The 107790-nt window shown below is 41.7% G+C and overlaps 1 long non-coding RNA gene across 2 annotated transcripts; it reads left to right on the forward strand.

Moving 5' to 3' along the window:
• Positions 1-21525: 21525 nt before the first annotated feature.
• On the forward strand, positions 21526-78225 carry LOC112446385 (uncharacterized). 2 transcript variants are annotated; one of them, XR_003034351.2, is made up of 4 exons: positions 21526-21823; positions 29325-29380; positions 30551-30654; positions 77331-78225. It is a non-coding gene; the product is annotated as an uncharacterized lncRNA (long non-coding RNA). The 2 variants fall into 2 exon arrangements; XR_003034352.2 differs by lacking the exon at positions 21526-21823 and adding an exon at positions 26111-26554.
• Positions 78226-107790: the final 29565 nt, after the last annotated feature.

A 107790-nucleotide genomic window follows, 5' to 3' on the forward strand; every position in this document is an offset into this window, starting at 1 on the left:
ATACTGGGCCAAATTACTACCACGGAAGAAAAATAAAACATCCGGATTTATAGCAGAAAACTGAGATAGTGGTGCAAAGAAGCAGAGATGATACATGTTAATAATTACCCACAAATGCTGCAACTATTACTGTTTGTGCACTCCACCGCACTATACAGGCACAGAGCCCTGAATTTTCCAAGCAGGTAGTATTTCAAGGAAAAGAGGAGGTGTTTTTGTTACATATTCTCATCTTAATATTTTTCTTTGGAAAATGGTTAAATTTGGGATGCAGCTCTATGAATTCGGTGAGTCAATATTTCCAAAGTGATTCAGTCTCAGAGAACCAGGTCTTACAAAATATGATAAGCTACACTGTAGATATAGACACATAATGGACGGGTGCATGAATATTTAGAAAGAAGCCACTATTCCTTGAGCACTTTCTATGCCTCAGACACTGCACTAAGTACTTTGCATAGTAACTGCTCACAATAGAATTATTTCTCCACTTAAAAAGTGTTCAAGCATCAAGGTTTATTATTGTACCAAGGTTAAATGGGGGCCTCTTTGGTGGCTCAGCAGAAAAGAATATAACTGCAATGAAGGAGACTCAAGGGATGCAGGTTCCAGCCCTGGCTTAGGAAGATCCCCTGGAGGAGGGCATGGCAATCCACTCCAGTATTCTGGCCTGGAGAATCCCATGGACAGAGAAACCTGGCGGGCTGCAGTCAACAGGGTTACAAAGAGTCAGCTACAACTAAAGCGACTCAACACACACCCACATAAATGTGGGCAGACTAAGAATCCAACCCAGGCTTGTCTGTTTGCAAACCATGTAGTTTATAAAAATCATTGCATCATGCTCTGTCTTACAATATTAACAATTATGTAGGAAATGTTTACTGGGTACAAGTGTGTTTATACTTTGATTACTTGGTAAGTGTTTCAAATACATGAGCTCATCTCAGCTAAGGATTGTTTTACACACGTGGTTCAGAGAAGCCAATATTAAATTGACTAATGACTACCAAACCCTTGGAATCCTTTGTGGAGTGTGCAAATTTAATCACTTGGAAAATATGTCTTTTAAGAGTTTTAATAATCCATGCTTAAGAAAGATGAAACAATATCTTTTGTTTTTAGCTTTTAGATGAGGCAGCTGCATCATAAAGAATTCAGTGATTTGCAGAATCTCCTTAGCCAGTCAGTGGTAAAGTCAAAATTAAAGATTGCTCCTGGGTCTGAATCATGCTGTTCCTCTGGGCTGTCCTCTGGGTCGCTCCTCACCTGAGGAGGCTGCAGTCAGCCTTTGTTATTCCACTGCCCATGAAGCTCCCATGACTTTCACATTGCTTTTCTCCTCTTGGTGGTCTCCAAGGAGACCAGGAGCACCCAGGAGGATGCTGCCTGGAGAAAGAGTGCCTCACTTCTAATATACAATAAGACCTTGATGGGTCTGTCGGCAGCAAGAATTTTTTCCATGTGAGGCCTGTGTGTGTGTGTTTTGTTTTTAATAAAAGACACTTTGGGGGGGGGATAATATGCTGGCTTGACTTCAGCTTAAAAAATAAGCTTTTCAACTTGTAATCTAAACGACTCACCAAAGATATGAAAACCTAATAAAAAATTGATGATAAAAGACTCATAAACAGAACCTGTCCTGCATATACATGGGAGGACCCAAGGGAAAAACCAAAGCTTTGCGAAGAAAATCTACAAAAAAAAATGCAGCCACTTCTGCACACAGGAGAAGTGCCTGTATTGTGAGAACACAAAGACCCGCTTCCTGACTGGCCTTGGCAGAGGAGGACATGCATTCTTATTACCATGACACTGGGTAATGTGGGCTGTTAGCTCATACAGGGGGCAAGGCAAGGGCCAAGCACTGTACCGAGCCAAATGGACAGTATGGACAGGATGACAAAACAGCTAAGAAAGCTTATGCAATCCTTGTGCCTACGAAGTTTAGTAAAAAATTACACATATTTAACCTGGTAACCTGAATTAGCTACCTTTCCTGATCGGTAAATTTTGGTAAAAATAATAACTACAATGAGCTGTTGGGAGAATTTAAAGAAACTATATGTGTGGTGTGTATTATACATATAAATACATTACAAATACTATGTACATATAAAGTACTTAACAGCGTGCATTCATTCATTCAAACACACAGTAAACCCTGGATTCCTAGATTATTTTGGTTCAGCCCTCTTTCCTTATCTCAACCTGATTTTTGGCCCAATGCCTGAGATAACTCTGAAATCCATTTTTCTATTTTGATTTGGATCTAAGATATATTTTGATGCCTTAAAGAAAGTATCACCGTCTCTCTTCTCCTGGAAGAACAATGACTTAGATTTTTCTATCCAATCTTAGTAACCTGCTTCTCAAAACTATAAACAGTAGGAAACAGAGGGTTTCAGGGCAAACAGAGATGAGTGAAAAAGCATTCCCCGGAATGCATGTTGCTCTCTTAAAACTCTATCTTTTTCTCCTGCCAGCTGCTCTGTTCATCAGCCCACAACATTCCTTCATCTCACTGAGTATTTAACAGCCAAGCTGAGTTGGTTATCTCTGTGTTATGGTCTGCATGTATTTCCCAGGTTAGAGTTACCTATAATTTGCAATTATGGGTAATGCCTGACGTGGCACCTCCAGGTGCTCGCCCCCTGTTCTCTGCTGCAATGTCTTGATGGATGATGTGGTTTCCATCTCAGCTTCTTTAATACACACTCTGCCACATTGCCTGTCACCTCCTAGGGACTCTTCCCTCACCCCAGTCTCTGCACAGTCTCACCTCTTAGTTAAGTCCTGTGCAGCCTTCAGACCTCAGTCAACTGCTTAGGAGAGGTGGGTCCCCTTGCTATACACTCTAAAATCAGAAAGTGTACCTTTTGTTTAACTTGTCACAAGTTACAGTTATATATATTTGTATGTGTGTGTGTGTATGTGTTTGATAAACGTCTGCCTTCTCCTCAACACCATAGGTTACAGAACAATAAAGGCTTTGTTTTCTTCTCCTTTATGTCACCTCACTGACTACAGTGCCAGGCACATGGTAGGCAGGCATGCATTTGTTGAATGAATAAAGTATTGGTGTGTTGCATGTGCTAACTTGCTTTAGTTGTGTCTGACTCTTGGTGACCCTGTGGACTGTAGCCTGCCAGGTTCCTCCATCCATGGGATTCTCCAGGAAAGAATACTGGAGTGGGTTGCCATTCCCTTCTCCAGGGGATCTTCCCAACCCAAGAATTGAACCCAAATCTCCAGCATCTCCTGCATTGCAGGTAGGTTCTTTACTCACTGAGCCACTCAGAAAGTCAAAAGTATTGGTAATGACCCACTAAAAAGAATCATTCTCATAAATATCCCTAAGCCTCAACCCCCCATAGGGTGATGCTAAAATGTCCCCATAAGAGGGGAATTCACTGGAACAGTGAGGAGAACAGCCAGGGTCTTAGGGAAAATCAAGGATGCTTTTCGGATACCTTATGGTCAATCCTTAGGTTAGACCTATGTTACATATGGAGAAGGAATTGGCAACCCACTCCAGTACTCTTGCCTGGAAAATTCCATGGATGGAGGAGCCTGGCAGGCTGCAGTCAGTGGGGTTGCAAAGAGTCGGATACAACTGAGCAACTAACAACACAACAACACATGTTACATACTACGTTGTCTGGTGGCAGCATGCATACACCACCCAGGATAATATGAGTTGTTATCTCTGTTCTATGACTATGTAGCCTGCCCTTCTGAACAACAGCAGGCACCCAGAAGGGGAAGGGCATCCCCGCCCATAGCTCTCAGGTGATATGCCAGGCATGTTGCCTATGCCATTTCCTTGAAGGGAAGGATGTAATTCTCTTTATTCTGTGTTCTGTAGGTCAGTCTAGGATGTATAGCAAGCATTGTGTTCTATATATTAATTCTTGTTAAAGAAACTGCATGCATGAAGAGAAGGGTCCTAAGACATGCAGGCAGCCATAGACAAGCAAAATTAATGGTGACTTATGAGGACAAGTTTTATATATATGTGATTTAGAAGAGAGAACTGTAGCTGGAATAAAATGCTGATTTTTTTAAATTTGCTTAGTGCTACAGTAGAAAGAATTGAAGTAGAAGGCAAATAAGAATGTGTGTTAATTAATCACTGAGATAAGTTCTTAGCTAACTGAAAAAATAACCAGATTTGAATAGGTAAAAATAAGGAGATGCTTGTCATGTGGTGCTTGCCTCTAGAGACATTGCCTAAGAAATCTGTTTGGCTTCAGCATAGGCAAGCCCTCTAAATTTTGTTTATTTGTTCCAACAATGGAAAATTTCAAATAAACACAACAGTAGAAAGACTAATACAATAAATCTATGCACCCATGGCTCAAACGTCGATTGTTTTAAATATATGAAAAATCTTCCATTTATACCCCCAACCATTTCTCCCATAACACTAGATTATTTTGAAGCAAATCACTGGTATTACATTATTTCATCCACATATGTGACAGTCTTAATGATAATTACTCTTCTTTTTAACATAATCACAATACCATTGTTGTACTTAAAAATTATAATTCCTTAGTATCTTAATACATACTCCAAACTCATATCACATAAATATCTTTACTGCTTATTGGTTGGTTGGCTAGTTGGTTGGTTGTTTCTGTGTTGTTACTGCTTGTTTGTTTTTACAGTTGGCTCGTTAGAAGCAAAGTCCAGAGTCCATAGCTTGCATTGGTTGATGTATCTCTTATGTGCACGTGTGAAATGTGCTAAGCCATTTCGGTTGTATCTGACTCTTTGTGACCCTGTGGACTGTAGCCTGCAGGCTCCTCTGTCCATGGGGACTCTCCAGGCAAGAATACTGCAGTGGGTTGCCATGCCTTCCTCCAGGGGATCTTCCTGACCCAGGGATTGAACCCGTGTCTCCTTTGCAGGCAGATTCTTGAACACTGAGCCACTAGGGAAGCCCTGATACATCCCTTACATCTCTTTTAATCAATAGTTCCCCTCTCCTTTGTAATTTTATTTGTGTTTTTATTTTATTTATCTTTTGAAGAAGCGGGTTGTTTGTTCTGTAGAGTCTCTCATTTACTGTATTTCGCTGATATGTCACTAGGGTGCTGTTTAACATGCTTTTCTATCTCTTGTGTTTCCTGTACAGTTGTAGGCTTTATAGGTTTGTTTTAAATGTTTGGCTAGAATACTTCATAGCTGGTGTTTTGCACTTTCTTTTACAGCACTTTAAGAGTCACAGAGTAACTGTCTCTTTTTTGTTATGTTAAAATTAATCAGTAAATCCAAGAGTTGCCCACCTGAGCAGTTCACAATAAAGATTTTATTACCTTTTCACCAAATGATTTTAATAGTCTTTGCCTAGATTCAGTTTTCATTCAGTTCAGTTCAGTCGCTCAGTTGTGTCCGACTCTTTGCGACCCCATGAATCACAGCACGCCAGGCCTCCCTGTCCATCACCAACTCCCAGAGTTCACCCAGACTCACGTCCATCGAATCAGTGATGCCATCCAGCCATCTCATCATCTGTCGTCCCCTTCTCTTCCTGCCCCCAATCCCTCCCAGGATCAGAGTCTTTTCCAATGAGTCAACTCTTCGCATGAGGTGGCCAAAGTATTGGAGTTTCAGCTTTAGCATCAGTCCTTCCAAAGAAATCCCAGGGCTGATCTCCTTCAGAATGGACTGGTTGGATCTCCTTGCAGTCCAAGGGACTCTCAAGAGTCTTCTCCAATACCACAGTTCAAAAGCATCAATTCTTCAGTGCTCAGCCTTCTTCACAATCCAACTCTCACATCCATACATGACCACAGGAAAAACCATAGCCTTGACTAGACGGACCTTTGTTGGCAAAGTAATGTCTCTGCTTTTGAATATGCTATCTAGATTGGACATAACTTTCCTTCCAAGGAGTAATCGGCTTTTAATTTCATGGCTGCAGTCACCATCTGCAGTGATTTTGGAGCCCAAAAATGTAAAGTCTGACACTGTTTCCACTGTTTCCCCATCTATTTCCCATGAAGTGATGGGACCAGATGCCATGATCTTCGTTTTCTGAATGTTGAGCTTTAAGCCAACTTTTTCAGTCTCCTATTTCACCTTCATCAGGAGGCTTTTTAGTTCCTCTTCACTTTCTGCCATAAGGGTGGTGTCATTTGCATATCTGAGGTTATTGATATTTCTCCCGGCAATCTTGATTCCAGCTTGTGTTTTCTTCCAGTCCAGCGTTTCTCATGATGTACTCTGCATATAAGTTAAATAAGCAGGGTGACAATATACAGCCTTGACGTACTCCTTTTCCTATTTGGAACCAGTCTGTTGTTCCATGTCCAGTTCTAACTCTTGCTTCCTGACCTGCATACACATTTCTCAGGAGGCAGGTCAGGTGGTCTGGTATTCCCATCTCTTGAAGAATTTCCCACAGTTGATTGTGATCCACACAGTCAAAGGCTTTGGCATAGTCAATAAAGCAGAAGTAGATGTTTTTCTGGAACTCTCTTGCTTTTTCCATGATCCAGTGGATGTTGGCAATTTGATCTCTGGTTCCTCTGTCTTTTCTAAAACCAGCTTGAACATCTGGAATTTCACAGTTCACGTATTGCTGAAACCTGGCTTGGAGAATTTTGAGCATTACTTTACTAGCATGTGAGATGAGTGCAATTATTGAGCATTCTTTGGCATTGCCTTTCTTTGGGATTGGAATGAAAACTGACCTTTTCCAGTCCTGTGGCCACTGCTGAGTTGTCCAAATGTGCTGGCATATTGAGTGCAGCACTTTCACAGCATCATCTTTCAGGATTTGAAATAGCTCCACTGGAATTCCATCACCTCCACTAGCTTTCTTCGTAGTGATGCTTCTTAAGGCCCACTTGACTTCACATTCCAGGATGTCTGGCTCTAGGTGAGTGATCACACCATCGTGATTATCTGGGACATGAAGATCTTTTTTGTACAGTTCTTCTGTGTATTCTTGCCACCTCTTCTTGATATCTTCTGCTTCTGTTAGGTCCATACCATTTCTGTCCTTTATTGAGCCCATCTTTGCATGAAATGTTCCCTTGGTATCTCTAATTTTCTTGAAGAGATCTCTAGTCTTTCCCATTCTGTTGTTTTCCTCTATTTCTTTGCATTGATGGCAGAAGAAGGCTTTCTTATCTCACCTTGCTATTCTTTGGAACTCTGCATTCAGATGCTTATATCTTTCCTTTTCTTCTTTGCTTTTTGCTTCTCTTATTTTCACAGCTATTTGTAAGGCCTCCCCAGACAGCCGTTTTGCTTTTTTGCATTTCTTTTCCATGGGGATGGTCTTGATCCCTATCTCCTGTACAATGTCATGAACCTCATTCCATAGTTCATCAGGCACTCTATCAGATCTAGTCCCTTAAATCTATTTCTCACTTCCACTGTATAATCATAAGGGATTTGATTTAGGTTTTCATTAGGGGTTGTGAAATGTTGGTATTCTAATTTTGTCATTTTTTTCTGCATTTATCATTTAAAACTCTTTTATAAAGAATATTTTATATCAATGAAGTTGAATATGTGTGTATATATAGTCTTTATTAGGGTTTGTATACCAGGATAATTGCTTTTCCTTTGTTCAGTGCTCAGAATGAATTGATTCCTGAGCATCTTCCAACAGCGATCACACGTTTGTTTTCCTTCAAAGTCTTATGAACTCATGGGTTTAAGCATGTTGGATGTGCTTCAGTTCATTGTATTATTATCCCTATTGATGGTTCAATTTTACATTTTTGAGACAAAATGGAAGCCAATTCAAGTTGCCTCTTGAGTCCTTTTGATATGGCTCCAGTGATTTTCAATTTTCTCCTTACTTTCAAGATTGAAGTTTCAGGCTAATTTTGTACATTTGCTGCCACAGACCTGGTATCAGCCATCTCTCCAAAGAGCTCTTGTTCCTTTTATGGAAATGAGTATTTAGGGACTACAGTCTGGATGTTTGGGATGATCTTTGCTCTGAGTTAATAATTTTTTCTAATCTTTTTCAGTGGATAAACTTAGAAAATATGTAAATTTAAAGAGAAAACTAGTCAGCTTTTTATAAAGTTTGTATTATCTCCAATTCAAATTTTGGCCTATGGGTTTTTACACAATTTCTTTGATTTTAAATATTGACTCTTAACCACATTAACATAATTACTTATTTACTTTATCCTAGTGTGTATATCTGGAGAAGGCAATGGCACCCCTCTCCAGTACTCTTGCCTGGAAAATCCCATGGACAGAGGAGCCTGGTGGGCTGCAGTCTGTGCGGTCGCTAAGGGTCAGACACGGCTGAGCGACTTCCCTTTCACTTTTCACTTTCATGCTTTGGAGAAGGAAATGGCAACCCACTCCAGTGTTCTTGCCTGGAGAATCCCAGGGACGAGGGAGCCTGGTGGGCTGCCATCTATGGGGTCGCACAGAGTCGGACATGACTGAAGGGACTTAGCAGCAGCAGCAGCAGCAGCAGTGTATATATATACATATATGTGCATGTATCAAATTACCATGTTTCACAACCACTGGAAATAATTTTACTCTTATTGGCAAAACCACCAACTCAATACACAGTTTCACTTGTGTCATTTTGCCTTTTAGACTTCAACTTAATTTTGTTCATAATAATGTAAAGAATATACATGATTCCAAATAAAATCCACTAAATAAAATACATGTAAAGAAGTCTAACTTTTGTCTTTATCCCTTCCAATCTATTTTTCTTGCTCCCCCTAGAGACAGCTATTGTTAGATTTATCCTTCCATTGGTTTTTCAGTTCAGTTCAGTCGCTCAGTCGTGTCTGACTCTGTGACCCCATGAATCGCAGCACACCAGGCCTCCCTGTCCATCACCAACTCCTGGAGTTCACTCAAACTCATGTCCATTGAGTCGGTGATGCCATCCAGCCATCTCATCCTCTGTCATCCCCTTCTCCTCCTGCCCCCAATCCCTCCCAGCACCAGGGTCTTTTCCAGTGAGTCAGCTCTTCGCATGAGGTGGCTGAAGTATTGGAGTTTCAGCTTTAGCATCAGTCCTTCCAAAGAACACCCAGGACTGATCTCCTTTAGGATGGACTGGTTGGATCTCCTTGCAGTCCAAGGGACTCTCAAGAGTCTTCTCCAACACCACAGTTCAAAAGCATCAATTCTTCAGCGCTCAGCTTTCTTCACAGTCCAACTCTCACATCCATACCTGACCACTGGAAAAACCATAGCCTTGACTAGACAGACCTTTGTAGGCAAAGTAATGTCTCTGCTTTTTAATATGCTATCTATGGTCATAACTTTCCTTCCAAGGAGTAAGCATCTTTTAATTTCATGGCTGCAGTCACCATCTGCAGTGATTGGTTTTTAAATATAAGCAAATGTAGATATATATTTGTATCCTCTTCTTTCTTAGGTAAAATGTAGCATAGTTTATAAGCTTGACTCCAGATTGCTTATTTTCATTACATGAAAAATTATAGAGATCCCTTTTTAGTGATACATGGAGAGCTTTCATGTGTTTTTTATGTTGCATGGTCCTGCAGTGTCCTGAACTACTAGGGCTTATGCCTCTACAACTTATATTTGGTTGGTTCTAAGCTTTTGCTATTAGAGACAGTGCTTCAATAGATAGTCTACATTATATATTCTTTTCATTTTTTTACTAGTGTATTTTCTGGTGGTGGTTTAGTTGCTCAGTTGTCTCTGACTCTTGTGACCCTATGGCCTGCAGTCCATGGCATTTCCCAGGCAGGAGCACTGGAGTGGGTAACGTTTCCTTCTTCAGGGGATCTTGGGTCTCTTACACTGCAGGTGGTGTCCTGCATTGCAGGCAGATTCTTTACTGTTATTTTCTGGATAGATTATTAAAAATGGGATGGCTGAGTTAAAGGGTAAATGCATATGTAATTTTTTCTAAATATCACCAACAGTTAATGAGAATTTTTTGTTTTCTCTCAGCCTGCTGACAATGCGTGCTGTCAAACTTTTGGATTTTTGCCAGTCTGCTATGTGAGAAATGATACCTCAGTGAAATTTGAATTACATAGCTCATATTCTGAGTAAGATTGATCATCTTTTCTCACACTTCAGGACCATTTGCATTATTTTAATTTTTCTAAATATTTTCCCTTTCTATTCTAGAAGTCCTTTATACATGAGGTGATAAAAGTTGAAGTGTTTTTCCAAGTCAATCATTTGTCTTTTTACTTTCTTTATCATGTAAAAGTTGCTTCTGGAATTTGAGTCATAAGTGGAAAAATACTCCACATTCCTAGTCCATAAAGGACTTCATCCATGTTTTCTTCTAGTGTTTAAATAACTTATCACATTTAACTTTCTAATAAATTTGAATTTATGTTAGTACATAGTAGAAGAATAGATAGATTGGTCTCTTTCCAAATAGGTATCTAGTTTTGTCAACATCATTGATTAAAAAGTCCATCTTGTTCTTCCTCTTTGTTCGTCTTCCTGTTTTTTTCCTTTCCCTCCGTTTTCAGAACGATACACTATCAAAACCATTTAGTGGGATGTGTCCTGGTAAGCCGGAGAAGGCAATGGCACCCCACTCCAGTACTCTTGCCTGGAAAATCCCATGGATAGAGGATCCTCGAAGGCTTCAGTCCATGGAGTCGCTAAGAGTCGGAGCACCTTCACTTTCACTTTTCACTTTCATGCATTGGAGAAGGAAATGGCAACCCACTCCAGTGTTCTTGCCTGGAGAATTCCAGGGACGGGGGAGCCTGGTGGGCTGCTGTCTATGGGGTCACACAGAGTCAGACACGACTGAAGCGACTTGGCAGCAGCAGCAGCAGCTCCTGGTAAGCACAGAGTGGCAGAGTCTGAGCAGAATGAGAAGACTCAAAAATGAAAGTTCCCACATATAATTGTATGATGAAACTCTGAAAATTTCATTGATATTGATGACCTTTTAGGAAAAACAAGAAACCAAATTAAAACAAGAAAAAGAAACCTAAACTGACCAATAATCATGGAAGAAAAAGATGAAGCTGTCAAAACATAGAAGCAGCTGCCCCCAGGGAATCATTGCTCAGGGAAGTTTGTTCAGATCTTAAAAAAATTTGTCCTTGCTATTTAGATTTCTTTTGAGCTTAAAAATCTACCTTATTTGCGGGGAGCGAGCTCCGCCTCTGGCAAAGGTCATGAGGAAGGAGGCTTGGCATACGCAAAGGCGGGATCAAGCCTCAGGAGTCTCCCTGGAAATTCTCGAGCAATCTACCCCCAAAACCAGAGTCTGCCTACTTTCTGCTTTGTGCTTTCACCTACACCTCTGACTTTACGGGGGGCTGTCCCCCACTACCTCTCTGAAAAAAGTTAGCTTACAGCTCCAGTTAATAATTCCTGGGTGTGACAGTGTTTAACCTACAAACTCCTTTGGAAATCCTCTAGCCTGCCTGAATAGGTTTTTCCAGCCACATGTGATTGTTCAGAGCCTCCCAACTGTGAGAGGCAGGAGATGTTCTAAACTGTGTAAACACAGATTCTTTTGAATAGTTAAAAGATTGATTAGAAATTGTATTGGTGAAGGGATTTTCACTTGTTGGGCCAATGTTTGCTGCTAAGTTTCCATATCCCTTACCTGCTGTGTCCCTGGCAGTGTATTGATTAATATAATTGGTGTAAGTAGTAGCTTTAATGTTTGTAACCTGGGACCCTTGAGTTAATTCTTTTTCTTGTTATAGCCCACCACACCTTTGCGCTGTAGGAATGCAACTTTATCTAATGCTTTTGGAGGGTGGCTCCTGACCAATCACCTTTAGAGAAAAATAAGTTTTCTGAAGAAAAGGTCTTAAAATGTTAACAGGCCTCCGGGCCAGAAGATGATGCAAATCACCTAACTTTTGCATATGCTAAGTTTGCAAGAAGAAAGCCTGGCTTGCTGCCTGACTCTACCCCTTCCCCCATTATCCTCTATGCATAACTTAAGGTATAAAAACTACTTTGGAAAATAAAATACGGGCCTTGTTCACCGAAACTTGGTCTCACCATGTCGTTCTTTCTCTTACCTTCTGGCTGAATTATTCAGCCTCTTTTCTCCACTGAATTTCCTCACTGAGCTATCCTTATTTCAGCCTCTTTTATTCACTGAATTTTACTGAGCTACCCTCATTCTATTACTCTTTATATCCTTAATTAACATTTAATTAAGCAATTGTTTCCTGATCTTCGCCTACGCCGTCTCTCCTTCGAATACCCTGGATCAGCCGGGGCTGGTCCCCGGCACTTATTAATGTTAAAAAGCTAACATAATCCTGATTACTAACTCTAATAGAAAATAACATAGAAGGCAAAACCAAAACATATTGCATCCTGAGCACAGCTGAGAGGAGCTACCCTATGTCCAAGGTAAGGAGCTGCGGCTGCGCTTTGCTGGAGCAGCCCTGAAGAGATATCCCACGTCCAAGGTAAGAGGAAACCCAAGTAAGATGGTAGGCACTGAGAGAGGGCATTAGAGGGCAGACAGACTGAAACCACAATCACAGACAACTAGCCAGTCTGATCACACGGACCACAGCCTTGTCTAACTCAGTGAAACTAAGCCATGCCATATGGGGCCACCCAAGACCATATGGGGCCACCCAAACTAAGCCATGCCATATGGGGCCACCCATGACCCAAGATGGGTCATGCTGGAGAGGTCTGACAGAATGCGGTCCACTGGAGAAGGGAATGGCAAACCACTTCAGTATTCTTGCCTTGAGAACCCCATGAACAGTATGAAAAGGCAAAATGATAGGACTCTGAAAGATGAACTCCCCAGGTCAGGTGAGTGCCCAATATGCTACAGGGTATCAGTGGAGAAATAATTCCATAAAAAATGAAGGGATGGAGCCAAAGCAAAAACAATACCCAGTTGTGGATGGGACTGGTGATAGAAGCAAGGTCCAATGCTGTAAAGAGCAATATTGCATAGGAACCTGGAATGTCAGGTCCATGAATCAAGGCAAACTGGAAATGGTCAAACAGGAGATGGCAAGAGTGAACATCGACATTCTAGGAATCAGAGAACTAAGATGGACTGGAATGGGTGAATTTAACTCAGAGGACCATTATATCTACTACTGTGGGCAGGAATCCCTTAGAAGAAATGGAGTAGCCATCATAGTCAACAGAAGAGTCTGAAATGCAGTACTTGGATGCCATCTCAAAAATGACAGAATGATCTCTGTTCGTTTCCAAAGCAAATCATTCAATATCATGGTAATCCAAGCCTATGCCCCAACCAGTAATGCTGAAGAAGCTGAAGTTGAACCATTCCATGAAGACCTATAATATCTTCTAGAACTAACACCCAAAAAAGATGTCCTTTTCATTATACGGGACTGGAATGCAAAAGTAGGAAGTCAAGAAACACCTGGAGTAACAGGCAAATTTGGCCTTGGAGTAAGAATGAAACAGGGCAAAAGCTAACAGAGTTCTGCCAAGAGAACAAATTGGTCATAGCAAACACCCTCTTCCAACAACATAAGAGAAGACTCTACACATGGACATCACCAGATGGTCAACACCAAAATCAGATTGATTATATTATTTGCAGCCAAAGATGGAGAAGCTGTATACAGTCAGCAAAAACAAGACTGGGAGTTGACTGTGGCTGAGATCATGAACTCCTTATTGCCAAATTGAGAATTAAATTGACTGTCTGAGGAGGCCTTACAAATAGCTGTGAAAAGAAGAGAGGTGAAAGGCAAAGGAGTAAAGGAAAGATATACTCTTTTGAATGCAGAGTTCCAAAGAATAGCAAGGAGAGATAAGAAAGCCTTCCTCAGGGATGGTGCAAAGAAATAGAGGAAAACAACAGAATGGGAAAGACTAGAGATCTCTTCAAGAAAATTAGAGATACTAAGGAAATATTTCATGCAAAAATGGGCTCAATAAAGGACAGAAATGGTATGGACCTAACAGAAGCAGAAGATATTAAGAAAAGGTGGCAAGAATACACAGAAGAACTGTACAAAAAAGATCTTCATGACCCAGATAATCACGAAGGTGTGATCGCTCACACTAACCTAGAGCCAGACGTCCTAGAATGTGAAGTCAAGTGGGCCTTAGGAAGCATCACTATGAACAAAGCTAGTGGAGGTGATGGAATTCCAGTTGAGCTATTTCAAATCCTAAAAGATGATGCAATGAAAGTGCTGTACTCAATATGCCAACAAATTTGGAAAACTCAGCAGTGGCCACAGGACTGGAAAAGGTCAGTTTTCATTCCAATCCCAAAGAAAGGCAGTGTCAAAGAATGCTCAAACTACCACACAATTGCACTCATCTCACACACTAGTAAAACAATGTTCAAAATTCTCCAAGCCAGGCTTCAGCTATACGTGAACTGTGAACTTCCTGATGTTCAAGCTGGTTTTAGAAAAGGCAGAGGAACCAGAGATCAACACTGGTTTCATCCTTGGATCGGGAGAATCCCCTGGAGGAGGGTATGGCAGCCTACTCCAGTATTCTTGCCTGGAGAACCCCATGGACAGAGGAGCCTGATGGGCTACAGTCCATGGGGTCACAAAGAGTCAGACACGACAGAAGCGACTAAGCATGCACACGACATTACTTTACATTTCAGAAATTCAGTTATCAATATTATAATTTCATTTAAATGTATTAATTACTTGAGAATTTCTCAATGTCTGGTGGAATCTAAGGTGATTGGATAAGAAAAAGGGGAAGAGCTGATTTGAAAAAGGTCAAAGAAATTTCCTGGTTGCAAGTCTTCTCAGTGCCTTTAATTTGTTCATGTACATGAAGGAGTAATTGTCTTCTGCCTTTCCAAATTTAGTTGATTATAAAATCTTCTTTAATGTTAGAAGTAATGTCTTTATAACTCAGTTTGAGAAATACTCCACCTGTCAATAGAGTAGAGAGGGAAAGCAGGTGATCATTTTGATAGATGGTACAACAACGAATAATGAAATTCAAAGTTCATTTTTCTGAACAACTTTGGAAAACAGAAACTGGAGTGTACCTCAAAACTAAGAGGCAACATGAAATTTCACAATGATGGATTAGAGGCATTTTTGCTAAAGTCAGAAAGAAAAAAAAAAAAAGAGTACGCTTATATAAGAATGCTTATATATTCCCACTGGGGTACTGACGCAAGAAAAGAAATAACAGGCACAAATACAGAAGGGAAAAATAATGTAATGTTAGTTTATAATGACTGGTTATCAGGAAAATAATTCAAAGAAGCCAACCAATAAATTTTGAAATCATAAGAATGTTCAACAAGGTAATCACCAAAGAAAAGATCAAAAGTATATTAAAAACAACAAAAAAAAGCTATTAGGAAATGGAAAAAATTTTCCAATATTCAATAACCACAAAAAATAGGAAAGAAACAAAAGAAATATCATGGACCTGAATAATATGTTTCAGCTCCAGTGAGGGACATAAATGAAGGTTCAGATAGCTGGAGAGACAACATGAGTCTGAGAAAACAAATATCAAGTTATCTAAAGAAATGCAGTATAAGAAAAGCACATGGGCTGATAAGGCAAAGCCAGCAGTTCCTTATAGAACTCACCTGACCCGACCAGAACTGCTGGTTACAAGGCAGCTAGTTTATCACCCTGATGTAGCACGATGTGATGGTCAAACCAAGAGGTTGTATGGAGGCCTCTGAGGCCTGGGACAAGTGTTAAGAGCTCCTTTGAGGAAAAAGCAGATTAGCATTGTGGTGGGCACCAAAGAAACTTCAAATGGTGTATTCAAACCTACCGAGAGCAAACATGGATCAGCAGAAAAAGAGGGACTCAGAAAGCAAGACTAAGAGAAGCAGAGAAGCCCAGCGGGAGGGAAGAATTTCCTGCTTTCACTTTACTTTTGGCCACACAGCCAGATTTCTGGTTCTCCCACAGTAACTGTTTTCATGTGAGATTAGGGTCATTTTGGAGGAAAGAAGGATTGTAACATTCACAGGGCAGTTGTGCTAAGAAGCCAGGTTATTTTGGATCTGTCTAATTGGCCTGGGTTGTATGGTTGTACGGGCATTCACGGTGGCTTAGCAGTAAAGAATCCACCTGCAATGCAGGAGACGAAGGTTTAATCCCTGAGTTGGGAAGATCCCCTGGAGGAGGGCATGGCTACTCACTCCAATATTCTTGCCTGGAGAATCCCATGGACAGTGGAGCCTGGCAGGCTGCAGTCCACAGGATTGCAAAGAGTCGGACACAACTGAAGCGACTGAGCACACGTACGCACACTTTCAGAATAACACAGGGCATGCAGATCAATGACACGTATTAGAAGGCCTTGACACACCCTCTAGTATATATAAAAATATATTAATTATATAACAAAAATGATTTATCAGTGAACATTAATTTGGCCGAATGAAAGAGAAATCCAATTATGGGGAATTCACCAAAGAGGAATTTGGGTTTCTCACACTGAAGATGTCTAAAGCTAGCATGATTACTGGAGAAAGTCACCTGGGGTCAGACTTCTCTGACCTCCTGCCCCACCATCCTCAGAAGCCACATTTGCCCCCAAAGTGGGAAGATGGCTGACCCACTGACCGACAGGATCCATCTCACATTCCAGGAACAAGAAAGGGGAGAGGTGAAGCGACACCTTCCAGTGAGACCACCACTTGAGAAAATGTGGGCCGTCCTGGGAACCTCAGTTGTTCTGCTCTCTGACTCACATGGTCAGCTGAGAGGAAACATGGACCCATTGTTCCCAACAATTGGGTTCCTTTAGTCCAGAAAAGAATGAGAATTGGTTATAAATAGTAATGACAGTGTCAGCCGTGAATGGTATTTTATTTTTATTATTATTATTATTATTTTTAAAAATTTTGCAGTATTGTATTGGTTTTGCCATACATCAACATGAATCTGCCACGGGTGTACACGTGTTCCCCATCCTGAACCCCTTTCCCACCTCCCTCCCCGTACCATCCCTCTGGGTCATCCCAGTGCACCAGCCCCAAGCATCCTGTATCCTGAAGGATGAAATGTTGGATTGCTCAACACATATGGTGATGGTGGCTAAGCAGGGTGGAAGGTGGTGGGGGAAGAAAACTAAAGTTTTCCATTACACACTACACAAATGTAAATTCCAAGTGGATAAAAATGTAATTACCAAGATAAATCATGGGTAGTACTCAGGCAATCATGCCTTTCTAAGATGAATACTATGAGCCTAAAAGAGCATAAAGAAAAGATTGATGAATTCAGTTATTGAAATGTTGAAAACATTTTTGCTATAGCTTCCAGGCAACAAAATATCCATGAACATAATTCGACACAAGACTATTTACTAACACAAACATTTTCAGTGTATACTACAAAGGGTAAATCTCCTTAATATAAGATTTAATAAGAGAATAATTAATGCAATACATGGCAAAGTTTCATTAACACAGTTTGGAAGAGAAGAGAAAATTAACCAACTGATACTTGAAAATATGCTTAACTTCATTATTAAGCAAAGGAATGCAATTTGATAATAATGAGTTACCATGTCTTATCTATAAAACTAACTATTTAAAAACCTGATGACATCAGTGGCTGGGGTGCAGACATATATGTCTGGTACAAGAAAAGCTGGACCTTTTCAGTGTGCAAATAATATATGTAATGTATTACATGAGCTGTTAAATGTAGCTATGTGAAGAAAGTTTTTATTCATTTTAATTTGTTTCAGTTATCTGTAATTTCCTTTTACAACTAATATGCAACATTAATAACAAGATCAAAAACAATAAAATGTACTGTCTCAATCATCAATAATGTTACACCAGAATATCATTGATGGTTCTCTCATAATCAGAGGACTGTAGAGGTTTTTTATTTTATGTTTTCACTTGTAAACTTTTCTGTTTTTCCCTTTAATGAAGAGGTATAACTTCTGCAAACAAGCAATACTAGTTTGTTTGCCTTTTTAAACAACTCTTGAGAGGCTCTCTATTGCCCTCATAATTGAGTCCAAATTTCATTAGAAGGAATGTATTTCTTCATCGTGCTCTGTTCCTTCAGTCATGTCCAAATCTTTGTGATCCTAAAGACCATAGCCCACCAGGCTTTTCTGTCCATGGGATTCTCCAGGCAAGAATACTGGAGTGGGGTGCCATGCCCTCCTCCAGAGGATCTTCCTGACCCTGGGAATGAAGCCGCGTCTCCTTCATTACAGGCAGATTCTTTACCACTGAGTCACTGGGGAAGCCCATTTCTTCATCATCTGACCTTTATTTAACACGAGAGGTTTCTCACTATCTCTTCTACCACAGTCCAGGGCTGGACAGAATGACTTTCAGTTCTCTGAAAACAGCAAAGCTCACTCTCACTCTCTGGGCATTTGCTCCTGTCCACATGCACCTTCTTGACTTCTCACAACTTTTTCTACTATAACACTCACATCCCCTCACCTTCACCACCTAGCTTGGTGGGGCAGGTGACCTGTACATAGCTACATCATTGCATTGCTGCTGCTGCTGCTGCTGCTGCTAAGTCGCTTCAGTTGTGTCTGACTCTGTGAGACCCCATAGACGGAAGCCCACCAGGCTCCCCCATCCCTGGGATTCTCCAGGCAAGAACACTGAAGTGGGTTGCCATTTCCTTTTCCAATGCAGGAAACTGAAAAGTGAAAGGGAAATCACTCAGTCGTGTCTGACTCTTAGCAACCCCATGGACTACAGCCTACCAGGCTCCTCTATCCATGGGATTTTCCAGGCAAGAATACTGGAGTGGGGTGCCGCCTTCTCCAACATCATTGCATGACTCACACACTATTTTCTGTTTGCTTGTTTTTCTCACATATTTGATTCTAAATTCCTATTGGGAAACACCTAACCAGTGACCAACAATTATTGTTGTCAAAAGAGATAAAGAATGAGTAAGAGAATGAATGGAACCACCCTCTGTGTATCATATTTTACTGTGGACACCTCATGTACTTCATCTCATTGAATACCAACTGAGGTTTATGAAATAAATATTCAGTTAAGTTCAGTTGCTCAGTCGTGTTTGACTCTTTGTGACCCCATGGATTGCAGCACACCAGGCTTCCCTGTCCATCACCAACTCCTGGAGCTTGCTCAAATTCATGTCCATAGAGCCAGTGATGCCATCCAACCATCTCATCTTCTGTTGTCTCTTTCTCCTCCCATCTTCAAACTTTCCCAGGATCCGGGTCTTTTCCAATGAGTTAGTTCTTCACATCAGGTGGCCAAAGTATTGGAGTTTCAGCTTCAGCATCAGTCCTTCCAATGAATATTCAGGACTGATTTCCATTAGGATTGACTGGTTTGATCTCCTTGCTGTCCAGGGGACTCTCGAGAGTCTTCTCTAACACCACAGTTCAAAGCATTAATTCTTTGGCATTCAGCTTTCTTTATAGACCAACTCTCACATCCATACATGACTACTGGAAAAACCATAGCTTTGACGAGACAGACCTTTGTTGGCAAAGTAATGTTTCTGCTTTTTAATATGCTGTCTAGGTTGGTCATAGCTTTTCTTCCAAGGAGCAAGTGTCTTTTAATTTCACGGCTGCAGTCACCATCTGTAGTGATTTTGGAGCCCCCAAAATAAAGTCTCTCACTGTTTCCATTGTTTCCCCATCTATTTGCCATGAAGTAATGGGACCAGATGCCATGATCTTTGTTTTTTTGAATGTTGAGTTTTAAGCCAACTTTTTCACTCTCCGCTTTCACTTTCATCAAGAGGCTCTTTAGTCCTTCTCCGCTTTCTACCATGAGTGGTGTCATCTGCATATCTGAGTTTATTGATATTTCTCCCAGCAATCTTGACTCCAGCTTGTGCTTCATAAGCCCAGCGTTTCTCATGATGTACTCTGCGTATAAGTTAAATGAGCAGCGTTTCTCATGATGTACTCTGCATATAAGTTAAATGAGCAGCGTTTCTCATGATGTACTCTGCATATAAGTTAAATGAGCAGCGTTTCTCATGATGTACTCTGCGTATAAGTTAAATAAGCAGCTTTTCTCATGATGTACTCTGCATATAAGTTAAATGAGCAGCGTTTCTCATGATGTACTCTGCATGTAAGTTAAATAAGCAGGGTGACAATAGACAGACTTGACATACTCCTTTCCCAATTTGGAACCAGTCTGTTGTTCCATTTGTCCAGTTCTAACTGTTGCTTCTTGACCTGCATACAGATTTCTCAGGAGGCAGGTCAGGTGGTCTGGTATTCCCATCTCTTGAAGAAGTTTCCACAGTCTGTTGTGATCCACACAGTCAAAAGCTTTGGTACGGTTGATAAAGCAGAAGTAGATGTTTTTCTGAAACTCTCTTGCTATTTTGATGATCCAATGGATGTTAGTAATTTGATCTCTGGTTGCTCTGCCTTTTCTAAATCCAGCTTGAACATCTGGAAGTTCATGGTTCATGTACCATTGAAGCCTGCCTTGGAGAATTTTGAGCATTACTTTGCTAGCATGGGAGATGAGTGCAATTGTGTGGTAGTTTGAGCATTCTTTGGCATTGACTTTCTTTGGGATTGGAATGAAAATTTCCTCCACCATAGTTTGCTCTCAAACAACAGGGAGGGAACACTGCCCCACCCATCAACAGAAAATTGGATTAAAGATTTACTGAGCATGGCCCCATCCATCTGAACAAGACCCAGTTTTCCTCAGTCTCTCCCATCAGGACGCTTCAATACTCCTCTTATCCTTATCCTTCAGAGGGCAGACAAAATGAAAACCACAATCACAGAAACCTAATCAAACTGATCACATGGACCACAGCCTTGTCTAACTCAATGAAACTATGAGCCATGCCTTGTAGGGCCACCCAAGACAGATGGGTCATGGTGGAGAGTTCTGACAAAATGTGGTCCCCTGGAGAAGGGAATGGCAAACCTCTTCTGTATTCTTGCCTTGAGAACTCCATGAACATATGAAAAGGCAAAAAGATATGACACTAAAAGATTAACTCCCCAGGTCGGTAGGTGTCCAATATGCTACTGGAGAAGAGTGTAGAAATAACTCTGCAAAGAATGCAGAGACAGAGCCACAGCAAAAACAACACCCAGTTGTGGATGTGACTGGTGCAGGATGTAAAGTCCGGTGCTGTAAAGAATATTGTGTTGGAACCTGGAAGTTAGGTCCATAATTCAAGGTAAATTGCAAGTGGTCAAGCAGGAGATGGCAAGAGTGATCATCGACATCTTAGAAATCAGTGAACTAAAGTGGACTGGAATGGGCAAATTTAACTCAGATAACCATTATATCTACTACTGTGGGCAAGAATCCCTTAGAAGAAATGGAGTGGCCATCAGAGTCAACAAAAGAGTCTGAAATGCAATTCTTGGGTGCAATCTCAAAAATGACAGAATGATCTCTGTTCATTTCCAAGGAAATAAGCCTTACTGCTCCCTATTTAGAGCTAAAAGGACCAAGAATTTAGGAATTTGGATCACCCTCAATAGTACCTGGCATGTAGAAAATGCTAAAAATTACAGAATAATAGAACATTCATACTCTACAGCCATTTATGTAAAGACAAAGCTAAGTGAAAAAATGAGCTAATTATCTGGATTGTTAAAATAAAAAGCACCTTGCTCTGAGGATGAGGTTGAGAGTGGAAGCATTAATAGAAACAGGTTGTTTATTTTACTTTTTCTTTTTGTCTTGAATTATTTTAGATGGCTACACGTAGAGTGCCTGGATTCATCTGCATTGAAACTCCTTGAGAATTTTGATAGGTTGAGCCAAAACAGAATAATGAAATGAACCCTTCTAGGCAGGAAGGCAGAAACAGACATAAAAGATGATTTCTCTGTGTTATCTGGCCTTTATGGAAAGAACCATGATGAGCTTCCAGAAAATGCATTATTGATGTGATGTAATAAGGTGAGCTTGCTTTCTTCTTTTCAAATAATGACTTATTTTATATTAAACATAGTATGAAACATGGCCACTAACATTGTTTTTCAGCACAAGTGAATTGTATTTGATCTCATACCCTGCCTTTTCTATCTATCTCAATAACTCATATTTTGTCAATGAAGCTTTATTCATGTTATTCTTCCATTTTTAGTTCAGCATGTATTCAGTGGATTCAAGGAATTTTTCATGCTCGAATCACACCCTTTGTTCCCTACATTTAGTTTCCTTTGGCTTCTGAGTGATTCTTGGTCAATTCATGCTTTTACCTTCTCATTTCATTTCCTTCTACAAACAAAAACAAAAAACTAACTGTGCTACCATTGAGAAAATTGATGTTTGTTCATAATTAGATATTTTGTTTTTTAAAAGGGCAACCTCTGCTTAATGTCTTGAAAAATATTAAAACTCACAGTCCCATTCTTTTATTGTACATACATATCTCAATTGCATGCAAGATTGTTATTGAAGCACCACAAAAAACAAACTCAAAATCCAATAAAAGGATTTATTTAAAATATCAATTTAGAGGAGAAAGATTAATTAGAGCATGATACAAAATTTACAGGTTCAAATTATTCAAACATTATTGTTCTTCTCTAGCTACATTTGATAATGATACATTTGTTGTCTACTTAGCATTCAGTTGACAGGAACTCATAAATATGTAGTGAGCAAATATCCATTTTCCTCCTTTTGACGATGGAAAGTCTTTTGTGTGCCAAGCACTATGCTAGACAGAGTCTCTGTCTTCTTCTTTGAGCTTGAGGTCTCATAAGAAAATGTAATCCCACTGATGAGTGTATAATGACAAACCAAAGTGAGTGCCCTGCCAACCAGAAGCAGATAGCGGGTTCTCTGGGGTGAGACAGTCAAGTGACGCACCTTCTGTACCTCTGAACTGTGGTCTCTGGCAAGTTGGTGAAATTACTGTCCTCCCTGTGCTCACACTGAAACATTTTCCCTGCCAAATGCTTGAGGCAAAAAGCTTAATAGACCTGACCTGGCCTGAATGTAAAACTTCACTTAGAAAGTCTTCTGCTTCTGCTGTTGACACCACAGCACATCTTATTTTCAGTTTTGAAATGAGTAATTTCATCCAGGTGGCTGCCCACCTATCAAGGCTTCATTTAGAATATGTGGTTTAAAGAGTATCTGCAGCAAAGAAGGGCCTGGAATAAACCCCTGGATTAAATCCACTGTGTGGCCAGGCAATGTGGTAGCATTCGGCAGCATGCATGGTGTTGCCAGGACACCTCTGTGTTGCTTCACCACTGCTCACAAATAAACTCCCTTTGCACCCCCATGTACATTACACACCCCCATGTACATATGTGACATATACATGTCGCAGCAAATGTATATACTTAATTAGAAATAGTAGGAAAAGAAAGGTAAAGCAAAGGTAAAATGCCAGTACAGGAGATATGAGAGACTCAGGTTCAATCCCTGGGTCAGGAAGATCCCTGGAGGAGGAAATGGCCACCCACTCCAGTATTCTTGCCTGGAGAATCCCATGAACCAGAGGAGCCTGGCAGGCTACTGTCCATGGAGTGACAGAGTTGAACAGGACTGAGCGACTAAACGACAACATAGAAAAGATGAATAAAGCAATCTTGGATGTCAGTAATTCTTGACTCTATGTATGGCATAAGAAGGTCAGAGTGCTATTCTCTCAACATTTCAGGATGTTTAAACTTTTCATTGTTGAAATATCTTTCAAAAATAATAAAAAGCAAGAAAAAGTACATCAAGGCGCTTGCCCAATGGATGGGAAATCTCTGCCTCCCACATTTCTCTTAGGCATTAACTTGCTCTGACTTCCTGCACTGCCAGATCCTCTCATCCTTCTCTCCTCGTTTGCAGATGCTCCCTTCTCTGCACCCAACATGGGCCAAACATGGAATATGACCCTTTCTTCCTTGATTCCCACAAAACCCCCTGCATAAGGTGTGCGTGCATGCATGCTCAGTCGTTCTTTGCTTGTCTCCTTGCAACCCAAAGGACTGTAGCCTGCCAGATTCCAGTGTCCATGGAACATTCCAGGCAAGAATACTGGAGTGGGTTGCCATTTCCTTCTCCATGGGCTCTTCCTGATCAGAGCATCGAACCCATGTCTCCTGCATCTTCTGCATCTCCTGCATTGGCAGACCAGATTCTTTACCACTGTGCCACCTGGGATGCCTTGAACCAAAGATCCTAGGGCAATGGTTGGAGGAGGGGCTTACGTTACAGAGCATCAAAGGACATGAATGAAAATGGAATTTTTTAAAATCAAACTTATAAACACTGTTTTCCTTTACAGTTTTAAAATGTCATGCACTTTAACATCCTACTCTTGAAGTAATATTTTCAATAAAGTAAGACAACTGAAGGATGGCCACTGCTGTTTCTAGAAGTCCCCTGGCCAGTCCCCCCACCAGGGGGGCCAGGTTAAGGGTTTTTGCTGCTTTTCTCTTCTCCCTGAAGCCCAGCTTCATGTCACATGCTCAGCTGATTCCCTTTCCTCCCACACCCCTTCCTCTTTCTGTCCTCGCAAACTCTGAATTCAACTCAATTTCTCATGCAGAACCATTCAGTTCTCTATATTCTGTCCCTTGCTTCCAAACCCTGTGTCTCTGGGTGGTAGGAGGGAGCATTGCACTCAATAGAACCACAGATATATTAATTCATTTGCTTAAGCAAAAAAAATCATTTGCCCCCTGAGAGCAATTATGCTAGCAGAGGGCAAAAACAGAGATGCAGTGTTTGTTTAAATAGCAATTAGAAAAATTGTTGCTACCCTGAACTGTGGCTTCACCAAAGAACCCTATTTAAAATGTGGCAAATGCTCAGTAACAATTTGTATGTGAACCTTTTGTCTGTGAAGCCTGTGCGGCAGAAAGGCAATCCTATTTAAAATGAGCTATAAGAATGCTCCTGTCATTGTATCTTCCTGGGTTACTAGCCTGGGACCAGACAATTGAGAATGTAAAGCCTTCTACCCCCACCCCCTTTTCCCAGCCCGGTGATATGCCCAACTATCATTGGTATTCTTGACTCAGCCCTCCCACTGGCAGCTCTATTCAGCCTCTTCAATTCTATTCAGACTCTTTTGACCTGAATTTCAACTCCTTTTGGGGGTCTTACTTTGTTCCTCCTCTGCCAGGATCCTGAACCTGTTCTGAATCTATCCTGGTTCTGTAAAAATCTGCTCTCTGTGCACTGTCCCCACTCTGTCTAATCCATTTGGCTTCATATGAGCTGGATTCAGTGAGCTCTGCTTTCATATCATTTTTGCCAATCCCAATTTCCATCCATCAGCCTTATGAAACCCTTGAGGAACATCATCCCTTCCCTGTCATTTCTTCCTCCAATATCCCAGCTCCCCCAAGATGTTTCTTCCCAGAGGTCTAGATCAGTCCTCCACTTTGAGTGACGTGCACTCTCTGCCTTGCTTCTGGAATCGTTGAACCATCAGAAAGAACCATGGAAACATTTCCAGTCTAAGGCCAGCCGAACACCTTGTTATGAGCAAGATTGTGTTGGAGTCTTTTGCTTGCATTAAAATGGAAGCTTCAGGACAATAAGAAATAAAAACTTGTTCAAGAGTATCACTCTCCAATCCTTTATTAAATGAAGTAACAGGTCATAGGTAAAGAGCACCTGCACTCCTGGATAAAGAAGGGCTTCTTCAGCTGCAGACCTGCAGGGAGCCCCAGTCAGCGGGTCATGGCCTTCAAAGCAACCAGAACTCTGTCAATACTGGAATGACTTTCCAGGGCAGGGGTATCATCTCCACCCTTTTGCTATTTCATTCAGGCCCAAAGGTATGATCATAACTCACCTTACCAGATTTGGGACACTATGGGATAAATGTCACCTTAATTTTGGTAGAAACATTAAAGTAAGTCAGCACAATTTCTAAGCAGATGGACTTTGAGTCTAGGGTTTGCAAAAGTTACATTCTCCTTCATTGTTTTAGGTAGAATAGGAAAAAGGAGTCCAGAATGGCAGTGGCTAAAAGGCAAGGAAGGGGAAAGCCTGCGAAAAATAGAACAAAGGAAGGTCCAAGGACGGGAGTGAGGACCTCAAGTAGAACAAACAGCAGTCCTGGCTAGCCCAATTTACATAGGGCAGGCCCAGGGAGGAGGAAAAAACATATAACGAGAAGAGCCAAAAGGCTGGAGGGGGCGGGGGAGGGGCGCTCTTCCGTGCGCGCATGCGCAGTCTCTCTCTCTCTCTCTCTCTCTCTCTCTCTCTCTCTCTCTCTCTCTCTCTCTCTCTCCCCCCCTCCCCCCACCCCCCCACCCCCGCGTCTTTTGGGTCAGCATGCCCTCACGCCTCGAGGATGTATTTTCCTTTATTTTCTAAATAAAACTGAGCTGTAACATGGAGCTGTAACACTGAGAGTTGTGATGCACCGAGGGCTTTAACGTCGGTCACTTCAAATTTTTCTTGTGAGGAGACAGAACCAAGTAAATTACACACTCCCCCTGACAACTGTAATTGTAATCACCTACAGAGAGGCAAGTAGAACTCCTTGTTCCTTTCCTAAAGATCTGCAATAACAGATTAATAATAGCCTCAGCCTGTGAATCCTGTTTCTGTATCTGATTGACTCAGGAGTCTCCTTTGATAACCACATGCCTGCAGATGGTACTGTTCTGAGAAGATCATCAGCCTTATCTGAGGACCTGCACTCTGGTCCTCATACAGGTAACACCTGTACTCTGTCTCTGTGACTAGGCAGGGGTTTTAACATCTTCATCCTGGAAAATTGGAGTCCTTCCCATGGAATGTGTGTGTTGAGCTTAGCAGAGACAGCCCTTTCCACTCTGGAGGTAAGACTGGGAAAATTTGAGTCCAGAGCCCTCTGCTGCCTCTGGGCCCACTGCCTGTCCAAACACACCTGCAGGAGGAAAGAAGGACCTTGTTACAAACAAGAGAAGAAGAGGTGGGTGACACCAAGGGGGCCCAAGTTCCTAGTCTCAAAAGACTTAAGAAGAAAGCGTCACATTACACTTGAAAATATGCGGGCTACTTTCAGATATCTTTTGATGTTGATTTCTAACATAATTATAATTTCATAGTGATAAGAGAACAGACTCTGTATGATTTCAATACCTTTACACCATGCCATTTTTGCACCTTGTTTAGTGTCCCTGGATATATTCCAATGTCTCCTAGTTTACAGCCTATGGGAACTGAAATAGAATTTGTATCCTACTGTTGTATGAAAATTGTATACATCTTAATTATGTTGAATTGGTTCATAGTGCTTTTCAGGTCTGCTATAATCTTCTACTTCTCTGTATATTTGTTCTATTATTTTTGAGAATATGATATTGAAACTCCAACTCAAAATCTTACCTACTTAAAAATAATGGTAATATATAGTGGAACTATATGTAAATTTGCTCTTCATTTTCCAAGTCTCCTGTAATTGTGTTAGCATGCTTTCATAATTTAAAAAAAAAAAAAAAGTCCTCACAAAAGCCCTAGCTGCAGCACTCCTAAGGCTCTGCTTTTATGTTGTGGTTTTTTACTGATGTTGGTTTTGACTTTCTGAACTACCCTGATCCCTCAACTAAATCTTTTTGTACTTAGATGAATCTATTTGGCTTTCTAGTACCTGGAACTCAAGCATCCAAATTACCAAATGGCCCATAATTTATTCATCTTAGTAATGGATATAATTATTGTGTGAGGCCTTGGTGAACTGCACACCAGCAGGATGGCTTCTCCCCTTACAATACTAACCTTCCAGGAGAAGACAGAGCTGGATAGCACTCACTTTCTCTGAGTTCCCAGATTCACCACCCCGGGTGCCAGCGACCCTTTCTGAGGACACTTTAGCATGCTCTCCCTGTAGGACCAGCAACAGCCCTTTTTCCATTTTATATTTCTATTATCTAGTGCAATCATAAAGACCCTCCAAATATTTGTTATGGGAATAAGTGAAATGCATAATACTAATAACAATACTGTTTTTATGGTTTCAAAGCCCTTCCAGACAAATTATCTCAAATACCAAGCATATCCATGGGATTTCTATAGTAGAAAGTTGATGTTTATCAGCATCACAGCCAAATAAAAATATCCTGTAAGACCTTCAACTTCCTTCCCTTTTCTTATCTAATCTTAATCTGATTTTCTGAGGAGACTTTCATACTGGGAAAAGAAGGAGCTCATGATTGGGAACAGGAGAGGAAAGGTGATAAAAGTATCTGGTTGATTTGGTTGCATTTCCTGAAAATAAAGTTAATTGGTTTCCATTGAATATGAATCTTAGAACCTCAAGTACCTAACAACCTCATCCTCTGGTGGTGACCCAGGAGCCAAAGTTTAGGATCTGCAAAGCTGAGACTGAAACACCTCATTCATTCTTTCATTCAGCAAATTCTATTGCATGCCAATTACATACCAAACATTATGGTAATTGTGGTGACCCCTTGGGATTTTACAGCTTAGTATGGTGGTTCTCAGGTGGTTCTCACCTGCCAGCACAGGAGACAAGAGACTCGAGTTCAGTCCCTGGATTAGGAAGATCTCATGGAGGAGGAAATGGCAACCCATTCCAGTGTTCTTGCCTGGAGAATCCCATGGACAGAGGAGCCTGGTGGGCTACAGACCATGAGATGGCAAAGAGTCAGATGAATCTGAGCTCTATATAGTGTAAATGTAACAGTTGTTCTCAAACTGACTTGTACCCTGGAATCACCAGGAGAGCCGATACCTGAATCCTACTCCAAGAGCTTGTAATTTCCTTAGCCTGTGATCTGTATGTCTGCAGTTTCAAAATGTCCCCAGGTGTCCCACGAAATGTGCCACCACAGCTGAGAGCCACTAGTCTAGAGAGAGAGAATGGTGAATAAGCAGGGAATTACTAGAAAGGGTTTAAATCCCTGATGCAGGGGAACCATGTGCAACCCTCTCCACCCTAGCTTGGGAGATCCTGAGAGACTTCCCTGAGGAGGCAGCTGAGCCCAATGGGGCCCTGAGAACTGGCCCAGGTGCTGATGTTGAGAAGCTGAGAGAAGAACAGTATTCTGACCAAAGAGAATAGTAAATGTCATAAGAAAGTACCCTAAAGGGAGAGAGAGAGAGAAAGAGGGAGCCTGGTGTGTTAAAGAACAGAAAATAGTCTTACAGTGAAAGGAGAGATAGGCAATGATAAAAATTGAGCTTGAAGAGGTGAGCAAAGGTCAAAACACAAAAATGGAAGTTTTGGGATGTCGGAAGGCAATGGGGACACATTACAAAGTGTGCGGTAGGAGAAGGAAAGGATCCTCTGTGCTAGAGATAGAACCTTCTCTAAGCCCTTGCTCATCAGAATAACCTCGATGGCCACACTTGTAAATAAGACCAGCCTGGAGATAGCATGATTAATGAAGATTTGTAATTGTGTTAATGATTTATCCTTTCTTTAAAAATCTTGTTCTCGTCATTGTCTGTGATAAATTTATAGGCTTCTTTTTCTCCCCAGGAGATCAAAGCAGCTGCATCATCTCATTAACCTTCACCCCCAGAGAAGATGGCAAGGTAAATGATATTATATTAGGGAAATTTTTAAACACTTAAAGTTTAAAAGACTTGCCAAGAACTCAGTGTGATAAGCAGAGAAAATGCCAAATTCTAAGGCTGGTTTTTCTTCTGATTCTTAAGTTCTGATTTATCTGTGAGATGACATTGTGGGGAGAGAGGAACAGGTCAGCTTGGAGCATGTCTGCAGAGCAGGGTGGCATGGAGCTTCAAGCTAACCTGCACTTAGAAAAAAATCAGAGGGGAACAAAATTGCTTTTTGCTCAGCGAAGCTCTTACAATTTCAATTCCAGGGGAAATAGTTAATTCATGAACTGAGCTGTGAGAGGAATGAATGCACTGGCTCCGAGAGGAAAAGGGATCTGGCCAACTCACCAACTGCTAATACAAATTTTAGACTATTTTACATTTACCCTCATGAAGGGAAAGCTAGAAATTGCTTATCTAAAGCTAAAACACTGTGGACTGGATTTGATGGGTAGATTTTTGCTAACTCATCCACCACACGATGAGGTTGGCCCCTTTATTCGGTTTTGAATCAGTCGGCTGTGTTTCCCGACAAACCGCCAGCTCCTGTAGGCCTACATCTGATTTTCTGCTGTCTTTGCCTGAAGTTCCCTCTTGCCTGATCACCTGAAAAAGACAGTTCAAATTCACCTTTTCAGTTCTAGCTCTGAGCCCAGCCTATTGCCTGAGTTCAGACAAAGTCAGAGTATGGATTAGACCAGTGCTTGCCAAACTGTAGTGGACGTCCTCCCAAATCACCTGGGGATCCTGTGAAAGTGTGGACCCCACATTCTGCATTTCTAATGAGCTCGCAAATTGTGTCAATGCTGCAGGGCCATGAGCCACACCTTTTCTCTACCTGTTCTCAAGCTCTGAGATCTTTCCTCTCAAAAGCATCTTCCCATCAGCCTGCTTCAGTTTTTGTTAGTAGAGCATCTGAGTCTTAAAGGCCTTTTGCCCTTTCAGAGTCTTCTTTTTAAAACGCTTTCCCTAGAGGGTTAATATTTGATACTCTGTCTTAGCTAAGAGGGTCAGGGATTAGATTTCAGTTGGTTGAAATCCAAATCAAAGTGGAATGAGTCAGGACTGTGGATATTAAAAGGACAAAGGCAGCAAGGAACAAAGAAAGGGACTCACTGATAATACATTCTTCTCCAATTAAAGGAAAACTTAGAAACAAACAAAATCAAGCCACTCTTCCTGCCTTCAGTGGAGCTTCAAACCAGAGGATGTTACCTGGAACACACTGGAGAGTCATAACCTTGGAGGTAAATCCCACTCTGCCCTAGGATTGGGACTTGGGAAAAACTATGTAACTTTCTGCATTAGTTTCCTGATCTATAGACTGGAAATGACAATACTTACTCCATCCACCGCAACTTGTTGTGAGGACTAAATGAGATATTTAATCTCAGCTATTGCCAAGTACCTACTACGGTAGCCCTAATAGTCACTCAAAATATAATCAAAATGTAATAAACAATGCCATTGAAATTAGCGAAATTCAGATTATCAGAAGAGCTCAAGAAGGTGTTCAGGAAATCAACAAACTCCAGTTTGGGATGTATAAAGGGAATATACTTCATCGTATAATTTGTCCTCTCATATCTGTGCCACATCTCAGCTCTCAACCTGCAATGAAGTCTTCCCTGACTCCTCCTTTCAAGGACTGGCCACATTTCATTTAGTCCTAGATTCTTCTTCTAGAGAAATGCCATATACAAGATGGAAAACAGCCCTTAGATTCCTCTTGGTATACCTTACTTAATTAGAAGAAGACACTGGAAATCCATTACTTCATTTGCCATCTGCTAACTGATGTTGGGCAAATAACAAACTTTCCCACTTTTAGTTTCCCGCCTGTCAAGTGGGTGGAAGAACAGCTATCCTAGATATTTATCGTTCACCTAATATGGAGTGTTGTACATGGCCCCTCAGTCATTGAAAACTGCAGTCCCTTCTACCTCAAACCCCCCATCAATGTTCCTTCATCCCACGTGTCAAATGAACAAGTCCCTAAGAAGCAAAGAAACCAAGTTAAATATTGATTCTAACCTTACAGCTTCATTTCTTTTCTCTTAACCCTTGCCCAAGCTGATGCTGCTAATTTTCCCCAGACGTAGCAGTCCAAAGAACTATAGGAGAAACTGAGTTGAATGTGATGTTTTAGGGCTGTGCTTTTCTAACAATAGGTCTAAAAAAGGCTGATTTGAATTTCTAAGGAGGTCAGCATCTCAGCCACTCAGCCTCAAGATGAGAATTGCTCTAGGAAATGGAGTTGTCAGGGGCAACACTGCAGAGGACAGGGGGCACTGTCCTCTTCCCCACCTAGAACTCAGATGGGCCAAGCCAAGAATCAAAAGCAAAATTGGCATATATGCTCTGTTTCCTGACAAATGATGTTCAATTTAGGCCGTGATGATTTTTCTAATATACCATTTAATATAAATTTTGTTTTATATGAGTTAGCAGATGGGGCCTGAAAGCTGCAGAGCAGCATGGATGTGCAAAATGTTATAAGTCACATTGGTAGGGTGACAGGTTCCGTGTGTCTGCGGGGAGTAGGGAGCCATTAAAAAAAGAAAATCAGGTCAACACCTAGGTGTTATGAAGATGAAAAAAAAATCATAACTGGAGAATCTAGGGATTTTTAATCTGATCTTTTTTTTTAAGATGGGAAATGAAGTGTTGAAGTACCCCTTGCGTAGAGTACCACTTTTACCAGTTCTCACCTCCTCCCTGGGTCTCAGTTTCCTTATCCAGAAAAATGAGGCTTGTTTCAGGTCAGGGATGGCAAAGAAGTTTCCCTTCGCGTGCTAACTCTAACCCTTGGAAGTGGCTGAGGACTGGTCTGGGAAATCTGAGGCTCCAGCTGGGCTGGTGTCACTATGTGCTTAGTCCTTCAGTCATAACCAACTCTTTGCGACCCCATTCTCCAGGCAAGAACACTGGAATGGGGTGCCATGCCCACCTCCATAGGATCTTCCTGACCCAGGAATCCAACTGGTATCTCTTCTTCATTGGCAAGTGGCTTCTTTACCACTAGCGCCACCTAGTGTCATAATAAATGGATGATCATTGCTTTACCGACAAAGGTCCGTCTAGTCAAGGCTATGGTTTTTCCAGTAGTCATGTATGGATGTGAGAGTTGGACTATAAAGCAAGCTGAGCGCTGAAGAATTGATGCTTTTGAACTGTGGTGTTGGAGAACACTCTTGAGAGTCCCTTGGACTGCAAGGAGATCCAACCAGTCCATCCTAAAGGAAATCAGTCCTGAATATTCACTGGAAGGACTGATGCTGAAGCTGAAGCTCCAATACTTTGGCCACCTGATGTGAAGAGCTGACTCATTTGAAAAGACTTTGATGCTGGTAAAGATCGAAGGCAGGAGGAGAAGGGGACAACAGAGGATGAGATGGTTGCATGGCATCACCGACTTGATGGACCTAAGTTTGAGCAAGCTCTGGAAGTTGGTGATGGAACAGGAAAGGCTGGTGTGCTGCATTCCATGGGGTCACAAAGAGTCGGACACAACTGAGAGACTGATCTGAACTAACCAGGGTAGAGCCGGTTATAGTTGTGCTAAACATTTGAACTCGAATGGTCTCTGATTGTTGTTGTTCAGTTGCTCAGTTGTGTCTGACCCTTTGCAACCCCATAAACTGCAGCACGCCAGGCTTTCCTGTCCTTCACTGTCTTCTGGAGTTTGCACAAACTCATGTCCATTGAGTTGATGATGCCATTCAACCGTCTCATGCTCTGTTGCCCTCTTCTTCTCCTGCCTTCACTCTTTCCCAACATCAGGGTCTTTTCCAATGAGTCCATTCTTCGAATCAGGTGGCCAAAGGGTTGGAGCTTCAACTTCAGCATCAGTCCTTCCAATGAATATTCAGGGTTTATTTCCTTTAGGATTGACTGGTTTGATCTCCTTGTAGTCCAAGGGACTCTCAAGTCTTCTCCAACACCACAGTTCAAAAGCATCAGTTCTTCAGTGGTCAACCTTCTTTATGGTCTCTGAAGACCCTTCCATTCTTAATAGTTACTGATCCTAATGTGCCCACCATGGGATGAAGGGAAGAGGCAGAGGAGGAGCTGTAGATTATATTGGGAGACTCCAGAGAGAAAATAGTCTCCTACAGGTCACCCAGGAGCATAGTTTTGGCTAAAAGACATTCTGAAGTTTGGCCACTAAATGCCACCCACAAATTCAAGCCCAGGCAATACATGTGACATGGAGTTTTTTTTTTTTTTTTTTTTTTGATGTATTTTTAAACAACATAGATATAAGTCCTCATAGTTCTCTCTTTTGGCATCTATGATGCATTGAATTGTGGGCCCCAAAAGACTTGTCCATTTCTTCAAGCTCAGAACCTGCAAATGTTACCTTATTTCAAAAAAGGGTCTTTGCAAAAAAATTTAAAAATCTTAAGATGAGATCATTCTGGATTACTCAGGTGGGTCCTAAATCCAGTGATGGGTGTCCTCATAAGAGACAGAAGAGATGACACATGAAGAGGAGAAGGGACTGTGCCCACGGAGGTAGAGGCTGGAGAGATTGAGGCCAAAGAGGCCAAGGAGGGCTGACAGCCACCAGCAGCTAGCCGAGGCAGGGGAGGACCCTCGCCTGGCCCGCAGAAAATCAACATGAGAAAGTAAATGTCTGTTGTAAGCCACCAAGTTTCAGATCACTTTTACAAAGCCTCAGGAAACTAACACAGCAGCCTACAGTACAAGTGTTTACAGAGCGGCTCTGGCTGGCCAGAGGAAGAAGCAGTTCATGGCTCTCCACAGAGGGCATTGGCCCAGGTCCTTGCCATTGCTTTCTGCCACCCGCCCTTCAGACTCTCTCCCTGACACAGGGCTGTTGCTGCAGCTCAAGCAGGGAGCCCCCGCCTGGTTTCCTCTGGGCCTCCACTCAACTGCATCATCTTGCTCTTCAGATGGCCTCTTGTAGGCCACGCTTCAGGCCCACCTTGATCTCAGCCAAGTTCTATAGTCTAACTTCACTACCAGCCTAATCATTCATCATAGTTCTAGCTGCACAGAATGTTCCTGGAGGTGTTGGAGAACATAGACTCCCTCCCCTTTATCACCCAAATGACTGCCCAAGCCAGTATTGCCGAAACTCGGCCAGCATTTGGCAGCTGAGGAATGGAGCAAAAGAGGAACTCAAATGCAAGCAACATCCCTAAAACAGTGTTTGATAAGGAAATGTTCCTCTCTAACTTGTATTACACAATGGGCAAAGGGACCATTTCTGAAATTTCATCACGATGACCTGAGAGCTTCAGCCTACAGCAACAGCAAGTCACAGTAAGAACAAGAGGACCAGAGCGTGAGTTTCATCTGATGCAATTGCCATTGCCTTACCTTTTTTTGTCCCCCAGATTTACACAGTCTACTTCTACTTTTCATCTCATTCCACAGCCACTTATTAGACCTCTGTAGGAAAAATAGAGCCAGCTGTCCTGTGAGCTTTGCCCTCCAGTCCCGTCACAGCTTGTGGCAAGGGCCTAGTATGGCTCATGTCTCTTTAGGATGACACCTGTGATGACAAAAAGCCAGGCCACAGATTCTATTTCCTATATGTTACTATAATATCTTATATTATTATAGTCCGTTACTTAACGTCTGTGCGACATAGAACATTTATATAATGTCTGGGAAACACTGGCTTCTTGTCTATGAGGAAGGAATAATAAGAGTTTCCTTGCATGATGACAGTGAAAATCAACATACCTAGTGCAGGGCCAGGCACAGGACTGGCAAAGTTCTCAGGAAATGTCCATTACCATGATTTCCACTACTATTATTGTGATTGCTGTCATGGCTGTTGCTCCTACTGCTGCTAAGTCACTTCAGTAGTATCCGACTCTATGTGACCCCATAGACGGCAGCCCACCAGGCTCCCCCATCCCTGGGATTCTCCAGGCAAGAACACTGGAGTGGGTTGCCATTTCCTTCTCCAATGCATGAAAGTGAAAAGTGAAAGTGAAGTTGCTCAGTCATATCTGACTCTTATCGACCCTATGGACCCTCTCCCAAAGATACATAATCCTCTGTCCCACGACATGTCTGTTTGTCTCCATATTTGCTCCTATAATGGCTGAGGGAGAGATGAAGACCATGGAAGAAATGGAAGCAAAAACTTGGGGCCCACTAGATTAGAAAGGGTCTGAGCTGTTCCTGGATCAGGAGATCCATCTGTATAGCAGCCTCTTTGATAACTCTCTTTTGTATTCTGAGCACAGAGTCCTCATTAGACACTTCTGCTTCAGAAATAACAGCAGCCTGACACTTGATTTTATCTCCAAAATCACCAACCTGCATAAGAAATATGCATCATCCCAAGAAACCATCTTGCTTTGGGAATAATTAGACACGTGACTCTAGAATTCCCCAGTGTGGACAGCCCAGGCTGTCTTTATCCCTCCCTTCTACCTGGGTTGACACTGCCACTCACCTTTGGCCAAGCACAGACAAAAGGGTTTCTGTTTGCATCCCTGCCGACCTGGTGTTTGTCCACCAACATCTCCAGCCTCATCCCCCTTGGGGTACCAGCTCTGTGCCACACTTCAGGCTGTGATACAGCCCGCTGCACCCCCTTCACTGCCTCAGCCTCAACTCCTCCCTTCAACCTGCCCACCTCTGCCCTCTCCTCCCTATCTAGCCATGCTCTTCTGTACCTGTACACACCTGGCTCTTGACCAAAATGCAGGTCATTGATACTGCCTCTGACCTTCTTAGGAAAACTTCAGTTTCCTGATTGTTTCCATTAATGTACTCCAGCTCTATTATAAGTGTGAGTCAGATGTAGGGGGTATGCATGGTCATCCGGGCAGTGCTCCAAATTCCCCCTCACATGTCCTCACCCCAATTAAGAGCCTTCCTTTCCCTGTAAAGTCAATCAACCTTCAAGAAGTGTATCTGATGGACTAGTCACACTGACACGTAAATGACTGGTGAGAAAGAAAAGGCTTCCCCTTCGGGACTGTAACCTAACACGTAGGAATTCCTCAGGGTCCTCCATTGGCCCAAACTCTGGGAACCTTTGTTCAGTTCAGTCACTCAGTCATGTCTGACTCTTTGTGACCCCATGCATTGTAGCACGCCAGGCCTCCGTGTCCATTAGCAACTCCTGGAGTTCACTCAAACTCACATTTCCATTGAGTCAGTGATGCCATCCAACCATCTCATCCTCTGTTGTCCCCCTTCCTTCTGCCTTCAATCTTTCCCAGCTTCAGAGTCTTTTCTAATGGGTCAGTTGTTTGCATCAGGTGGCCATAGTATTAGAGTTCTAGGTTCAGCATCAGTCCTTCCAATGAATATTCAGGACTCATTTCCTTTAGGATTGACTGGTTGGATCTCCTTGCAGTCCAAGGGACTCTCAAGAGTCTTCTCCAATACCACAGTTCAAGAGCATCAATTCTTCGGCACTCAGCTTTCTTTATAGTCCAGGAACCTTTGTACCCTCTGCAAAAATGAGTTCTTTAAACAAAGGTCAGTCAGTGCACTGGGGCTTCCCATGTGGCGCTAGTGGTAAAGAATCCTCCTCCCAATGCAGGAGATTCAGGAGATGTGGGTTGATCCCTGGGTTGGGAAGATCCCCTGGAGGAGGAAATGGCAACCCACTCCAGTATTCTTGCTTGGAGAATCCCATGGACAGAGGAGCCTGGTGGGCTGTAGTCCCGGGGTCACAGAGAGTTGGACACAACTGAGCAGTACAGCTGTCAGTGCATTAGTTTGCTGGGGCTGCCATAACAAAGTGTCACAAACTGAGTGGCTCAAGCCACAGAAATTTATTATCTCACTGTTCTGGAGGCCAAAAGTCTGAAATCAAGATGTCAGCAGGCTTGTTGCCCTTTGAGGGCTGTGAGGGACAACCTGTCCCATGCCCCTCCCCCTGCTTGTGTACCCTCAGGTACGCCTTGGCTTGTAGATGGCATTCAACCTGAGTCTTCATATCACCTTCCTTCTGTACCTGTCTGTGCATCCAGATTTCCCCATTTATAAGGACACCTATAAGGACACCAGTCATACTGGGTTAGGGACCGTCCTAAAGACCTCATCTTAATTTGATCATCTGCAAAGACCCCATTGCCACGTAAGGTCACATTCACAGGTCCTGGAGGATAGGACACCAACACTTTTTGCAGGGTACACAGCTTAACCCATGACACTTAGGTACAATGTATCCTTATTCGTGTCAAGAATGCATTCCTAAAAATCTCATATGGTATGAAACTTTCATAATTAGTTTTTCTAAAGGAAAAACAATAGTTGAGGGCAAGGCGGAGGGACTATTATCTCAACATATATTTATCACTTAGTTTGTTAATATTTCCTAGTTTTCTTTTTCTCAGTATCTTCTCTAGTATTTTTCTTTGGAGACTCACTAAATTTACTGCCTGGCCTATCTCAGTGATCGTTTGGTTCATGTAGTAGCATTTTATGTACGTTTCATTACAAAGTTACTGATTTCCAGCACTTGCACAAGCAATATGACAGTGACATCTTTGATGATACTGTTATGTGATACAGAGAGTTTTAAATGTTTAAGTAGCAATGAATATTACAATAATAGTGCAAAATGGATCAAAACCCCTTGCAGAAATTCTTGAGCATGCAGGGTATTTCCATTAAGCAGCTAAAGTGACAGTGTCGCCTGGTGAGAATGTGAACGCAGGATGCAATTCATACAGGCCCCCTGCTTTGAAATTGTGTGAATTTGTTTTTAATTTGAGGAATTTATAGCTTTTTTTTCATACTTGAGTAACCAATTGAGACTTTGTTATTACTTCCAGGCCACACTATTTCAAATTCACATATTTGCATTAAGTACCACCGGACTGGGTAAGAAGCATCTTTACTTCAGCAGGAAGGATCGTAGAGAAAACTACCCAGAGGAAACAAGGCAGATGGAAGCCTTGTGTCTAGTCACAGAGGCTAGCTTCGTAGATTAGGAGGAAGTGGGTTTCGCCATGTCTCATAGTTTTTAAGTTATTTATTCCCCAGTCCCTTCTGCCTAGCTCTGAAGTCTACTAAGAAAAGAAATATTACCTTTATTATATGTTCTTTTGTCCTCCCTGTCTCCAGCCACCAAAATACACTGGTCATTTCTTGGTGTAAAGGCTAAGCTCCTACAGCAAAATGGCTTAAAAGCACAAGGCACTTAGCACTCAGCAGTATGGAGCTGGGGGTAACCTTGCATCAGGAGTCCTAAGACTCAGTTTCTAAGACTTGGCTCTGCCATCAACAGCTTGTTCTTCTTAGGACAATTTGTCTAACTTCTCTGGGTTTCCATGTCTTCGGAGTAAATGGTGTTGTACATTTTTGTTAAAGTGATGGAATGACAAAGGCAACACAGGACATGCACGACTGTCCTCTCTTAGAGAGAAATATGTATGGCTCATGAGAAAAGGATTTCAAACCAGGAGCCCTCTCTTCTTCCCACTAAACCCATGGTTCTCCTGAGTCCCCAGGTGTTAATGAGGTCTCTTGAGCCATGGCTCATCCCTCAGGCTACTCCTGCTCACTTTACTAACTTTCTCATTACGGACAGCCTCACCCACCCCACCCCACCCCCTGGCTTTAGTCAACACTTTCACCCAGTGGGGAAGAAAAGGTTGTTTTGGCAATGTTGTGCTGATCCTGACCTTAATTGCCCAGCAGGTCCTAGACAAGCCCACTCTCAGGCTTTTGAACAGAAGGGCCTCAGGTAGACAGACACAGTGTACATTTTTCTGACTAAAATGCATGATTTGTTTTACAAGAGATTTTTGAATTTTCAGATAATCTGAAACATATGACAATCAAATCATATTTAGTTAAGCCTCTAATTAATTGCCTTGACAAAGAACAAAATTACATTAAATTCATCTACCCAAGGAAATCAGAGTGGGAACCATGGCCCACTCACTTCCTTCTTATTAGTGATGAGCAGGAATCCTCTCCCCAACAGCAACCAACTATTGCTAATCCCACATCCAGTCCCATTTCTTCTTCCCCAAATCCTTTCATCGCTACATAAAGGAATTATGTAGAGAATTATTAATTTTCAGCCTCATGGAAAAATAAACGAAAGAAAGAACACATCTTTTCCCAGTCTTTGGGAATTTTGGTGTAAAAAATCCATCCATTTGTAGAACAAAGGCTTGTTATTTTCACCCCATCTTCAGGAATGGTGATTCCCAGAAAGATCTGGAATTTTAACTTTTGTTTCATGCTTGACATCTGGTTGGGTTTGTTTATGTGTGATTGTTTCTCATCTGGGGAAAGTGGGAGTGAAGACAGAAAGGCATTAAATACTCAACTCTTGCCTACCCACCAGCACTGGCAGCAATTGGTGTCAACAAAGATAATGAAAAATGAACTGGGATTCCAACATCTGTGAACCAGGTCTCCCCTGGAGCTGACATGGAAGTTGGAGACAGGTAGACAATGCCTGGTCTTTTCAAGGTGCTGAGCTAAAAAGTCTTCATAGACATCAGTATCATTGCATGTATTTTCTTCTGGAAACAATGTTCAGAAAAAGGCTGATGAAGATGTCAGAATACACAGCTATTTTAGAGCCATTTGGCAATTTTTTCTATAGTCGTCCAAAAAGGTCCTTAGGATTGCCAACAGCCAGTGTTGCCCGCCAGCTTGTTTGCAGGAGAATCCAATTATCACACACAAAAGCCCTCTGGTCTCAGATCAGTTTACTTGTCTGCCAGCTTTCAGAAAGGAGAAACAGCTGTTCCTTATGCTCTGACTTCAGGGGGCCTCCAACTGACCCCTCTAGCAGCAGAGACCTGATCCCAGCCCAATGGGTGCCTTTGACCAAAGTCCTGCTTCCCCTCTGACATCTGGTCCACCCTGCCCCATTGCACCCCACTCAGTCCCCATCTCTTGGGCCCAGTTAGTGCTTAGAAGAACCAGTTCTTCTCTAAGTTGTTTTCTTTTTTTAAAACAGAGGATGATATATATATATATTTCTTGTTTTGAAAATAACCAAGACCTGCAGTGTTAACTCTCAAGGTGAACTTGGCAGAGGGAGGCATAGTTGTGGACTCTGACCTGCCAGCTTGAGTGACAGGCTGTTTACAGTCATTAGGAGACTCTGAGAATAGAGACTTGGAGAACTGAAGGCCTCTGTAGATTTCTTGGGTTCTGTTTTTGAATGCTTAAAAATAGAGTGGTTCTTTAAAGGACATCGTTTAGGAATCATCTATCTTGTTTCCTAATCTGTGTATTTAAACTTCTATGTCATTTATCAATACAGTAGAGGCACTAATGATTAATAATTATGAGTGAGGAGCTGAAAAGGTTCAGAATGTGCATTCATTTACAGAGGCAGCACAGCAACCACAGTGGTCAAGGCACAGATTCTGGAGCCAGCCTGCATTTGAACCCTGGCTGTGTGACCTTGGACTGCTGACAACCTCTCTGAGCCTGTTTTCCCATTGCTAAAAAGCACATGAGAAAAAATACTTCTTCATATGATTTTTGTGAGGACAAGAACAGTGGTGAATATGTGAGAGATAATGGTATTTATAATTTTTCTGAAGCACAAATTTGAATCATGTGTGTCATGGGATTTGACATACAATAGCTTATCTCTTATGGCTCTTGCCTGGAAAATCCCATGGGCGGAGGAGCCTGGTAGGCTGCAGTCCATGGGGTCTTGAAGAGTCGCACACGACTGAGTGACTTCACTTTCACTTTTCACTTTCATGCATTGGAGAAGGAAATGGCAACCCACTCCAGTGTTCTTGCCTGGAGAATCCCAGGGACGGGGGAACCTGGTGGACTGCCATCTATGGGGTTGCACAGAGTCGGACACGACTGAAGCGACTTAGCAGCAGCGGCAGCAGCTTATCCTGTGACTTGAGAGATAGGCTATTGCAGATCAGTGAAGAAAGAATGAATATGTTAATAATGATGCTGGGACCACTGATGACCCCTATGGGAAGGAAATGAAAATAGAGCCCTCCTTCCCTACTTTCAGGAGACGGCAATGGCACGCCACTCCAGTACTCTTGCCTGGAAAATCCCTACTTTCATATAAAAAATCAATCCAGATAGAAATAAATTAAGGGCTTAAACATGAAAAGTAAAATTTTAAATTTTTTAGAAGAAAAGCATATGAGGATATCATTATGGTCTTAGAGTAGACTTTTTAAAGAAAATATCTTTTGAAAGCTATTGTGAAACTATTTTTTGAAAGCTATTGTTTTCAACTACATAAAATTAAGCACTTCTGCTCATTAAGATACCATAAAATATTGAAAAGATAGGCACAATCTGGGAAAAGAGATTTGTAAGACATTTAACTGACAAAAGATTCATGTCCAGAATAAAAGAATGTCCATAAATCAATAAGAAAAAAGCAAACAAACTAACAAAAAAATGAGCAAAAGATCTGAACAGATATTTTACAGAAGAGAAGACAGGAAAGTTAATGAACATATGAAAGTATACTCAGTGTTGTGAGAAGACAAGACAATGCAAGTTAAAATCACAATAAAATGCTCTTTCGTACCCACCAAGTTGATAACATGTGAAACATGGCTAGACAATAATGATCTGGGACTCAGATGCGCTGCTAGAGGGAGGTGACTGGGTATCACCATTTTGTAACACAATTAGGTCTTGCCAAGAAGAACTGAAAACCCACAACCCTACAACCTAAGTCCACTCCTTAGAGTGGATCCCCAAATTTGCTGCATGTCATAATCACCTGGCATGCTTTTAGAAATCCTGTGCCCAGGCTGCATCCAGACTAATTAAATAAGAATCTCTAGGGGTGAGACCAAGGGATCGGTATCTTAAAACATCCAGATGATTCCCACATGCAGTCAAGCTCTCCAGCCAGTGGAACCCCCTGCTTGTGACCTCCGATTGCTCCTCAGAGGATGCGGAAGTGGAGGAGGCCCAGGTGTGACAAGACACTTGGCAGGATGTGAGCATGCTGAGCAAAACCCTACACAAGCTTCCCTCCCATAGGCATTTCCTCCAGGAGAGGGGTCCTCTCCACTCTGGATGTCTACCTCTTAGGTCACAAAATAAATAAAGTCTTCCCAGGCACAGACATGAACTCTTTTACACAGTCGGGTAGTTTGGCTCAAACTGTACAAACTGAGGATGGGCCTTTCTGTGTTGCAGGGCAGGACTCCCAGGAGGGGCCAAGAATAAGATTGTAGCTGATGTTCTCTTTTATGACATCCATATAGCTGTAGGGGGACTGCTCTGACTAGACAGGCCTCCACAGCAAATAAGTGTTTCCTCATTATTTTGCAGTCGTCCTAAGTTGCTTCAGTCATGTCCAACTCTTTGCAAACCTGTGGAATGCAGCCCTCTGTCGGTGGGATTCTCCAGGCAAGAATACTGCAGTGAGCGGTCATCTCCTTCTGCAGGGGATCTTCCAGACCCAGGGAGTGAACCCGCATCTCTTATGTCTCCTCCACTGGCAGGCAATTTACCTCTAACACCACCTGGGAAACCCCAATTTTGCAACAGTTGATATAAAAAATTGCAATTGAATTTGAAATCCAGTTGCATTATCAAGGCATTTTAATTTTTTTTAGAAAGAACCCCCTTTTATAATGTGAACACTTTTTTAAAGTCTTTATTAGATTTGTTACAGTATTGCTTCATTCTGCTATGTTTGTTTGTTTGGTTTGGCTGCGAGGCATGTGGGATCTTAGTTCCCCAACCAGGGATGAAACCTGCATGCCCTGCCTTGGAAGGCAAAGTCTTAGCCACTGGGCTGCCAGGGAAGTGCCATTATCAAGGGATTTTTCAACCTAACATTTGTCAGTGAAAGAAAAAAAAAGCTATTTGATTCTTCAAGTATCCTGCGTGAATTGTTATTATGTATTTTAAAATTTTATTCCCAACCTTGAGAGTAATGGCTTTTGTCCATGATGGCTATCAAAATGTAAAGAGATCATCATTTAAAATCTTGATCACAATTGCATGTAACTATTTCATGCAGAAAACTTGATTTTTTTTAGAAAAGTATGTTTAAGGAGGAAATCTCAAGTTTCTCTTTTAAAAATGTGAAAAGATTGTATGTGGAAGTGTTACACTTTTTCCTAAAATGATTATGAAATATTTAAAAAATTAATTTTTAACGTAATTATGAAACATAAAAATAGTTCTTTTTTCACCAATACCTGTGAAGGTGCCCCAACCCCCCTCCACCTCACCGCAATGTGCTAAACAAGTACCATCTATTTCAGTGTATGCCATGAAGGCTCGAGAGGCACAGTATTAAAGAGAAACTTTTGCGTGAAAAATACACAAGAATGTACTTTATAGCAGGATTCTTTATAATAGAAAACAAACAGAAAACCACCCAAAAGATCGCTGACCACAGAATGGATAAAGGGTGGTGAGCTCATTCAGTGGAATAGGATGCAGTAAGGAAAATCAGTGAACTACAGCAACATGTGACTATGAAGGAAACTCAAAACTTTATACTAAGCAAGGGAAAAAAACAAGTCATAGGAGAAAATGTACAAAGTTCAAAAATAGGTAAAACCAAACAATAAATTTGGGAGAATGGGGAATTAGTAGAGTCATTCACTCATTCAAGTCCACTCAAACCTTGACATTTGCTGGGGTTTTTTTGCCTGGAATACTTTCCCCCAGAGAGAGGTTTGGTTTTTCCAAAATAAGACACTAACTTTTCTGTGTGGTTTTCCTAGATCAGCTGATGGAAAATTGTACCAGAGAACATCCAGCAGACACACACACACACACATTCAGACAAATATCCCCCCGCCCATGCAACATGAGGACCCACATCATGTGCACAATGTATCCTCACCTTACTTGACTTTTCTTCACAGAATTCAGCACCTGGCATATAGATTTATTTTTTTTACTTAATCTGTTCCTCTCACCCAAAAGAGAAGAAACTTAATTTCATTCACTGCTATCTCTCTAGCACCTAGAATGGTGGTTGGCACATACTAGGAATTCAATAAAAATCCATTGGATATAAATGGGGATTTATTTAGCAGTTACTTTATTCAGACTACCAAATTCTAGTGCAGGCACAAGATTTCCAGTCACCAACTTGAGTAAGTAAAAATGAAAATATTTTGCAATAATTGTATTTTATTTTATTCTCAAACCCTAATTTTTACTGGTTGAAAGAATCTAAAATTTTACATTTCAAGGTAGACCTTTCTCTTCTGGGTTTTTCCTCAGACTTTTCTTTGGGTAAATGGTCAATATAATATTTTACCCCACTCACTGGGCCTCTCCCTGGAGGTGAGCTTAGTTTCTGGGGCACGGAGGTTTGCAGTGCAGCGTGAGGGGTCCCTGTCTCCTCCTCCATATGGGCCCATGCGTGCTGACATCTAGAACAGTGTTCTTGTCCTGTTGGATCTTCGTTCATAGGCATATCTGACCCCACTGCCACCAAACTGCTGAAATAGTAGAGTCAAAGCTTTCCTGTCTGCCTTGAGCGTCCTCCTGTACCAATGAGTCACAAGCCACTGAATATTCCTGAGGAAGCAAAAACAGGCTCTTCCATCATACTGAATACTTCCTCATTCCCTAAAAATTCAAAAAACTTTTTCTCTCCAAATTTTGGCTCTAGCTCTATTACCAGCAGTTTTCAAAATAGTTAACTCTATTCAGAAACTTGACTGATCTGAACCCACCATCTCCCAGAACCATGGATGGCTCAATGGGTGAGCGATCTGGGAACAACTAGCAAATTGAAGAAAGGGAGGAATATCTGTTATTTTCTTGAAATTTTATCTCACCGCTAGAACCCATGGCACCACAAGACCTTAACAAATGGCTTTACAAGTTTAAATAACACTTTATTGACCTAATCCTTTGGGAAATCTACAGAGATATTTTTTTCTTTCCAACAGATGTTCACTATCTGCAACTCTCACTTTTTGTTTTTAATGTAAAAATTTTGATGGAAATATTTTTAACAGATGTTTCACACCTTCCTAATTTATTCAATGTATAATCCAGAAGATAATGACCTATTTTCAAAAGAAAGTTAGCCCCTCAATAATATCAATTATTATCCCATGCTACTCAGTAGCTCTGGGAGCTGTCATGGGTGAGAGACGTGGGCAAAATGGCTTGGCTTTCCCTACATTTTGGCTCATCTGCTCTTCTTTCTTCCATCAGCTGCTCTCAAGGGCACTAGCCTGTCCATTAGAAGTGGTACTCAACATCTATTCTGTCTATAACAGGTAGACCTTGCTTCTCCAGATGTGATCCTTGGACCAGCAGCATCAGCATCACCTAGGAGCTTTTAGAAATGTCAAATGATGGGCCCCATCCCAGCCCCACTGAATCAGAATCTGCATTTTATCAAGATCCCAAGGTGATTGATGGGCACATAGTTGGTGAACACTGCTTCAGATTCAGCCCTCCCCTCACTCCCAAAGCACGTCAATTCTCAGGCTGAGGTCTAAGCGGCCCCTCCCTTCCACACCCACACAGTCCCCATTTAGATGCCCTGTGGATTGGTCATTAGCATTGGGTCAACGTTACTACATGTAGAACAATTTTCAGTATAAGATGAGCTAGGGCAATTCTCCCCAACCCAGAGTTTGGACTGACGTTGGGGGAATGACTCAGGGAGGCAGCTAATAGGAAAAAGAATATAGTGCAAAAAGCAGCCTGAGACATTTTATGTACAGAAACCCCATCAGCTCTATTACAATGGCAAATCATTGCAATCATGGTTGCCGACACACACACACTTTATCCAGCACATCCCCCACATTGTACTTTTGCGACTTATTTTTATCCATAAACATCCTTTGGTGTCTATTATGAATTGATTTCACCTGAATTACATATTTCCCTGAATTAGTAAGATAAGAGTAGACTGGAGGAGAGGCAGATGGCATGAAATCAGTCAGACTCTTCTCACCCCTGTGTGGATCCTCTAACCATAGGTCATGAGAAAGTGCCCTGGAGCTAGACGGCTGGGGTTCAACACCTCGCTCTGCCTGTGTTACTGGATGGTACAGGACAAATTATTTCAACTCTTCTCCTCAGTTTCCTCAATTAAAACATAGAGATGATCAGAATTGCATCTATCTATCAGAGTGAAGGTGAGAATTACATAAATTAATACACGAAAAGTGCTTAGAACCATAACTGATACATAGTAAGTACTCAACAAATCATTATTGTTGTTAATATTATCTCCAAACCTAAGTCAAGCCACTTTTATTTCCTCCTTAAGGCATTTGTTTTTTTACCTGTGAGACCTTGAATCAATCAATATATTTACCATCTCTAAGCCTTGAGTTTCGAGTTTCCATATCAGTAGAAAGAGGATAAGCATAGCACTTATCTCACAGTGGAGTAAGAGTGGAGTGAGAAGATTTGTAAAGAAACTCACAGCAGAGTACCTGGCCCATGCAGCCTCGGAGCAAATCTTAGCTGCTGTCTCTCCTTCACAGTGAAATCAAATAGTCGATACAACTAAACAAGATGTGTTGTTTTATATGCAGTTCACATTAAAGACGTCAGTCCCAGGAAACTCCTACTCACCCAGCTTGAATTCACCAGGGGAAGGCTGAATGAGGACACAGTGAGAAGATGGGAAGGTGGTCTCACCACAACCCAATCCAACAGCACCTTGATCTTGGATACACAGCCCCCAGAACTTCAGGACAATAGATGGATTTCTGTTGTTTAAGCCACCCAGTCTGTAGTCATTTGTGATGACAGCCTTAGCCAACTCATATAAACCATAGAGGCCTAAACAGGTCCACTCAACGACTGAGAGAAATTGCAATGCAGTAAAACTCCCCATAAGCTTCTTCAGAGGAAGACATTTCTGGGACACCTTTTGCCCCAAAGATTATTCCTCACTCACTGACCTCTGGGTTTCAAGGAGAAGCTCCCTTCCTGCTGATTTTAAGCATCCCATAGAATGACAATCATCGACAGGAAAGATATTGTCTAATCCCAACCACACAAAGACTCCCTGGGGCCAAGGAACACAGCCAGACAATTTTACTCCCTGGGCATCTCTGCTCCTATGCAAAGGGGGGATTATGGAGAAAGGTTTTACCCACACAACAAACCTGCCATAAGGTAACTGCTAATGACACAGCTGGCACTCCACGCAGAGCACCTGCCGCCACCTGACAACAGCACAAAGCTTGACATTTTGGCAGCGCTTCTTTGTCTAACACAAATGATCTTATTTTCACAAGCAACTGGAGCTGCCAAAAGGCCCAGTGAACAAACACAGCCTGGCAGATGCCACGATGGGGCAGAGAGTATGAGGTCCTGGGATGGGAACTGGCAGGTTTACACACCTCCCCAGGTCCTAGCAGGCAGAGCCCAGGCGACAGACACACACTGACTTGAATGTTAATGTCAGAGAATGGGACGTGGGAGACACAGAGGTGAAATTGGCATGAAAGTGCTTTAAGGTGAAATGAAACGCTTCTCATCATTTTAACCACTGAGGAGATTTTCAGATTATCCAAAGGCAAATGTATATATGTTAGTTGCTCTGTTGTGTCTGACTCTTTGCAACCCCAAGGACTGTAGCCCACCAGGGACTTCTCCAGGCAAGGTTACTGGAATGGGTAGCCATTACCTCCTCCAGGAAATCTTCTCGACCCTGGGATGAAAACCATGTCTCCTGCGTTGCAGGCAGATTCTTCACCATCTGAACCACAAGGGAACAGGCAAAGACAGCCTGCAAAAAGATTGTTGTTCAGTTGCTTAGTCATGTCCAATTTTTTGTGACCCCATGAACTGTAGCATGCCAGGCTTCCCTGTCCTTCACTATCTTTCTGAGTTTGCTCAAACTCATGTCCATTAAGTCAGTAATGACATCCAACTGTCTCATGTCTGTCTCCCCCTTCTCTTGCCAACAAGGTACATGCACATCACACATAAAATATGTTTTTAACTGGAAAATCAATCTAGGGCTGTCTTAAATCCTTCATATAGTAGAAATATTTATATTTATATAGAAGGAAGAAAAATGGTTAATTGGATTCTTTTGAATGAAGTACCATTCAAATGTATGTTCACAATAATTGGCAGCCTCTTGCCCAGGTGCTCTTGAATCTACAGAAATCTCTTAGGAATGTGGGAATCACCCCTCCTCCAGTGACGCCCTCTCTCCATCCTCCACACAGCCCTCATGCCCTCTGGAGAGCTTTATCGAATGCACAGCTCTTCACAGCCTCCCAACAATGGTTGCTCCTTTTTCATCTTTCAAGTAAACACTACAATCATCAGCATGGCCCATGAGTCCCTTCATGATGGCCTCTGCCTACCCCTCTGCCATCATCTCCTGCCCTCAGATATCATCGCATACGATCAAGATCCCAAACTACTCACTCTCTCTCTTCATCTCCACAACTTTACTGATATGCTTTCCTTTTCTACTCTACTGAGTTATGACCCATTCTTCAACACAGGACTCAAATCCAACATTCTTTTCAAAGCTTCCCTGATTCTTCTAGGCAGTATTACTTGCCCTCTGCTGTACAACCCCAGAATACTGCAGGTGTCCCTTTGACATGAGGTTTAGTATTCCCAATTGTTAGAATGTCTTGATACACGCTGCCATGGCGGGCCCGGGTGGTAGGTACCCTTCTTACTTTTCTTCTCTTTGAGATCCTGTAAGGCAAAGCATATTAACTGTTTGCCTAGGGGGAAAAAATGTTTCCTATTGAAGTGTGTGAAAACAGAAAAACAATCACAAGGTAATTCATAAAACATCTTGAAACATATGGAAAAGGTAATGCTCCCTGAAAATACAGAAAAGCATATATCTAAAAATGGCTTTCAACAACAAAAGAGAGAAGGAGGAAGGAAGGGAAGAAGGAAGAAAAGAATAGGAAAGAAAATTATAGAGGACATTAAGTTGGTGTCTTCAAAAAGACCCCGAGGGCTTGACCTCTAGGAAACAGGATCAGGGAACCATAAGAACAGAAGTGGTTGAGATGGAAGAAGAGACACAAAGGGAACTTGCAGAACTGGCAAAAATATAAAAGTACAAGAAGGCAAGAAATACAAAATGCAAAAGTGAAACCAAGAATGAATTAAAATGATAGGCAAAGAAGTGGGGAAGATGGAGCCCTTGTGCGCTGTTGTTGGGAAAGTAGATTGGATCAGCAACTGTGGAAGATAGTATGAAAGTTCTTCAAAAAATTAAAAATGCAACTACTGGATGATCTCACAATTCCACTTCTGGGTATTTATCCAAAGAAAATCAAAGCACTAATTCAAAAAGAAATCTGGACTCCCATGTTCTCTGCAGCACTCTTTATAAGAGCCAAGATATGGAAACAATCTAAGCATCCATCAATGGATACATGGATAAAGATAAAGCCATAGAAAGGAATGAAATCTTAAGAAATTTTGCACTTGAGACAACATGGATGGACCTTGAGGGCATAATACTAAGTGAAATAAGGAACACAGAGAAAGACAAATGTTGTATGATCTTCCTTATAAGTGAAATAGTTTAAAAAAAAAAAAAAAAAAAAGCTCATAGATACAGAGAACAGATTGATGGTTCCCAGAAGTAGAAAGTAGGTGAAATGGGTGAAGAAGGTCAAAAAGTATAAGCTTCCAGGTATAAAATAAAGTCCCAGAGAATGTAATATACAGCATGGTGAGTATAGTTAATAATACTGTGTTGCATATTTCAAGTTGCTAAAAGAGTAGATCTTAAAAGTTTCAATCATAGGAAAAAAATTTGTAATTATGTATAAGAATGAGGAGAGTTAACTAGACTTACTGTGATCATATATCCTATAAACCTATCACATCATTACATCATGACATGAAACCAAAATAATACTATATGTCAATTAAGCCACAATAAAATTTTTAAAAATAAAGGTAAGCTACATTTTTATGACAAACATCAGAAAATACCCTCAAAAATATTCAAAAGAAGGAAAGTTATCCCCAAATTATCATAACATCGTAATTTGTATTTTTTCCAGAAACTTTCCATGCCGATATGTAAAAAATGACACAGCTTCCATGCACTCATACACATATCCAACATCAATTCTGTAAGTCCCTGTTGAGGTTCTGTTAAAGTGAATAAATCCAGCTACCATAAGACATAAACCCAGAAATCTGCATGTTAAAATGATAAAGGGTATTGCATTCTCAGATCACAGACCACTGCTGACAGAAAAGAGATTCTGGTTTGAACTCCAGGGCTCCTCCCAGCTTGTGATGCCAGAAGCTCAGGGCAACATTTGTGATGTGTCTCCAAGGTCACTATGGGGAGGGAGAGGGGCAGTGTGAGCCTTTGAAGGGACAGGCTTATCTACAAGAGGCGTGCATCCCCTCTGCTCACATTCCTTTGACTCCACTGACTGAAAGGGATGAGGATCTAAGACGTAGCTTTGTGCCCAACATAACAGGAGACACACAGAAGCTGGTGAGCAGTAGCAGTCTCTGGGTTGTTCAGTGGTTTTAAACATGCCTACAAATTCTCTGATGCGCCTCCCTTCAAAAGGTAGAACCTAATTCCCCTACCCCTGAGTGTGGGCTCAAGTTCTAACACATACAAATGATGCTGTGTGACTTCTAAGACTGGGTCATAAAAAGCACTGTAGCTTCCTCCTTGCTCACTCTGTCTTCTCTCTAGAGTCACTTACTCTGAGCAAGTGCCAGCTGCCACATCAAAAAGACACTCAGTCAGTCCTATAGAGAGGTTAAAGTGATACAGAATTTGACTCCTGCCCATAAACACCAATACATTGAGCCAGACTTCCTCCTAACAGGCCCAAGAGGGTGCCATCTTGGAATTCACGTTCAAGCCCCAGTGTAGCCTTCAGATGATCGTGGCCCCAGCCCAGCTTATGAATGCAGTCTCACAAGAGGGCTATACCAGAAGCCCCCAGCAAAGCTACTTGGATTAGACCTCAAAAAACATTTATGTGAGACGATACATGTTTATTGTTTTAAGTCATTAAAGTGAAAGTGAAGTCACTCAGTCGTGTCCGACTCTTTGCGATCCCATGGACTGTAGCCTACCATGCTCCTCTGTCCGTGGGATTTTCCAGGCAATAGTCCTGGAGTGGATTGCCATTTCCTTCTCCAGGGGATCTTCCCAACCCAGGGGTCTTTGGGGTAATTTATTTTCTAGCAGTAGATAATTAATGCAGCAAGGATCCACATACATAGCATAATAAGACTAGGCAAAGTATCTCTTTATCACTAAGTGGGACTTTGGGACTAGACCCAATATGGAACCTTTAATGGAGACTCAGTGACTGTTCTTGCTTACATTTGACAGCTATGAGATGTAGGGGCAAAGCTGAGAGAGATACTTCCTCTGTGCATTTCCTTTGGGTCCAAACTCGTAGTCTAGCCCTCTAATTATTGCCAGTTGAATGGCCAGGTTAGGCCATTCCAAGGAAAACTGTGCCAAGTAAAAACAAGGAAGAAGGTGGTGGAGTATGAATCTGGCAAACAGGCCCATGGGGGTAGGAGGAGGCCAAGAGGAAAAAGCTTGTAAGAGGACACAGAGCCTCACTCTTTTCAGAGAGATAGTCTCTGGAGGAAGGAGAATAAATCTGCAGAAAAGAAAAGGGCAAACTTTCCATTCTGAGCTGCAATCAAAACTTCTTTCCTTGTCTCTCAAAAATCTCCACCTCTAAGTGCTTGGAGTCATTAAATATCCTTGGACTTAGATCCATTCACATAAGATTCCTCTGATCTGGGATGCAGTGGGGTTAATGCAAAGAAGCTTTATGCCTTCCCTGGAGGCTAGATGGCATCCTCTTCTGGCCTTCTAGGGCTATTGTTCTCTGCTTTTTAATAATAAAGGCTGGGGTCTGATTAATTCTATGATAGAATAACACTTTCTAACAACAGCCTATCTTCTCAAGTTCATTTTCACTTAATAACACCATACTTCACTCTATTAATAGAGTCACTCAAACAAATAATCAACTGAGTGTTTTCAGATTGAGACCTTGCTAAATTGGCTTTGATGGTCAGGGTATTTACTATGTTAATTGTTTATATACAGCAACAAACATTAATTGCAGGAGTTTGTTAATGTCTAAAGTTCTTTTTTTTTTTTCTAAATTAAAACTGTCCCCTTGTATAATTATTCTCACTGATTATTTTCATCTTGACATACAGTTCATATTATGCTTTAGGGGAATATTTTAAAAAAAATGATGAATTTGTGTAGCTTAAATGAAATATTTCACCAGTAATAGCTATTTGACTATTGTCCAGCAATCAACTTCATTCCTTGTTTAAAAGAATAACTTGCATGTTAGACCCTCTTTTACAGGTATGTATGGATGGATAGATAGGAAGATAGGTGGATGGATAGATAGGTAGGTAGATAGACACATAGGGAGAGAGCGCAATCTGGGTATACAGAAATGGAAGGCAAGGTTGAACCTCAGAGGAGACACAAATCATTACCACTTGCCAGAAAGCACTACACACTGGAATCCAAGTCCTGGTTCTGTGCTCTGCTCTGACATTTACAACTCTTTTGCCCAAAGTGAGTAACTGCAACCATTTTCAGGTCCATTTCCTGGTCTACTGCTCGTTGTCCTGCCTGTGATGTGGAATCACTTGAGTAGGTGACAGTGCTCTCAAATGTCAATCCAGAGTGTAAGAGATGATCAAGATGGAGAGAAAACCCCTCGTGTGGCTGCCACCTCTAATTCCTACACCCCCATTTCCAAAATTACTTATGCTGCTCTGATGGGCACAGAGGTGGCTTCTTATAAGGACGTGGTTCCTTTGAGGCCCCCAGACCTCCACCAAGGACTATGGCCAAGTACCTAGAGGAGAAGCCAGTGAATATTTGCATCAGCATATTTTATATCATATTCCAAACACTTTGTTCTTGCCTACCCCAAAACCTAACTTTCAGAATGGACCTGTTAGGGGAGTGTAATCTCATTGGTTCTGTTTCATCACAACAAAGATTTGAAGCGATGGAATTAAAGCCCTCAGCACATGACAGCTCTTGGACAGTCTTTGTTATAGTTCTTGGACAGACCAGTTTTATTTAGAAAATAAAGGAAAGTACATCCTCGAGGTGTGAGGACTGCTGCTGCTGCTGCTAACTCACTTCATGAGGGCATGTTGACCCAAAAGATGAGAAGAGAAGAGAGAGAGAACGAGAGCGCGCACAGGAGAGAAAGAGACCCCCAGCCCTTTGGCTCCTCTTTTTATATGTTTTTTCTTCCCTCTGCTGCTGCTGCTAAGTCACTTCAGTCGTGTCCGACTCTGTGCAACCCCATAGATGGCAGCCCACCAGGCTCCCCCATCCCTGGGATTCTCTAGGCAAGAACACTGGAGTGGGTTGCCATTTCCTTCTCCAATGCACGTAAGTGAAAAGTGAAAGTGAAGTTGCTCATTCATGTTGGACTCTTTGCAACCCCATGGACTGTAGCCTACCAGGCTCCTCCGTCCATGGGATTTTCCAGGCAAGAGTACTGGAGTGGGGTGCCATTGCCTTCTCCATTCCTCCCCCTAGGCCTGCCCTATGTAAACTGGGCTAGCCAGGACTGCTGTTTGTTCTGAGGTCCTCACTCCGGTCCTCGGACCTTCCTTTGTTCTATTTTCACGGGCTTTTCCCTTCCTTGTCTTTTAGCCACCGCCATTCTGGACTCCTTTTTCCTATTCTAACTACCTAACAGACCCAAGCTCCTGCTAAAATACAAATTAGCATAAAAGTGACTTGAATATTTCTGAGCACACAATAGCCGAGACCCACACTGTAATTAGCTTCCCCAGTGGCACTAGTGGTAAAGAACCTGCCTGCTAATGCAGGAGACATAGAGACGTGGATTCAACCCTTGAGATGGGAAGATGCCCTGGAGAAGGGCATGGCAACCCACTCCAGTATTCTTGCCTGGAGAATCCATGGACAGAGGAGCCTTTTGGGCTACAGTCCATGGGATTGTACAGAGTTGAACACAACTGAAGCGACTTAGTATGCACAGCATGCAAACTGCTTGTCTTTTCTGCTTGTCCCTAAAGTAAAACCACCCCAAGAACAAAACTATTTGCCTGTCTCTTCCCTCCTTGCTCCTGGAGGGTTGGTGTTACCTTTGGAGACTTTTCCTGCCTTTAAGACTAAGAGTTTTAAATATAGTATCCCAAGACCTCACTCAAAGCCACCACGTCCTCCTTGTTTTACAAAGCCCACCTTGAGCTACAGAGAGTAGCGCACAGTTATAGATGCCCCCACTCCCACCACCCCCAACGCAGGATTGTGCAAAAGAGCACATTTCTTGCCATCTTTCCCAATCATATCCTCTGTTAACCTGTGACATGGTATTTTGGTCAAAGCATCAATGAATGAATCACAAATACCGAGAGAGAGTTTCCACTTCACAAATAGTTTTCAGTGTGGATGGTACTTTACCTTGGTGGATTTGTCAACTGCTTTTTCAAACTCAGGAATCATGGAATCCTGTGCAGCCTAGTGTAGAGCTCAAGAAAAATTAGCCAAGAAACCATTACTGTGATATCAAACTGCAAATGTGCCCTGGGTGGACAGAGGTGAAGGCAGATGTGTAATGCTAGTAAGATGATTCACAGGCACTTCTGGATCTTCTGAGGATGCTCAGGACCCAGAAATACTTGTATCATCATTGCAGCTATTTATGTCAACAAAATGTATTTTGTTTTGGCCAAGAAACAACAGCAAAACTGCTCAGAGATAACCTCCAACATCTTTTAATCCAGTCTGAATTTTAGGGAAGCTGGTAAAGAATTTTAAGGAAATGTGGGGTTTTGGTTTTTTTTTTTTTTTGGTCGACTGAAGCGACTTAGCAGCAGCAGCAGCAGTAGAGCAACTAAATGAACACAGTCATCACTTTAAGTCCTTTTCCACAAGCCCACAAAGTGCTGTTCTCTCTGTCAGAAAAACCTAAGCATCCGTGACCACTCATCCACTTTGGATCTTCTCTCTTGTGCCTCTCTCAATGGCCACCAGAAAATATATTTATTGGAAGCCACCTCAAAATCAGATGGCTCGTAATGGGTTTGGGGAACCTGGCTTCAGCCTGTTGTCACTGTGATTTTCATGACTTTTTATCAGCATCGCCACCACTGCCACCACAGATAATGAGTTAAGAGAAACCAGATCTAGTATTTTCACATCAAGTGATGAATCCAAATAAATCTGACAATCCTAGATGGATGTGCATGTCATATTTTAAAGTCTGGATAGCAGTGGGGCTTTGGTAATTTTCTTATCCTGAGGAAAAGTAAGCTCTCAACTGCTGGCCTCCAGCCCAGATTCACGGTCAAAGACCTGGGCTTTGGACCTTGAGCTTTCTCCGCCTCTGCTTCTCCCTTCCAAATTGCATAATGCAGACGCTGCTGATGTCCGTGGAAGATGCTGTGATGTATAACCTAGGTCTCCCTTCAGAAATTAAGGGCCTGTTTTCCTGGTTGTTCAGTAGGCAGTTGGCCAATAGCACTCAGCTCTGAGCCCTGTCCAGGAACTGCCCATGGACAACCCTCATCCAAAGATTGGTCCGCAGGGGGATGTAAATACCCTTCTCCTTTGCTCCAACTCAGAACAACTCTAAAGAGCCATCCTTGTTTCTAAGCTCCCCAAGGGGTCAGCTGCACCTCCCTTGAAACTGCATCGTAGCCAAATAAATGTCTGTCTTGGTCCATGCCTCCTTCCTTCTGTCCTCTGCAGATGTTGATCCCAAGAGCTCTTCCTATAATACATCTTGCATACTAATCTCCATCTCAGAGTCAGCTTCCTGGAATCCAAACTGTGGCAAGTCCCCTGTGCCCTCAGCCCACCTCGATGTTGACTTAGAGCTGAGGCTGACAATCTGGAGGCTGACAGCTTCCAACCTGGAGTGCCTGCGTCTCTCGGTGTCTTGCCTGGGGCTTTCTTAGCAATACAGGTTGCATACAAGTAGAAGCAGGGCATATGGGGGATTAACTCCCCCAGGAGGACCCAGGATAAATGCCCACCTCCCCATGCCTGGCTGGCACAGTCCTGAGACATGTTCCACAGTTTCTTGAGAGGCCCTGGTGGACCAAGTCTCTGCTGTGCCCACAGCTGCCGCACCCATGGATGTGTCATTGGCTTTCTCTTCTGTCTCACTGCTTCATACCCTGCTTCTGATTCCTGGGATCACCTTCTAATAAGCCACCAGCACTGAGGTACTTGCTTCCCTGGTGGCTCAGATGGTAAAGAACCTGCCTGCAATGCAGAAGACTCAAGTTTGGTCATGGGTTGAGAAGATCCTCGGGAGAAGGGAATGGCTACCCACTCCAGTATTCGTCCCTGTAGAATTCCATGGACAGAGGAGGCTGTCGGGCTATAGTCCATGGGGTCACAAAGAGTTGGACATGACTGAGCGACTAATACACACACACACACTGAGGTACTTGCCTCAGAATCCACCTCTGGGTGATCTGAAAAACACAGAGATGTTCTTATTTTTTTTCCTTTCTAAACTAGAAACTCACCACCCTGGGGGCAAGACCAAAGTGCACTCGCTGTAAGGGGCCATGAGTCACAAGGAGTGTGTCAGGATAATAACTGTGGAAGATACTGAGGCTACAAGTTGAATCTCTGCCATGATGTCTGGCTAATGTCGAAGCATTTCATGATAACATTTATCAAGAGAAGGTAGACTTGAATGTCCCCCTTGCCCCATCCTCCTGTATGGGAGCTCTCCAAGTGCTCCAGAGGCTGAATGACAACAATGGCTGTCACTTACCAAGCCCTTTGCCGGTTTAGGAGGGAGCATGGGGCAGGAGCTCACTCATCCTTTGAGGTCGATAAAACCATTGACTCAGATTTAGAAACTGAGACAGAGGGGTGAGTGATTTCCATGGTCTCATCCTTAATCAGCTAAGAGCCAAAATTCAAACCCAGAGCAGATAAAAGTACAAATTCCAAATCAGGGGCCAAGAGATCACTGGAATATGTGTGTGCCCAGGCAGGTGAATGCTGGGCAGCCTGGAGTCAGTGATGTGAAGAAGAGAAAGGAAGTAGCCTCCACGTCATGTTGCAGGGATATGTACGAGAGCAGGTAGAAAGGGGGCTAAGAGCATCCCAAAGGCTCTAGAAATGTGTTGATAAGGGTAGAGAAGGAGAGAAGAGACAAAATAACCACACCATCTTCCAGGTCAGCAGGCAGCCCTTGAGAAATGAGCTTGGTGCCAGTCCAAGCAAGCTGAATATGATCTGTCCTGAGGAGGGACTCTGGCTTCAATACTGTGCCCCCAGATGTCACCTTTCAACTAATATTTATTGAGCGCCCTTGAACTGGAGATGTGGAAATACACAGAAAAGGCAGGTGCCCTGCCCCCAGACAGCAAGTCTACTGGTCAGGGGAAACTGACAAGAAATAAATAAATTGATGTATTATAGATGTCTGAGAGTAATAAGAGCTCTGAGAAAATTAAAGAGGGGGTGTGCTAACAGTTGATGACGGCAGGTGCAATCTTAGATGAGGCAGCAGAGAGGTTTCTGGGGAAGGTCCCATTCAAGAAGACAAAGTATCTGGGGAGGGAGCAGCTGGTAGCAATGCCCTGTGCAGGGCTGGGGAGCAGCCAGTGTTGGGATGCAGAGAAGCAAGAGAGATAGCAGCGAGAGAGGAGGTGAATAAATTTCAAATCGAAATTGATGCCAATAACATCCAGACGTGGGAACATCTAAGGCTCTCCCCCCAGTCCTGGACCTAAAGTTCTCCATGTCCTGCTGCTCCTGCCCCTTCGTCCTCCTTTGCTGTGTTGGTTTCACCTGGTGACAACCAAAAATCAACCTACGACAGCTTTTTTATAAGAAACTAACCACAACAAGCAGCTTATGGCCGTTACGTGTACAGAGATCTGGAGTACACGAGGGAAAGCTAGCTTCACCCAGCCCACTCCATCTGCCACCTCCCTCGTCCCTCCCTGCCTCATGTTCTTCTCTCCTACCTCCACCAAGACAGAGCTTCTCCCCCTCCACATACTTCCTTTCTCCAGCCCCAGAACTATTTCTACTCAAGTGGAGATCTTAAATGCATTTCTGCATCGAGGTAGACCTCTTCTAAGAGGAACTTTTCAACAACCACTAAGAGAATACAATGTTCCCCATCTCATTAGTTCTCCCCCACCCGACCCCTCCTGGGCAGGTGTGTGGTAACAGGGCTGGAAGCCAGGGACTTGGCCTCAGGATGGAAGGAGCATCAGCTTCTGGCCACGGGCTTGCACGGAGAGCTGCGTGGTGTGTGCATCTTTCATCTAGAGAAAAATTAGGTCAGCTATAAATGGAGAGGACACGAGCACCGTGAACGCTACAGATCTCTGCTGGGTTTCCTAGGGGATGATCTACGTTATGGAGCTGTGGAGGTGTCCTTGCAACACAGGACTCGAGTCAGGCTTTTAACAGAGCTCTCATCTTGTTTTCCAATAAATACACACACACACACACACACACACACACACACACTTTTAAAAACTAATCCTGGGAAAGGTGTGTGTTTAGTAGGGTGTTTTATTTTTCTTCTGTAATAGTCTAGATTAGGTTGTAAGATAGAAGATGGATTTCAGAAAATGGATAGGCCCTAAATAAACAAAAATAGTCTCCAGTCTATGATGTCTTTGCAACACAACTCTTTCTCCCTCATTCTCCAACCCCTCATCCTTCCACCCTGGAAGTGCAGATGTAATTATAGTTACTGCCACTGATTGTGTTCCTAACATATACACAGGCATTATCTCTAATCCTTCTAAGACAAGACAGTTAGCACTACTTCCATTTTACGGATGCAGAAACAGGCTCAGGAAGATGGCTCCAGGCCACTTGCCTAAAACGGAGAAGTGTCAGAATCCTTCTGAACTGATTTTCCACTGCCTGCAAAAGAGAAAGGCTTTTTTCTTGATTCCCAGAGAGGAATCAATCGCTCTGTTCTCTGGGAGTGACTTTTGCAAGATCAACCCTGGGACAAGCCCTTGATTGAGTTTGTTCCTTGACAAAGTTTACCAGATCACCAATTAAACACTTGCCATAGGAGGTTCACTATCTAGAAAGGCCAGAAAGGGGGAATGGGAAGATGAAAGTGAAAGTGAAAGTCAGTCGTGTCCAACTCTTTGCAACCCCATGGACTACACAGTCCATGGAATTCTCCACGCCAGAATACTGGAGTGGGTAGCCTTTCCCTTCTCCAGGGGATCTTCCCAACCCAAGGATCAAACCCAGGTCTCCCTCATTGCAAGAGGATTCTTTACCAGCTGAGCCACAAGGGAAGCCCAAGAATATTGGAATGGGTAGCCTATCCCTTCTCCAGCAGATCGTCCCAACCCAGGAATCAAGCCAGGGTCTCCTGCGTTGCAGGTGGATTCTTTACCAACTGAGCTATGAGGCAGGCCCTGAATATGAGGATGGGGGTGGCCAAAAACCAAGAGACTGGGTCATTGCTTTCCAAATGTTGAAGTCTACTGAAATTTTAAATTTGACTACTTGGTGAGTTTATCAAGCTGTTGGAAGAATCCAGGAAAGATGCAGGTCTCACCCTTCACCCTCTCCTTATCCCTCCCTTTCCCATTCCCATTGTGGCTGGTTGAATATTTCCCCTGCATTGACAAGCAGATTCTTTGCCACTAGCGCCACCTGGGAAGCCCGACTGTTTGAATATTATTCTGTCCCATTATCTTCCTCATTTTGCTGTTGGGAGGAGCCATTAAGACAAGATGTATGCCCGTACTTTGTAAACTCTGCTAAGTCCCTAGAAAGCACCATCCATGAGTGCGATATAAAGCTTGATCGAGGCCATCCACATGCTAGTTTCAGTGTCCTCGAAGGGCGGGCACCTCGGTTATAACCACTGTCCTCCCCAGCATCAGCAACAAGAAATATTCATCCGTCTTTTCAGTTATGCCAACCTCTGTGGTTAGCACCAATGTAATTCTGTCTGATCTTCAAAACAACCTTGTAAGGCAGATATTATCATCTCTATTTTACAAAAGAGAATGTTAGGAATTTAGTCCCTAAATAATACGCTTAGGGTGACTTAGGTATATGGCTTTTTGGAACTGGGTATTTGGAATGTTTTATCAAGTTACTTTCCTGGTTAAAGTACATCCTTCAAAGAGTTAGAAGAAAAAGAGTAAGGCTGAGTGCTCTTAGGGAAGACAAGCTGATAACAGGGGCCCCTTAACTAAGTGCACAAATCCTGAAATCACAGAAATGTCCTAAAAGCATCTCATGTCCCCTCATCACCATGGGCATGAACAGTTCTGAGACAAGCTGCTCTGAGAGGGTTGTGTACAAGCAAGTCAGCCTTTGCGGGGAACAGAACAGGTTGTGCCTTAGGAATGTATTCGCTTCAGGCTGGGGGTGACGTGTCAACCCCGCCGTGTCAGACTCCGCCTGGCCCCTCCCTAGGGCCTCACGTGCTTCTAGCCCCTCCCTGTTGTCTACTCCCCCTTCCTTCTGTGTCCTCCACATACCTCATCACCAAGCAACCCCAAAGTGGAACGCTTTGTTTAGAAAAGGCATAAACAGCGACCGTCCCGTTTAATCACAGAATCTGGTAGTGTTCTAAAATAATTTACATGTACCTGGTCTTCAGATCTTCACAGGTACCTGTGAAGCACCATTAGCCCCCATTTTACAGATAAGTGAGCTGAAGCACACAGAAGCGAAAGGACTTTCTTAAAGCTCATTCTGACTTTGCAAGGCCGAGCTGGAGTGGGGACCCAAGTAGTCCCATGCTGCCACTTCAGAGACTGTTTCAGTTGTTTTAAAAGGTCATTTTAATTTGGAAAGTCCCAAGCAGCCAGGAAGATGATAACTGAAGATGTGCTAATAAGTGAATACATGTCCAGGAAGCTAAGCCATTGTTCAGCCTAGAATTGGATTACAGAGGAAAAGAGTGGCAGGGCCTCACCCATAACAAGCATGGTTTTAAGAAGAAAGACAAAAGTAAGAATGAGGGATGGAGCCAAAAGGCAGAGCCCCAGGCTGGAAGCCCAGACACCTTTCAGCTGTCCAGAGGGGGCCCTATGTACAAAATGAGCATGTGGTGCGGGGAACCGAGGTGGGACTTTAGAGCATCACCTCCTTAGATGCACCCAGCACCCCTGAGAGGGAAGTGGTTTGCCAGAGGTCTTTTAGCCAGTGAGAGGGTGAGATGGGGTCTGAATGCCTTTCTGGAAGGGTAGAGGCAGAACTGGAGCTCAGAACGCTTGCTATGCCTTTCAGAAGGTTGAGACAGAGAATCAGTTGCAGCTGGCCGGGGGCTACGCTGATGAAGCCAAAGGTCATGCTGATGGAGCTAAAGATACAGTCACTGTTCTCAAGGTTGACAGCTTCATCAACAGAGCAGAAATTAGTGGGGAAATCGCTTGGCCAGCTTTGTACTGACCAGGGCAAAGGAAGTGCCCAGGAAGAGCACTCCAGGAGGCAATCTTACCAAGATCAAATAAAGACAATTCTTGGCTTATATTAGAGGTAGATACTATATATCTAATAGTATACTATTAGATACTAACTATAATGTACTCTCTGGCCTTTGTAAACCAGAGTGGGAAGATAAATGTTATGCCAACAAACCTAATTTAAATTAAAAATGTTCTCTGTAACTTGCCTTTGATTCCTATAATTCAGTTTACTGTCATATAAAAGGATGAGAGTTGATCATATTCTGAGAAATATTGCCTTAAATATTTTAACTAAAGTCCTCTCTAATGGTCTATTCAAGCACTAACCATTTAATAAGAAATGACAATTCAGTTGTAAATGTCATCACTGGGCACAGCATTGTTCAATAAACACTAAAATAAACTCTTGTAGGAGTAGCAAAGGACACTTCTGAATCTCATTGCTATGCAGGAGTGTAGCACTGACAGTCCTGTCTGGGAAGCCACCACAGAATAAGGGCCCACCAGAAACATGGTCTCGGAGAAGGCAATGGCACCCACTCCAGTACTCTTGCCTGGAAAATCCCATGGACGGAGGAGCCTGGTGGGCTGCAGTCCGTGGGGTCGCTAAGAGTGGGACACGACTGAGGACTTCACTTTCACTTTCCACTTCCATGCATTGGAGAAGGAAATGGCAACCCACTCCAGTGTTCTTGCCTGGAGAATCCCAGGGACGGGGGAGCCTGGTGGGCTGCCTTCTATGGGGTCACACAGAGATGGACACGACTAAAGTGACTTAGCAGCAGCAGCAGAAACACGGTCTGGAAAGTACTTTTTTCTCTTCCCACCAAAACTGATAGAAACTAGAAATTTCCCTCGACACCAGCACCAACAATGAGAAGGATAGCCTATTTGCTTGTTTTTAAACAGCTAGTACATTTACAAGGCAAGTTACAGAGAACATTTTTATTTTAAATTTGCAACATTTCCAGTGCTCCAATGGGATGGCAACAAGGTGTGCTGTTCATCAAACCTAAAATTAGTTTTCTCTTTGTTGCTTGCTTGTTGGCTATACCTGCATTTAATAAAAAGGGAACCTCCTATAGATCCAGTTTGTCACAACTAATTATTGGGTTGATTCTACAGATCTCCAGTTTAGAAACCTCTCAGGCACCTTCAAAGAATCTTTCTAAAATGGAGTAGACCCACATGACAATGACTGTCAAGATCTTGGAGCCTTGAATGAGTCCAAGCTTAGTCAGCAGCCACCCTTCTGCTACAATGTTTCAGACAAAAAGTGAGATGAGAGATATTCGAGGTTCAGGTCTCAGGGTCAAACATATTAAATGAACTGATAGTTTACTACATGCCTGAGAGAACAGTAAGGACAGGACATGGTCTTTCCCGCTGGGGAATTTCTTAATGTTGTAAAAGGTGAGGAGGTGCCTTGGAGGATACTGGTTGATAAAATACCAATGCAGTGAAACTTCGGAATCTGAAAATCCTAGACTCAGATCAAGCTCTGCCACCCATTAGCTGTGTCCTTGTGCACTTTAGTTGCCACGGGGTTGTAAGAGTGAAGGACCTGCCAGGAGTTGTGACACTGCTCTTCTATTCGTCACTTTGTTTATGCTGACTTCTTGTCTCCTTCACATGCTTGTCCAGTACATGCCAATTATATACTCTGTTTCATCTCCCCTCACTGTTATCTACATATGCTTTACTTTTTCATTATAAGTAATGAAAATTAACACATGATTGCAAATGGACAAATACTATATGGAGGTACTTGGAATAGTCAAATTCATAGAGACAGAATGTAGAAGAGTGGTCATCACGGATTCCAGGTGTGGGGGCGGGGAGGAGTGGTGGGGAGTTGTGTTTAATGGATATAGAATTTCAGTTTTGCAAGATGCAAAAAGTTCTGATGATGGATGGTGATGATGGTGTCACAACAATGGGCATGTACTTAGTGCCACCGGACCATGTACCGTTAAAATGGTAAATTTTATGTGACATATATTAGAGTTGGACTATAAAGAAAGCTGAGCACCCAAGAATTGATGCTTTTGAATTGTGGTGTTGGAGAAGACTCTTGAGAGTCCCTTGGACTGCAAGGAGATCCAACCAGTCCATCCTAAAGGAGATCAGTCCTGGGTGTTCATTGGAGGGACTGATGCTGAAGCTGAAACTCCAATACTTTGGCCACCTCATGCGAAGAGCTGACTTATTTGAAAAGACACTAATGCTGGGAAAGATTGAGGGCAGGAGGAGAAGGGGACGACAGGGGATGAGATGGTTGGATGGCATCACTGACTCAATGACATGAGTTTGAGTAAACTCCAGGAGTTGGTGATGGACAGGGAGGCCTGGCATGCCTCAGTCCATGGGGTCACAAAGAGTCGGACACGACTGAGCTACTGAACTAAACTGAACTGATGCATAATTAAAAAAAAATAGAAACAAATAAAAAACCTGACTCACTCTTAAGAAATTTACCTACAAGATCCATCAGAATAGAATGATTTGTCACATCCAGACCCACCTCAACACTATCCTTTGGAAAGATTTGATATGGGAAAATACCCTTTTTTTGTTTTTATCCCCCTGGACAAAAAGGATATACACAGTGCCCAGCAGAGGGCAGAAGAGAGTCAAGGAGGCATTTCGCCTTCAATTTTGGCTGTGTATTAGTTCATTCTTTTCTAATTTGCTGCCTAATGAAATGGTATTGTCTTTAAAAGAGAAAGTCTTTCTAAGACAACCACATTAGAGGACAGAGGATAAACAACTCTTCCACTGAGTTAATCACATCATTTAAATGATCACATGGAAATAATTGCTCTGTGCTGGTTTTTCTGGTGGTACTAAGTTCCAACTTATCTTGCAAAGTTCTCCGTGAATAGTTGTATTGGTGTTCCCACAAAAGGACAGGAAGAACTGCACTAAGTCTCACTGGAAGCCCTATGGAAAGACTATTGTAGAATTAATGGGATTCAGGTATTTCGGTGTTTTCCTTCTTGGCAGCTGTGAGCTCCACTGTCATAACCAAATACCACAAAAGTGCTGCCATTTACATTCACTTTAATGGAAGAAATACCTTTTCTTTCCCTCAATTTTCTACATATTTTCAATTATCCTTGATGCGCAGTAATTACTTTGGGGAGATTGCTCTTTGGCTTAAAAGGATATTGCCGTTTTATTATTTTAAAACACCAAAGGAATCATTTTAAAGGCAGAGAGCAGCATTTTTATGACAAGAGTTTTCTCTCTCCTCTCTTAAAGGAAGTCAAACGCGTTGCTGTCACATTTAAGGTTGCGGATTGTTTTTTGACTTCTGGTCTCCGGCAGCCTGGGAGGCTCAGGGCTGGCACTGGGATTCTCCAGGAGGGTTTTGTGTAATAAGAGTGAGCCTTAGCTTTCTGCCTTCTCCCTGGGAGGCTGCACGGAATCCTCCCCCAGTTAAAACTGAGGGCAGCAGCATTATCTGCTGAGGCAATTCTAGTTCTTCCCTTTATTTGGATAATCTGGATGCAGATAGCTTTCTCTTTCCTGCATTGAATATGATTCAAGTTCCCCAAATCCATTATTATTTCACCTGCCTTGCAATGGGAATTGGAGGCACACTGATAAATGATTTGAAAGATGGTCTAATTTCCGTAAATACCTCTGTTGGCTGTTAACTTACCATTTTATAATGTCTAAATAGAGGAAAACAACAGAATGGGAAAGACTAGGGATCTCTTCAAGAAAATCAGAGATACCAAAGGAACATTTCATGCAAAGATGAGCTCGATAAAGGACAGAAATGGTATGGACCTAACAGAAGCAGACGATATTAAGAAGAGATGGCAAGAATACACAGAAGAACTGTACAAAAAAGATCTTCATGACCCAGATAATCACAATGGTGTGATCACTGACCTAGAGCCAGACATCCTGGAATGTGAAGTCAAGTGGGCCTTAGGAAGCATCACTACGAACAAAGCTAGTGGAGGTGATGGAATTCCAGTGGAGCTATTTCAAATCCTGAAAGATGATGCTGTGAAAGTGCTGCACTCAATATGCCAGCAAATTTGGAAGACTCAGCAGTGGCCACAGGACTGGAAAAGGTCAGTTTTCATTCCAATCCCAAAGAAAGGCAATGCCAAAGAATGCTCAAACTACCGCACAATTGCACTCATCTCACACGCTAGTAAAGTAATGCTCAAAATTCTCCAAGCCAGGTTTCAGCAATATGTGAACCGTGAACTTCCTGATGTTCAAGCTGGTTTTAGAAAAGGAAGAGGAACCAGAGATCAAATTCCCAACATCTGCTGGATCATAGAAAAAGCAAGAGAGTTCCAGAAAAACATCTATTTCTGCTTTATTGACTATGCCAAAGCCTTTGACTGTGTGGATCACAATAAACTGTGGAAAATTCTGAAAGAGATGGGAATACCAGACCACCTGATCTGCCTCTTGAGAGATTTGTATGCAGGTCAGGAAGCAACAGTTAGAACTGGACATGGAACAACAGACTGGTTCCAAATAGGAAAAGGAGTTCGTCAAGGCTGTATATTGTCACCCTGTTTATTTAACTTATATGCAGAGTACATCATGAGAAATGCTGGACTGGAAGAAACACAAGCTGGAATCAAGATTGCCAGGAGAAATATCAATAACCTTAGATATGCAGATGACACCACCCTTATGGCAGAAAGTGAAGAGGAACTCAAAAGCCTCTTGATGAAAGTGAAAGTGGAGAGTGAAAAAGTTGGCTTAAAGCTCAACATTCAGAAAATGAAGATCATGGCATCCGGTCCCACCACTTCATTGGAAATAGATGGGGAAACAGTGGAAACACTGTCAGGCTTTATTTTTCTGGGCTCCAAAATCACTACAGATGGTGACTGCAGCCATGAAATTAAAAGGCACTTACTCCTTGGAAGGAAAGTTATGACCAATCTAGATAGCATGTTCAAAAGCAGAGACATTACTTTGCCAACAAAGGTTCGTCTAGTCAAGGCTATGGTTTTTCCAGTGGTCATGTATGGATGTGAGAGTTGGACTGTGAAGAAGGCTGAGCACTGAAGAATTGCTGCTTTTGAACTGTGGTGTTGGAGAAGACTCTTGAGAGTCCCTTGGACTGCAAGGACATCCGACCAGTCCATTCTAAAGGAGATCAGCCCTGGGATTTCTTTGGAAGGACTGATGCTAAAGCTGAAACTCCAGTACTTTGGCCACCTCATGCGAAGAGTTGACTCATTGGAAAAGACTCTGATGCTGGGAGGGGTTGGGGGCAGGAAGAGAAGGGGATGACAGAGGATGAGATGGCTGGATGGCATCACTGACTCGATGGACGTGAGTCTGAGTGAACTCCGGGAGTTGGTGATGGACAGGGAGGCCTGGCGTGCTGCGATTCATGGGGTCGCAAAGAGTCGGACACCACTGAGCGACTGATCTGATCTGATCTGATCTGAAAGCAGTTTGAAATTCCTCTGTGCGTATCCTGAGTGAGCTGAGAGTCACGTGTCCCCTGCATCAATTCTGCCCCCTTCCCCACCCCCCACCCCCCCCCACCCCCCCCCCCCCCCCCCCCGCAAATAGAAAAGAAAACAAACTATTTTTCTCTTTCTCCGGCAGTGGAAGAATACTGCTCTCAAAGACCCGCGTGTGTGAACCATGAGCCTTTTTCTATAGAAAAGAAATGACGGGGGAACCCATCACTAAGTGCGGTAGGACAGGCTTGATTAATTTAATTTCTGTCTCCAGAATGTTCTCTCTTCCTTTTTCAGAGTCAAGGTGAGGGGAGAGTGAGAGGGCATAAGGGTGGAAAGCTGCTGCTGCTGCTGCTGCTGCTAAGTCGCTTCAGTCGTGTCCGACTCTGTGTGACCCCGTAGACGGCAGCCCACCAGGCTCCCCCGTCCCTGGGATTCCCCAGGCAAGAACACTGGAGTGGGCTGCCATTTCAAAAGAACTAGACCACTGAATAGCCCTCAGTCCTCTCAGAGGCTGCAAACCCCCCTGAGTTGAGCTACCTTGTGTTGTGTGTTATGTGGCAACGTAAAGATGAGTCGATGTCCTCTCTAATTACTTCAATTACCTTTCTATATATGGTAATCGCTTGGTTTACCATAAGGCTCAGGAAAACCCACTTTCTTGTGGAGTTCACCACATGTAGGAGCTCTGGAAGAGTTATTTTCAAAAACCCAAATCCCGAATTTCCATGAGGAAAATCTAAACAAATTGTACACACCAAATAAACATCATTGTGGGGAAGGGAGGGCTCCCATATGGAAATCTTGGTGACACATGGCGTTGGCAGGAGCTGCCTGCTACAATAAATTAAAATGTAAACAGCTTTCCTTGATAGAAAATCCCATATGGAAAATGGAATGTGGCTGTAGAATGCAGACCACATAAAGCACTATCTATTCTGCACTGAGTGGCGAAGCTGAGGAAGGCAGTGCAGCGAGCTTGTGTTCATCCAGTCTGCAGAGGAGGGTGAACTTGTCTGTTGAACTCCATTGTGGAAGGTGAATGCCCAGCTCCCCAGGGCGCACTCCACTTCAGCTCAGGCTCACCGCAGGGTCTGTTTCCTTGGGTCGCACCTAAATTTATCACAGTAGAGGCTCTAGCTTCTGACAAGGTCTGTGGGAAAGGATCTGAATCCATACTCCCTGTGCCCTATGTGATAGGCACTAAAAAATTTTCATTAAAAAAATTTAAAGTACAGAAAATAGTTTAACAAGCACTGTTTCCAGATTAACAAATACCAATATTGTATTCTACTTGGTTCAGATCTTTGTACATTCATATAAAAGATGCAGAATATTCCAGCTAAAACAGAAGCCCTCTTTGCTCCCTTCCTGAGTCCTTTCTTCTCCCTCCTTCCTTCCCTGAAAAGGTGCCATCCTGAATTTTCAGAGTATCATCCTCTTGCGGATACGTTACCATATTACTTGATTTAGTCCTTCCAGCAGCTCTTTCAAAAGGATATCATCCTCATGTTTCAGATGAGAAAACTGAGACCTAAGGAGATCAGAATTTACTTAGAGCCACACATTAAGTAGATAAAAGAGCCTTTTTACTGTATCCTACCCCCAGAAGAGATGGTCCTCTTTCTCATGGCACCCGAGGACCACAAGGTTTCTTCCTGGCTGAATCACTTCACCTCCCTGGATCTTGATTCATGAGCTTCACTTTATGACTCCTTGATGGATCCATTTTCAAAGTTTTGATTTTTTGATTTGTAAAGTCCAAACACAAACCCAGTTGGGAAGCAGTGAAACAGGAGAATTACACTATCTTATTACAGGCATGTGGACGTCCTATTTATCATGAAATACACGACTGGTACACAGTTGCCTTTCTGAGGGCCAACTGTGCATCCCATATTTCATTGGTTTCATGCCATTAGGGAGTTAACATCTACCTTAAAGATTTAGGAAATCTAAATGGGCTAAAATATGAAGCAACTTATCCCACTTATTGGCACGGGTAGTGCTCAATGAATTCTATCTAGAGGAATGATTACATATATCTAAAAAGGTACAGATATATTGAAAATTCTACAAAAATGTCAGAGCTGGACTGAAATATATAAAAAGATACAATCTAATTTAGGCTATGTGTTTTTTACTATGGTAAAAAAAAATAAGCAATCTGATTTGGTGTAATAGTGTCAGAGAGAAACATTTTCTTCTACCCTCTTAGGTTTAGTACTGGCATGTGCAAATTAAACATAAATTTATAGTTTAACAGAGGAAAATGGCTTATTTATATGCACACAAAAATACACCAAAAAGTGGCTCTCTAAATAGCTAAAGATAGGAGTTTATATCGGAGAAGGCAATGGCACTCCACTCCAGTACTTTTGCCTAGAAAATCCCATGGACGGAGGAGCCTGGTAGGTTGCAGTCCATGGGGTCGCTAGAGTCGGACACAACTGAGCGACTTCACTTTCACTTTTCACTTTTCTCTTTCATGCATTGGAGAAGGAAATGGCAACCCACTCCAGTGTTCTTGCCTGGAGAATCCCAGGGATGGGGAAGCCTGGTGGGCTACCGTCTATGGGGTCGCACAGAGTCGGACACGACTGAAGTGACTTAGCAGTAGCAGCAGCAGTAGGAGTTTATATACCTAACTTAATGGTGGGGGATGAGGGGAGGGAGAGAAGAATCTTCTATGGGAGGAGCAAATGGTTTTCTAGGGGAACAAATGGGCTTTCCTGGCGACTCCGTGGTTAAGAATCCACCTACAATGCAGGAGACGCAACAGGAGCTGCGGGTTCGATCCCTGAACTGGGAAAGTCTCCTGGAGAAGGAAATGGCAACCCACTCAAGTATTCCTGCCTGGAAAACTCCATAGACAGAGGAGCTGGTGGTTACTAATCTTTGCACTTATAGTTTATTTATTAAAAAAAAAAATAGCTTATTTATATGCACACGAAAATACACCAAGAAAAGTAGCTCTCCAAATAGCTTAAGATGGGAGTTTATATCCCTAAACTTAGTGGTGGGGGCTGAGAGGTGGGAGAGAAAAATCTTCATTGGGAAGAACAAATGGTTTTCTAGGGGAACAAATGGGAGATAAGGAAGTTTGTGATAATGTCTGTTTATGCAAGTGGGAGTGGTCATCTCAGATTTTACCTTCATGGCCGTAAAGCTTCTGGGTAGGGAATTCTTAGCAGTCTCACTCCCAGAAGTTTCTGCTTTCCGTGCCAAAGGAAGGTTTCTTTCTACATCTGTTAGATCTAGAATGTCTTTACTTTAAAATAATCTTTATATTAATTTTAGGGATCTGAGTGGGTCTCTACATTGGCATTTAAACACTTCCCAACCCCCATATATTAAATAAACATGCTGTAATGTTGTTAGGCAGATTTTATAAAGTTTAAAAATAAAGCGATATCTTCTAAGCTGTTAGTGTGTAAACTAAAACAAAGGAAGCCTTTCCAATCTAGGAGAAAAAAGTTCTAACAGAGTCTAGATTCAGTGACTATTGCAGTGGGGACGATTGTCACAGGAACAGTGTTCACATCCTGTGTTCCACCTCCCAAGAGTCTGGGACCTTCTAGTCTTCAGTTTTTTCCCCTATAAATAAGGATGATAATGATGTCTAATTTGTAGATTTCTTTGAATAAAATCTATGTAGGCTGAAAAGTCATTTGGTTTATAAAGGCTCATATATGTTAGATTAGCATTTTAAAGCAGTATGATCATATAAATAAGATGACATTTTATTCATTTAAATCAAGAGAAATTGGATGGTGATTAAACTTGAAAACTTAAAAAAATATGTATACATATATATGTATATATATAAATATATTCACCTCCAGGGAATGCCAAGCTGACATTCACCCTTAGGCACTCTGGTGGCTATAACTTATGTCAATACTGCCGTTTTGGAGACAAACCTGTTTTTAAAAACTGGAGTTAAGAGCCAAAGACATTACCAAAATAAAACCATAGCCACTTAAGGACGTCCTTGAGTATGATGACCTTGCAGAATGTGATGCTTATTGCAGAACATTGTGTGCTTGATACTTTGGCCTTTTTATTTTCTTGGCTCAAACCAGAAATGCCAGCCTCTCTATCTATTCTAGAATCTCTGCCATGTTTATGGACAGAAAATGGCTGATGATAGGTTTTTGGTCAGGTGATCTTCAGTTAGACCTGAAACTTACCTGCTATTTTAAGCAAAATTTTATAAAATCCTCACCGAGTAAAACACACACCCCAACACACACACACACACACACACACACACACACACTACCTTTCATAAAGAGTCTTCCCCAACCTCACAGTTTTATCTGGAAAAAAGTCAAGCAATCATGAATGCAGCTATTAACACTAACTTCAAAATTGCTGTAACAAGGTTCAAGTGGATATAAACGTTAGAATAAAGTGTCCTGTGTATAGTGATGTTTTTAATAATATGCTTCTAAAAATTAAGCTTTTCATGTGAAAATTGTCAAATAAATAGCTGTGCTGATTTCTAAAGCAATAAGTAGCTCACAGATTTCATTATTTGCTACAGATTTTCAAATGAATTGATTAAAAATTACATCTGACTAGCAGTCCCTGAGAGACTCTCTAATTTTCCACTAAAATATATACAAAATTGCTTTTGTTTTTTGTTTGTTTAATGATAGTCATAATACAATTTAAAAAAATAAGGTACTACTCTATTCAAACTCCTCCCATAGTCTGGCCTTTCCCTACTTACAATTTCATCTTCCCCTTTTCCTTCTTTTTTTTTGTTTTTCCCACCTTTTTGTATGCTTTTTTTTTTTTAATTTACCTCTTTCTGAAACACTCTAGGATCGAATGTGTTCTTTCCTTTTAACAAATAGGACATAAGTATGATTTCCAATGTGCCTAAATAAGCAATGCCAAAAACAAAGAAATTTTATCTTGTGTCCTCATAGTGGGGAATGTTTCAGGTGGTGATAATTTCCAAGATCCTATAAGGGTTTGACAGGCCACAAAGGAACATGGTCCAGGTATTGGCTGGATAGCTTAGGTTTACTTTTCCCCCTTTCCTTTTTAATAAAATAAACTTCCCACCTATTATACCATGTGCTCTTCCATGCCTCAAGCTCACATGCCCCACCAACTCCAGTTCTTTGAATGACTAATTCTGTTTATTCTTCAGTACTCAGCACAAGCATTGTCTCCTGCAAGACTCATTGTCCATTGAGTGAAATAAAAACCCATTCATGTGGCTTCCTAGAGCGTTCTGAAGCAGTAGCTCAAAAACCTCTTCCCATTGCATTGAAACTCTCTCTTCCCAGGTCTGTTTCTTTTCTGTTAACCTAAAACAATAAAAGGGCCAGTTATTTTTCCAGCACAACAGGGTTTTTACTTGGGAGCAGCAAAGAACTGCAATTCTGGACATGCAATTATGATGAAGCACAGGCAAGTCAGGTAAAGCAAGGGAGAGAAGCTGTTATAAACACAAAGTCCAAAGTACAGCAGTTTTTCCTTAGCTGAGCTGTTTGTTGTCAGGCAAGAAGAAAATGTTTCCTCTTCCTGCTGGCCCTGTAATGTCGCTTTCTGCCAGAGATGCAAGGTATGTCTCTTCCTACTGGGATCTGTGCTGGCACAAATGGTATATGCATGAGAGCTCCCCTTCTGGCCTCCCAGCTCCATTTCCATGAAGTTTCCCTTTTAATTTTCACAGCTCCCCCTCAACTGAGGTCTTCAGAACAGAACTGATGTGCTGGTGTAGTAATTCCTAACTCAAGAGTTTACCATGAAATGATTATTTCCATTTTACAATGGATAGTTTAAAATGTCTTTAAAAACATTATTCTCAAATTAACAATAAACTATGTAATAAATTATAGAGCACAGATAGGACAATGGCTCAGTTGTTTCAAAATCATGTTTATTATATATACACACATCATATGTGTGTGTGTACACAAAATACTCCTGAGTTAAAATTAACCCAAAACACCAACAATTTTCAAAGCAAATTCCTAGAAATGTTTCTTTCATGAGCTACTCATTGAAAAAGGGAAAGTTGAAATTAAATATTCTGAGATATCCTACACTAAGAACCCTGCAGACACTTTTGAACACAGTAGTGCCAACAGTTCTCTGACCATGTTGCAATTTTGTCAGGTACAGACTGAACAGACTAAGTAGACTCACCTACTCTGTGGACACACATTGAGAAACGTTGCATGACTTATTCTACCCAGCCCTTTACATGGCAGACAGGTCAGACCTAGATGTCCCAGCATACGTGGAAGACTTTTGTTGGAGTGGATTGTGCTCCTACCACAACACAAGAAGAAGCAGTAGACACATGCCACGTGGTACTCTGTTGGAGGACTGCTTAGCTTATCTTTTCCAATCCTACAAATTCTGCTCTTCTTTCACAGGCAGTCCTTCTAATTCAATGAATAATGTTATCTCCTTTTGGGGGGCATGTGTAAAAGGATTGTTAACTATTTTGAAAAGCACCCATCTGTGACAATAGTCATGCTTACTGTGGCACTTGATTGAGATGATTTGGGAGAGGATGATGTCTCACAAATAGGAGGAAAGAAAGGGCAGAGAGGTCCCCTTTTCTTTATAATATCAGATTTATGTCTGATACCATGTGTTCATATTTATATCATATTTGTGCATAGTATCATATTTAAAACATATTTTCCATTTAGCTTTTCTAAAATTAAGGCACAGTTTGGAGAGTAGGTACCAAAATGCACTGCTAATTTAAAACTTGGGGTGGAATAAGGACAATTCAGCTTTTACTTTATTCATGAAATCTTAGCACAGGAAATGCTACACTGTCATTTGTTTGTGGCTTCATCTTCTGCACAAAATTAGTTTTCTGCCTGGTGTCATTTGTCAAGTCATCTTTTAAACTAGTAATTTCCCTACATCCCTTATAAAGGCAGCCCATCTTTAAAACCACTGCATGCTGACGTCACCCAACAAATTGTCACTACAGGGAAGGAATAACATGAAAGCTGAGAGTTTTAACGCTGACCAAATGCAGAGCAGACAACCTTTTTGACCAACATCTTATCATAAATGCAGATTCAACTGTTAACTTTGGTAATTGTTGAGAAGGTTAACACTCTGCTATAAGTCCCATGACATAGGCATCACATCGGACACAAAATCATACATGTGTTGAACATGCTAATTATACAGAGGCGCCTAATGTACCATAAAATATACATGCATCATCTACAAAATGGTAAAATGCCAGTCTAAATATTTAAGAAATTTTACCCTAAATAGAATGTTTACTCAAGTAATAATAAATAATTTATAATATTTGATTAAATGGAGGTTTGCTAAATGCTTAGGATATAAAGATACTGTAAGGAAATTATAGGGAATCCAAATCATTTTGGAATGTCAGACAGAAAAGTCCAGTTTTCAAATCTCTACCTAAAGTAGTATTCAAATCATTTTGCACTTCCAGAAGAACCTGTAATTACCACCTTTCATGCTAGGTGGTGGACTCAAGACCAAAAAAAAAGCTATTAAATGGATGAATACATTTGATTTAGCAAGGTCAAAAGAAATGGAGAAGATCATTTTAAACTTGGAAAGAGGTAATTATTTTATATAGAATTCCAATGCGTTTGATAAAGAAAACAGACTGAGTCAGAGAAGCACAGAAAAGTGGTTTAAATAGCTTTGGGGATATTTCTAAATAGGGATTCTCTACGAGTAAGCCACCTACCATCAGGAGAGCCAGTTAAAACACACATTCCTAGGCCACACTGCCACGGTGCAGAATTATCACGTCAGACTGGTGAGGATAAACTAGAGACCTGAACCTGTTTTTCTAACATATGGTTTTTATGCAAAATTCTAAGAACTAGATTTACATTGCTCTAAATCTGCCTGGTAGTAAAAAATCCCAGTTGGTTGAAACGTTCCTGATGTTCAGAAACTTTGTTTTCAGCCTCCTCTAGCTTTTATCTTGAAAATCAGCAGTTGCAGATTTCACTTTAAGGTCTCCAGATGAATTTTTGCTAAGTTACTATTACCCCAAGAAAATTCAGAGTGGCAGGTTCAACACTGTATGTAACAGAATTTTGGAAAGCAGTTTGAGCTTTGTAGAATGGGGAAAATGTGTTTTATAGAATGCAATGAAAATTAATCTCTTCTGGGAGGAATGGGTGGTATTTATATTAGGTATTCAAAAGTCGAACCACATTGATCTGTCTTTTGAAGTAATTACGTTGATCTCTGGAGTTAGAGAAATGTATTGCTTATTCCCTGCGGATATTTTCCAAACCTCTTTTAAAAAACCAAAGCGGTTTTTTTTCCTTCTAGTTCAAGTCACAAAGAAAAGCGTCTTCTTGAACTGCAGCGAATTATTCTGAGGAATAGGAGAAGGCAATGGCTCCCCACTCCAGTACTCTTGCCTGGAAAATCCCATGGACGGAGGAGCCTGGAAGGCTGCAGTCTATGGGGTCTCGAAGAGTCGGACACGACTGAGCGACTTCCCTTTCACTTTTCACTTTCATTGGAGAAGGAAATGGCAACCCACTCCAGTGTTCTTGCCTGGAGAGTCCCAGGAACGGGGGAGCCTGGTGGGCTGGCGTCTATGGGGTCGTACAGAGTTGGACAGGATTGAAGCAACTTAGCAGCAGCAGCAGCAGCAGCAATAGCATTCTGAGGAATGTGTACGTGTATGTGCTCATGCTCCTGTGTGTGTGTGTTCCTGTGCTCTCTAGAACCTCCTGAAATGAGTGTTCTGGGTTTCTTGTTTTTGCTTTTTTTTTTTTTTTTAATAATTTTAGTTAGTTTCGGCTGTGCTGGGACATTGCTGCTACGAAGCCTTTTCTCTAGTTGCAGCGGGCAGGGTCTATTGTCTAGCTGTGGTGAGCAGGCTTCTCACTGCAGTGGCTTCTCTCGTTGTGGAGCGTGGGCTCTAGGGCACTCAGGCTTCAGCAGTTGCCACACATGGGGGCTCAATAGTTGTGGCACCCAGGTTTAGTTGCTCCGCGGCATGTGGGATCTTCACAACCCAGGGATCGAACCCATGTCTCCTGCATTGGCAGGCGGATTCTTTATCACTGATCCACTAGGGAAGCTCTTGAGTTTTATTTTACATGAGAATTTTTTGGTAGCATCAAAAGCTTGCTCCTTTAAAGTCACTTGTAAAGTATTTTTGAATGGATAATATACTCAGATAATCACTCAACTTCGACTGAGTATACAGAATAAAATTTAACCACTGTGTTAAGACTTAACACAGTCTGTGAAAGTGTATTCTGTAGAGTTTGCAAGTAGTCCACTGAGGGCTACTGGCCCCTATAGTACCTTAACACAGGCATCTTTGCTCTTTGAATTCTTGTACCTAAATGGTAAGGTTTTCTTATTTTTCACCTTACTTTCAATTGTTATTTCATGTCTCTTATCAATACACCAATGCCGTAGGGAGGACTCTTTCTATTGCTAATCTTCAGAAGTTTTGGAAGGCTGATAACCACATTTAGTTTGTTAGGAATGTGTACAGAGTAAGAAGGAGAGTAGGAACGCAGTGGAGTTAAGGAATACTAAATCAGTGAAGTAGGAGATACTTTGAAATATCTACTCTGCCAGTGCTTTCTAATTATTTCCTCATTCTTGATTGTTTTTCCCATGGGGGAGACTGTAGGTAGTTGAACTATTGTTTCAAGTAAATCTTCTGAATCTACTTTTACTTGTGGTTATAATCATAACATTTCTAGAAAAGCTTTGTGGCCCCCTAAAATATATGTTTTCATTTATTTTATTTTTCATCTACTAATAGCAGAGCATATTTTCTTTCTTAAAAAATCTAGATGTGCTTCTGAGTGTTTTATGAGACAGCATATTTGCATTGCTTTCTATGTATATGTATTTATACATGCATATATGTGAGTGTGTCTTTCATATGGGGCAGAGAGGAAAAGGAGCCATTTTTCCACTTTGGGAATGACTTCACACGAATCTGCTTTATTTGAGTTACTTTCCTTGCTTAATTGTCTTCATCAAGGTCACTACATGGTAGAAGCACCACAAAAACAGGAATAAGAGAGTTTACAAAGGAGCAATATACCAGGACTGGAATTGTTTGTCTGCTCTCTCAGGGGCAGGATGGAGGAGCTGATGAACAAAAGCAGCCGTTTCCAAGAAAGAACAATGGCATTCTCTGTGACCTGGAGCACAGCTGGTAACCCTGGATCCTCAAACATTAACTCCTTCCTGAAGACCCACATTAACATTTCCTCCAGCCACATCTACAATCTACAGCATCTCAGACAAATTGAACACCTTGCTTTTTTTTTTAATTTAAAAAAATTTTCTTCTAATTGAAAAAAAAATATGTTTTTTTTAGCATTAAAGAACAACTCCAGTAAATTTATAAATGTCTAAATACATGAGGTTTGTTTGTTGAGATTTGTATCTGGAATTACTAAATACCCATGTGACCATGAGCTGCAGGAGGGTGAAGACTGGATTTGCTTTGCTCCACACAGTTTGTCTGGCATGACCCAGTGCCTGGCACACAGTAGGCCCGTGATAAACATTGTTAATCAACTGACTGACAGTAGTTGAAACAGAAAGTCATCAGTGGGTTGAGATTGACTTGAAACATTAACGGAATCAGTCGGATCAAAACATAAATGTGATTTTTTTTGTGTCTTACTGATTTATTTCCTCTGTTTCCCCTCACATAGCCCTGAAAACCTATTTTAAATTTCATGAGGAGCAATGACGTGTTCCACTGTGCCATCTCAAATCTCCTCTGAATTCAGGTTTCATCTTAAGTGCAGAAAAAGTGATGCAGGCTCACAGTAGAAAAGTATATTTTTGAAAATACCCAAATCTCACTGCCCAGAAATAAGAACCACTAAAATGTTTGCTGTTTCCTTCATATTTTTCTGTATTTATATCTTTAATTTATATCTATATTTGCATAATTCAGTACTATAAATATAATTTCATATTCTGCTTTTAATGTAAATGTTATTTCTTAAGCATATGCCATATCATTCAGTTTAGTTCAGTTGCTCAGTCATGTCCGAATCTTTGTGACCGCATGGACTGCAGTACACCAGGCTTCCCTGTCCATCATCATCCTGAAGCTTACTCAAACTCATGTCCATCAATTTGGTGATGCCATCCAACTTTATCATCTTCTGTCATTCCCTTCTCCTCCCACCTTCGATCTTTACCAGCATCAGGGTCTTTTCAAATGAGTCAGTTCTTCACATCAGGTGGCCAAAATGTTGGAGTTTCAGCTTCAGCATCATCCCTTCCAATGAATATTCACGGCCTGATTTCCTTTAGGATGGACTGGTTGGATCTCCTTGCAGTCCAAGGGACTCTCAAGAGACTTCTCCAACACTAAAGTTCAAAAGCATCAGTTCTCTGGCATTCAGCTTAATAGTCGGACTCTCACATCCATACATGTTCAGTTCAGTTCATTTGCTCAGTTGTGTCCGACTCTTTGCGACCTCATGAACTGCAGCATGCCAGGCCTCCCTGTCCATCACCAGCTCCCGGAGTCCACGCAAACCCATGTCCTCCATTTAGTTGGTGATGCCATCCAACCATCTTATCCTCTGTTGTCCCCTTCTCCTCCTGCCCTCAATCTTTCCCAGCATCAGGGTCTTCTCAAATGAGTCAGCTCCTCACATCAGGTGGCCAAAGTTTTGGAGTTTCGGCTTCAGCATCAGTCTTTCCAAATAACACCCAGGACTGATATCCTTTAGGATGGACTGGTTGGATCTCCTCACAGTCCTTGGGACTCTCAAGAGTCTTCTCCAACACCACAGTTCAAAAGCATCAATTCTTTGGCACTCAGCTTTCTTTATAGTCCAACTCTCACATCCATACATGACTACTGGAAAAACCATAGCTTTGACAAGACAGACCTTTGTTGGCAAAATAATGTCTCTGCTTTTTAATATGTTGTCTAGGCTGATCTTAGTTTTTCTTCCAAGTAGAAAAGGTCTTTTAATTTCATGGTTGCAGTCACCATCTGTAGTGATTTTGGAGCTCAAGAAAATTAAGTCTTTCATTGTTTCCATTGTTTCCCCATCTATTTGCCATGAAGTGATGGGACCGGATGCCATGATCTTAGTTTTCTGAATATTGAGTTTTAAGCCACCTTTTTTACTCTCCTTTTTCACCTTCATCAAGAGGCTCCTTAGTTCTTCTTCGCTTTCTGCCCTAAGAGTGGTATCATCTGCATATATGAGGTTATTGATATTTCTCCTAGCAATCTTGATTCCAGCTTGTGCTTCATCCAGTCCAGCTTTTCTCATGATGTACTCTGCATGTAAGTTAAATAAACAGGTGACAATATACAGCCTTGATGTACTCCTTTCCCAGTTTGGAACCAGTTTGTTGTTCCATGTCCAGTTCTAATTGTTGCTTCTTGACCTGCATACAGATTTCTCAGGAGACAGGTCGGGTGGTCTGGTATTCCCATCTCTTTCAGAATTTTCTATAGTTTGTTGTGATCCACACAGTCAAAGGCTTTGGTGTAGTCAATAAAGCAGAAGTATATGTTTTTCTGGAACTCTCTTGCTTTTTCGATGATCCAATGGATCCTGGCAATTTGATCTCTGATCCCTCTGCCTTTCTAAATTCAGCTTGAACATCTGGAAGTTCACAGTTCACAGTTCACCTGACTTGTAGAATTTTGAGCATTACTTTACTAGCAGGTGAGATGAGTGCAATTATGCAGTAGAGCATTCTTTGGCATTGCCTTTTTTTGGGATTGGAATGAAAACTGACCTTTTCCAGTCCTGTGACCACTGTTGAGTTTTCCAAATTTGCTGGCATATTGAGTGCAGTGCTTTCATAGCATCATCTTTTAGGATTTGAAGTAGCTCAACTGGAATTCTATCACCTCCACTAGCTTTGTTTGTAGTGATGCTTCCTAAGGCCCACTTGACTTCACATTCCAGGATGTCTGGCTCTAGGTGAGTGATCACACCATCATGGTTATCTGAATCATGAAGATCTTTTTTGTATAGTTCTTCTTTGTATTCTTGCCACCTCTTCTTTATATCTTCTGCTTCTGTTAGGTTCATGACATTTCTGTCCTTTATTGTGTCCATCTTTGCATGAAATGTTCCCTTGGTTCTCTAATTTTCTTGAAGAGATCTCTAATCTTTCCCATTTTATTATTTTCCTCTATTTCTGTGCATTGATCACTGAGAAAGGCTTTCTTATCTCTCCTTGCTAGTCTTTGGAACTCAGCATTTAAATGGGTATATCTTTCCTTTTCTCCTTTGCCTTTCACTTCTCTGCTTTTCTCAGCTATTTGTAAGGCCTCCTCAGATAACCATTTTGCCTTTTTGCATTTCTTTTTCTTGGGGATGGCTTTGATCACTGCCTCTCATATGATGAAATGAACCTCCATCCATAGTTCATCAGGCACTCTGTCTATCAGATCTAGTCCCTTAAATCTATTTCTCATTTCCAGTGTATAATCATAAGGGATTTGATTTAGGTCATAACTGAATAGTCTAGTGGTTTTCCCTACTTTCTTCAATTTCAGCCTGAATTTGGCAATAAGGAGTTCATGATCTGAGCCACAGTCAGCTCCCGGTCTTGTTTTTGCTGACTGTATAGAGCTTCTCCATCTTTGGCTGCAAAGAATATAATCGGTCTGATTTCATTGTTGACCATCTGGTGATGTTCATGTGTAGAGTCTTCACTTGTGTTGTTGCAAGAGGGTGTCTGCTGTGACTAGTGTGTTCTCTTGGCAAAACTGTTAGCCTTTGCCCTGCTTCATTTTGTACTCTAAGGTCGAATTTGCCTATTACTCCAGGTATCTCTTGACTTCCTACTTTTGCATTCCAGTCCCCAATTATGAAAAGGACATCTTTTTGGAGTGTTAGTTGTAGAAGGTCTTGTGGGTCTTCATAGAACCATTCAACTTCAGCTTCTTCAGCATTACTGGTCGGGGCATAGACTTGGATTACTGTGATACTGAATGGTTTGCCTTAGAAACAAATGGACATCATTCTGTTGTTTTTGAGATTGCATCAAAGTACTGTATTTCAGACTCTTTTGTCGACAATGATGGCTACTCCATTTCTTCTAAGGGATTCTTTCCTACACTAGTAGATATAATGGTCATATGAGTTAAATTCACCCATTCCACTCCATTTTAGCTTGCTAATTCCTAAAATGTCGACATTCACTCTGGCTGTCTCCTGTTTGACTGCTTCCAATTTGCCTTGATTCATGGACCTAACATTCGAGGTTCCTATGCAATAGTGTTCTTTACAGTATCACACTTTACTTCCATCACCAGTCACATCCACAAGTGGGTGTTGTTTTTGCTTTGGCTCCATCTCTTTATTCTTTCTAGAGTTATTTCTCCACTGATATCCCGTAGCATATTGGGCACTCACCTGACCTGGGGAGTTCATCTTTCAGTGTCCTATCTTTTTGCCTTTTCATGCTGTTTATGGGTTTCTCAAGGCAAGAATACTGAAGTGGTTTTCCATTCCCTTCTCCAGTGGACCACATTTTGTCAGAACTCTCCACCATGAGCCATCCATCTTGGGTGGCCTGACATGCCATGGCTCATAGCTTCATTGAGTTAGACAAGGCTGTGGTCCATATCATCAAAACCTCTTAAAAAACATAATCTTGATAGCCATGTTGTATGCCACCATAGAGGGATGTCCCATAATCAGGTTAATTTCTTTTTCTTTCTTTTTACTGTTGGGCATTTAGATCACTTGGAATATTTTTATCTTCATGATCATCTTTACACATAATGTTTGTGAACATCAGATTGCTTTCTTGGAACACTTTCCTAAAAACATACTTGATTATTTTTAAGGCTTTTGATCTAAGTACTGCCACACTGCCTTCTGGTTTTATTACAATTAGTAGAATAAATGGATCTCAGGTGGCCTTGGCCGGCAATGGCTTGGAGTGGGACTTGGGTTGGTCCCACAGACGGGGCTGTCACAGCACTGAGAGCACTAGATTCTAGCCTCTAGGCCAGTGGTCAGTGACAAGGGCTTTGGCCCTTTGGTTTTGCAAAAAGGAGCTTCCACAAAGACGGAAAGTAGTGAAGCAAGTAAAGTTTGTGTGTGTGTGTGTGTTTTTTAAGAGGGTAAAGAATACAGCATATGTGGATAGGCATACAAGCAGACTCAGACAGAGAATCCCCGAGTTGCGCTTGAGTGGCAGTTTAAATCAATTATATGGGGCATTTCTTCTGGTTTTCCTTTGGTCAGTCATTTTGATTTGCCTGGTTCACTGTCCCTATTTGGTATATCTTAGCATTCTTCCATGTGTGAACACGCATCTCTTAGCCAAGATGGATCTTAATGCAAACGTGTCTGGGTATGGCATCTCGAGACATTGCTCCCACTTTTGCCTGCAAGGAGCCTTTCTGTGCCTGTGTGGCTGGGGAGTTCTCCTGACTTTGGGGAATGAGAGATGTGTGGTCTGGGCAGGGCCCAGCCTCCTCCCTTAATTGCTATTCTCATCTTGGAGTTTCCGGTCAATAGAGAATGAATTTCCAATTGCTTTACCCTGCTGAGGCCAGTCTGCCTCCTGGCTCAAAACTTCTAACAGCAGTGAATGAGACTCTAATAGTAACTGATAGCAGCTAACCTTTTTTTAAGTCTTATTATGTGCCAGATACCATACTAAATGCTTTATGTGTGTGTTTTCTCGTTTAACTTTACCCATAGCAATATGAAGTAGGTATTATTCTATACCCATTTAAAGATGATAAACTGAGGCACAAAGAGGTTACAAACTTCCCTGGACTCATACAACTGGATTTTTGGAGCCAAGTGATCAGTTGCCAGAGCCCTGGCCCTTACTATACTGAAGGAATCTTTGGCAGCATTGAAAGGTACCCCTTAAATCTGGTATTTTAATTCTTTGCTAACTATATAGAAGAAAAAACAGTATCTCATTGTAGTTCCTAAGTTTCATTATGTTAATATCAGCAACTTTATGTGCTTTCCTGATATAGCTATTTAGCCAGTTGTATTTCTTCCATCCAGTGTGAATTGTGTTTCCATCACTTGCTACTTAGTGACTTCTTTTTTTTTAAATATAAGCTTCAAATCAGATCAGATCAGTCGCTCAGTCATGTCCGACTCTTTGCGACCCCATGAATCACAGCACGCCAGGCCTCCCTGTCTATCACCACCTCCCAGAGTTCACTGAGACTCACGTCCATCGAGTCAGTGATGCCATCCAGCCATCTCATCCTCTGTCATCCCCTTCTCCTCCTGCCCCCAATCCCTCCCAGCATCAGAGTATTTTCCAATGAGTCAACCCTTCACATGAGGTGGCCAAAGTACTAGAGTTTCAGCTTTAGCATCATTCCTTCCAAAGAAATCCCAGGGCTGATCTCCTTCAGAATGGACTGGTTGGATCTCCTTGCAGTCCAAGGGACTCCCAAGAGCCTTCTCCAACACCACACTTCAAAAGTATCAATTCTTCGCTGCTCAGCCTTCTACACAGTCCAACTCTCACATCCATACATGACCACTGGAAAAACCATAGCCCTGACTAGATGAACCTTTGTTGGCAAAGTAATGTCTCTGCTTTTGAACATGCTATCTAGGTTGGTCATAACTTTCCTTCCAAGGAGTAAGCGTCTTTTAATTTCATGGCTGCAATCACCATCTGCAGTGATTTTGGAGCCCAGAAAAATAAAGTCTGACACTTTCCACTGTTTCCCCATTTATTTCCCATGAAGTGGTGGGACTGGATGCCATGATCTTCGTTTTCTGAATGTTGAGCTTTAAGCCAACTATTTCACTCTCCACTTTCACTTTCATCAAGAGGCTTTTGAGTTCCTCTTCACTTTCTGCTATAAGAGTGGTGTCATCTGCATATGTGAGGTTATTGATATTTCTCCTGGCAATCTTGATTCCAGTTTGTGTTTCTTCCAGTCCAGCGTTTCTCATGATGTACTCTGCATATAAGTTAAATAAGCAGGGTGACAATATACAGCCTTGACGTACTCCTTTTCTTATTTGGAACCAGTCTGTTGTTCCATGTCCAGTTCTAACTGTTGTTTCCTGACCTGCATACAAACTTCTCAAGAGGAAGATCAAGTGGTCTGGTATTCCCATCTCTTTCAGAATTTTCCACAGTTTATTGTGATCCACACAGTCAAAGGCTTTGGCATAGTCAATAAAGCAGAAATAGATGTTTTTCTGGAACTCTCTTGCTTTTTCCATGATTCAGCGGAGGTTGGCAATTTGATCTCTGGTTCCTCTGCCTTTTCTAAAACCAGCTTGAACATCAGGAAGTTCACGGTTCACATATTGCTGAGACTGGCCTGGAGAATTTTGAGCATTACTTTACTAGCGTGTGAGATGAGTGCAATTGTCCAGTAGTTTGAGCATTCTTTGGCATTGCCTTTCTTTGGGATTGGAATGAAAACTGACCTTTTCCAGTCCTGTGGCCACTGCTGAGTTTTCCAAATTTGCTGGCATATTGAGTGCAGCACTTTCACAGCATCATCTTTCAGGATTTGAAATAGCTCCACTGGAATTCCATCACCTCCACTAGCTTTCTTCGTAGTGATGCTTTCTAAGGCCCACTTGACTTCACATTCCAGGATGTCTGGCTCTAGGTCAGTGATCACACCATTGTGATTATCTGGGTCGTGAAGATTTTTTTTGTACAGTTCTTCTGTGTATTCTTGCCACCTCTTCTTAATATCTTCTGCTTCTGTTAGGTCCATACCATTTCTGTCCTTTATCGAGCTCATCTTTGCATGAAATGTTCCTTTGGTATCTCTGATTTTCTTGAAGAGATCCCTAGTCTTTCCCATTCTGTTGTTTCCCTCTATTTCTTTGCATTGATCTCTGAAGAAGGCTTTCTTATCTCTTCTTGCTATTCTTTGGAACTCTGCATTCAGATGCTTATATCTTTCCTTTTCTCCTTTGCTTTTCGCTTCTCTTCTTTTCACAGCTATTTGTAAGGCCTCCCCAGACAGCCATTTTGCTTTTTTGCATTTCTTTTCCATGGGGATGGTCTTGATTCCTGTCTCCTGTACAATGTCATGAACCACCGTCCATAGTTCATCAGGCACTCTATCTATCAGATCTAGTCCCTTAAATCTATTTCTCACTTCCAGTGTATAATCGTAAGGGATTTGATTTAGGTCATACCTGAATGGTCTAGTGGTTTTCCCTACTTTCTTCAATTTAAGTCTGAATTTGGCAATAAGGAGTTCATGGTCTGAGCCACAGTCAGCTCCCGGTCTTGTTTTTGCTGACTGTATAGAGCTTCTCCATCTTTGGCTGCAAAGAATATAATCAATCTGATTTTGGTGTTGACCATCTGGTGATGTCATGTATAGAGTCTTCTCTTGTGTTGTTGGAAGAGGGTGTTTGTTATGACCGGTGCCTTTTCTTGACAAAACTCTATTAGTCTTTGCCCTGCTTCATTCCGTATTCCAAGGCCAAATTTGCCTTACTAAGTATTAAAAATATTCTGATTTGTCTGTGTCTGTTTTGGTTAACTATTATTCCTGTTTGGTGTTTAATTGTATTTATATTGTGGATATCTGAAAGTTTTTCATTTTCAAGCAGTAAAATATATTGTAAGTTCTCTTTGCGATTCCTCCCATCTCTTTGATACTCAGAAAGTAATCAATTTACAGGTATCAGATTGTTATTAATTTAGATTTTCTTTAGAAACTTGTATCTTTTCCTTGAAAAAGAAAATCTTCCTGATAGACCTGGATTTCTTCTTTTTCTCCAAGATTGTACTGTTAGAATCAAAGCGGAAACAAGTATTCTCTAACATTTCTGGTACTCTGAAAACACAATTCATATGAAACATGTATAATATCATGTATGAAACGAGTCGCCAGTCCAGGTTCGATGCACGATACTGGATGCTTGAGGCTGGTGCACTGGGACGACCCAGAGGGAGGGTATGGGGAGGGAGGAGGGAGGAGCGTTCAGGATGGGGAACACAGGTATACCTGTGGCGGATTCATTTCGATGTTTGGCAAAACTAATACAATATTGTAAAGTTTAAAAATAAAATAAAATTAAAAAAAAAATTTCAAGGCAGCAATTTTGTCTGCCCATCCTCACACCCCATGGCTGGCCCAAGAATGGGGAAGCAATGCAAGCATAGATACACATGGCTGATGACGATCTGACACAAAGGATTGAGTTTTGGTTCCAGGGATTCTGTTTTAGTGTCACCAATATAAGTTCCTCCTTCCTGGCACTATAATTCACTTGCACTGGTTCTCAGTATAAGACACCAAAAGATTAGTTACTGGTGAGGGCTTACTTTTAAAATTTAAGCCCTGACAGGATGTACTTTTAATCAGAGATCTCTGCCTTCTGAGATTGACAGCTGTAGAGTAGTCTTTGTTTACAAAGCGTCTCATTAAAAGGCCAGAAAGCCTCCCAATGCTACAATTAGGCTTCTTTCATTTTGCCAACACTATTTGCTGATAATTCTTCACATAAAAGCTTTGATATAAACCATTTTTTCTTCATTCTACTAATTTGTGTCAACATATTTGGGAGTATAATATTCTGTTTAAAAAGAACATATTTATGGAAAACAGTGCAAAGCTTCTCCATCCACTCTAAAATCTAAGCCTAAAATTATTTACATGTAATTTTCAGTGATTTATGACTTATTAATTAATTATCAACTAAAGTAGGGCTGATGTTGAAAAGGGTACTTTTGCTACTGGTTGCTAATATGCCAGGAAAAGAAAACCTACAATTATAAGCAAGACACAGGCAACCATGGTAACAGATAGATCTACTTCTCACAACAAATAAAAACTGTTCGAAAACAACTAATGTTTCTTGATGTTTGACTAGCTGTCACAAACAACTCCAGTGGCCTCTGTTACATTTTTTAAGAAGGTAACTATGAATCTAGATCCATTAACTTTAAGTTAGTTATATGGACCTGGATTTTAATGACTTTAGATTTTAAAATTCTGCAAATGATTTTGATCTGATTTTAGGCTACTTTATAATGTAAGTAACTTAACAAATAACCAATAATGTGTAAATTTTACAATGATTTATGATGCATTATGAGATAGTGAGCAGTTACTATTTTAAAATAATAACTGGAATGGGAATCAAAATGGTTTTTCCAAATATAATGAATAGCTACTCTCATCCAGCCTCATGAAAGGACTGGAAAGTATTTCACAAATTATCTGGATCAGCTTTGGAAATAAGTCCAAGAAACTGAATAGAATAAAAATCCTTTCCTAGAACACCCTAATCAGAGATAATTATTCATAGCAACAGCTAAAATTTACTGAGCACCAACTAGATGCCTGAGAGTTTCCAATCAGTTGACACTGATTTCTCAGGTGCTCTGTAGTCCTTATTTTATGCATAAGAAAAATAAGGCTTAGAGAGTCAAGTAACTTGTCCAAAGTTAACTTCTGGTAAGTGGCAAGCCTGGGACTTAAACCTGACCTATGTGAGTTCAGGATCCAAGCTCTTAACTCCTATGTAATAAATAAATGTCAACTAAATTTTGCCAACCCATCCTAGCTACATGACTATTAATAAGGCGGACTTCTCCATTCTTCCTAAGCTTCATTCTGCCTACATAGTGTTCAAGATGTCTGGGGAATTGGGATTCCACAAAAAGATGTAAGGAGTGACCCAATTAGCCAAAACCACTTGTCTTTCAAGATAACTAAGACTGTTTGTAAATCTCTTATTTTGGGGGTAAAGGAGCCTCCCCTCCTGCCAAGCATAACGCACCACTTTTTGCATAAAAGTTTTTCTGAGTAGGATTAGAGTTCAAGGTGGCTTGTGGTAGCTTTTAATGGGATCCTTCTTTTTCATGACACATGGAGTTTTCCTGTGTGACTAATTTATAGCCATTCTTTAACAAATAGTGGACCAGAACTCCAAATACTAAGTGTATCTCAGGTTTTTTGATACCCATTCTCTCTTGCCATAAAAAAACTACCAGCTTCCTAATCGTATTAATGTAATATTGATATATTATATAAGATGGTGTCATTGGGGAAAGCTGAGTGATGAGAACACATGACCTCTCTACTAGCTTTGTAACTTCTCATGACTCTCTAATTATTTCAAAATAAAAAGTTTTATTTATTTATTTATGTCATGTGGGATCTTAGTTCCCCGACCAGGGTTTGAACCCCCAGCATTGGCAGTTTGGAGTCTTAGGCACTGGATCACCAGGGAAGTCCCCCAAAAGTTTTAAACTATTGCCAAATTTCCATTTTGCCTGGGAAATGAACTTCTGACTTTTGCAGCTGGTACTTTCATCCAGTCGTTTCTGCTTCAGGATTTGGCCAGAGATTTGAAGAATCACTGATGTGTGTTGTTGTTCAGTCACTCAGTCGTGTCCAGCTGTTTGTGACCCCATGGACTGCAGCACACCAGGCTTCCCTGTCCTTCACTATCTCCCAGAGTTTGCTTAAACTCATGTCCATAGAGCTAGTGATGCCATCCAACCATTTCATCCTCTGTCGCTTCCTTCTCCTTCTATGTAGACACAATTTGTCAGCATACTAGGAACATGTCCATAAACCTGCATCTGAGGGTCAACCTCATACCCTTCTCCAGGAAACTAGCTGAGGGCCAGGCTGCCTCTCAAAGCCTCATTAGAAATGAAAGTCTGCCTGCTGTGGAACCACCCCAACCACCGCTAATCCCCCTGAACAGGAAGCACTCACTAGGTGACAGGCTGAGCCCAAAATTCCTTCCTGCGGGGGAGGAAGTATCACGCTCTTGCCTGACCCCTGCCTCTGCTTATTTATCGATATGTATCAACTTCAAACCCTGACAAGGACAAATCACAGGACTGTGGGTTCTGGGAACAGAGTGTGCTGTAGAGAGAAAAGCAAAGCAATCCTGAGTGGAAGATCAAGGCCAGTCCCGAGCCGAGCCCCAGGAGGGCACAGGTCCTTAATCATCAGGAGGATGCTGCACATTCCCTCAGGAAATTTACTCTCTGTAAAATGCCTTGAGCAACTAGGGACAGTTCTCAAAATAAGATACTGATGTAAAGAACTGAGGAGAAGGAAATGGCAACCCACTCCAGTATTCTTACCCGGGGAGTCCTGTGTGCAGAGGAGCCTGGTGGGCTGCCGATGTACAGAGTCGGACACGACTGAAGCAACTTAGCATGCATGCATGCATTGGAGAAGGAAATGGCAACCCACTCCAGTATCCTTGCCTGGAGAATCCCAGTGACAGGGGAGCCTGGCGGGCTGCCATCTATGGGGTCATACAGAGTGAGACATGACTGAAGCGACTTAGCAGCAGCAGCAGGAGTAAAGAACTGAAGGAAGCTCGAGGAAAACATTGAACGATTTGTTCTGGAGGCACCTGTCTGAAATGCAATCTTTTTCTTAAGAAGGAGAAGAGGGAAACACTCAACAGCTTCATCTAGTTAATGAGGCTGATCCTGGAAGTTCCTGGAACTCACTTTGATGCATCCTGCCCAGAAATGCTGTGCCAAATAAAGGGGGTTTGTCCCCAGTTTGTAGTAGAGGAACCTATTGAAGATGGTATTTGGGGGAAAAAGGCTGCAACTTTGAAAAGATAGTTGCATGCTGCAAACGGCGTATATTCAGAGATGGCGGAAGACCTGCTAACAGAATCCGGGAAGACGAATGACGGGGCAGGGAATACAAGGAGCTCTCGTACGAGCCATTTCACAGGCTGCCCTGAAACTGCCCATTTGTCTTCTGCCGTCAACCTACCAAAGCCCTGTTGGCCTCTCTGGAAATAGATTGCTAAATAAGCCTAAGCTTTTTTAGTTTGTAGAATTGGTGAACCAAAGGGGCAGCAGATTTATTTCATGCCTCTAAAGATCATTTATAACATGGCTAAGTGGCCCAGGGTAGAACACAATAAAGGTGATTCATGCAGGAAACCCATTCTGTTGAGGCAGAAACGAAAATCCATATTAAATCAGTCTATTCTGTGCATGGAGGCAGTTGGAGCAAGGCAAGCTCAGTGGTTTCTCAGGCACATTGAAGGCTGAGCACAATTGTTCTGGGTAACATGGGGATATGAGATGCCTTTAAAATGAGAATAGAGCCTCTAGCTCTGGAAGCAGGGGCACCCCTGACCAGGATGAGCTGCCCAGTGGCCCTGCCTAGCAAGTGGGTGTCTGGGACTATATTCTCAGATGGCAGCCAGCCCCTGGGGATCTATTCAATTACCACAAGTCCCTTGCCAGGAGGTTTTCATCAGCTCCACGATTTATCAAGACAGTTGGACCCAGTACCGGAATCCACCTTTGCAAATTGCCCTTCACGGCGGATCTGACTGAGACAGGGACGTTCAATGGCTCTTGGCATTTGAACTCAACTGTAAAACTGACCAACTGAAAAAGTTGCTGATCCTCACCTTCACCTTCCCTTCTGCCCCTGAAGGTCTAAATTGTTGAAGAATGATGTGAGTGCAAGAGCACGTCACAGAGCACATGACATGAGCATGTCACAGGGGCCCACTGTTTTCCACGTGGCTGTTTTTTATAACATTAAATTCCTCCTGGGTTTTTCTCCTTCCTACAGCTGGCACCGCATTTCTTCCCCTTTTTCTTCTGATATCTATCCTGGGCTTTGGTAATGATCAAGTGAAATGCTTTCTGAGCCCCAATCCACACTTTTCAGTGAGAAGTTGACTGGGGCTCTTATCATAAGGCCTCCAACTATATTATAAGTTAATCATGTGTAGAATATTTTTAGCACATCTAATTTGGGGTTTTCCTTCTCCACTGTCTCTTTCCCTTGCATTAGCCTTTATTCATACAGTAATGTTGCAACTTCAAATATAGTTATTCAATCATAGTGAACAATCTCTAACGCAAGCTGTTTGACAGCAAGGGAGTCTGAAATGGAGACAATCCATAACTACATACAGATCAGGGTGGCACTGGCCATAAATCGTTGGTCCTCATTTGTTGTCTTTATTGAAAGCTGACAGTGGCCATTGTGATACATTCTAAAGGGTGGTCTAAGAGCAAGTCCAGAGCTGTGATAAAGGTAAGAATTCCATCCACACTGAATTTAGCAAAGACAAAACCCTCATCAAAGCAAAGCCTTTTCTCCATAAAAATGAAAATCTATTAACTTGTTATACTTTTATCAAAAGTGCTGACGCCCTTAGAGGTAATGGTAAGCTATCCTGTCTATTGACAAAACACTTGAAAACTGGTTTTAGATGGGAATCACTGGCGTTCCTCAAAAATAATTCATGTCTATTCTTATGCCTGGAAGGGATGCACTGAAGGTTTATTTTATGGGAAAAGCAATCTGGTAGATTGTAGACAGAATACTAAATTTGTGTGGTCATGCAAATCTCATAAGCATGAACTAAAACATACTGAGTGCATAAATTAACCAGAGCTCCTATTGGATTTTTTTCTACAAAAATAGTTCCTTATCTCAAAACAGTATTTTAATTTGTTTCCCTTTCAAAGACTAAGGGTATACTCCTGCTACTCCTGCTAACAAGCAGCTGCTCATCAAACTATATGGAGAGAATTAATTTAATGAAGAGTTTCTATTTAGGAAAAAGCAGTAGGAGGAAAGGCAAACAGTTGCAGCTTCCACCAGGCTAACGGGGTTTTACATGCTGGAGAAGCAGCTGGAAATTTGGATGACAGTTTTGAAAGATGGATGATAAGGAGAAGGTCACTGAAATTGAAATGGTGGGTGAGAAAGTGGAGCAGACCAGGATAATATGGCAAAACTGAATCATCTCATACGTGTTCAAGCCTTTAAGGAACTCTTTTCTTTTTGCTTCAAACAGTTTGCTATTCTCCCCGGTGACAAAATGTCCCATGAATGGCATAGATTATTGGCCTTTTTTCTTCCACTCAAATCAGTTCTAAGAGCAATGTTTAAAGTTCGGTTTATATGATAAAGGATGCTCCCCTCAGACCCTCGTCAGATTGTGAATGTGTGTCTTTTGCATAAATATGATTTTTTTTAAAGTGAATGTTTGTTCCCAAGCTACCTTAAAAACAATGTGTGTGTTTACAAAACAAACACACACTATAGCTTGGAAAATTCCTTTGTCATGGACTGATCAGCCACAAGTGATACTGACTTAAAAGCTGAACCAAATAAAACTTGACAGCAAGGCAAAATATTTTATAGGCAAAGTGACATTTTATAATAATGGAATAATAAATGCAGAAGGGAAAATGAAGCAAGGCTAAAATATAATCTCAGATCCATTGATGCTAAAGAGGGGTGAATCTCAATTAGACTTTTCCTGCTTTTATTGCACTAATAATTAAGGCTATGACTGAAGCACCCTTAAACTTGGAGAACGCTAGTATTTCTAATCATGGTATCACATTTCTCCAATCATTTGTCTATATGAGAATCTGATGATACAGCGTGGAAGCCTAGGTAGCATGCTGAAGTGGATGGAAGAAAGTGATGGGACAATCACAGGACCACTTTATCAAGCACTTCAATTTGGAACCAGATGAAGCAATGTTTAAATCATCCTGATGAATATAATCCAACCCAAAACACATCTACTTCTTGACATAAATCAGATTAGAAACGTAATTAATAAAGACCAGGTAAGTTTACTTGCCTGCTTCCGTCTTCCACCACACTATGAAACTCAGCTCACAGAAGTGATTTGGGTCAGTTTAGGAAAATTAACAGGGTCTATTCCATAGCACAAAAGTTGTAAAGAGGATTTTTTTAAAAACCTAATGTTTAACTGTGGAAAAAGAGAAACAGTAAAGGCTGGTCTTAACACAGAGGTTTAGATTTAGGATGAAAAGAGAGCCTGGATAATAAGGAGAGGAAAGTTGGAGTGTGTATTCACCCAGCTCCAGAGACATGCATCTGCTTTCTTTAAGTCCTAGTCAAATGTACTTTGGGGCAGGTGGCAACTAGATTTATTATGATGACCATGTCAAAATCTATATAAATATCGAATTACTATTATGCACATCTGAAACTAACATGATGCTGTATGTCAATTGTATTTCAATTTTTAAAAAATATACTCTGGGTTCACAACGACTCCAAGCTGGAAAAAGCCCATAAGTCCTCATTTTTATCACTCAGAAACAGATATTTCCACAAAAGAATCATCATGGTGTAATACAGAAGAAATAAACCAAGGCAACCAGGAACTCACAATCAACAAATTAGTAAATAAAATAATGATTTAATGGAGGCATTAATTATTCATTCATTTGATAGATGTTTATTGATGCCTGCTTTATCCAGGGTTCTATGTGAGGTGCTGGAGGACAATTGGAAATGACCCAAGCATCTCATCTCTGGGTAGTTGGTTTCATTAGGTATGGAGTGGGGTTTTGAAACAGGTTGCTTTTTTTTTTTAGCTACTAAGATAATTCTGAGGATCCACAGATTGAGAACTCAAAACCTGAAACAGTGATTCTCAATATCTGTGTTGCCGGTAGGTCAGAGACAGAACAGTAGGGAGGAATTAGAACTGATGCAGAGACCACTGATCATAACTCCAGTCTCTGTACTTGCAGGACAGCAGTTACAGGGTGCCCTGCTGGGAAGACTGAGGACTTTTGATCCAAACACTGTGCGGCTGCTTAGAAGCAGCATGACCAGGAATCAAGTTATTAAACTCCTCAAATGGGGACTTACAACTACTTCCCCAGGTAGCACTAGTGGTAAAGAACCTGCCTGGTAATGCAGGAGATGTTAAGAGACAGGGGTTCAATCCCTGGGTCAGGAAGATCCCCTGGGGGAGGGCATGGCAACCCACTCCAGTATTCTTGCCTGGAGAGTCCTCATGGACAGAGGAGCCTGGCAGGCTACAGTCCATGGGGTCACAAAGAGTTGGACATGGCTGAAGTGACTTAGTACAGCATCAGGTGAGACCACAACAAGGCTCTGCTTTGAGCCTGGTCCATTGCAAGGCTGAGTTTCTGTCCTTTTACTGAGTATGGCGCACCCTCTCTTTTTTTCCCTTTTACTTTAAAAAAATTGTTTTCATTCTTCACAGTCTAATCCCAGCCTACATTCTCTGTGAAAGCTTCTTGACACCCCACCACCCCCATTTCCAAGGCTCATCGACCTCCCTCCTCCGTACTCCTTCAGCCCTCGTATTCAGGATCACACAATCTGATGCTCAATTGTCCTCCAATTACTGCATGAGTATTGCTTCAGTTTTCCTGGCTGGGTTGTCCCTGACCATTTGGATAATGTTTCTTTCCATAGAGGTATAAAAGACTTACTTGCTGGCTGGTCAAAAGTACCTGTTGGGCTACTGCCATAAGAGACATCTAAAGAGGGAAGGAGCACCCTCATTTTTCTGTCAACATAATGCAGTGGAGATCTGCCAGCACTGCCACCGCCTCTGGTAGGCATTAGTATTCTGAAATAATCATCAGAATGCCAGTCTCCTTCCACCCCCACTCACTTATTTTGTTGGAAAAATGCAAAACCTGCATTTTTCCATGAACCAGATTTTACTCTATGCACAGAGTGAATGCAGCGTCTGTGTTTAGCATCCCAATGTGATAATTATACATTATGCTTACTCCATGGCTAAATCCTGCATAGGATCTATACTAAAACACAAAGGAACGACTAAACACGCTAGTGTGTTATCTTCCCCTTCCTTTCCCTTGTGATTTTTTTTCTTATCATCCGGATTGCTCCCATGCTGAACTGTGCCTGTGAAAATAATGGAGAAACCTCAGATGTGTATATAACTTGAAAGGTGAGTGACAGAAGAGGGGAATTACTGGGACATCTGTGCCAGCAAAAACATGAACATATTGGGAAGAGGGAGCAGTGTTTGTGTGTGTGTGTGTGTTTGTGTGTGTGAGAGAGAGACAGTATGCCTATAGAGAAAGCAGATTTTTTTTTTTTTAATGAAAACAAAAGCTGGGTTATGTAAGCAGCACAATTTGAAATGGCTTGTATAGCAAGAATGGAAACAAGTTATGAATATTCATAAGTAAAATGGAAGAAGTGTTCATTTGCAAGGAGGAAGTAAAGATGAAATTCTAAATATCATTTGGCCACAATTTTATCCAGGAAATTTTAGATGTGTAGATCACATAATACAAATACAAATTCAAAACCAACTAACCCCATTGCCTAAAATTTCCCCTTCAACACACTAATAACCAGTTTATGAATATTTCCACATACTATTGAGCCAATTTGCCTTAAATTTGATTTTTGTATCTCTGAAGATGTAAAAGTGAAAGAAGAAAGAAATAACAAAAACAAGAACCATATACAAATATTAACTCTAAATGGGCCACAGGATTAAATGTAAGAGCCAAAACTATAAAACTTATACAAGAAAGCATAAGAGGAAATCTGTAAATTTGTGGCCTTTGGTTGGAAAAAGGATCCTTAGATATGACCCCAAAGCATAAGCAAGATAAGAAGAAAAGATAGATAAACAGGACTTCTTTGAAATTAAAAACTTAGGTACTTTCAAAAGATACTATTAAGAAAGTGAAAAGACAACGTACAGAATGGGAGGAAATATTTCCAAATCATATATCTGATAAGGGCCTTGAATCTCAAATATATAAAGAACCCTTCAGTTCAGTTATTCAGTCATGTTTGACTCTTTGTGACCCATGGACTGCAGCACGCCACACTTCCCTGTCCATCACCAACTCCTGGAGTTTATTCAAACTCATGTCCATCGAGTTGGTGATGCCATCCAACCATCTCATCCTCTGTCATCCCCTTATCCTCTCATCTTCAATCTTTCCCAGCATCAGGGTCCTTCTAAAGAGTCAGTTCTTTGCGTCAGGTGGCCAAAGTATTGGAGCTTCAGCTTCAGCATCAGTCCTTCCAATGAATATTCAGGACTGATTTCCTTGAGGATTGACTGGCTGGATCTCCTTGCAGTCCAAGGGACTCTCAAGAGTCTTCTCCAACACCACAGTTCAAAAGCATCAATTCTTCAGCCCTCAGCTTTCTTGATAGTCCAACTCTCACATCCATACATGACTAGAGGAAAAACCATAGCTTTGACTAGATGAACCTTTGTTGGCAAAGTAATGTCTCTGCTTTTTAATATGCTGTCTAGGTTGGTCATAACTTTCCTTCCAAGGAGTAAGTGTCTTTTAATTTCATGGCTGCAATCACCATCTGCAGTGATTTTGGAGCCAAGAAAAATAAAGTCAGCCACTGTTTCCCCATCTATTTGCCATGAAGTGATGGAACCAGATGCCATGATCTTAGTTTTCTGAATGTTGAGCTTTAAGCCAACTTTTTCACTCTCCTCTTTCACTTTCATCAAGAAACTAGTTCTTCTTCACTTTCTGCCATAAGGATGGTATCATCTGCATATGAAGTTATTGATATTTCTCCTGGCAATCTTGATTCCAGCTTGTGCTTCCTCCAGTTCAGTGTTGCTAATGATGTACTCTGCATATACTAGTTATTCAGTTCAGTTCAGTCGCTCAGTCGTGTCCGACTCTTTGCGACCCCATGAATTGCAGCACGCCAGGCCTCCCTGTCCATCACCAACTCCCGGAGTTCACTCAGACTCACGTCCATCGAGTCAGTGATACCATCCAGCCATCTCATCCTCTGTCGTCCCCTTCTCCTCCTGCCCCCAATCCCTCCCAGCATCAGGGTCTTTTCCAGTGAGTCAACTCTTCACATGAGGTGGCCAAAGTACGGGAGTTTAAGCTTTAGCATCATTCCTTCCAAAGAAATCCCAGGGCTGATCTCCTTCAGAATGGACTGGTTGGATCTCCTTGCAGTCCAAGGGACTTTCAAGAGTCTTCTCCAACACCACAGTTCAAAAACATCAATTCTTCGGTGCTCAGCCTTCTACACAGTCCAACTCTCACATCCATACATGACCACAGGAAAAATCATAGCCTTGACTAGACGGACCTTTGTTGGCAAAGTAATGTCTCTGCTTTTGTTATTAGAAAAACAATAGTAGTCTCTGCTACTAGTTATTAGAAAAATGCAAATCAAAACCACAAAGAGGTGCTTCCCTGGTGGTCCAGCGGTTAAGAATCCATGCCTCAGTGCAGTGGACACTCATTCAATCCCTGGCTGGGAATATTCCACATGCTGTGGGGCGACTAAGCCCGTGAGCCACAACTACTGAGCCCACACACCCTGGAGCCTGTGCTCTGCGACAAGAGCAGCCTGTGCACTACTTTCTACTTGAAGAGAGTAGTCCCCGTTCTACACAACTGGAGAAAGCTCCCGTACAGCAATAAAGACCCAGCACAGCCAAAAAAAAACAAAGCCCCACAATGAGATACCACTTCACACTCACTAGAATAGCAATACAGGCATATCTTGGAGATTTTGAGGGTTTGATTCCAAACCACTGAGATAAAGTGATTATCTCAATAAAGGGAGTCACACAATTTTTTAAAAGATTTCCCAGTACATATAAAAGTTATGTTTATACTACACTGTAGTCTATTAAGTGTTATTAGCATTATATCTTAAAAAAGTACATATTTTAATTTAAAAATGCTTCATTGCTAACCATCATCTGATAACTCAGAGTTGCCCAAGCCTTCAATTTGTGAAAATGCACTATCCATGAAGCACAATGAAAGGAGATATGCCAGTAACCCAAAAGTTAGATAATAATAAGCGTTGGTGAGGATATGGAGAAAATGTGACCTTCATACACTGCCACTGGGAATGTAAAATGGTACAGCTATTTTGGAAAACTGTTTTCAGCAGTATGCCAGACAGATAAACATAGAATTAACATTTGACTCAGTAATTCCACTCCAGAAATGTACTCAAGAGAAATGAAAACATATGCCCACACAAAAATTTATACACAAATATTAATAACAGCATTATTAATAATAACCAAAATGTAGAAATAACCCAAATATCCATCAGCTGATGAATGGGTAAACAAAACGTGGTTATCCATACAATGGGATATTATTAAGCCATAGAAAGGAATTAAGTACTGATTTCACGCTATATCATGGATGAACCTTGAAAACACTGTGCTAAGTAAAAGAAGCTCCTCAAAAAAGACCACATATCATATGATTCCATTTATATGAAGTATCTTCTAGAGACAAGAGAGTTGATTAGTGGTTGTTTAGGTCTGTGGAGAATATAGGGGTGATAACTAAAAAGATAAGGGATTTCCTTTTGAAGTGATGAAAAATGTTCTAAAATTGACTATTATAATGGTTGCACAACTCTGTGAATATACTAAAAGCCATCAAATGTCATCCTTTAAATGGGTAATGTATGTGAATTATTATTTCAAAAACACTTTGCAAAAGAAAAAGGAAGCAATCAGCATGATCTTGCACTCCATCAGAAATCTCAAACTATTTATTAAACAAAGCTCTATCAATGAAATTGTTGGTGAATTAAAAGTTCAGGACAAAAGGAAAAGAAAATGCTCAAATGAAACCTCATCCTAATGTCTAATCCATCCCCTAAGGCTCATGCACCATGGTGTGAATTTTAATGATGGGGTCTTACATAAGTGAGATTTCTTTTTTTCCTCAAGCAGAACTTTGATCCTTCATACATTTGCCTCAAAAATTAGAAGCCTCAAAGTGAAGTTGGTATCAAACAGCCGACTACTAGATGGTATTTGCACAGTATTTCACCTCCAAAGCCTCAACCTGATAGTATTTTTCTTTTTGTTTTCATGAAGCTAAGAATACAGGTTGGGTAATCTCCCAGATTTTGATTAGTAATCAGTGAATCTTGAGGATGAATTCAAATAACTGAAATCTCACCTCTTGAATCAGGAAGGGTAAGGACAAAGATTAAAATATAGTTGAACCTATTCATGGGATCTAGATAATGAGCCCAAAATGTATCTCCAGACCAGTATTTTCAGACTGTGCCCCATGGAGGCTGCTGCTGGGAGAGAGCCAGGGAAGATATGCTTCAGGTCCTCCACCTGAGCATCTCTGCTTCTACTTGTTTTAAATACAGAGTTTCTGCTTCGAGAAGAAATTTATCAGTGTTTCTACTAAAGCAAGTGTTGAAACCTAGGGATCTAGACCATATGAATTCACAGAGGCATCCTCACAAGATTTTTGGCATAAAAAAGATCACATTCAGGTGCTGATATCATTCAGAGAGGAGGCCTTACTAGCTCACACAAGACCTGCTTCCAATAAAGGACCTTCACCCCCAAATATTTCTGGGAGGGTTCTGAGAGACATTTTACATACTCTCTAGAACAGGTCACCATTTATTCATCCAAAAAGGCATCAGCTCTGTGCCTGGCATAATACAAATCTCTGCCATGCTTCAAGTGTGGCGTTTCTGCACTGCCCTCATCCTTAACTTAGCTCCTGCGGCTAGACAAGGCTAACACTTCCACTGAGAGAGACCATCTTTCCAGTCACTTTGGACCAGCTGCTGATTTTAAAAAGTGCCATTAACACCCTACTGGAGGAAACATGGTTCTCCCTAATCCTTCCAACACAAATACATAACAAGAAGAGTTTCTGACTATTAAAAAAATCTTTACTGCCTTAGATAAGAGATAAAACTAGATATTTCATCATGTAGCTTTATTTTTTAATTTATTTCTAATTAGAAGAAGATAAAGAGATGGGAATACCAGACCACCTGGCCTGCCTCCTGAGAAATCTGTATGCAGGTCAAGAAGCAACAGTTAGAACTGGACATGGAACAACAGACTGGTTCCAAATTAAGACCGTATTTTGTCACCCTGCTTATTTAACTTATATGCAGAGTACATCATGAGAAATGCTGAGCTGGATGAAGCACAAGCTGGAATCAAGTTCGCTGGGAGAAATATAAATAACCTCAGATATGCAGACAACACCACCCTTATGGCAGAAAGTGAAGAAGAACTAAAGAGCCTCTTGATGAAAGTGAAAAAGGAGCGTGAAAAGGGTGGCTTAAAACTTAACATTCAGAAAACTGAAATCATGGCATCTACTCCCTTCACTTCATGGCAATAGATGGGGAAGCAATGGAAACAGTGAGAGACTTTATTTTTAGGGGCTCTAAAATCACTGCAGATGGAGACTGCAGCCATGAAATTAAAAGATGCTTGCTTCTTGGAAGAAAAGTTATGACCACCCTAGACAGCATATTAAAAGCAGAGACATTACTTTGCTGACAAAGGTCCATCTACTCAAAGCTATGGTTTTTCCAGTAGTCATGAATGGATGTGAGAGTTGGACTATAAATAAAGCTAAGAATTGATGCTTTTGAGCTATAGTGTTGGAGAAGACTCTTGACAGTCCCTTGGACTGCAAGAAGACCCAACCAGTCCGTCCTAAAGTAAATCAGTCCTGAATATGCATTGGAAGGGCTGATGCTGAAGCTGAAACTCCAATACTTTGGCCACCTGATGTGAAGAACTGACTCAGTGGAAAAGACTCTGATGCTGGGAAAGATTGAAGGTGGGAGGAGAAGGGGACAACAGAGGATGAGATGGTTGGATGGCATCACTGACTCAATTGACATGAGTTTGAGTAAATTCTGGGAGTTGATGATGGACGGGGAAGCCTGGCATGCTGCAGTCCATGGGGTCACAAAGAGTTGGGCACGACTGAGCGACTGAACTGAGAAGATAATTGCTTTACAATGTTGTGTTGATTTCTGCTATACGACAACATGAATCAGCGGTAAATACACATATATATTTCCCTCCTCTTGAGCCTCCTTCCCACCCCCACTCCCACCCCACCCCTCCAGGTCATCACAGAGCACCAAACTGACCTCCCTGTGTTATATAACAGCTTCCCACTGGATAGACACTTTACACAGGACAGTGAGTCTATGTCACTGCTGTTCTCTGAATTCATCCCACCCTCTCTTATCCCACGGTCTCCACAAGTCTGTTCTCTATGTCTGCATCTCTCATGTAGCTTTAGACTGGGGGGTTTCTAAGTTGAATGGACTATCACCTGTTTGCAGGAAACAAAAACAAAAATAGGCTTTTGAAAATCTAACTCCCCAAATCCACCATTGCTGGTTTCAAGTGGCATTTTAACTCATAGTTTCTTACTTGGCCTCCCCCAGTTTTCCACTGAAATGCCCATTGGGACTCAGAGAACAATGAACCCTCAGACAGACAGCCTACCTACTACCAGACTATGTATGGCAGCTGGACTAATTCATTAGTGGAGTTTACTATTCATGGGACTGATACTAGATTTAGCAGAATCTAGCCAACATTTGGGAATTTAAAAAACCCATCCCTTCCACCCTGACCCAGGGATCTGAGTCTGTTCCAGCCATAACTTGGACAAGTGTTCTTCTGCCTTACCCCATCTGGGAAGCCAAAGTGTTGGAATATACCAATCTTTTCAGATCAATTTAGGTAGAAAAGGTTGGATTTATAGATTTTTATCTCTATATTTTTGGCAACATTTCTTCTATGCACTGTTAGCCAACACTATGGTGAAATGATCTTAAATTTAAATGATGATAGAAGGAATTTTATTTTGTTCACTGATGCATACCTATTACTAAGAACAGTGCCCAGCCATAGAGTAAACACTCAATTAATATTCATTGTTTAAATGTTTGTATGTAACCAATTTTAAAAAATCAAGAGGGTCTCAATCAGTTTCTAATCACATTTGCATTTAGTTTTTGAAGAGAACTTAGGCATGGAATTCTTTAATAATTGATGAAGAATTTTATGGAGAATTTTATCATGAAATTCACCAAGAGCTTAGAGTAACAAAAGCAGGAGCTTCATTTAACAGCAAAGGAATTAAAAAGGAACTTTGTTTATTAGTGACCTTCAAGGAATCAGCCCCACGTCCTCTCCCTGCCAAACCGAAGCCAGTGCTAACAAGCCTGCTCATTTGCCAGAGCTGAGCTGGGTTCCCTGTCAGCAGCGCTGACACTGCAAGGAAGGGAAAAATAATTACTTCTTAAAGCCATGCATTAATTTAAGCACTTGGGAAAATTCAATTTGTAAAAAAAAAATAAAGAATTAAATGGGAACAAAAGAAATACTGTGTTTAATGTCAGAATAGGAAGGTTAGAGACTGAAAAGTGGTGAACAAAATCAAGTGTGGGGAAACAAAGTGAGGTGAAACCCACAGGGAGACCAGCCCTGCATGGCAGTGCGCTTGGCACACACCTCTCCACCTGCAAATGTGGGCATTGCCCTCGGCACACTTACACCACCACCTGCTTCCTGCTCTCCAGACAAGGGGGAGAATACTCACTAACATCCTGATGATGACTCTAGAACCTACTTATTTTAGGAAGAGGCATCAAAATCATGAGTACCGATGGGAGATTTCTGTCCACGTGGAGTTCAAAGTAGCTCTGGGGTCTTCTTTTTCTCTTTTCTCCCTGTCTTAGCTCCTATGACTCGAGAAGGCAATGGCAACCCACTCCAGTACTCTTGCCTGGAAAATCCCATGGATGGAGGAGCCTGGTAGGCTGCAGTCCATAGGGTCGCTAGGAGTCGGACACAGCTGAGCAGCTTCGCTTTCACTTTTCACTTTCATGCATTGGGGAAGGAGATGGCAACCCACTCCAGTGTTCTTGCCTGGAGAATCCCAGGGACAGGGGAGCCTGGTGGGCTGCCATCTATGGGGTTGCACAGAGTCGGACATGACTGAAGCAACTTGCAGCAGCAGCAGCAGCTCCTACGACTCCTATGTCTAACATTCTTTTGCTTCATCAGCTTTGAGGGTAAACATGAAGGAGGAGGCTAAACTAGTTTTAATTCTGCCATTCAAAGGTGCTTTAAAACATGGGTTTGGAGAATTCCCTAGTGGTACAGTGGTACAGTTAGGACTCTGCGCTCTCACTGATGAGGGTCCGGGTTCAATCCCTGGCTGAAGAACTAAGATCCAATAAGCTGTACCATGTTGCCAAAACAAAGATTTTATTATCCTTTATAAGCATGGGGAGGCCTCCAGGTCAAAGACAACCGCCACTGAAAAGATAGTTTATTATATTTACAGATGCCAAGAAGTGGGAAAACACCACAATATGGTGGGGAGGGCTCTCTAGGGAAGCATTGGGTTGGTCAGGAGGCAGAGGAAGAGGGAAAGTTGTGAACAAGAGCCTTTATTGTGACTTCTGCAGGAAGGAATGGGTCTGGCACAATAAGCAAACTTAAAATTGGCTAATTTGGATCATTTCAATGGGCTCCGGGCACAGAGTCTGTCCCTAGTTGTTCAGTACCTGAACCTGTGGTGCTTGGGGCAAGTAGATGATGGCCCAGAATGTAAACGCTGGATAAAGGCTGTGATTGAGGTTAAGGGCTCTGGATAGATTGGTTTGCATTTGAAAGGTGTGCTTACTGGTCATTTGTTCACTGTCTCTAGGAATTGGCTAGCCCTGGTAAGGTTAGTCCCTCCAAGGTCAGCAAGGCTAGATGTCAAAGCATCAGAATGCAGAGAATCACAGACATGCTTCATACAAAAGGCACTTACATAGATTCAGTTTACTAGACTAGTAAAACGTTTCACTTGGTGATTTCTATCATAGCATGGAACTTCAGTTTTTGGAATATCAGGCTCCCTAAAAATCCAAAACCAAAAAGAGCTCCTCAGTGAACACGAATAAACTGCTTCTACTGCCTGGGGACCATTCTCATCCTTACCCTGGGGATCTGCCGTCTCTGAATACTAAGCAAAGTGCTTCAGGAGAAGGATGCTTTATATTTCATTATTAACCTTTAGCTTGTCACAGTATGAAGGAAAAGGATGGTTGAAGAACTGTTGATGAAAATAGGGAGATTTTCTCTCTATTGCAAGGTGAAACTCTGACCTGTACATCAATAGTAGAAGCTCTTATCAGTCAATAGAAGTTCAGAACCTTGGAGAAATGGGTCTGCAGGAAATTACTTTCATAGAGGAGAAAAAAAGACAGCAGGTTATTGGCCCTAAGAGGCTCTTAAATTCCAAAAATAAAATCCAGATGAAGATGTCAAAAGAAGGGGAAACATTCAGCCACATCAAAAACTAAGATTTCCTACCAATATATTATTGGAGTTTGTAAAGAATTCTCTCCAGCACTAAAGCTGATAGAATTGAATTGAAAGCTATACTCAGTGGCTCATTCAATGAATGTCAATTTGAAGCTAGTGGAGGTGATGGAATTCCAGTTGAGCTGTTTCAAATCCTGAAAGATGATGCTGTAAAGGTGCTGCACTCAATATGCCAGCAAATTTGGAAAACTCAGCAGTGGCCACAGGACTGGAAAATGTCAGTTTTCTTTCCAATCCCAAAGAAACGCAATGCCAAAGAATGCTCAAAGTACTGCACAGTTGCACTTATCTCACACGCTAGTAAAGTGCTCAAAATTCTCCAAGCCAGGCTTCAGCAATACGTGAACTGTGAACTTCCAGATGTTCAAGCTGGTTTTAGAAAAGGCAGAGGAACCAGAGATCAAATTGCCAACATCCGCTGGATCATCGAAAAAGCAAGAGAGTTCCAGAAAAGCACTACTTCTGCTTTATTGACTACGCCAAAGCCTTTGACTGTGTGGACCACAACAAACTGTGGAAAATTCTGAAAGAGATGGGAATACCAGACCACCTGACCTGCCTCCTGAGAAATGTGTATGCAGGTCAGGAAGCAACAGTTAGAACTGGACGTGGAACAACAGACTGGTTCCAAATAGGAAAAGGAGTCAAGGCTGTATATTGTCACCCTGCTTATTTAACTTATATGCAGAGTACATCATGAGAAATGCTGGGCTGGAAGAAGCACAAGCTGGAATCAAGATTGCCGGGAGAAATATCAATAACCTCAGATATGCAGATGACACCACCCTTATGGCAGAAAGTGAAGAACTAAAGAGGCTCTTGATGAAGGTGAAAGTGAAGAGTGAAAAAGTTGGCTTAAAGCTCAACATTCAGGAGGGTTCAGGATGGGGAACACATGTATACCTGTGGCGGATTCATTTTGATATTTGGCAAAACTAATACAATTATGTAAAGTTTAAAAATAAAATCAAATTAAAAAAAAAAGAAAAAAGAAAACGAAGATCATGGCATCTGATCCCATCACTTCATGGGAAATAGACGGGGAAACAGTGGAAACAGTGTCAGAATTTATTTTTTTGGGCTCCAAAATCACTGCAGATGGTGACTGCAGCCATGAAATTAAAAGACACTTACTCCTTGGAAGGAAAGTTATGAGCAACCTAGATAGCATATTCAAAAGCAGAGACATTACTTTGCCAACAAAGGTCCATTTAGTCAAGGCTATGTTTTTTCCAGTGGTCATGTATGGATGTGAGAGTTGGACTGTGAAGAAAGCTGAGTGGCGAAGAATTGATGCTTTTGAACTGTGGTGTTGGAGAAGACTCTTGAGAGTCCCTTGGACTACAAGGAGATCCAATCAGTCCATTGTAAAGGAGACCAGTCCTGGTTGTTCATTGGAAGGACTGATGCTGAGGCTGAAACGCCAATACTTCGGCCACCTCATGCGAAGAGTTGACTCATTTGAAAAGACCCTGATGCTGGGAGGGATTGGGGGCAGGAGGAGAAGGGGACGACAGAGGATGAGATGGTTGAATGGCATCACTGACTCGATGCAGATGAATTTGGGTGAACTCTGGGAGTTGGTGATGCACAGGGAGGCCTGGCATGCTGCAATTCATGGGGTCACAAAGAGTCGGACACGACTGAGTGACTAAACTGAACTGAAACTTAAGAAGAGCTTGCTTTTTTCTTGCAGTGCTCATATCCTGCGTGGTGGAACTCAGGAGGCAGTATACAGATATATCTTCCTCTGGAATGGATATGTCGAGAGAGTGTGTAATTGCCTCGGTTCTGTCTCGCCACAACAAAGACTTGAAATGGCCGACCAGTGTTGCAGGTTGGTTAGAGCTCAGGGTTTTATTTGGTAAACAATGGACAGTGCACCCTTGACATGTGAGGGTGGGCCAGCCCCAAAGGAGAGGCCTCAACCTGTCTTGGCTCCCTCTTTTTATACACTTTTCTCCTCTCTCCTGAGCCTGCCCTATGTAAAGTAGAGCTAGCCAGGAAGGAGGCGTGTTTGTTTCACCTGAGGTTCTTACTCAGGTCCGTGGATTTTTCCTTTGTTCCCTTTTTGTGGGCTTTTCCCTTTCTTTGTCTTTTAGCCACTGCCATTTTGGACTCCTTTTTCCTATTCTAACCACCTAACAGATATGCAAGCAAAGCAAAAACAGTAGCAAAATATGCCCATGGAATGAAAGTATTAGCAATGAATAAAAAATGTCAGACATGATGCTAAAAACTCCAGAGGAAAAACACGTGTCTGAAATGGCTTTATTTCAGAAACCAAAAGAAATTGTTTAAAAACTGTCAACCTCAACAGAATGAAAGAAGATATAACTTTCATGGAAAAGAAGCAGATTAAAAAAATAGGAGAGTCTGAGATGAAAAGGGAACTGGGTAAGATAAGAAAGGCATTCAGGAAAACTAAAAATATAATAATAGCAGAACCCCAAACCAGAGCACTTACTGAGAAAAAACCAAAACGGTCAGAAAATCAAATCAGTGTAGAGAAGGCAAGATTAAGAAACTCTTTAGGAAAACAGACAAAGAGAATAAAGAAAAAAATGACAAGAAAGAGGATAAGTATCTATGACAGAGAACAGAGATTCAGCTGAGCAATTCTGTGGTGGACCTGAGGAAGGAAACACAAAGATGGAACAAGAGCATGAGTCAGACATAAATATGTAACACTTTCCCAGACCAAAAATACGGGAGAATTTGACTCAGTAGGCTTCATCACATTCTTAGACAATTTAGGTACATCCTGACAAATACTTGATATGTAAGAACTACAAGAAAGAATATATATATATATATATATATGCCAAAGCCAAAAAGTGGATTATGTGCAAAGGATAAAAGTTAGGTTGGCCTCTGTGACGCTAATCTATGACTAGATATTACAGTGTGAAAAAGGTCAGCTGATAACAACAGGAACCACTTAGTACAAATAACTATTGAGAATTTAGTTACAATACCAGAGAGACAAGTCTAAAATTTTTTTTGAAAAACAAGATATATATGACAAAAGAATCATTTAATTCTCAAAATCATTTAGTTCCTAAAACTTAAAATTATGTTACAAAATTCAAGAATTAGGGTGGTAACAGGTTTTTAAATTCTACATTTCATATGAGGACTCAGAAGATTGCTTTCCATTCTTAATCTGATATAAAAAGATTACAGTTTTTAATGTCATTTTAAAAGTGTAAGGACAACAGATGTGTGTGTGTGTGTGTGTGTGTGTGTGTGTGCGCGCGCGCGTGCGCACAGATGTGTCTGACTCTGAAATTCCACGGACTATAGTCCGCCAGGATCCCCTGTTCATGGAATTTTCCAGGCAAGAATATTGGAGTGGATTGCCATGCCCTCCTCCAGGGGAGCTTCCCGACCCAGGGATTGAACCAGCACCTCTTGAGTCTCCTGCACTGGCAGGCAGGTTCTTTAATTACTGCGCCACCTGGGAAGGCCTCAAAACAACTGATAAAACAACATGAAATGCTCAAATATATAACCTTCAAGTCAGAAAAGACAAATGCAAACATGTTATGAGGTGAGCTTAGGTTTAGTTTTAAAAATGTCTATTAAAATGTATGTGTAGTAGGCATGTATTTATTTT

This window comes from Bos taurus, chromosome 4, assembly GCF_002263795.3.
Source record: "Bos taurus isolate L1 Dominette 01449 registration number 42190680 breed Hereford chromosome 4, ARS-UCD2.0, whole genome shotgun sequence".
NCBI lineage: Eukaryota > Metazoa > Chordata > Mammalia > Artiodactyla > Bovidae > Bos > Bos taurus.